Genomic DNA, 126,993 nt, shown 5'->3' on the forward strand with positions numbered 1-126,993 from the left:
CTCAGAGCTTCATACCACATAAAGCCCAGCCCAGTTGAACTCAATCCAATCAAAGGCCTCCAGAGGACAGGGAAGCTAACATTCCTCCCCTAGAGACTGTACACCAAGAGATCTGACAAAGCTCCAAGAGGGGAGACTGACAGCCCCAAAACCAAAACAAAATGAGAGGAGCAAGAGCACAGCCAAATATGGGGAGCAAAGAAGGGGTAAACTCGAGCAAACAACAGAAAAAGAAGAAAGAAATTACAATAGACAGCTTCTGCACAGGTAATGAGCAGAGTGAATGAAACAGAAGGGGAGGACCCAGTAAAAGAAAAATCTGAAATCCCAGCAAATTGGATACAGGCTTTGGAAGAACTCAAAATGCAATTCAACACACAATTAAGAGAGGCCAAAGACAATTGGGAAAAGAACTTAAAAACTAAGATAAGTCATCTGGAAATGGAAAATAGTGTCTTGAAAGCCAAATCAACCAGCTGGAAAATGAGGCAAAAGAGATGAAAGATGAGCCAAAGCAGATGAAAGATGAGGTGAAAAAGATGAAAGATGACCTCCAAAGAAAATCCGACCAAAAGGAAAAGGACAACCAAAAAACTGAGGATGAAATCCAGGCTTTAAGAACCAGAATACAACAACTAGAATTGAGCGACCTCACAAGGCAGCAGGACACTATAAAACAAAACCAAAAGAATGAAAAAATAGAGGAAAATATGAAGCATCTCATTCACAAAACAGAGGATTTAGAAAATCGTTCAAGGAGAGACAATTTAAGAATTATTGGCCTACCAGAAGACCATGACAAAAGAAAAAGCCTGGACATTATATTACAGAAAATTATTAAAGAAAACTGCCCCAAAATCCTTGAACAAAGAGGGAAAAGTGGAGAATGATAGAATCCACAGATCACCTCCTGTACTTAATCCCCAACTGACAACACCCAGGAATGTTATAGCCAAATTCAAGAACTATCAGACCAAAGAAAAGATATTACAAGCTGCCAAGAAGACAGATACCAAGGAACCACAGTGAGGATAACTCAGGATCTGGCTGCATCCACACTGAAAAAAAGAAAGGCATGGAATATGATATTCCGGAAAGCAAGGGAACTAGGTCTACAACCAAGAATCACCTACCCAGCAAAACTAACTATATTCTTACAGGGGAAAGTATGGTCATTCAACAAAATAAAAGAATTTCAAGAATTCGTAAAGAAAAGACCAGATCTGAACAGAAAATTTGATGTCCAAGCACAGGACTCAAGAGAATCATCAAAAGGTAATTAAAAAAGAAGGGAAAAAAGAAAAAAAAATTTAAGAGACTCAATAAATTAAAATGGTATGTATCCCTATAAGAAAAGAGGTCATTGGTAACTCTTAAAACTGTTGTTATTACCTGGGCAGCAAAAAGAAGTATACTTAGAGGGAACAGCAACAAACTGTATAGGATAAAAGGACAAGACATAAATAGGTATATAGATATATGCATGCAAAAATACATACGCATGAGTATGCGTATATATATAACTAGAGCTTAAAAATAGGTTAATATTAAAAGAAATGGGAAAAGAAACATGGGGGTAAATTTATATATCTTAAAGAAGCTCATGGTTGGAGGGGGGAGAACATCAATATACCGGAAGGGTAAAGAGGTCAGAGACAGGAAATACTCAACTTTTATGTGCTTTGAAAGTGACTCAAAGAGGGAAAAACAATCCAATCCATTGGGGGCAGAGAATAGATTTGCACCCTATAGGGGAGTAGAAGGGCAACAAACGGTCTGGTGGGGAGGGAAGCAGTTCCAGAGAGGGAGGGAGCAGGGGGTTAATTTTAGAAAGACTACAGGGAAAATAAGGGGGGGATAAATAGGGAGGGGGGTAGAAAGGGAAGTAAAATAAGGGTGGGAACAAGGGGGACTGTTTAAAAGCAAACATTGCTGTAGAAGGAAATAGTGAAAGAAGAAAAGGCAGGTAAAGGAGCAGAAATCAAAATGCTGGGAAATACACTGCTAGTAATCATAACTCTGAATGTGGATCAACACCTCACACCCTACACCAAGATAAATTCAGAATGGGTGAATGACTTGAACATAAAGAAGGAAACTATAAGTAAATTAGGTGAACACAGAATAGTATACCTGTCAGACCTTTGGGAAGGGAAAGATTTTAAAACCAAGCAAGACTTAGAAAGAGTCACAAAATGTAAAATAAATAATTTTGACTACATCAAATTAAAAAGGTTTTGTACAAAACAAAACTAATGTAACTAAAATCAGAAGGGTAGCAACAAATTGGGAAACAATCTTCATAAAAAGCTCTGACAAAGGTTTAATTACTCAAATTTACAAAGAGCTAAATCAATTGTACAAAAAATCAAGCCATTCTCCAATTGATAAATGGGCAAGTGACATGAACAGGCAGTTCTCAGCCAAAGAAATCAAAACTATTAATAAGCACATGAAAAAGTGTTCTACATCTCTTATAGTCAGAGAGATGCAAATCAAAACAACTCTGAGGTATCACCTCACACCTAGCAGATTGACTAACATAACAGCTATAGAAAGTAATTAATGCTGGAGGGGATGTGGCAAAGTAGGGACATTAATTCATTGCTGGTGGAGTTGTGAACTGATCCAACCATTCTGGAGGGCCATTTGAAACTATGCCCAAAGGGCAATAAAAGACTGTCTGCCCTTTGATCCAGCCATAGCACTACTGGGCTTGTATCCCAAAGAGATAATAAGGAAAAAGACTTGTACAAAAATATTCATAGCTGCGCTCTTTGTGGTAGCCAAAAATTGGAAAATGAGGGGATGCCCTTCAATTGGGGAATGGCTGAACAAATTGTGGTATATGTTGGCGATGGAATACTATTGTGCTAAAAGGAATAATAAAGTAGAGGAATTCCATGGAGACTGGAACAACCTCCAGGAATTGATGCAGAGCGAAAGGAGCAGAACCACGAAAACATTGTACACAGAGACTGATACATTGTGGTACAATCGAAGGTAATGGACTTCTCCATTAGTGGCAATACAGTGTCCCTGAACAATCTGCAGGGATCTAAAAAACACTATCCACAAGCAGAAGATAAAATTGTGGGAGTAAAAACACCGATGAAAAGCAACTGCTTGACTGCAGGGGTGGAGGGGATATGACTGAGGAGAGACTCTAAATGAACACTCTAATGCAAATACCAACAACATGGAAATGGGTTTGAATCAAGAACACATGTGATACCCATTGGAATTGCGCGTGGGCTATGGGAGGGGGGGGGTGGGAGAAAAGATCTTTGTTTCCAATGAATAATGTTTGGAAATGACCAAATAAAAATTAAAAAAAAAAAAATGTTTTTGAGATAACTATTAGTTTCCATAAAGGTTATTCTTATGGAAAAAAAAATAATGGAGTGAGATCAAAATTGGGTCTGAAATCAGAGTTCTCAATGAAAGATTAAAGACAATAGGATACAGAATTTAGAATTCACAATGAAGAACCTTCAGTAAATTAATTATTAACGAGCATTTTTAAGTGCAAAAGAAGGAAAAATGAAAATCTACTTTCAGGAACTCTAGAATCTGGGGGATCTGGAAAAGTCTTACCTAAAAAAAGGTAGTGTTTGAGTTTGTTCTTGAAGAATAGGAATTCTAAGAGAAATGGAAGGGAATGCATTTCAGGTGTGTGGAATATGCCTGTGTGCAGGCACAGAAATGAGTGTTTTATATATCTCCATCATATACAATAAGAATGCCAGGAGGCAGAGTCAAGACGGCACCTTATTGACAACAACAGTTCAGACCTCCTCAAACCCTTCCTCACCGAATCAAAAACAATGCTTCAAGGGGACTGAAAACCAAATCTAAAAACAGGATAGAGCTAGGGAACCCTCCTGCTGGACTCAACTTAAAAGGTATGTCCGTCTGTGCCCCCCTCCCGCATAAAAGGCATGAACTCTAGAACATGTGGGTTTAAGGGGGGGAGGGGAGTAAGATCCCAGGACTCCTCCCCCACCTATAGTGCTGAGCCTCCAGCAGTGGCTGGAATTTCTGGGAAGGCAAGGGCACTAGTCCGGAGGAAGTACCTTGCTTGCACAGCTTTGCCAGGCTCAAGGCATTGAACACAGGTGGCTCAAAGGCAGCTGGAGGAGAAGCACAGAGCAGAGTCTAGTCACAGTCAAGATGTTCCATCTAGCCCACCCCCTTCTCAAGTTTTTGGGCTCAGGGCACATCCAGCTCTGCAGATCAACTCTTCCCCTGGCTCAGTTTTATCAATATAAAAGATAAGAAGCCTTCAGAGGGAAGGGAAACTTAAGCTCCAAGGGCAAAGACTGCAACAAATTACAGGCAACAACCCTGATAACAGGGCAGGAAGCCCAGCTCCTTTTCAACTTCTGCTGTCAGGTGGGGAAAATCTGACTAATCTGATCAATCAACAGAACAGAGAAGAAACCTCTTTAGGATAGGAGAGCCCAAATCCACAAAACCAGCACATAATGAGAGGAGTGAGACTATAGGTAACTACAGGGGGAAAGAAGGGGAGAAGATATGAGTAAACAACAGAAGAAGAAAAAAGAAATTACAATTGACAGCTTCAATCCAGGCAATGAACAAAGAGTAAATGGAACAGAGGAGGATCTAGGAACACCAAGAAAAAACACAGAAACTCCAGCAAATTGGACACAGGCTTTGGAAGAACTCAAAATACAATTCAGCACACAATTAAGAGAGGCTGAAGACGATTGGTAAAAGAATTTAAAAAGCAAAATAAATCATCTGGAAACAGAAAATAGTGTCTTGAAAGCCAAAATTAATTGGCTTGAAAATGAGTCAGAGGAGATGAAAAATGACCTCCAAAGAAAATCAGACCAAAAGGAGAAGGATGACCAAAAATCCAGAGATGAAATTCAGTTTTTAAAACTAAAATCCAACAACTAAAAGCAAATGACTTCATAAGGCAGCAGGACACTATAAAACAAAACCAAAAGAATGAAAAAATTGAGGAAAATATGAAAGACTTCATCCACAAAACAGAAGATCTAGAAAACAGGTCCAGGGGACACAACTTAAGAATCATTGGTCTAATGGAAGATCATGACAAAAGAAAAAGCCTGGTCATCACTCTGCAGGAAATTATCCAAGAAAACCGACCCAACATTCTAGAGAAAGAGGGAATGGTGAAGATTAAAAGAATCCACAAATCCCCTATACTTAATCTCTAACTGACAACACCCAGGAATGTTATAGCCAAATTCAAGAACTACCAGACCAAGGAAAAAATATTACAAGCTGCTAAGAAGAAGTCATTCAGATACCAAGGAACCACAGTTAAGATAACATTGGATCTGAATGCAGCTACACTGAAGGACCAAAAGGCATGGAATATGATACTCCGGAAAGCAAGGGAACTAGGTCTACAACCAAGAATCAACTACCCAGCAAAACTGACTATATTCTGAAGGGGAAGTATAGTCATTTAATAAAATAGAAGACTTCCAAGCATTCATAAAGAAAAAATTGGCCTTGAACAGAAATTTGATGCCCAAACACAGAACTCAAGAACAAAATTTTTAAGAAAACCAATAAGTTAAAAATGATTTGTATCCTTACAAGAAAAGAGTATATTGGTAACTCTTAAAAATTGTTATCATCACCTGGGTAGCTAGAAGAATTATACTTAGAGGGAACAGTGACAAACTGTATAGGATGAAATGCCAAGGCATATATATGCATGTGTGTGTGTGTGTGTGTGTGTGTGTGTGTGTGTGTGTGTAACTAGAGGTAGAAAAAGAGGTTAATACTAAGAGAAATGGAAAAAGAAACAAAATAGGGTAAATTTATACATCATAAAGAAGCACATGGTTGGAGTGGGGGAGAATACCAATACACTGGAAGGGTAAAGAGGTTGGAGACAGGAACTATTTAATTCTTACTTACATCGAAATTGACTCAAAGAGGGAGGAACAATCAGATCCATTGGGGCAGAAAACTGATTTGCACCCTCTATAGAGAAGTAGAAGGGTAACAAATGGACTGCTGGGGATGAAGGGATGGAGAGCATGGAGGATAGATTAAAAAGACAAAAAAAATAAGAGGGGAATAAGAAGGGATATGGGGGAAGGGAAGCAAAATAAGGGTGGGAAATAGGGGGACTGATTAAAAAGAAAACACTGGTGTAGAAGGAAATAGTGAAAGAAGAAAGGGCAGGACTAGGAGTAGAAATCAAAATGTTGGGAAATAAGCAGCTGGTAATCATAACTGAATGTGAAGGGAATGAACTCACCCATAAAAAGGAGGTAAATAGCAGAGTAGATTAGAAACCAAAATCCTACCATATGTTGCCTACAAGAAACAGACATGAAGGGGGTAGACACACTCAGGGTAAAGGTAAGTGGATGAAGAAAAATCTATTGAGCATCAACTGAGAAAAAGAAGGCAGGAGTCACAATCGTATCTAACAAAGTCAAAGTAAAAATAGGTCTAGTTAAAATAGATATGAAAGGTAATTACATCCTGATAAAAGGCAGTATAGACAATGAGGAAATACCAATACTCAACATGTATGCACCAAATGGCATAGCATCAAAATTTCTAAAGGAGAAACTAGTGGAGCTCAAGGATGAAATAGATAGTAAAACTATATTAGTGGGAGAACTGAACCTTCCTCTATAAGATCTAGACAAATCAAACCAAAAAATAAATAGGAGGCATGAGATGTGAATGAAATCTTAGAAAAACTAGAGTTAGAAGATATGTGGAGAAAAATAAATAGGGACAAAATGGAATACACCTTTTCAGCAGTACATGGTACATTCACAAAGATTGACCATGTACTAGGGCATAAAAACATTGCAAACAAGTGCAAAAGAGCAGAAATAATAAATGCAACCTCACATCATAATGCAATAGAAATTATAATTAGTAAGGGTACATGGAGAGGAAAATCAAAAAATAATTGGAAATTAAATAATATGATTCTCCAAAATCTGTTAAAGAACAAATCATAGAAAGAATAATTTCCTTGAAGAAAATGACAATGATGAGATATCCTTTCAAAATCTATGGGATGCAGCCAAAGCAGTACTCAGGGGGAAATTTATATCCTTGAGTTAATATATTAACAATTAGGGAGGGCAGAGGTCAATGAATTGGGCATGCAAATTAAAAATCTAGAAAGTGAACGAATTAAAAATACTCAAATGAAAACTAAATTAGAGATCCTAAAAATTAAAGGAGAAATTAATAAAATTGAAAGTCAAAGAACTATTGAATTAACAAATAAACACAAAGCTGGTACTTTGAAAAAAACAAATAAAATTGACAAAGTACTGGTCAGTTTAATTTTAAAAAGGAAAGAAGAAAACCAAATTAACAGTATCAAAGATGAAAAGGGAGACCTCATCTCTAATAAAGGGTAAATTAAGGCAATCATTAAAAACTTATGCTCAATTTTATATGGCAATAAATATGGAAATCTAGGTGATGTGAATGAATTTTTACAAAAATATAAATTGCCTAGATTAAGAGAAGAAAAAATAGAATACCTAAATAACCCCATAACAGAAAAAGAAATTGAACAAGCCATCAAAGGACTCCCTAAGAAAAAATCCCCAGGACCAGTTGGATTTACAAATAAATTCCATCAAACATTCAAAGAACAAGTAATCCCAATATTATAGAAACTATTTGACACGGAATAAGCAAAGAAGGAGTTTTACCAAATTCCTTTTATGATACAAATATGCCACTAATTCCAAAGCCAGGAAGACCAAAAACAGAAAAAGCTATAGTCCAATCTCCCTAATAAACATAGATGCAAAAATCTTAAATAGAATACTAGCAAAAAGACTCTATCAAGTGATCACAAGAGTTATTCATTATGATCAGGTGGGATTTATATCAGGAATGCAAGGATGGTTTAATATTAGGAAAGCCATCCACATAATTGACCATATCAACAAGCAAACCAACAAAAACCACATGATTATCTCAATAGATGTAGAAAAAGCCTTCGACAAAATACAACTCTTTACTATTGAAAACACTAGAAAGTATAGGAATAGATGGGCCTTTCCTAAAAATAATAAACCTTATATATTTAAAACCATCAGCAAACATCATCTGCAATGAAGATAAACTAGAAGCCTTCCCAATAAAATCAGGAGTGAAACTAGGATGCCCATTATTTAACATTGTACAAGAAACACTAGCAGTAGCAATTAGAGAAGAAAAAGAAAGGCATTAAAATAGGAAATGAGGAGATCAAGCTATTACTCTTTGCAGATGATATGATGGTCTACTTAAAGAATCCTAGAGGATCAACTAAAAAGCTAGTCGAAATAATCAACCACTTCAGCAAAGTTGCAGGATACAAAACAAACCCACACAAGTCATCAGCATTTCTTATATTTCCAACACATCTCAGTGTCAAGAATTAGAGAAATTCCATTTAAAATCACCTTAGACAATATAAAATACTTAGGATTTTATCTGCCAAGACAAACACAAGAACTATATGAACAAAAATACAAAATATTTTCCACACAATTAAAACTAGATCTAAGTAATTGGAAAAATATTAAATGCTCATGAGTAGTACATGCTAACATGTACTACTAAAAATGACAATCCTACCCAAGCTAATTTACTTATTTAGTACCATACCCATCGAACTATCAAAAAACTTTTTTACTGAATTAGGAAAAAACCATAACAAAGTTCATTTGGAAGAACAAAAGATCAAGAATATTCAGGGAAATCATGAAAAAACAGTGTGCAGGAAGGTGACCTAGCAGAGCTAGATCTCAAACTATACTATAAAGCAGTAGTCATCAAAACAATATGGCACTGGCTAAGAGACAGAAAGGAGGATCAGTGGAATAGACTTGGGGTAAGTGACCTCAGCAAGACAGTCTATGACAAGCCCAAAGATCCCAGATTTTGGGACAAAAATCCAGCATTTGGGAAAATTGGAAGACAATATGGGAGAGATTGGATTTGGATCAACATCTCACACCCTACACCAATATAAATTCAGAATGGGTGAACAACTTGAACATGAAGAAGGAAACAATAAGTAAGTTAGGTGAATACAGAATAGTATACCTGTCAGATTTATGGGAAAGGAAAGATTTTAAGAAGAAACAAGAGTTAGAAAAAATTACAAAATGTAAAATAAATAATTTTGATTAAATTTAAAAAGTTTTTGTACAAACAAAACCAATGCAGTCAAAATTAGAAGGGAAGCAACAAATTGGGAAAAAATATTCACCACAAAAACCTCTGACAAAGGTCTAATTACTCCAATTTATAAAGAGCTAAATCAGTTGTACCAAAAAAATCAAGTCATTCCTCAATTGGTAAATGGGCAATGGACATGAATAGGCAATTGTCAGATAATGAAATCAAAACTATTAATGAGCACATGAAAAAAGTGTTCTAAATCTCTTATAATCAGAGAAATGCAAATCAAAACAACTCTGAGGTATCACCTCACACCTAGCAGATTGGCTAACATAACAGCTATGGAGAGTAATGAATATGGCAGGGATGTGGCAAAATTGGGTCTGCACTGCTGGTGGAGTTGTGAACTGATCCAGCCACACACTGCTGGGTTTATACCCCAAAGAGATAATAAGTAAAAAGACTTGTATAAGAATATTCATAGCTGCATTCTTTGTGGTGGAAAAAACTGGAAAATGAGGGGATGCCCTTCAATTGGAGAACAGCTAAACAAATTGTGGTATATGTTGGTGATGAAATACCATTGTGCCCAAAGGAATAATGAACTGGAAGAATTCCATGTGAACTGGAATGACCTCCAGGAATTGATGCAGAATTGATACAGAAGCGAAGCAGAGCCAGGAGAACATTGTACACAGAGACTGATACACTGTGGTATAATTGAATGTAATGGGCTTCTCTACTAGCAGCAATGCAATTATCCAAGACAATTCTGAGTGATTTATGAGAAAGAACTCCATCCGCATTCAGAGGAAGAACTGTGGGAGTAGAAACAGAAGAAAAATTACTGCTTGATCACAAGGGTCGATATGGATTTGATTGGGGATGTAGACTCTAGATGAACATCCTAGTGCAAACATCAACAACACGGAAATAGGTTTTGATCAAGGACACATGTAAAACCCAGTGGAATTGTGCATCAGCTATGAGGGCTTCAGGGGAGGGGCAGTAACAAACATGATTCTTGTAACTGGGGGAAAATGTTCTAAATTGACTAATAAAATAAAATAAAAAAAACAATAAGAATGCCAGTATAGCTGCACCATAGTGTGGGAGAATAATTCATTAAAAATCTACAAAGGTGGGGGCAGCTGGGTGACTCAGTGGATTGAGAGCCAGGCCCAGAGACAGGAGGTCCTGGGTTCAAATCTGGCCTCAGACACTTCCCAGCTGTGTGACTCTGGGCAAGTCACTTGACCTCCATTGCCTAGCCCTTACCTCTCTTCTGATGTGGAGCCAATACACAGTATTGATTCTAAGATGGAAGGTGTTTATAAAAAAAAATCTACAAAGGTAACTTGGGCCTAGCTGATAAAAAGCTCTTACAAAGTGATAGATTTATGGAAAACAATTTGATTGTATTGGTGCAAAAGGCAATATTATTTTAAAAGACATTAATTCTTATGGAAGCCAGAGTGACTGAACCTACAGCCAGACTATAGAAGTAATTTAATAATTGTAGGTCTTCCAGAAGAACATGATTACTAACACAATCTAAATATTATACTTAAAAGAAACACTATAAGAGATCTGCCCAGGACTTCTGAATATCAACAAAAAATACTTATTAGTTGGAGTCATAGATCAACAATACAGGAAAAGCATTGATGCTTAAAACTTAACAGAGTAAGTTAACAGTTCCAGTGACAAATTTTGCAAGTATCCAAGTGACAGATCCTCAGCTCTGAAGGAAAATCAATTTGCGTAAATCAAAATTTCTCTTCAGTTCCAAGAAATAAATGAATGGAACTAGATATATAAAATGACAAAACATTCTACCGTTAATCCTGAATAATATTCTGCAAAGCCAAATCAACATCAACAGGAGAAAAAAAAATGGAACCTTCAACCAAAACCAGGTATATCAGGCCATTACTTAAAAAAGAAAACAAAACAGAATATCTGATTTAGAAACATTCCAAACAGGAGACAACATGAAGAAGACATGAGGAGTTGCAAAGGGAGGGCAGAGCGATAAATTCTGATGTTTTTAAACATCATTTTTTAAGAACCAAAATTTGGAAGAAAAAAAGGATCATCAAAGGACATAATTGTCTTAAGGATCTAAAAAGTTAAGGAAATCTGAAATAATTAGGAGGGAAGGAATATTTTTTTTTAAAAGAGACTAAATCCTGTCGTTTCCCCCAAGAGTAAATCCATATGCTTGGGAGCCAAAGTATGAACAGCTGTCATCTGAAGCAAGCAGCCTCAATCTGTGCCAACAACTACACGATGAAAGAGTTGTGGCAAGGATGGCTTTCAGTGTAATCCACATAAATTAGATGGTAGTGTGTGTTGATAGGGGCTGATAGGCTGATGGCATGTGAGGTGCCTCTGGAAAGCCTTAGGGCACTGCATCACATGTCAATTGGCCACTATTCAAATGAAGGGCCATGTTCAAGTTCCCTGGCTGCAGGAAGATTCTTATCTCCAAGTGATGGGGTTTCACCAAGTTTCAATACTGATCAGTTTTAAGATGGGATCACTGAGAAATAGCTTATTCCCAATGACTGTGGAATTACGTAGAGCCCCATTTGGGGCCCTTTGGACAAATGGCGAGCACTCTGTTCATGAGGGCTGTGCAACAACCATCTACCTTTAGCATACACAAATAGATATTGCTAAAATAAAGTGGGAGCTCCCCCCATATATTAGGAGGTTATATGAGTGGGAAGATGGAAGACGAGAAACAAAAGGGAGATGAAGATGTATCTACACATATTCTATAGGTGAAAAGATAACAAGAATGGTGAGGAATTGGAGAAACAATGGTGGGAATGCAGCAGGTTGTGGGAGTTAGGTTTCAGTCCTGAGTGAGGAAATGAAGGTTCCCTCTAAAGAATATTTCTTTGAGGTTAGGGAACAACATGGTCAAACCTGAACTTCATGAAGATCAATTTGATAGCTGAGTGGAGGAACCAAATAACAGAAAGCAATTTTGAAACCACTCTTTAGTCAAAATGTTTCTGGTGCCAAGATGGGGTAAGGGAGCCACTTTCCTAAGTAGCCCCCAATTTTCCCTGAATCCTAAGCAAAAGTCTCACACCAGATTTTGGAGAGGGGAATCAGCTGACCAGACCATGGCAGCTTGGAGAACCAGCACAAGAGGTCTGTCTCACTGAGGTGGGAGAGGAGCAGACAGCACCCAATGAGCCATGCAATGTCTTGACCCTTCAGCAATGATGCCCCAACCTGATGCAGACCTGACAGGCTGACTGGCCAGCAGAGGCACTACCCCTAGGGGCCAGCTAGTACTGAGGCTTCCCTTCAGAGGCCAACTACCAGAGAAGTTCCACCCCTGGAGCTATCCAGCAGCCCCTGTTCCTGGGACTATCCAGCAGTTAGTGGGCCTCAATACAAGCCTGCAGTGAGGTCTCTCACCAGAGCAGACAACAGAGGCTTCCCATCAGTGCAAGCCAGCAAGGAGACAAACTGGTACAAAACAGAAGCAAAACCACAAGCATAAGAAACATGGGACACCACCCTCTACAATCTGTAAAACAGGGCTTAACTTAAAAAGCAAGAATTAACAAAATAAATGTATATGAAATAAACAAAAAAGAAAGGATCCAATTCTAGACAGTTGCTATATAGATAAGAAGGTTAAAGATACAAACATAAAAAAGGACAACATTGACAAAATAGCTACATATGAAGTAGCAAAGAAAGATATAAATTCTTTGCAGGTCCAAAAAGATCTAACAATAGAGCTCAAAAAGGACTTTAAAAAATCAAATAAGGGAGTTAGAAGAAAAAATAAAGGAAAATGAAAGAAATTCAAGAAAACTATGGAAGAAGAATAGGCTTAGTAAAGGAAATTTTAAAAATGGAAAAGGATATCTAAAAATTTGCCAGGGGAAAACTTCTTAAAAAGTAGAATTGAGCTAATGGAAAAGGAGGTACAAAAATTCACTGAACAACTCCTTAAAAAGTAGAATTAGCTAAATAGAAAAGGAAGTAGATAAGTTTACTGAAGAAAATAATTCCTTAAAAAGTAGAATTTGACTAGTTGGAAATAATGACTCCATGAGGCTTCAAGAAACAAAAGCAAAAGAATGAAAAACAGAAGAAATTATACATTTCCCATTGGAAAAACAACTAATCTGGAAAAGATCACAGGGAAATATTCTATAAATTATTGGACCGCCTGAGAACAAAGAGCAAAAAAAAAGAATGTGGACATCACACAAAGAGAAATTATCAAGAAAAACTGCCCTGGCATCCTGGAATTAGAGGGTAATTTAGAAATTGATAGAATTCTCATATCACCTCCTGAAAAGGATCCCCCAAAAAAGAGATAGCCAAATCCCAGGGCTCCCAGACCAAAAAAAAAAAAAAACTTCTTCATTCAGCCAAAAAGAAATGATTCAAATATCATGGAGCCACAATCAGGATTACACAGGATTTAGCAGCTTCTACATTAAACAACTTCAGGGCTTATAATGTGATATTCTGAAAGGCAAAGGAACTAGAATTACAACCTGGAATTACCTATCCAGTAAAATTTAGTATACTGCTTCAAGGAGGGAAAATGGAAATTTAATGAAATTGAGAACTTTTCAAGATTTTCTAAAGACAAGAACAGAGCTTAATAGAAAACTTGACAAAAGTTTTGTCAAAAATAGACTCAAGTAGAAGATAAACAGAAAAGAGAAAATTTAAGTATTCAATAAGTATTGTTAAACTGTGTCTTCTTATATGAAATCATACTTATAACTCCTGTGAATGTTATAAATATTAGGAGGAATATACATGAATAGAAGGTGTGGGTGTGAATTGGCAGTAATGAGAAAATACACAAAAAACAATAAGGAAGAAGAAGAATACACTGGGAGAAGAGAAGAGGGAAAAAGAATGAGATGAATTACATCACATAAAAAGGGTTGAAAGAACTATTACATAGGAAGGGAAGATGGGAGCTGGTGGGCAATACTTAAACCTTACTGTGACTGGATTTGGCTCAAAGAGGGAATAATGTACACACTCAATTAGATATAGAAATCTATATTACCCTAAGTGGAAATAAAAAAAGAATGAGTAAAAGGGAAGGGGCATGACTTATAGAAGGGAAGAGAGATTGGGGAGATAGTGGTCAGAAGTAAAACACTTATAAAGAACAGGGTAAAAGGGGGAGAAGAACAGAAGGAAGGTAGGATGGAGAGAAATACATAGTTAATTATAGCTATAAATGTGAATGGAATGAACAGAATTGGTTAAAAATGAGAATACTACAATACACTGTTTACAAGAAACACGCATGAAATTGGAAAATGAGGGGATGCCCTTCAATTGGGGAATGGCTGAACAAATTGTAGTTTATGTTGGTGATGGAATACTATTGTGCTAAAAGGAATAATAAAGTAGAGGTATTCCATGGAGAGTGGAACAACCTCCAGGAAGTGATGCAGAGCGAAAGGAGCAGAACCAGGAAAACATTGTACACAGAGACTGATACACTGTGGTACAATCGAAGGTAATGGACTTCTCCATTAGTGTCAATGCAATTTCCCTGAACAATCTGCAGGGATCTAAAAAACACTATCCACAAGCAAAGGATAAACTATGGGAGTAAAAACACCGATGAAAAGCAACTGCTTGACTGCAGGGGTGGAGGGGATACGACTGAGGAGAGACTCTAAATGAACACTCTAATGCAAATACCAACAACATGGAAATGGGTTCAAACCAAGAATACATATGATACCCAGTGGAATTGTACGTGGGCTATGGGAGAGGTGGTGGGAAGGGGGTGGGGGGGAGGAAAAGAAAATGATCTTTGTTTCCAATGAATAATGTTTGGAAATGACCAAATAAAATAATGTTTAAAGTAAAAAAAAAAGAAAAGAAAAAACCCAGTTCAAAAAAAAAAAAAAAAGAAACACGCATGAAGCACAGAGACACACAGTAAAGGTAAAGGCCTGGAGCAGATTTTATTATGTTTCAGCTGAAATAGCAGGAGTAACAATCACTATCCCAGACAAAACTAAAGTAAAAAGAGACATGAATAATGGAGAAATCTTTTTTTGTTTTTGAGTCCTTACTTTCTCTCCAAGGAAGAACAGTGTGTAAGGGCTAGGCAATGGGGGTTAAGAGACTTGCCCAGGATCACACATCTAAGAAGTGTCTGAGGCCAGATTTGAGCATAGATCCTCCCATCTCTAGGTCTGGATCTCAGTTCACTGATACACTTAGTTGCACTGAAGGAAATGACATCTTGCTAAAAGGTACCATAGACAATGAAGTAATATCAATACTAAACAGATATACCAAATGGTACAGCATCCAAGTTTTAAGAGAAATTAAATTAATAACAAGAAGAAACAGTATAACTATTTTAGTAGAAGAACTTAACTGTCTCCTTAGAACCAAATAAATCTAAAAAACTAAAAAAAAGAAAAAGAAAAAGAAAAGCCAAGGAAGTAAATAGAATTTTAGCTAAGTTAGATATGATGGATCTTTGTAGAATGATAAATGGGAGAAACATTTTTTTTCATCAATACATGGCCTCTACACAAAATCTGACTATATTAGGGCATAGAAACCTCACAATTAAATGGAGAAATATTAAATGCCTTCTTTTCAGATCATAATGAAATAAAAATGATATTAAGATCCATGGAAGGAAAGATTTAAATATTAATAGGAAACAATAATCTAATTCTAAAGAAATAAGTAGGTAAAAGAACAAATCATAGAAGCAATCAACAATTTTACTAAGGAGAATGTCAATGGGGCAGCTGGGTGGCCCAGTGGATTGAGAGCCAGGCCTGGAGACGGGAAGTCCTGCATTCAAATGTGGCCTCAAACACTTCCTAGCTATGTGACCCTGGGCAAGTCACTTAACCCCCATTGCCTAGCCCTTACCCCTCTTCTGCCTTGGAACCAATACACAGTATTGATTCTAAAACAAAAGGTAAGGGTTATTTAAAAAAAAAAGTGACAACAATGAGATAACATACCAAAATGTATAGGATTCAGCTAAAGAAAGCAATGTTTAGGGGCAATTTTATATCTAACTGCTTACATCATTAAAATATGAGAAAGCATGCAAGTAAAAAAACCTAGAAAAAAATTAAAAATCTCAATTAAATATAAAATTGGAAAACCTGAAAACAAAAGGTTTTAATAATTAATTAATTAATTTAATTAATTAACAAAACTGAAAGTAATAAAACAATTGAACTAATAGATAAAACTAGAAGCTGGGTTTATGGGATGAGAGGGGGAGAAGCAATAAAATAGATGAACATTAGTTAATTTGATTAAAAAGAAAGCCAAACTCCCATTATCAAAAATGAAAGGGATGAATGTGCCACCAATAAAGAATAAGTTAAAGTAATTATTTATTAGAAGCTATTTTATCCAATTTTATGCCAACAAATCTGACAATTTAAGTGAGTTGGATCAATAATTACAAAAATGTAAATTGCCTAGATTAGCAAAAAAAGAAATAGCATATTTAAATAACCCCATATCAGAAAAGGAAATTGAACAGGCCATTAAGGAACTCCCCAACACCAGATAGATTCTGTGAAGGGTTAAATTTTGGGGGTAGGAGTTTGAACAAAAGCCAGTGCACAATTTATTAAACATGAAACAGTTTATTTTAGGAAAATATGGATAGGAAATAGGAAGGAGGAAAATGAAAGAAATCTTACAATAGCTTGTAACTATACCCCAGGTCCCAATCCTAACTAAATTTTTCTAGAAAACCCTAGGTGTATCTGCCTCAGAGGGCAGCATCTTCTCCTAGACCTAAGCCCTCACCTACTCTCCTATTCTATCCATCTACCTTATCTATCCACGTTAATTGATAATCAGTAAGGCTATTATGGCCTTAATTCCATTCTCTGTCTCCAACCAGAGAGAGTGCTAGCAGCATACCCTCTCTGCAGGAGACCCAGAGACAAAAAGCCTTTTGCAGCACTCTGCAACTCTGCTACTCTCCTCGGCCACACCCTTCTAACTGTTAAGCGGCACATCGGGGGGTCTCTTACTGAAAAACATTATTGCTCCTTTACCTCTTAAATATAAAAAAGGAGAAATTAACTGATAAGCGGCACATCGGGGGGTCTCTTACTGAAAAACATTATTGCTCCTTTACCTCTTAAATATAAAAAAGGAGAAATTAAAACTCTCTTAACACATTCCCCCTAAGATCCATTGGGAGACCAGTCTCCCCAATGTATCTTTCAAAAAAAACTATCCTATACTCTATATTATAAACAAGGAAAAGTACAGATAGGAAAAAAGCAAAAAATTCTTGCAACTTTGCAATTTGAGACTTTGCAAGTCTCAAATAATATACCATTCCAAATATTTACAGTTACAGAAGTTATAATCACAAAATTCATACTATACACATAAATAAAACCTTATTATGCTTTATAAAAATAAGAACCTAAAGATATTAATTCAAATGCACCTTATAATTACTATACACACAAAAAATTAAACAAGAACCTTACATACACATATTATATACCTCTAAAAATAAACAAGAACCTTAGATATACATTATATACATCTAATATGTACCTTATATATGTAATTTATATATCATATATATGTGTGTGTGTATATACATTTAGCATTATACATCTAATATATCCCCCTGAGATGGATTTTGTTCAATAGTTATAACACTTTACCATTTACTTATCATTTAGTTAATTTTAACTTTTGCTATAAAAGTATATTATACCTATAACTTTTTTAATTCTATAAAAGTATTATTATTATAATTATTTCTACATGGAAGTAATAAGTCCTATAACATAATATATAACAAATAACACAATAAAATAACATAACATAAATTATACACTTACCCATTACATTCCATTTCAAACCATTATGTATGAGAAATCTTTATTAAGACACAACGTTCAGTATCCTTAAATTAATGTCCATTTGTAGTAGTCCTTGTACTAATCCAGTGTTCTTGTAAATATTGTCCAGTTGTCCATTTGTAATCTTCTTCTTCTTGAATTTGAATGTCCTTAAAACAGTGTCCAGTTGTAGCTGTAGTCTTGTCCCTGATAGTATGTAGCTAATCATTTTCAAATGGCAGGTACCTGGAATGGGTCTTCCTAGGCTAGCTGAGTTGCTTCTGTCCACTGAAAGTTTTTTTATATAAACTGTATCACCTGTAAGAATCTTTACATTTCACCGATAGTTCCTCTTAATTCCCAAATAAATTCTACCAAATATTTAAAGAACAATTAATCCCAATACTATACAAACTATTTAGGAAAATAGCTAAAGTAAACATCCTACCAAATTCCTATTACAACCCAAATATGGTACTGATACTAAACTATGAAGAGCAAAACCAGAAAGAAAACCATAGACCAATCATGCTAATGCATATTGATGCAAAATTTAAAATACTATCAAAGAGATTACAGCAATATATCACAAAGATCATACACTATGGCAATGTAGGATTTATACCAGAAATGTAGGGCTGGTTTAATATTAGGAAACCATCAGCATAATTGGTTCTGTCAATAACAAAACCAATAGAACTCATGTGATTATCTCAATAGATGTAGAAAAAGCCTTTTGCAAAATACATCATTCTTTTCTATTGAAAACACTAAAGAATATAAAGAATTAATAGACCTTTCCTTAAAATGACAAATAGTATATATCTAAAATCATCAGCAAGCATTATCTACAATGGAAATTAACTAGGTGCCTTCCAATATGATCAGGGGTGAAGCAAGGATGCCTATTATCACTATTATATTTGATATTATACTAGAACTTATGATGGGGAATGCTATCCACCTCCAGCCAATAAAAATGACAATTCTACCTAAATTAACCTATTTATTCAGTGCCATACCAATGGAATTGCCCAAACATTATTTTACTAAACTAAAAAAAAAAATAAAATGCAGTTGGAAGAACAACAGGTCAAAAATATCAAGGGAATCAATGAAACCAAAATGTAAAATAGGGTAGCCTAAGAGTATCAGATCTCAAATTGTATTACTAAACTGTAAAACAATTAAATAATCTGCTACTGGCTAAGAAATAATGCAGTGGAGTAGCTTAGCTACACAATACATAGTAGCAAAAGAGCATAGTTTGTGTTTGATAGACGAAAGATCCAGGTTTTTGGAACAAAAAATCATTATTGGACAAAAACTGCTGGGAAAACTGGAAAAAGGTATGGCAGAGATTGGGTATAGACCAGCATCTCACATTCTCTACCAAAACAAGGTCCACATGAATTCATGATTTAGACGTAAAGCAAATTAGAGAAGCACATGGATCTAGGTAGATTCCTAAATATTTTACATCGTCTAGAGTGATTTTAAATGGAGTTTCTCTTTCTAACTCCTGCTGCTGAGTTGTGTTGGAGATATATAGAAATGCTGATGACTTATGCGGGTTTATTTTGTATCCTGCAACTTTGCTAAAATTGTTGATTGTTTTGACTAGTTTTTTGCTTGATTCTCTAGGATTCTTTAAGTAGACCATCATATCATCTGCAAAGAGTGATAACTTGTTCTCCTCATTGCCAATTTTAATACCTTCAATTTCTTTTTCTTCTCTAATTGCTACTGCTAGTGTTTCTAGTACAATTTTAATGATAGAGGTTATAATGGGCATCCTTGTTTCACTTCTGATCTTATTGGAAATGTATCTAGTTTATCCCCATTGCAGATGATGTTTGCTGATGGTTTTAGATATATACTGTTTATTGTTTTTAGGAAAGGCCCTTCTATTCCTATGTTTTCTATTGTTTTCAAAAGGAATGGGTGTTATATTTTGTCAAAGGCTTTTTCTGCATCTATTGAGATAACCATCTGGTTTTTGTCAGTTTGCCTGTTGATATGGTCAATTGATATTGAACCATCCTTGCATTCCTGGTATAAATCTCACCTAATCATAATGAATAACCCTCGTGATGACTTGCTGGAGTCTTTTTGCTAGTATCCTGTTTAAGATTTTTGCATCTATGTTCATTAAGGAGATTGGTCTGTAGTTTTCTTTCTCGGCTTTTGGTCTGCCTGACTTTGGAATCAGTACTATACTTGTGTCATAAAAAGAATTTGGTAGAACTCCTTTGTTTATTTTGTCAAATAGTTTGTAGAGTATAGTTCTTTAAATGTTTAATAGAATTCACTTATTTGGGGATTTTTTCCTTAGGATCTTTTCCTTGTTGGCTTGTTCAATTTCATTTTCTGAGATGGGATTATTTAATTATTCTATTTCCTCTGTTGTTAATCTAGGCAGTTTATATTTTTGTAAATATTTACCCATTTCACCATTTTTTCATGAAATTGAGGAAAAAACAAGATATTATTAAATTTTTAAGAAGTTATCAAAATGTCCATATCATCTGACCCAGATATCTCACTATTATATATATACACCAGGAATATCAAAAGTCCCAGAGAGTTTCCAGAAGCACACTGAGATTAGATGATTTGCCTGGGGATCAAGAAGTTACTAAGGGTCAGCAATAGGGCATCAAACTGCCTCCGTGCCTTTTACCTTATATTTAAATGAATTTTTTCTTTTGAATGAAGGAGGCAGTGTGGGTCTCTCTCTGGTGAGAGCACTGGGTTCAGATTTCACATTTGGAATTTACTACTTGTGTGTCCTGGGACAGGACATTTACTTTTCCTGTTCTTCAATTTCTTCATCTGTAAATTGTTTAATTGATTTATAGTCCTTCTTGCATAATTATGATGTAGGAAAATATCTTTTTGTGTTGTAAAGTTAGATTTTGGCATTATGTCGGTAATTTCACAGTAACTGTAAGTAATTAAAATTAGAGGTTTCTGTCAGAGACAAGATAGTTTTATTTTTATAAACCCTTGCCTTTCTTCTTAATCAATACTATGTATTGGTTCTAAGGTGGAAGAGCAATAAGGGCTAAGTAATGGGGGTTAAGTGACTTGCCCAGGGTTGGCTTTAGAAGCCTGGGTCCAGTGGTACGAAAAGTCGTTACACCTGGAGACTTCCTCAGCTGCATTGGATGGCCATGTTGTCCAGGATGTACAGATCACCAGAGCCATGAGAGGAGCTGAATGCTGGACAGACCACTGATTAGTTAGAGTGACTCTTCAAATGCACATTGCACCTCACCATCCAAAATGCACCCAGACAGTTCGCGCATTTTACAACGTGAGTCGTCTTAGAGATCCATCTAATTTGCAAATATTCCAGTCCTGCCTAGACAACAAGCTGCCTGCCAAGGGACCACTCACTGGAAGCTCAACCGAGAAATGGAACCAGTTCAGAGACGCAGTGGAGGAAACATCAAAGGCAGTCCTAGGCCCAAAACAACACAACCACCAGGGCTGGTTCGACGAGAACAACACTGCTATTGAAGACCTATTGAGCAAGAAGAACAAAGCCTTTATGGAGTGGCAAAATAACCCAAACTCTGCTCCTAAAAAGGACAGATTCAAATCTCTCCAAGCCACGGCGCAGCGTGAGATCAGGAAGATGCAAGACCGATGGTGGGAAAAAAAGGCAGAAGAAATCCAGTGGTTTGCTGATATGAAAAACTACAAACAATTTTTCAGTGCCCTCAAGACTGTCTATGGGCCATTAAAACCCACCACCACTCCCTTGCTATCCTCTGACGATGACACTCTCATAAAAGATAAAAAAGGCATCAGCAACAGGTGGAAAGAACACTTCAGTCAGCTTCTCAACCGACCCTCTTCAGTCGACCAAAGCACCCTTGACCAGATCCCCCACAACCACTCCATTGAACAACTTGATGTCCCTCCTTCAATAGAGGAAGTCCAAAAAGCCATTAAACAAATGAGTGCAGGCAAGGCACCCAGTAAAGACAGGATCCTAACCGAGGTGTAGAAGGCCTTAAATGGAAGGGTGCTCCAGGCATTCCACATAGTGCTGACCAGCATATGGGAAGAGGAAGACATGCCCCCAGAACTCAGAGATGCCTCCATCATAGCCCTATACAAGAACAAAGGCTCACGAGCAGCCTGTGACAACTACAGAGGCATCTCACTACTCTCCACTGCTGGAAAGATCCTCGCCCGTGTTATACTCAACAGACTCCTGTCATCTGTTTCAGAGCAGAACCTGCCTGAATCACAAAGTGGCTTCTGACCAGATTGCAGCACCATCGACATGGTCTTCACAGTGAGGCAAATGCAGGAAAAAATGCCTTGATCAGAACCTGAGTCTCTACATTGTCTTCATAGACCTGACAAAGGCATTCGACACAGTGAACAGGGACGCATTGTGGGTGATCCTTAGCAAGCTTGGTTGCCCAGCAAAATTTATCAAACTGATCCAGCTCTTTCATGTCGACATGACGGGGGAAGTCCTATCTGGTGGAGAGACTTCCGATTGCTTCAACATCTCCAATGGCGTGAAACAAGGCTGTGTCCTCGCTCCGGTACTATTCAACCTATACTTCACCCAAGTATTACGACATGCTGTGATGGATCTAGACCTGGGAGTCTACATCAAATACCGACTGGATGGCTCACTATTCGACCTTCGCCGCCTGACTGCAAAAACAAAGACAACAGAGAGACTCATCCTGGAAGCTCTCTTTGCAGATGACTGTGCTCTCATGGCCCACCAAGAAAATCATCTCCAAACCATTGTGGACAGGTTGTTCTCTACCGCAACAAAACTGTTTGGCCTGACTATCAGCCTCAGCAAAACAGAGGTGCTGTTCCAACCTGCACCAGGGAGGCCAACGAACCAGCCATGCATTACAATTGACAGCACGCAGCTTTCTAACGTCAACACTTTCAAGTACCTAGGCAGCACCATCGCCAACGACGGGTCCCTAGACCACGAGATCAATGCCAGGATCCAAAAGGCCATCCAGGCACTTGGGCGGCTGCGCTCCAAAGTCCTCCAACACAGCGGTGTAAGCACTGTGATGAAGCTCAAAGTGTATAACGCAGTGGTCCTCAGCTCGCTCCTGTACGGTTGTGAGACATGGACACTGTACCGGAAGCACATGAAACAGCTGGAGCAATTCCACCAACGCTCCCTCCGGTCAATCATGAGGATCCGATGGCAGGACCGAATCACCAACCAGGAAGTCCTCGACAGAGCCAACTCCACCAGCATCGAAGTCCTGGTCCTCAAAACCCAGCTATGATGGTCTGGACACGTCATCCGCATGGACCCACAGCGAATACCAAGACAGGTATTCTATGGTGAACTGTCAGCTGGACTCAGGAAACAAGGCCGACCAAAGAAAAGATTCAAGGATCAGCTAAAGTGCAGCTTGAAGTGGGCTGGCATGACACCAAAGCAACTAGAACTCGCTGCCTCTGACAGAAGCAGCTGGCGAACCCACATTAACCAGGCCGCCACCACCTTTGAAGATGAGCGACGTCGATGTCTTGCCGCTGCGCGTGAACGCCGACACCAGGCCACAACCACACCTCCCGTAACAACTGGCGTCCCATGCCCCATGTGCCACAAACACTGCGCCTCAGCCTTTGGACTCCAAAGCCACATGAGGGTACACCGTAGATGAAACTGCACAAAGACAATCGTCATTCTCGGTCACCGAGAGACTACCACTACCAGGGTCATACACAGGTATGAAATGTATGAGGCCAAGTACGACCTTAGTAACTCAATCCACTGAGCCATCTGGATGCTCCCAATATACTAAGTTTTTTAAAGGATGTAGATGCTGCAGGACTAAGGAGATCCCATAGTAGGAAGAGAATCAGGTTCAAGTCCCAGCTCCATCATTCAGTTTATACTCTAAGAAGTACATCATCTAAGCAAGATGATTTCAGAAAAATCCAGAAAGATCTGCAGAAACTGATGCAGAGTGGAAGAAGCAGAACTGGGAGATCAGTATACACAGTAAGGTAATATTGGATGATGATTATCTGTGAAAAATTGGCTCCTCTCAGCAGAACTTAGGATGGGGAATGCCATCCACCTCCGGAGAAAGAATTGTGCAATCATCTTGCTCTAGTGTCTTTATGGTTTTATTTCATTTGGGGACTTGGGTTATGTATGACTATGCTCTTACAACAATGACCAATATGGAAGTGTTTTTGCGTGACAATAAAAATATTTTTTTAAACAAGTTCATCATCTCTCAGGGCACAAGATCATGATTTGGAAAGGTCATCTAATCCATCTTCCCTCATATTAAAGAAGAACATGACCCTAAAGGTGATAAGTGACTCGCTTAAGTTCAAATACATAATAATAATAGTAGTAGAAATAAACCATTTATATAGTGGTGCTGAACCTATAAATATTAACCCTCTTTCATATATGTGGAAAAAACTCAGGAAGGTTAACAAAAAGGCTTCCAGTTAAGTGTCTCTGCTTGTGGCAGAAGGCAAGATTTGAACACATGCCTTTTGACTGTAGCATTTCCCATTATACCACACTATTTCAATTAGAAAAATAATCTGAACCTGACTTTAATTCTATAATCAGTATTCTTTTGACCACTCCCCATCAACTCTAAATTTTATGATTCTAATGAGTAAATTTAAGCATTTGAAGCAAATATCATAGGGGGTTTTTTGTTTTTGTTTTTTTACTTTAAAGATTGGTACACTCAGTAAGAAATAGGAAAAAAGAACAATTTGAGAGAAACTAATGAACATTTGGCCCTCTTGACTTTGTTTCTAACCATAGGACAAGGAAAAAAGTGAACATCCTTTCTTTTTTTTTTTCTGCTAACCCTAGGAGTCTATATCCAAAGGCAATTAATCATAGTAGAAGGGAACTTCTGACATTTTGTTAAATTGCAATAATTTAACTTCTATACTAATTTTGATCTCCAAGTGAAGCAATTAAGGTCAGATCTACTCAGATCTCATGAAGCCTGATTAACTTTTTTTTTTCACTGACCTGTGACTTAATTGGCACAGGAAATTTACCTTTATCAATATAGATTGGCATTAGCTCTGTAACTTTTTTTTTAAACCCTTACTTTCCGTCTTGGAATCAATACTGTGTATTGGCTCCAAGGCAGAAGAGTAGTAAGGACTAGGCGATGGAGGTCAAGTGACTTGCCTGCGGTCACACAGCTGGGAAGTGTCTGAGGCCAGATTTGAACCTAGGACCTCCCGTCCCTAAACCTGGCTCTCAATCCACTGAGCTACCCAGCTGACCCCTCTGCAACTTATTCTTAAGAGGTGCCAAGGGGGGGCAGCTGGGTGGCTCAGTGGATTGAGAGCCAGGCCTAGAGATGGGAGGTCCTGGTTCAAATCTGGCCTCAGACACTTCCCAGTTGTGTGACCCTGGGCAAGTCACTTGACCCCCATCGCCTAGCCCTTACCACTCTTCTGCCTTTGAGCCAATACACAGAATTGACTCCAAGACAGAAGGTAAGGGTTTAAAAAAAAAAAAAAGAGTTGCCCAGGGCACTGGGAACTTAAATGACTTTCCTAGGGCCAAATAGCCATGTTGTAAGGATTCAAACACAGGGGACTGAGGCCCCTTTCGCTAGTCATTACACCCCACTGTCACTCCAAAATGATCAAAGGTGTCAAACTGTACCCAGGCATTTGTATACATTTAAATGAAACATTATCCTTTAAAATGTATCATGCATTAAGCTATATTCACATTACTTTGCAAATTATGCTTTCCTTTCAAATAAGCTGCCCTCCACTGCAAGCCCGGCTGCTGTGAGCACACCTGCATGGCCCTTCGGTATCCGATGGAAGATATCCAATACTGCTACCCGGTTTCACTGCAATCCTGGCAGGTGCGGGAGCGAATGCTTTTATGTGTGGTCCCTAGGTTGGATTCGGGACACGTGTGGAAGTGTTGAGCTGTTTTTTCTAGGAGTAATAGGTCTCAGCTGATCCAACCTCTAGGACTCACAGGCTGTTCTTGTATGAAAAGTTAAGACCGTAGAAGAGAGTTCAATCTATCATGTGACCAATAAGCATTCCCTAAGTGCTGACGGAGGCCCCCTTCCCCACAGCTACCCCATCTCCAGTTCTGAAACCATGAACCATGCTCCAATCTGCTCTGGAATTACTCACGGAAGGAGTGTCAGCCTGCCTTCCTACATAACCTCACTTACTCTAACGAATGGGCCACAATTCCTCAGCATGAGCAGTTGTCCCCATGACAACACTGAAAACGAGGCCGGAGAACCCTTTGCATTCCAGTTACCTCCCTCTACCATGACCAGGGATGGAGTTCCTGTGCCGAATGGCCCCTTCTTGATCTGGCACTTCTCTATCCCCAGGACAGTCTCCTCTCCGTGCCTGTGACCTGCTCTCCTGGTTCTCATTCTACTGACTTGTCAGGCTACTCCTCCATTGTCTTTGCTAGCTCTTCCTCCTTAACACATAACTAACATAGGATGGGAGTCCCCCCCAAGGCTCTGTCTTTAACTCTCCACCCTGTACGGTATCTTGTGCTTTGAGATTGCCTCTGTTCCTATGGATTCCATGAACACTTCTAGGTAAATGATCCTTAGATATCCATCTAGACCTAATCTCTCCCCTAACCTCCAGCTTCCTATCACTAGTTGCCTATTGGATATCTTGAACCGGATGTTCCATAGCCATTTCAAATGCCACATGCCATGCCCCAAAATGAATCCAGTATATTTCCTTTGAAACCTTCGCCTCTTGGAGGCAGCTGAGTGGCTCAGAGAAGCCAGGCTCAGAGATGAGAGGTCCTGGATTCAAATGTGACCTCAGATCTCCTTCCTAGCTGTGTAGTATCATTTCTAAGGAGAAAGGTAAGGCTTTTAAAACAAAAACCTTCTCTTCAGAACTTCTCTAATCCTTTTGAGAGCATCACCCTTCTCCCAGTCACCCAGGCTTGCAACCTCATTTATCCAGTCTGTCACCAAGTCCTTTTTTACCAAGCTTTCTCTCTGTCTCCTTCTCTCTATTCACATAGCCAGTCACCTCTCACTTGTTGCAACAGACCTGGGCTTTGGTTCCCTGCCACAGATCGCTCCCCACTCCTGTTCATCCTCCATTCAGATGTGAAAGTAATCTTCCTTAGGCATGTTATTTGTGTTACGTTATCATGGGAATTCCTTTCATGTACAAGTTAGGCTGTGGCCACTGAGGTAATTCCAAGCTCTCAAAATGTTGTGGTTTTATAAAGTCATTTTAGAATCAGTGGAAATTAACAACTACTAATTAAGATATACCTAGAAACAAACTGAAGAGAAAGCTTCTTGCCAAGTATCAACTTTGGCAAAAGGCGCCTGAAACCTCATGAATATCATCTTTATAATCAAAACAGGGCCTTGTTGGCAATTCTGGATGATTGTTTTTCAAGACAATATTATTAATAATCTCTACATGTAGGGGAGATATAGTAGACCACACACTGATTCAATTCACATCACAATGCCACCACCTCTAAGACCCTCATCAAGGCACTTTGCTTTCCTCGATTTGAGTTTCCTTATTTGTAGAAAGATTTAGATTAGACCTCTGAGATTCCTTCCAGTTGTCAAATCTACAGGACATAATAACCTGAAACCTAAAGCATTCAGGAGGGACAAGGTTTCCCTCTTTTTTGTTGTTTAGTCATTTATCAGTTATGTCTAACTCTTATTGGCAAAGATACTGGAATGATTTGCCATGTCCATTTCCAGCTCATTTTGATGAGGAAACTGAGGCAAAGAGGACCAAGTGACATGCCCAGGGTTACACTGCTAGTAAATGTCTGAGGCCAGATTCAAATTCACAAGGATGAATCTGCTTAACTCTAGGTTTGGCACCCTACCCATTGTGCCACCTAGCTGTTCCTTTCCTCTTTTTGGAGGTCTTCAATAAAAGAATGGAGTCACTCATCAAGTTTGTTATAATGGGAATCCTTTTTGTGCACTTTTTGAACTAGAGGGTCTCTTAATAAAGTCCTTTACAACTCTAAATTCCATAGTTCTATGATTCAAAAATAACAGCTATCCTTCGCCCAATGGAGCAAATGAAAATGAAGAATTAGCCAAAGGTGGAAACATACAAAATAACCGTGTTTCCCACAATTTACTGGTTGGTTCTTAGCACTAAGGAACTGAATCTTTGAGGCAGAAAATGATAGAATCTATGGCATATAAAAAATAAATATATATTCTTCCATTTGTTCAACAAGTACTTATTGATTTCCTTTGATATGCAAGGCACTGTGCTAAGTGCTAAGGATACAAAGACAAAAATAAAAGTTCCTGTCCTTGACCCTAGCACATAATATAAGTATATACACACATAGACATGTATGCAGTTCTCAAACTGTGAAAAGAATTCTCATATTATCTTTTTTTCTTCTTTGAAAACTGAAATGTTTGTTGTATTTGTTGATGAATAATAAGTCCATAATATAAAAATCTTTTTTAAGTGTTCCAGGATCCTAGTCTTTTCCCCAAACAAATAAGCCAGAAACAACAACAATTAAGGTTTTAAGGATAATTATATATTTTATTGTAATTTCTTTACATTATTAAAAAAAAAGCTACTGGAGAACCAGGCACATAAAAAGGCTTCTACATTGACAACTCTGAGAGGACACTATCAAAGCACAAGACTCACTGATTCATAGCATTTATCTTTCATCTAATTAACAAATATCTGAGTAACTACAATGTGCAAGGCACTGTAGGAAACACAAAAATGACAAGATAGTTGTGTATCTTCACACTAGCTGGCATCATATGCAAACATTTATTAAAACTATTAACAACAAGGTACAGAGAATAGAGAAAAACAATTACAGTAGACATCCATTATAAAAAGAGACATTATTACTTAAGTTTTACAAAACAAATATAATTTAGCTTATAAAGAACATGGTAGCATCCCACCACACTGGCATTATTCAGTTTTTTATAATGAATACAAGTGTATCTGACATACAACAGCTAAGCTCCTGAAACAGAATCACCTTTTAAATACACTATAGATCACTAAAGAAATTCTTTTGTAAGTCACATTATTATAATGCAAAAAAGCTACTTTCAAATCTTATCTGTCCTTTTAAACCCAGACATTCTACTTAAAGAGTTTTGAGAAAATGAGATGTCATTTAGGATCTCTTTAAAGAAACATCACACCAGATATATATATATGAATATAAAAATTCAACTGGGTCAAAACATCAAATCTCTCTCTTAAATATTATACTGTTAATCTGTTCCTCATATTAGGGAAACTTTTTACCTCAACTAGTCTCTATTTTACAACAAAACTGTAAAAAGCACCCAAAAAAGTGGCACCGTAGTTATGACAAATTTGGGGGCTCCTGTTTCCCACACCTGTTCAAGACTACACTTACATAGGATTCAAAGCTTTTAGTAAGATAACCAAATTCAAAAACCCCAAATGCATAATAGCAGTATATCTACACTCTATCCTTACGTTTTCAAACACATAGTATCACATCCAGCTCTTCCAACACATAAACATGCATACATATACATAAACTTTCAAGGAATTATGACAATAGTATATGCATGACACCATGTACTATAAGAAACCAAGTAACTAACACCAAGGAAGAATTGTACATTGATTTGCTACTAAAAAGCCTTAAAACAACTTTTCTTTCTTTCAAAAGACTTCAGTGGCTTAAGACTGAGCATTTTAAAGTCTTTTCAATACAAATTTGGATGTATAGATTTTTTTCATGAAAGAAATGTACGTACTGTACCTTTGATTATGCCCCTGCAAATAGGGCATTTTCTTAGAGAAGGAGCACATTCTTTGCATACTACTAGGTGACCACAAGGAATAAATACAATAGAAACCTCTTTGTCCATACAAACTTTACATGTTCTTTCTTCTTGTAATCTCCTAAGTTGTTCTTCCATAGGAAGACCTAGAAAGAAAATAAATAATTTTAGACAAATTACAATTCCTTTTTTCCTCTTCATGTAATTTTAATTCCTGGTATGAGTGAACCATGAAGAATAAAAGGAGAGAAAAGAAAGTGAATTGCACCTAAAGTCTCTTAAGTATTATAATAAAGGCTTGATTGATTATAACAGCTTTACCTGAAACATCTTCTGTTGGAATATACTTCATGTTCTTTTCCACTAGAAAAAAATATACAAACATCACCATACAAAATATGTCTTTTTCTCAAAATGAGAGTATTTTCTGATATCACAATTGGAATAAATGAGACCCTGAGTGAATGTTATACTTATTATAATCACTTATAACTCATTTTTCAAAATCAGTTAAGCATGTTCTAAGTAAGGAACTATCGTATAGACAACACAGGCATAGATGTGGCACAGACCTTGCTCTCAAGGAATTTGTCATCTACTAGGGAAATATAGTACAAAACATTATGCTTTACAAAAAATACAAAGAGAAATTTGAGGGTGCCGAGAATACTTTCAGCTGTTAAGTGAGGAATAATAAAGATTTTAAAATATGGAAAACAAAATTGATTTTACCTCTTTCCTATTATCTAGAACAGCTGAAAGCACAAACAGGATGACAACACAGGCTAGAATAATCAAAACCAACTAGGATGCAGAGCATAAGAGAGGACATAAAACACTGGATCGTGGAGGACCAACACAGACTAAGTTTAAACTTTAGTCAACAGAAAATAAGTTTTGGGACAGGAGAGTAAAAGAGTGTAGTATTAAGAAGATTATATGACAAGTAGAATGGGTTAAAGAAGGAATAAACTAGACACAGGATCAGTTAGGTAGATATTAAAATAGTCTCCCCAAGGGCTTGAATTAGGGCACTTATAAACAAGTGCAAAGGTACAACAGAAAGCAGTGGTGTAGGCAAGGAAAAGAGTCAGAGGTAAATGGAGTCGACAGACTATAGGTGAGTGAGCCTGACTTCAAATTCACATCAAATTCTAGAATATATTCTTTTTTTCCTTCCTAGAATATATTCTTAAAGTCTAAATAGTGATCACAAAAGTTAGCACTGGTTGTGGTAGGCTAAGACAAAGATATATGTGTATGTAGATACACACATAATACATGTGTACATAGGTGTTTTTATAATAGCTATACACACCTACACATGTATATAAATAAAGCGTATCTAGATTTTAGCAAACTTTGCTAAAATTTGATAGTCTCAAACTATACTTATAAGGAAAACATGTGGGCTAGGTGACAGCAAAACTAGATGAATTTGGACTTGGTTAAATGACCAGAATTATAATCATTAATGGTTCAAAGCCAACATGGGAAATAGCTTTAGTGGAGTAATCTATGAGTAATCCTGTGTTTAGCCATGTGCTAATATTTAACATTTTTTAGCAATGACTTATATGACCCAGGGATAGCTAACAGGACTCAAATAATTCTGGGCAGGCTAAAACATTGGGTTAAATCGAACAAGATGTCCTTTAATGGAGATTACAAGAGGGAAATTTAAGGAGGCAGCTGGATAGGTCAATGGATTGAGAAACAGGCCCAGAGAAGAGAGATCCTAGGTTCAAATCTGGTCTCAGACATTTCCTAGCTATGTGACCCTGAACAAGTCACTTAACCCTCAACTGCCTAGCCCTTACCGTTCTTCTGCCTTGGAGCCAATACACAGTAAGGTAAGGTTTTAAAGGTAAGGATTTTTTAAAAAAGAGATTTAGCTGAAAAAAAATGCTTAATATAAAATCAACAGTGTAATATGGTAGTCTTGAAAACTAATGAAAAATCTTGAGCTATATTGCATCTAAAATGAGTGACAAGATATCCTGAACTCTGGCCTTATCAAACTACATTTGGAGAAACATGTCCAATACTGGACATCAGAGTTTAGTAAAGACAATGAAAAGCTAGAGAATGTGTAGTGAAGTGTTAATCAGAATGATGAATACTTTTTGGATGAAAGAACTAGGGATGTTTAGCCTGGATAAAAGGCAGGCAGGGGAAGAGGAGGCAGAGAAGAATGGGAACAAGAACATGGTAGCTATATTCAAGAATTCAAAGAACTATCACTTGAAAGAGGTATTATAGATTTGTTCTTATCTGGCCCCAAAGAGTAAAATTAAGAAAGAAAAAGGGAAATTTAAGCTTGATATAAGGAAAGTTTTCCTAACAAGAGTTCTCTAGAACTGGAGATTTATTAAACAATAATCACTTGGGTATGTTGCAGTAGGATTCTTGCTGAACTAGATAACCTCCAAGGTTACTTTCAATTCTGTAGAGTCTATGATTTATACTTTAAGGTTAAAACTGGGATGACTATGATAAAGATAACCCTGAGCTTCAATGTCCTAATATGTAAATGAGGAAACTGGAATTGATGGCCTATAAAGTCCCTTCTGGATCAAAAATGTATGATCCTTTGATATTATCAACAGAAATTCAAATCAATTCAACAAATTATTAAAAACCTACTATTTCTTGCAAGGTTCTCTGAATACAAAAATGAAAATGGCCAATCCTTGTTTTCAAAGAATTTATAGTATATATGAGTTGATATGGTGGAGACACAAATAAATATACTAAAATGTAAAGAGCATTAAAGGGAAAAGGAGAGACTTAGCCAAATCACTCTGGGGAAATTTGGAGAAAGCAAGAAATTTTAACTGGGGATAGAGCAAACCATCAAAGGATTCACAGAGATGGCATCACTTGAGCCAGTTCTCTGGAGGTAAAGATTGGAGGACAAGTTCAGGGAATACCCAGTAATTCAATTTAGCTGAAACAGTATATATGAGTAATAGTAAAGTAAAATAAGGATGAGAATATAGATGAGACAGGTTGATGAAGACCTTAAATGTCAAGCTAAGGAGTTTTAATTTTATCCTATAAGCAATAAAGAGACACTAAAGTTTGTTGAGGAGAGTGATGTGAAAACAGTTTTTCTGATAGATGATTTTGGCAGTTTTATAAAGGACAAACTGGTGGTGTGGGAGAATAGCAGCAGTGAAATTAAACGTATTAGGATAGTCCAGGTGACAGAATCAAATAGGAAAGTTAGACAGAAAGAGGAGCAAGGATAAAGATTTAGACTGTAGTTCTGGACATGCTAAGTTTTCAAAACCTGGAAGTTACCCAGGGAAAATACTCTTTAGGAAGTTGGAAATGTGTTCTGTACTTCCATAGGAATAGATAAGAATATCCCCAATAGTGGGAGAATAGAAAAAGAAAAGGACCAAGGTTAGAAGTGAGGAAAGCCACATTTTAGAGAAAGAATGAGGAAACTGAAGATAAGCCATAAAATTATGGGAGTAGCATCACTGAAGCCAATGGAAGAAAGCCTATCAAAAAAAGAGGTGAAGAAATCAAGAGGCAACAGAGTTGTCAAAGATGAAAGCTTTGAGAGAGGCAGCTAAATTCAAGAATCTGATGAGTTAATGAGCAATAAGAAAACTTGGCAAATGAGTATAGATGAAAGTTCAGCAGTGAAGGAGAGAAGAATGAGAATAGCTTGAAGAAATAAGCAGAATCAAAATAGAATTTTTAAATTATAAATTCAGAGGAAATATTCATTTTGGGGATATGGGAGATGAACATGTGCTTTGAGGAAAAATAGCCAGTAAAGAGGAAAAAGACTGAAATGCAAAAAATGAATGGGGGTAACTGATTAAGGTCTTAGAGACTATATCAAAGAAGCAGGTAGAGAACTAACTTTAATAAGATACTCATTTTTTCTTTGTCTTTAAGAAATATTAGTTATATGAGAGGACTCTCTGCGAAAAGTGAAGTATCAAGGAAATTGTTGGTGATATAAAAGGAAATCCAAAATATAGCAATAATTTTTGTTTTTTTTAATTTGCCTTTTCCCCTAATACTGGAAAGGAATAAAAAATCATTGGTGAAGAAATTTAAAACAGAAGGGCTACTGAAGGAATGAACTTTGAATAAACTCATTTTTTCAATAAAATAGAGTAGGTGAGGTCATTTCTTGAGACTAAGGTGGAACTGGGGATTCGAAGAGATTTGTAAGGTGTAATAGTTAATATGCCATAAATGAAAGGATTGTCATGTAGCACTGAAGGCTTAAATGATGATAAAGAGTATAATTTGTGGTGGATGCAATCAATAGAATTTCATGATTTCTTCAAATAGATTTCATCTGTTTGGGAAAAGGAATAGAGTAAATGGATGTTAGGAAGGGATGAAGATTTGCAGGTCAAGTAGATAAGAGAATTAAGGCTAGAAAAGGAAGACTACTGAAATGATTACTCATAAGGGGAAATTGACTGCAAATACGGATGAATCGAAAAGAATAACAAAAAAATCAAAAGATCAAAGGTCATGATGAAAAGAAACAATATAGAAGGAATATAGAGAAAATAGGAGACTTGAGAGAGTAAAAATTCTGAGTCTAAAACCTTTGATATGAGGAAATTTTAAAAGTTATGATGAGGTCTAAGCTATAACTACTTAAATAAGCAGATTCAGCAAAAAGATATTGTCAGAATTTGAGAAATTTAAGAATTTGTATAGGTTTTAGGTACATCATTAGCTGGAACAGTAAGGCTACATAGATGGAGAAGAAATGGATGGGAAAAGAAATAAGACAGTTAAGTAACAAAGCCATGGAAAAAAATGTAGAAAATTAATTCTGGAAATCAAGATATAATAACAAGAATCAGAAGAACATAGGATCATCAGATGGTAAACTTTCAAAGAGAGAGTTGAGTGACAGTAGCAGTACAACAATCTATAAGTGGAAGTGTAGAACAGAATATATTAATTCCATTTTTAGGCCCTTTGAAATGGAACAGTAGAAAAAGAAGCAATCAACACAGGAAAAGGAGGATGATTGAGGATCAAGCACACTTTACTAAATGAATATGGATTTCAAGACAAATAGCAAGAAAGCACAAGCAGGTGAAGAAGAGAAAAGATAAGAGTAAAGTCAAGACAACAAAGATGTCTATTTGGCAAAAGAATGAAATCCTTCTTACGTTATTTATATTAATTGATATAGATCAATGAAAACACCTCTCAACTGATCCACTGTTCCTAAAATAGTTTTTCTACAAACTTACCAAATAAATTATTATATAACACAGAACCAATTTCTCTGAGACAGTTTTTAAATACACTGGCTGCAGCATTTCCTTTGACTAAAATGGTATCAATCAGTTCTCTTGCTTGTAGAGACGTCTGTGTTTTTTGTTTAATAACATCATGTTCCTGCTCATTAATCACACCGGATGTTAAGAGACTATCCAGGATAGGAAGTACACAGGTCAAATGCTGAAACAGAGCCATTCTATTCTTCCGAATTAATGTCAGGTCATCTTTATTGAAAAGAGAAAAAAATCACATCAGACTTAAACCACACAAATTATCTGATTTCTAAGGGCAGAATTCCCAATGTGGGGATTTCTTCCACCAAGACAGTTGTAACTTGTGACCTGAAGCACAAAGAAATTAAGAAACTTGACCAGATGTACAAAATTTGTACCAAGGGGAAAGTAAGAATCTTGAGGTCTGCTTTATTCTCCTGGCTTTATTTCCCTCTCCATATACCTTCTTTTTTTGTCATCAATATCATCAATGTAAAAAAATCTCAGTGGCGAAACACCTTCTAAAATATAGAGAGAAAACTCAACTGCAATTTAAGTATAAATATGATAGGCATTTCAAGAAAAAGAGACAATTTTATTTTAATATCTCTGCCATATACTGCTTACAATATGTTGGAAAATCTTCCATAAATTAAGGTTAATCGAACATAGGACTTAAAATAAAACCCTTAAATATTAGCATTCTACCTTTACGTTTTGCTAATATTACTATATTATTATGTGTTATATGCCAATTCCTATTTCCATATTTCCGCTCAACTGCCAAGGAAAAATTTTTTGTTATTTAGCCTGACACAAAAAGGAAACCTTTTCTTACCTTCAAAATCACTAAAAAAACATATTTATATGGAATTTCTCTGCTTAATCTATCATTTATTTAATATATATATTTAATATAATTTAAAATTAAAATTGAATTGAATTAAATAATTAAATTTAAATAAAATATAATATATAAAATTGAAATTACTACTCTTATAATCACAGTATTCTACCATAATCAATTACTAAGTGTCATTCATTTCCTAAGCATACCTCCCTACCCAACACAATTTATTGATTGCATTTTTATAACAACAAATATTGAGGAAAAAATTTATGAAATGAAAATCTCAAAAAAGACTTCAAGGTCCTAAGAAACAGAAACTTCACAGTACAGCAAAGTTAGATGAAAAATAGTGATCAGAATTCAATAAAATGATAAGAAATCAAAGAATGTCAAGAGTTGGAAGGAACTTCAAGATGCAACCGGCCCAACTCATATCTGAACAAGAATTCCCTCTATATAACAAGCTCATTTCACCTTTGCTTGAAGACCTATGAAGAAGAACACACTATCCACCAAGGCAACCCATTTCACTTCAGACTTCCTTTAACTGTTAGTCAATCAATAAATATTAAGCATTGGATTCTCTGCAACTTTCCCTCATTGTTCCTAGTTCTATTCTCTGGTGTTAAACAAATCTAATTCCATTTTTGCAGGACAGAATTTTAAATACTCGGAAGACCACTATGATATTCCCCCAAGTCTTCTTTTCTCTGTATTAAATCCTTCAGCTGACTGTCAGACAGCATTAACTCAGGCCATTCATTATCCTAGTTATCCTCCTCTGGCTGCTCTCCAGCTTATCAATATTATTCCTGAAAGTTAGCCACTAGAACAGAATCCAATAGTCCAAATGTGGTCTGTCCAAAGCAAAATACAGTGTAATTATCACCTTCTTAGTCCTGGGACATGATGCCTCTAGTGAGGCCTAATAAAGCAGTAAAGCTGAGATTTGAACCAGGTTTAGATGTGATCCATTCTGGGGCGGATAGGGATCAATTCTGGAAAGATTAAGATAATTTCAATTTTTCTTTAAAGGAAGTATTACATACCATGCCACTTTAAGGTATGATTTTTTTTTTGGCGCGGGGGGGGGGGGGGGGGGGGTTCTCCCAAATTAAGATAGAAGTGATTTTTATAGTTACTTCCTAGCGTAAAAATGTCATGTGTCATTAGCAGCTCTTTGATATAAAATGTCTATTCGGCTGAACAGACGGAAGAAACCAACAAGAAGGTTCAACGGCTGAGATGACGATGCAGCAAAGCACTGTGGAGTGCTCAGGGCATGTTGGAGCACAAAAGACAACACGGCCATCCAATGCAGCTGAGGAAGTCTCCAGGTGTAACGATTTTTTGTGCCACTGGACCCAGGCTTCCAATGAGAGAGTGGGACTGTCTCTGTGCACCAACTTTTCCACTTAAATCTCCTTCACGCACAAGTGTCTTTGTGCACACTCATCTATCATAGATGAAAGCGCACAAAGACAATCTTCATCCTCAATTACCGAGAGACTACTACTAACTATGCTAGCATGAGATGATCAAATGAGACAGTAGATATAAATGGAATTTGAAAAACATAATGAAGTTAACAGATATATATCTCCTTAATCATTCAAGGTGTTGCTAAAAAGTCCTGCTCCTTCCAATAGGAACTACTTACTAATAACCTTACCCTATATTCCAATCACTATAAATTCTCTGTATAGCACTTCTTATGTTATTGTATGCTTGTTTGAACATTTTAAAATTGTTCCTATTTGCCTGTACAGCATTTTTTTCTTTCCAACTATATTTTAGGCTCCTTGAAGATAGGCACTTTGTTTTTAATGGTCTCTTAAACTCTTTGGGGACAATGTGGAAATGATGAAATAGCATTAGATCTGGTTATCAGAAGACTTGTTCAAAAATAACAGCTTTGCTATTTACAACTAGTCTATAACCTTGAGTAAGACAATTAAACCTCTCTAATCCTTGGTTTCCTTATCTGTAAAATAAAGAAAGCTGAACTACAGTATCTCCAGCATATGGTCCCATTCTCTAACCATCTCTACTCCTTAGGAAAATAAGACTGCATATTTGTAATATCTTTTTCTCTAATTTCAAATTTAAGCTCAGACTCTTACTAGGTATGTGACCCCAGGCAAGACATTTAACTTGTTTTTGCCTCAGTTTTAACTGTAAAATGGGGATAATACCCACCTCCCAAGGTTGTTATGAGGTTCAAAGGAGACAATAATTATAAAGCATTCAGCACTTAGTAATAATTACATAAATGTTAGCTATTATTATTATTATTATCATTTTCATTCTCTCTAACTCTGATAGATAAGCTTTCTCCTTTATTTTGCAAGGAACCAGATGTCTACTCACTACCACTTCCTATAGTCTCATCAATAGATCCCCATATGTTGGTTCCTTCTTTCTCACCCTTCTACTTTTTGGCACCCCTTTATATGATGTATTTATTCATTCATTAGAATATAATCTCTATAAGTGCAAACTACCTTGGTTTGTTGTTGTTGTTTTTTGTATCCTTGGAATTTAGCACAATGTCTAGCACAAAGTGCTTAATAAATGTTCACATTCAATATAAATATATGTGTGTCATCCATCCATCTCCAAGATCCCTTCCAGCTTAATTCCCAAGAATACAATAATCTATACCAGAAGGGTCAAAATTATGAACTCTCAAGTGCAACCAAAATCCAAACAGGAAGGTTTAACAAAAAAAAAAATACAATAAAACAATGTCAATAGTTGCTCTCAGAGATCCATTTCTTTTCTTTTCTTTCTTTTTTTTTAAAGAAACCCTTACCTTCTGTCTTGGAGTCAATACTGTGTATTAGCTCCAAGGCAGAAGAGTGGTAAGGGCTAGGCAATGGGGGTCAAGTGACTTGCCCAGAGTCACACAGCTGGGAAGTGTCTGAGGCCAGATTTGAACCAAGGACCTCCAGTCTCTAGGCCTGGCTCTCAATCCACTGAGCCACTCAGCTGCCCCCTCAGAGATCCATTTCTATTTGAGTTTAACACCATTATGCTACACAAATCCTTGTAAAAATCAAGGGCTAAAGGCAATTTTAATTACCTACTACAACTGTAACAGAAACTAATAAACAATACTACGATAGGAGCATAATAAATTGTGCTGAATAAAGCAAATTATATTATTTGGGGAAGAAACCTGGAAAAAAATAGTATGAACCTCATTATTGAAAATCTTATTCTTCAAGAAAAGGCATTTATAAGTACTAGTAGGGGAAAAAAAGCTACGAAGCTCAAGATTACTTTTCCAGACATTAAGGGAATTCAATTTTACATTAATTTTTTGAACTATAGATTGACTGCATGTGACTAAAAAAATCTAATACACACCTGATGCCATTTCTTCAGTTTGTCTCTCTTTTTCCTCTTTCCTTTTTTCATCTTCTGCATTGAGGAGATCCGATACAACCTCATTGACTGTTTTGTAATTTTCTCCAGTAGTTAAGATTTTACTCTGAACAATCTGTTTTACTAGACTTCTACTGAAGCCCATTTCCAAAGCAGCTTTAATCACTGGAGTGTTCATCATGACTGTATCTTCTGAATTATTTTCTCCAGGCCCAAAATGAATAACTGTTTGAAAATAATGTGTAGCAATACATTTAAATTAGAGACCAACAGATTAATTTATGGATTCATAAGTTAAACTACTATGAAAATACAGTCCACACTAGGCAAAGTGGTCAAAGGGAAAGAATACTTAACTTGAAATCAAATGACACAAGTCTCTTGCTCTGCCACTGATTAGCTATGTGACGTTGGATAAGTCACAAACTCTTTGGTTTTAAGATTTTCAACCTTAAAATGGAGATATCATCTGACCTGCTTCTCACATAACTGTTCTGATGATCAGAAGAAATCATGTACAAGAAAGCACTTAGTGAACTATAAAACTCTACAAATGTGTTAAGTATTATTTCAAAACATATTTCTAATAACATATCTAGTATCTATTATGTGCAAGCTCTATAGTAGGAACTATAATAGCTAAAAAGGCTAATGATCTCTCAATATAGAAGAAATAAGCAAAACTATAATCCAGGCAGAATATGCTAAATGTTCTAAGAGAAACTTAAACAAAGTTCAATGGAATTTCAGAGAAGGAAGAGAATGTATTTCTGGATGAAGCAAAGGAAGGAGGCAAAGCATATGGATGTGTTTGGGTGTTACAAGGGAATCACTTTAAAAGACTGATATATATTAATTTAAGGTCGCCAAGGAATCAGCTATGTAATTCCTAATTGAAAAACTCAAGTCAGCCGTCAGCCTTTTTTGGAGTTTAATTAAAATAGGAGCAAGAAAGGAATTAGAGATATATAGAGAGAGAGAAAGGGGAGAGAAGGGAATAGGGCTTAAATACCCCTTCTGTTTAGGCTGGGCCAAAAGGCCCAAGCCCTTAGATAGCTGGGGCAAAGAAAAGAGATCAGTCCCTATTACTCACGTGTCCAAAATGGAGAAACAGTCTCAGAGGCCCCCACCTTCAGCTTCCTTCAGAGCAAGCTTCCTCAGAGCCCAGCAACCACACCGACCAAAAACTCAAACCCCCTCCTTGAGTCTCCAGACCCTCCTATCTTTAAGGACACCATCCAAGTTGCCTCCCCTCAGTCCTCACATCTACCAATCACTCTTCATCAATTTCCCTGTCAATGGAGGCTCTCGCTTAACCCAGGACCGCCCAGAGGTTTCTGGCTTTTGCACATGTCTGTTGAAGGTCATATTTTTCAAATGATTAAATCTTTACTCCTTTGTTACAGCCCTTTCTAAATCCTGTTAACTTGAGTATGGTAGAGATTGGAATAATTAAATTTTGATCAAGGCTGCAGCCCTTACTCAATCCTATTAGGGCTGAATAGGGTGGAGATTTATTCCAAGTATCTCCATTGTATCAATTCTAAAATCAAGACTCAAAGAAATTCCTGTTCTATGCTTAAGCATAGGTCAAAGTCCTTTCCATTGTTCAGCAAAGGGTCTCTGTCCTAAAGCAATCTTAAGAAGGGAAGAGAAAGAACCTCCCATGCCAATGGGGTTCCCATTCCAATAGACTATCAGTAAGAAATTTTCCAAGTATGAAATATCCCAATGGTGAAATTTCAAACATTTATAAGTCTAAGGAAATTTGAGGTTTACATGGGGAATAACTAGTCTAGTATGGAACATAAGGTACTTAATAGATGGTTGTTTCATATAAATTGAATGTGGAAAGGAAGGGGCAAAATTGGATGTGGAAGGAAGAGGATGAAACTTAAAAATAAGCTTCTATACTGAATGGCCATCTTAGAACAGGGCTTTCTACAGACAGAAATAGAGCAATCAAGAGGAAAAAAGAGATTTGGGAAAAGATAAGCTTGATATCTGGCAATATTCATGACATCCTTGCTATATATCCAGTTGTAAATGAATAGTAAGCTATTATATATGCAGGTCTGAAGAGAGAATAGGCTGTGGACAAACATTTGTGAATCGTCTGTATAAGCAGAAAGGCAATATAGTATAATAAAAGTCAGTTGACCTTGAAAAGACTCATTAGAATTGTGAAGAGAGAATTAGACTCTCTTAGTTTATTTTTAATATAATCAATCAGCAACCTTTAATTTAATCAAATCAAGAACTTAAAAGTACCCCTACTTAGTAGCTAGCTAACCATTAGGGAAGAGAGTTCACAAGGCACTCACTAGTTCACACCCCCAAAGGCCACAAGCACTGCCCAAGGTGGGCAAAAAAAGGTTTTGGTGGATTGCTGGGATTTGCCCTTAGTGGGCTCTTGAAACCATTAATTTTAACCCTTACAGAATCCAGCTGGTACACTTATATAAAACATGGAATAAGTAATTTATTTTCCCTAGGTTACAGTTTCCTCACCTGCAAAACAGGGGATAGTATTATTGTGAATTACTTCTCTCATATTTTATAGGATTCTGGACTTAGGAGCCTGAAGAAATCTTTGGGGTTATTTAGTACAACCATGTCTTTTTAAGTATCAGAAAATTAAGGCCAAAAATAAGTGACTTGCCCAAGGCAAAACATATAGTAACAGAGTTGGGATGTGAACCAGGATTGTTGTAAGGAAATATGTTGTAAATTTGAGTGGTATAGAAATTTTGAATTGCCATCAGGTGATAGCTAAACCAAACTGTAAAATATTACAAAAGGAGAGAAAACAGAGGGAAGAGGAGAAAAGGAAGAGACTGAGAGGGGAAGAGAAAGAATGAACACAGAAAACCAAAATTTATGGGATAGTAAGAGGGAGATGATTCAACAACAAAGATTTTTGTACAGAATAATGAGAAAAAAGAGCCAAATCAGGTCAGAAGAGTGCCACAGAAGCCAAGTAAAGGATGGCTAACAGAGATATTGTAGAGAGATAAAGGAAACCAAAAACTGAGAATAAAAACACTGAATCTGTAGATAAGTAGTATGAGCTTGGAGAGAAGAGCTTCATTTACAAGGTCGAGTAGATAGATAGTAAGAAACATACAAACTAATATCAACAAATCTGGTGTTAAACTGAAAAAATAAAGAGGATATCCTGCCAACAGAGCCACTTGGTCAAAAGATAAGCCTCCCAGCTCTTCTATATCTAATCTAGTAAAACTCGAAAGATTGTATCATTTTAAACTAGGAAATTCAATAAGAAACTACACTGACAACTTCTACTTCAGGACAGTAAAAAAAAAAGTCAACTGTGGTCTTTCAGCAAAACTAGCATCAATGAGGGGTTGTATGGAGGCAATAAGAATGGACACTCTCCTAATGAAACTTCAAGGTAGCCAGAAAAAGCCCCAGGAGACACTTTTAAAATTGTATTTGTTTCAAAATACATCAAAAACAAATCTTTAGGTATTTTTTAAAAACAGAGTTCCAACTTCTCTCCCTCTTAAGGCAAGCATTTGCCATAGATAATACATGTATTGTAATGCAGCATTTCCTTATCAACCACATTGCAAAAGAAAATAAACCAAGAGAAATCCAAGAAAACTAAAAGAAAATTTAAAAGTATGCTTCACACCAAAGAGATCAAGGATAGGGGGAAAAGGTCTGCTTATACAAAAATATTTATAATAGCAGCTCCTTTTGTAGTGGCAAAAAGTTGGAAACTGAAATGATGCCCACCAACTGAGGAATGGTTGAACAAGTTGAGGTATATGATTGTAACAGAATACTATCAGACCATAAGAAATAGCAAACAAGATGGTCATACAAAAATCTGGAAAGACTTATATGAAGTGATACAAACTAAAATGAGCAGAACCTGGAAAATGGTGTACACAGTAACAGCAATAATGTATAATAGTCAACTGTGAATGACTTAACTATTATCAGCAATGCAAAGATCCAAAACAGTTTCAAGGGACTCATGATGAAAAAGACTATCCACCACCACAGAACAAACAATGAAGTCAGAATATACAGATTGAAGCATACCATATTTCTTTCCTTCATGAGTTTTTTTCTTATATAAGTGAATGTGTCTTTTTTCACAACACAACAAACAGAAATATGCATTGCATGATAGTACATATATAATCTGTATTATACTACCTATCATCTTGAAGGAGGAAAAGGGAAGAAAGGCAGAGAACATGGATGGCAAAATGTTTGAGAACAATTGTTAAAAATTCTATCTACATGAAAATGTACAAATAGAATAATAATAATAATAAAGTATGCTTTGATCTACATTCAGATTCCATCAATTTTTTCTCTCAAGATGAATAGAATTTTTCATCAAAAGCCATTGAGAATTGTCTTATATCACTGTATTGCTGCGAATAGCTAAGTCATTCACAACTGATCATCGTACATTATTGCTGTTAATGTACAGTGTTATCCTAGTTCTGCTAACTTCACAGTGCATCAAATCATTTTCTTTCTAGGTTTTTCCTGAAAGCATCTTGCTTATGATTTCTTATAACACAGTGATATTCATCCCAAGGGCAGCTAGATGACACACTGGACAGAGTATTGAGCTTGGAATCAGGAGGATGAGTTCAAAAGGGTCCTAGCTGTGTAACCTGGGCAAGTCACTGTTACAAGGGAATCACTTTAAAAGACTGATATATATAAATTTAAGGTCGCCAAGGAATCAGCTATGTAATTCCTAATTGAAAAACTCAAGTCAGCCGTCAGCCTTTTTTGGAGTTTAATTAAAATAGGAGCAAGAAAGGAATTAGAGATATAGAGAGAGAGAGAAAGGGGAGAGAAGGGAATAGGGCTTAAATACCCCTTCTGTTTAGGCTGGGCCAAAAGGCCCAAGCCCTTAGATAGCTGGGGCAAAGAAAAGAGATCAGTCCCTATTACTCACGTGTCCAAAATGGAGAAACAGTCCCAGAGGCCCCCACCTTCAGCTTCCTTCAGAGCAAGCTTCCTCAGAGCCCAGGAACCACACCGACCAAAAACTCAACCCCCTCCCCTCAGTCTCCAGACCCTCCTATCTTTAAGGACACCATCCAAGTTGCCTCCCCTCAGTCCTCACATCTACCAATCACTCTTCATCAATTTCCCTGTCAATGGAGGCTCTCGCTTAACCCAGGACCGCCCAGAGGTTTCTGGCTTTTGCACATGTCTGTTGAAGGTCATATTTTTCAAATGATTAAATCTTTACTCCTTTGTTACAGCCCTTTCTAAATCCTGTTAACTTGAGTATGGTAGAGATTGGAATAATTAAATTTTGATCAAGGCTGCAGCCCTTACTCAATCCTATTAGGACTGAATAGGGTGGAGATTTATTCCAAGTATCTCCATTGTATCAATTCTAAAATCAATCAAGACTCAAAGAAATTCCTGTTCTATGCTTAAGCATAGGTCAAAGTCCTTTCCATTGTTCAGCAAAGGGTCTCTGTCCTAAAGTAATCTTAAGAAGGGAAGAGAAAGAACCTCCCATGCCAATGGGGTTCCCATTCCAATAGACTATCAGTAAGAAATTTTCCAAGTATGAAATATCCCAATGGTGAAATTTCCAACATTTATAAGTCTAAGGAATTTTGAGGTTTACATCACTTAACCTTGTTTGCCTTAGTTTCCTCATCTGTAAAAGAAAATGGCAAACCACTCCAGTATCTCTGCCAATAAAACTTGAGGATACCCAGAGGGACAGAACTAAGATGGCAAAGGAATCCATCTGATTTCTACCAAATTACTCTCCAAAAAGCAATGATATAACTCCCCAAAATGAATTGTGGCATAGCAGAACTCACAAAAAGACAAGGTGAAGTAATTTTTCAGCCCAAAACAACTTAGAAGGGAGCACAAGTGATCTAATGCACCAAGTGGAAGTTGAGTGCAGCACAATAGAGCAGGTCCCACCTAGGCAACAAGGCCTTGGGTACAACTGAAGCAGCAGCTCTTAGCTATAGATGTGTGTGTGTGTGTGTGTGTAGTGGGGGGGGGGGGGGGGGGGGAGGGGGGATAGGCAACTATTCAGAAGGAGATTACAAGGGTCCCTTCTCTGGCTCTGGGTGCAAGACTCTTGTCTCATTACCCATATGCAAAACCACGTCAGAGTCCTGGGGCACAATCTCAGGGTGAAGAGGAGCACCAGCATAGATCAACATTTGCAGCCATAGGAGGGCAAAGGTTCCTGGTCATGGTTCCAAGGGGTAGAAGAGTGCTTGGGGTTACTCGATTACCAAAGCACAGGCCAGGAGAGTATCAAACAAACCTCTCCTCACATCATACCACTCTGTAAGAAAACAGACAAACCCCACTGCCAGCTATGAAAGCAGTTGCATAAAGAACCTGAAGTTTGAAACAGTTCCCCCTTTACCACAATTATAGAGCCCAACTTGAAAAGTTTTTTAAACTAAATTAAAAAGGCAGAAAAATGAGCAAACAACAAGAAGAAACACCGCAAAGTAATTTAGTTGATAGGGTAGATTCAAACACAGATGACAACAAAGTCAAATCTGCTGCCTCCAAGAAAAATATTAATAATAATAATATTAATTGAAAAATCATGAAGAGTCGACAGCTTGGTAAATTATGCCCAAAAAATACTGAAGAAATTAATAACTAGTCAGAATAGGCCAACTGGTAAAAGAGGCACAAAAATCCAAAGAAGAGAAGAACATTTTGAAAGGCAAATTGGCCAAATGGAAAAAAGATATAAAAAAATGCAGTAAAGAGAAAAACTTCTTGAAAGGCTCTTTAGAAAGAGATTCAAAAATTCACTAGAAAATAACTCTTTACAAATAACTCTTTACAGTAGAATTGGCCAAATGGAAAAGGAGGTACAAAAGCTCACTCAAAAAAAATCATGCCTTAAAAATTAGAACGGAGCGAATGGAAGCTGACTCCATGAGACATCAAGAAACAAAGAATGAAGAACTAGCAGAAAAATAACTGACCTGGAAAATAAATCCAAGAGAGTTTAAAAATTACCGGACTGCCTGAAAGCCACAAGCCAAAAAAGAACTTGGACATCATCTTTTGATAAGTCATCAAAGAAAACTGCCATGATATTCTAGAACCAGAGGACAAAATAGAAACTGAAAAAGTCCACCAATTGCCTCCTAAGAGATCTCAAAAGGATAACTCCTAGGAATATTGTAGCCAAATTCCAAAACTTCTGGATCAAGGAGAAAACATTGCAAAAGCAGGCAAAAAGAAACAATTAAAATATTGTAGAGCCACAGTCAGGATAACATAAGGCTTAGCAGCTTCTACATCAAAGGATCAGAGGGCCTGGAAAATGATGTTCCAAAGGGCAAAGGACTTCAACCAAGAATCACCCAGAAAAAAACTAAGTATAATCCTTCAGGGGAAAAATAAATGTGTATTCAATGAAATAGAAGACTTTTCAAACATACCTAATGAAAAGACCAAACTGAATGGAAAGATTTGCCTCTCAACTAAAAGTCTCAAGAGAATTATAAAAGGAAAACTGTAAAAAGAATCAAAAGGCATTAAATAAGGTTAAATTTTGTACATCCCTACATGGGAAGATGATACTTGTAACAGCAAGGAATGTCATTATTTGGGGAATTAAGGCATATATATAGAGGGCAAGGGTATAATTTGAATATGACTGGATGATATAAAAATAAAGTAAGGTATAAAAGGAATGGAGGAGAGCATATAAACCTTTTCCTCATGCAAATTGGCTTGATAAGAGAAAGGAGGATCAGTGGAATAGACTTGGGGTAAGTGACCTCAGCAAGACAGTCTATGATAAACACAAAGATCCCAGCTTTTGAGATCAAAATCCACTATTTGACAAAAACTGCTGGGAAAACTGGAAGATGGTATGGGAGAGATTAGGTTTGGATCACCATTTCACACCCTACACCAAGATAAACTCAGAATGGGTGAATGACTTGAATATAAAGAAGGAAACTATAAGTAAATTAGGTGAACACAGAACAGTATACTTGTCAGATCTTTGGGAAAGGAAAGATTTTAAGACCAAGCACAAGTTAGAAAAAAACCCCACAAAATTTAAAATAAATAATTTTGATTACATCAAATTAAAAAGGTTTTATACTAACAAAACCAATGCAATCAAAACCAGAAGGGAAGCAATAAATTGGGAAATAATCTTCATAACAAAAACCTTTAACAAAGGGCTAATTACTCAAATATATAAAGAGCTAAATCAATGGTACAAAAAAAAAATCAAGCCATTCCCCAATTGATAAATGGGCAAGGGACATGAACAGGCAATTTTCAGATAAAGAAATCAAGACTACTAATAAACACAATAAAAAGTGTTTTAAATCTCTTATAATCAAAGAGGTGCGAATCAATAATACCACTTGAGGTATCATCTCATACCTAGCAGATTGGCTAACATGACGACAGCAAAGGAAAGTAATGAATGCTTGAGGGGATGTGGCAAAGTCTGGACATTAATGCACTGCTGGTGGAATTGTGAATTGATCCAACCATTCTGGAAGTCAATTTGGAACTATGCCCAAAGGGCAATAAAAGACTGTCTGCCCTTTGATCTAGCCATAGCACTGCTGGGTTTGTACCCCAAAGAGATAATAAGGAAAAAGTCCTGTACAAGAATATTCATAGCTGCTCTCTTTGTGGTGGCCAAAAATTGGAAAATGAGGGGATGCCCTTCAATTGGGGAATGGCTGAACAAATTGTGGTATCTGTTGGTGATGGAATACTATTGTGCTCAAAGGAATAATAAAGTGGAGGAATTCCATAGAGACTGGAACAACCTCCAGGAATTGATGCAGAGTGAGAGGAGCAGAACCAGGAGAACATTGCACACAGCGACTGATACACTGTGGTACAATTGAATGTAATGGACTCCTCCATTAGTGGCAATGCAGTGATCCTGAACAACTCGGAGGGATTTACAAGAAAGAACACTATCCACATTCAGAGGGGAAAACTATGGGAGTAGAAACACCTAAGAAAACAACTGCTTGATTACATGGGTCGAGGGGGATATTATTGGAGATGTAGACTCTAAATCAGGGGTCCCCAAACTACAGCCTGCAGGCCACATTTGTCTGCCCCCCCCCCACACTTCCAGAAGGGGCATCTCTTTCACTGGAGGTCAGTGAGAGGAGCACTGTATATGGCGCCACAAAGCGCAGTGTCACTCACGTATAGTACTACTTCCAATGGCAATCCTTTGCATGGTGCCTTGTTCTGAGAGTAACTGAAGGAGAACGAGGCACCTTGCAAAGGATTATGGGGCTGCACAGTGGAAGATGTCAGCATGGTGAGCAGTGATCTGGGGGAGGGGATTCCACACTGTGTATACTGCTGCCCAGTATAGTGGTGGCTGTGGATGGGCCTGTGCAAGGTGTGACAGACCCATCACAGCCAGCGCCACAGCCTCCTCTATCCCAGACAGCAGTATACAAATTTGTTCATAGTTTTTTGTTGTTTTTTTTTAATCATCTGGCCCTCCAACAGTCTGAGGGACAGTGAACTGGCCCCTGTGTAAAAAGTTTGGGGACCCCTGCTCTAAATGATGCAAACATCAAAAACATGGAAATGGTTCAGATCAAGGACACATGTAAAATCCAGTGGAATTGCACACTGGCTATGGGAAGGGTTGAGGGAAGGGAGGGAAGGAAAGAATATGATTCTTGTAACCGAGGAATAATGTTCTAAATTGACTAAATAACATTTTCAAAAAAACGAACAAAAAAAATTGGCTTAATAAGGGAATACCATACAGGATCAACTGGGTATAGAAAGTTATCTTACCCTCAGGGAAAAGGGATAGGAGATAAGAGACTTAGGTGATAGAAAAGAGGGCAAATTGGGGGAGGTAGAGGTCAGAAACTAAACAGGAGTAAATAGGATGTAAAGTAATACACAGTAATCATCATGGTGCCAAAATAAATAAAGGCCTAGAGAAATCAGTTGAATATATAAGAATACAAGTCAATCCCCAGTTGATAAACGGTCACAGAGTGTAAAGAGGCAGCTCTCAAAGAAATTAAAGCTCTATAAGTTACATTAATATACTCTAAAACACTATTACAGAAATGCAAATTAAAACAACTCTGAGGCACTATCCCACATCTATCAGATTTGTTATTATGACAGAAAAGAAAAATGACCAAACTTGGAGAGGATGTGGAAAAACTGAAACACTAAGGTACTATTCAGGGATTGTAAACTGATTCAATCATTTAGGAGAGCAATTTGGACCTATGCCCAAAGGGCATACAAAACAATACATACCCACTGAGGCAGCAATACCATTAATAGGTTTGTATTCCAAAAATATTTTTAAAAGGCGGGGGAGAAAGGCCAATATGTACAAAAATATTTAAAACAACTGTTTTTTAGAGGAGCAAAGTTTTGGAAAGTATGAGGACACCTATCAACTGAGGAATGGCTAAGTATGTTATAGTATATGATTAAAATGGAATACTATTATGCTATGACAAGCAGGAGGAGCTAAGGAAAACCTGAAAAGACATACAAACTAAAGCAGAGTGAAATAAGCAGAACTAGGAGAACATTGTACAATGACAGGAATACTTTACAATGAACAACCTGTCAATAATAGCTATTTTCAGCAATACAATGATCCAAAAGTATCCTTAAGTTAAAAAAAAATGCCATCTATTTCCAGAGAAAAAGAACTGAGTCTGAAGCCAGACCAAAACAAACTTTTTTCACTTTCTCAATTTTTTTTTTCAATTTGAGTTTTCTTCCACAAAATGATTAATATGGGAAAATGTTTTACATTACATATGTAAAATCTATAGGGGAGGGAGGAGGGAGAAAACAAAAAAAGAGGGAAAACCCCAAAAGCAATCATGAAGTGTTGGACAGGACTGATTACTCAACAATAAATTCCATCATAAACATATACTACAATTTGTTCAGCCATTCTCCAATTATGGAAATCCCCTCACTTTCCAATTCTTTGCCACCACAAAAAAGAGCTGCTATTAATACTTTTGTACATAAAGGTCTTTTTCCAAAAAGAAAAATATGTAATGTAGGCTTGCAACCGAGAGCTTAATACCCTGCAGAGCTGAGTAGACTCCTAGAGAGGAAAAAAAGAACCTTTAAAGAAATAGACTTGCAATTATTTCTGATGAAAAGACCAAAGCTGAGTCTGAGATGAGGAGGAAGATAATACTATCAGGGAAGAAATGATCACAACTGAATCAAACTTCCTGATCCCAAAAGGGCAATTAAAAGTGGGAGGGAAACAAAAAGAAAAAGAATTTAAGAGGAGAAAGGAAGTTGCTTTAGACTGTCCCTGAGGCAACGGTGGCATATAAATGTAACAAAACATTACTGTGTCATAAAAAATGACAAAAAGAGACAATGTCAGAGAATCTGAAACAATATAGACATAGAGCAAAGTCAGTAGAATTAAAAATACTAACAATAAAAACCAAAAAAAAAAAGACAAATGAATTTCTAGTTGGAGGCAGGCAGAGAAAAGGATTTGGGGAAGGGGGCATTCAAGTTAGGACCTGCAATATCTTTATAGGAAGTGTGAATTCTAAAACTGCTCTCCACCCTACTCAGACCATACTTTAGAAGATTTGATTTAGCTATCTCCTGATTATAACAATGAAGACACTCTCTTTCACAGAATCAGGAATATCTTGTAGTACTTTACCATTACTCCACCCTACTTAGACATACTTTAAGGGAAGATAAAGTTGTAACCTCCTAATTGAACAATGAAGATACTTAGTTCTCACCTTATAGTGAAGCTAGAACTTTAAGCTAAGTCTATTTATAGACCTTAATATAAAAAGGTGTTAAGTAACTATAATGGTTAAATTAATCACACAAAGGTCAAGTAACTAACAAAAGGTGAACTTAAAGAAGTGTGAAGTAGCTCAAAAGATATAAACTAATCAAAGAAGGTGAGAACTAAAAGTATGGGCAGCCCTGGAGACAGCCTTTGATGTGATTGGTAGATGTGAAAATTTAGAGGAGATACAAGTGTGAAAAGTCTATATATTTGGAATTTTTTCATCTCTTTCCCCAAAAAGACCTCTTTCCCCAGAAAGTTGGATCTGGCTGATCACTTCCTGTGAGCAGCCTGGGCGCCAGTTCAATCCTGGAACTCAGTATGGAGGAACTCACTCAGACAGCTTCCTTGAGACAATCTCATGGTGAGTGATAAGACTGACATCCTTTTCCCTTGGGCTCAGGGAGGCCCCTTTGGCCAAGACCTTTAGCTCCTGCCTGGCTCAGGCTGAGCCGGAACAGTTTAAATTAACTCTGTTTCCTCTCCCTCTCTCTTCTCCTTAAATACCTTCCCTCTATATTAGTTAAGTTACCATAAATTTCCAGACTGACTTGGGAATTTTATTTGGCGACCATTTAAATCTAGATTTAAAGTCACAACTCTAAAATCATCTTTAAAGAAGAGGTGAAGTACCTATGGAAGAGGTAAGGCTGAAGATGGAAGAGCAGGGAAGGTAAAAAAGTGGCAAAGAGACAGAAGAGAACAAGATCAAAAGCACAGATAAAAAGGTTAGTCTTAGAAAAGAGAATACTTTATAGAGATAGGATAAAGGGAGGAATAGAAGAGTGGGATACAAAGAAGTTTTGTTGTATAGCAAAGGATTCAGAGGTGAAAAGGATCTTAGAGATTCTAATTCATTTTAGTTGAAGTCCAAGTTACTGTGTTTAAATTTGTATCTTATTTAAAGAGACAAAAGCAAGGAATAAGATTACAAAAGAGGCAAGACTGTCCCGAAGATTAAAGGAATACAATTTACAAGGGGCAGCTAGGTGGCTCAGTAGATTGAGAGCCAGGCCTAGAGATGGGGGGTCCTAGGTTCAAATCTGGCCTCAGACCCTTCCTAGCTGTGTGTCCCTGGGCAAGTCACTTAACCCCCACTGACTATCCCTTACCATTCTTCTGCCTTGGAACCAATACACAGTACTGAGTTTAAGATGGAAGGTAAGGGTTTAAAAAAAAGCAACATAATTTACAAATCAGATTCACTTCCTGGCAATGTGTCAAATTAACATAAACCAAACAGACAGTGCTCCAATTTCACAATTAATAAATTATCAATTCAGTCACAAAATGATAATAATGATAATAACAGCTAGCATTTATATACCAATATGTGCCAGGCTCTGTGATAAGTGTTTGCTTTACAAATATGATCTCATTTGATTCTCACAACAATCTTAGGAAGTAGGTCCTTTTATTATCTCCATTTTACTGATGAAATTGTGGTAAACAGGTTATATAACTTGCCCAAGGACAAACATGTATCAGGTTCTGATTTTGAACTCAGATCCTCAGTTTCCAAATCTATTGTTCTGCAATAAGATATTGCCTTAGGAAGGATTCACTGAATGGTCTGGGCATACTAGTGAAAGAGAAAATTAAAAGTAAGAGTCTACTAAGTCTACTAAGAATAAGAGAAGGAACAAGTTAATTTTGGAAACTAAGGAAAGTCCCAAATTTAATTTTTAATGTATTAATTTTTCACTGTACCAAATAAAATTTTTAATGTATTATTTAAAATAAATATGTCTAGAGATAGATACCTAAAATAAATTACTAGGGAAAAATCCTATCCCTACATTCAAAATATGACAGTTATATAATTCTTTAGATAATTAGATAAAAAGTAAAAAGTCATTTTACAGTCACTCCTCCATTAAAATACTGTATTCCTTTGCTTGGTATCTATACCTTTAATCTGACACAGCTAACAACACTAAATAATATTTTTGTGTGTTTGTGTTTTGTCTCTTCAACTACAATGTAAGTTGTTTGGTAAGCAAGTCCATGTTCTATACTTCTCTGTATCCACCATGCCAAAAAACTTGGTGCCGAATACATAATATAGGATATAATAAAAATTACATGCCTGATTCATCTTATTTTTAAAATAATTTCACAAATTATTTTTATAATTTCATTCTTAACATTTTTTCTAGACATTCCCAATATAAGTTCAAAATATTATTTCACATACTTGGTAGTTCAGCATTTTCATCTCCTGGAATATCTGAAGTTGATAATAGCTATAGAAGAGAAGATAGAACAAGAAACAATGTAAATTTCAAACTATCTGCATATAGCAAAAAAAGGGGGGATTCAAATAATTATATAAAATTTAGGCAAAACCTGTTTTTGTGTATGTCCCAAAAGTATGTGCTAATAAAACTTAAAATTACACTAAAACTTTTGAGAAACTATAAGTGTTTGTACATACTGTATGTGTATATGACATATGCATATTATATTTAATAAATGCTGAATTCTATCATATATCCCATTTTCAGCTTCTTTTAGGCCATACCTTCTACCTCAGAACTTATATTTTGGTTCCAAGTATTGGTTCCAAGGCAGAAGAACAGTTAGGGCTAGGCTATTCAGGTTAAGTACCTTGCCAAGGTAAGACTAGTACCCCACAGAGAAAAGGGGACTACCCTTCTAATTTAAGAAAAGTATGGAAAAAGATAAAATTAAAAGTACAAATATTTTCAATTAAGTTTAACAAGTCTTATCTAATTGATTTATCTTATACAGCTTCCAAAAAACTACCTACTCCAATTTATAGTAGTATAGAGCATGATCCTAGATTCTTAAAAGGTTACATCAATGAAACAAAAGCCCTGAAAGTCCAAGTTAGGATAGCCTTCTAATTTTTGTCCAAAGTCAGATTTTTATGTCATCTAAGAAACAACCACTATATGGGAAAGATTAACCACTAGGTAGATGCAAATTTGGGATGTTTACTTAAGGTATAAAAACTCTGTGTTCTGTTCATTAAGAAAGTAATGTTGATAAAACCAGCTATCTACCAAAGTATTTTTTAAACTACACACTCATTTTGGACCAACATGTCAAATCTGAGACAAAGTTTTCAACATTTTCTACCAAATTGGTATCATTTAAAAATAGATTTTTCAAAAAAAGAAAGCAAATGCTAATATCCTTTCTCCAGTCTTTCTAAAAAAATTTTAAGTTAGTCTATTCTGTAAGTTATTCCCTTAAACAAAGTTTAAGGAGTGGCAAATGAAAATTAGTCACTTAAAGAAAAAAAGTCATTATCAAGATTATGGCTTGATTCTATAACTTATAAAAATAAAATATAAATGTGGATACTCTCTCTACTGGATATATCTTGAACCCTGCACACATTCTCAAATTGTGTGTTTCTATAAACTCTTAACTCCTCCAGAGAGGGTTTACCCAATAATCGAGACCTTTCTTTTATTCTTTAAATATCAAGAACACCAATGTAATAGCACTTGATCTGCATTTGCTACAAAGGCTACTTCATTTCCCAATTTTCATGAAAATCTTTTATTTATGGATAAAATTGACGGCTGAGGCTCCCTGAAACTAAAATTCTCAAATTTTTATGGATTCCACTAAGTAAGTTTTATGGTATTCTAAGGGCTTAAAGCACAAATGTAAACAATACTGCTGATTTTTCTCTAAAAATACTAAAATCACAAGCTTTCATAATCATCACTCAGGAATTTGTGACTATAAGTATAGGCAATTGTAATAATTCCTTCTTACCTGTTCAAGGAGATGAGGGTACCTAGCTTGAACTTGGTCAACAAACTCTTGACCTTTCATTCGTATCAAGTACTCACACCTAAAGCATTAACAGAAAAAAACCATTAATTTTTTTTAATATTTAAAAATAAAAATACAAGATATGATTCTTCTAAACAATTTACTTCTTAGATCTAACCAGGATCTTTAAAAGGAAAAAATGTTTCAGACTACTTATATGATGCTTAAGAATAGTATGTATTATGAGATAGGTTTCACTTTAAAAGGTAACATCTAAAGTATTTAATATTTGGGGGTATCATTGTTTAGGAATAACATCTATAAGCCGGAGAGATTCCAAAGAGCAGATAAAATAGTGAAGGTTCTTGAATCTATGCCATATGAGAACTTATTGAAGAATTGGAGATGTTTAACTTAAGAGAAGAATTTGAAGGTATGACAAATTGAAATAGCAATAGATTTATTGTTTGTCCCCAATAAGATCAATGGATCTGAATAGATTTAGCTTTGAAGTTAAAAATGGAACAAGCTATTTTACAAGGTAGTGTTCATCCTTTCTCCTCCTATTAACGGTCTTCAAACAGAGGTTGGATTGTAACTTGTTGGTCAGGTTGTAATGAAGAATGAGGGGAGGGAAAGTTGGGGTTATACTTTATGACCACTGAGGTTCCCTAAAATTAAAATTCTGTGTAATTAGTGTATTTCTTCACTTTTGTGAACTGCAATGGGAAAAAAAATTATTTAATAGTCAACTTTTTATTGCTAAGTATCTGAATTTGTTAGGCTAGTCAACCTCTGGGGTAGTGAACCTTTTAGAGATCGTGTGCCCAACCTGCACCTTCAAAATATCTGTGAACCCCCTGCATTACCCCAGAGAGTGGAGGGAGGAAGGGAGCAGCCCACTCTGTGTCACCAGAGCATGCATGCCATGTCTTCACCAACACGGCTCTGGGCTATATATCTTTTCAGCTTCAAAGGACAGGCCAAATCTCAACTCATATGGCATGACTCAATACAAAAATCACCTCTGAAGCAGCAAAACAGGATTTTAATAAAAGAGGTATGAATTCATCCTAAACCTCCCTTCTCATCCCAACTAAAGTTTTCCCCTTTCAACCATCCATTATCCCTTCATCTACACTGAATAAGCTTACTATTGCTATTGCATTTGAAGAACAGATTTTGCAATTGGGAAAATAAAATATTTTTGAATTAATAAAAAAACCCAAAACCAGATATCATCAAAACTATCTTTTCATTGATTTGCTACAGCCTAAAACAGGATCTAGGTAAGAAGTGTCCAACTCGTGGTCCCAGAGCTGCAAGTGTAGCCAAAATAGATTAAAAAGTAACTGGGAAATGTTTAACAAAATAAACAAAAATAAAATACAACATAAAAATTTAAAATTTGTGGTTTTAGAAGTCAGTATGTGACCCATGGGAATCTATTTCTATTTGAGTTGAATACCATGGATCTAGTAGAAAATCAGCTATTTACCACTCCTCTGAATAGAGATGAAAATGACATAGAACCATAGCTACAAACTCTTATGTATTAAATTATACTTAAGAATCAACAGGAACCAGGATACTCAACTACATGTAGACAATTTTAGAAAAGATTTAACCTGAAAATATGAACTTCCAGCACTTGATAAATTTTCAAAATCACCTTTTATTATATTTACTTTCACAATTTACCCCCCTTTCTAGAATGGCACTTTATAAAGGGAAAAATAATATAGAGATATTGCTATAAAAAGCACTGAGTCCAGAAAGGAGTCTAAAGTATCAATTTCTCCTTTAAAAAGCTGCTGCAGATGTAACAAGCACAATTTTCTTCTAAAAAAAATATTTTTTTCTGATACTGTTGGAAAGACGTGAACAGTATTTATATCATTTACTTATAACAAAACTTCTGTGACTTCAACTTCCTCATCTGCAAAGTGACAGACAATTCATTTCATATTCCAGCTAAATAACAATTCCTATTACCTTAAGTCTACGTTCTTGGGTAAAAAGGTAGCGATTTATTTTGGGAAGAAGAGTTTTTCTTTTCTCTTCACAATAAGCAAAGACAGTAAATGTTGCTTTAACAATCTAAATCCTATAAAATCCAACCATCCTATTTTTGGCATTAGTGCTAAATTACTAAGTATTTTTATTAGATAGCACTATAAATATCTACTTTGAGAACTTTCTAATTAGCAAATTGCAAGAAAATATCTTCTAAACTAAGCATAATTGATAGTAAAAATACTAATTCACTTGCTTAGTATTTTAAGGTCTACAAAGCACTTTCTCCACAACTAAAATGCTTTAGAGAAAATTCAAAGACAAATTAGAATTGCCCACTATAAATAGTTTGTGATCTGTCCTAGTATACCTCATATCAGTAAGATCACAGATTCTGCTAAAATGTTTAAGAACAAATGTTGATATTTATGGGTTGTTTTAAATAAAAAACCACAAAGATACAAGAAGTGTCTAGGAAAAACCTAAACCATATCCTAAAGTGATTTTTATGCTTAGTTCTACTAAGCTTTTATCATCTTGGGAAAAGAAAAAAATCATATATTTTTTTCTTCCACATAGGGGTTTATTAGAGGGAGAGAGGCAAAGAGGAGAAAGTTGTAGTGTGTATGTATATGTCGGTCTATATGTATGTATGTGTATCTATGTAGACATACCAATGAGAAATATATAGATATACACACATATCTACATATATAGAAACACAAATTTGAAAATAAGACTAAAATAATAAATATTTTTTTCACAAGTAATATTTCACATAGAAGCTAATGAATAAGAAACCAAAGGTAGGCAGAAAAAAAGACTACAAAAGGGCCTATAAGATAAATTATCTATCTTGCTTCTCAGTTTAATAGCATAGTCACTATTGACTTTTTCACCTAGGCAAAAACAATCATTTGGTAGAGTGATTAAACTTATTTATCCATCACACTGCCTATTAAATTATAAATTTTACAAAAGTAAAAAAGAGCTACCTCTTTGGTTTATTCCTTGAATACCTGGCATAGTGCTCTACATATAAAAGATGTTTAATAATAAGCTGCAAGACATAAATTGACAAGCTGCATCATTTGGAACTCCCAACAAACGAATTTTCACAATGAAATAAGTGATTTTGTCATGTTTAAATTTATTCATTATACTACTGGTCACCTGATTTCCTTATTAAATTAATAAAATTATAATATTTTAGAACTGAAAAATATGACAATACACTCCAAAGGACAAGAATGCTAGACTTAAATTCAGCAAAACTTGGATTCTAATCTCACCTCAGATACTTGTGTACAAATCACTTCAACTAGAACTTTCATCTGTAAAATAGGGATAATAACAGTCTCTACCTCAGAAGTTTGTAGGATTCAAATGAAATAGGGTATGTAAAATACCTTGTAAACATTAAAGAACTATAGAAATGTGAGCTATTAATAGAAATAATGTAAACTAGACTCACTTTAGAGATAAAGGAAGACCCAGAGGATGATTTACCCAACATCACAAAACTTGTTAGTAGCAGAACCAAGAGAACCCAGTTCTCTTAACTCTAGGATCAATGTTTTTACATCATACCATAAAACCTCTAAATTACAATCTCCTAAATTACAGCAGACAAGACAAGATGGGCACATACATTCAAAATGTCAGTGAAATAACAACTGACATAACACAATAGTTTGGGGCCAACCTGTGAATCTTAAAACTACTCAGACTCTACTTCAGAAGATTTGATTAAGCTATTCCCCATTTTTAACAATGAAGATATTTAATAAGGAATGTATTGAGAACTTTTAAAATTACTCCACCCTACTCAGACAGTGCCTTAGGGGAAGATAAAGTTGCAAACTCCTGATTGAACAATGAAAAGTCCCTAACTCACACTTATAGTAAAGCTAGAACCTTAAGCTAGGTCTATTTTTAGATCTAATACAAAAGGATGTTAAGTACCTATAAAGGTCAAGCAACTTACAAAAGGTGAGCTTAACAAAAGAGGTGTGAAGTACTCAGAGGATTTAATCTAACCATAGAAGGTAAGAACCAAAGAAGATGAGAATTAAGAATGGGAAGTCCTGGAAAAAGCATCTACTGTGATTGGTATATGTGAAAATTTAGGGGAGGTGACATAAGAGAAAATTTCTTTAAAAGGAGAAGTCAGTTCAGGTAATGCGGAGTTTTGAATTGGAAGTTACTTGGAGTTTGGAGTTGAAGTGAAGACTGGAACTTGCTTGGAGACGATCTTGTGGTCAGTGATAAAGACTGACTCACTCTCCCTTAGGCTCAGGTCTAGGCCATTTTGGCCTAGATCCTTTTCTACTGCTTGGCTATTCTCTCTCTCTCTCCTTCCCTTAATTCCTTCATTTATATTAAATTCTCCATAAAATTCCCAGCTGACCTGGGTATTTTTCATATTTGGGAATTTCCCATGGCAACTACTTATTTTAGATTTTAAGTCAAAACACTAAAAACTATCCTTTACAGTTTGGCCAAAACCTTTACAGAGTTTGGCATTTTTCAGTTTTTAACATTCACCGTTTGGGCAACTACATTTTGGTGATTACAAATCAAACAATTCTACTTTAGGGCACTACTATATTAAAACAGAGTATAAATCAAGATTATCCTAAATCTCAAAAAGCAGTTTAATTGTACTTAGTATTCTTAGTTTCCTGTTATAATAAATAAGATAATATTTTAGGAAGATTTCCATAAAAAATGATTTGAATGGAAAATTGTTGCTAAATGGTAAAATAAATCATCTGGAAAACTCATACCCACAACATCTCACTTTGTCACCATAATAAATATATGAAGCTTTGATATGATTCAAGTAAGCCTACTTTTCTCTTAAGAAAAGAATCTTGTGAAGTGTTGTCAAGAGTACTTGCCTTGGGAACCATTTGGCATGTTCCACCCAAGGATCATCTCCGGATTCCCAACATCTCAGCCCACCATCACAGCAAAAGCACTTCACATCATCATTTCGACCTAACAAAATAAAAATTGAAGCAAAATGTTAATGCACTGAAAAAGTTTTAATTTACAGATTAAAACATATTTAATTAAATATTTATTCTACTGATTTGGGTTTCTTACCCACATAATAAAAGCCAGCATTTGCAAGCTGCTCTGGATGAACTGGAATTTGAGGTGGCCAGGTCACAAAGGTTTTCACACGGGCTGCATGGGTTTGCATGCTCAGATTAGAAACATTGAATCTTGATGTTTCTTGGATTTGACTCTCCAGGAAAGGACAGTGAGGAAAATGTCTTCGGTGCTCTGACATGGCATCATCTTTTGGTTCCCAGTTACTCAGTTTCCCACCACAGGCAAAGCAAGCTACCATGTCTCCAGGTCCTATATAATAAAAGCCAGCTCTTGCCAGATCTAATGGTGACAGAAATGTCAATGGCCATGCCTGGTAAGTAAGAATTCTGGCCTCTTCAGTACTCATAGAATAACTGTAGGGGCTGGTGTTCAAAGGGGACAAGTCCTCAACTCCTCTGGAAGTCACTGGCTCCAGTGGAAAACTGGAATAAGAACCACTGAAATATCCACTCTGTTCTGAACTGAGAGATAATGAACGTGTGGCATTATTCACTGAAGAAGAAAATGTAGACTGAGAAGATCCCAGATTAACTGAAATCAGATTCTGAATAAAGGCACAGCTAGGATATAGCTGTTTATGTTTGTCAATCGCATTGTCTCCTTGTTTCCAGTTATCCAGCATTAAGCCACAACAGAAACATTTAACTCTGTCATTCACACCAGTGTAATAAAATCCAGCCCGAGCAAGACTCCTTTCTGAGATTGGAACATTGACTGGGAAAGCAGAGTATGTAGACATTCTGTAGAGTTCACATGACAAATCATATTTCATTTCATGTGTATCACTACTCATCAAATGTGATAACAGCACACCGTCCTCTACCACACTCATAATTGAGTATTTGGGGAATAAAAGGGGACAAGTCTTTCTCTGGGAGGTAGTTTTGTGCGTAGGTTTGCAATGTTAGTTATATATTTAGCTAAAAACATACAAATGAATTTTTTCATCCTTTTACACTAAAACACAGATCTGAGTAGGTTTGTTCATTATTGGATTTCCAGCATTAGAATGACATGGGGTCAACTCTGTAAGAAGTGAAGAAATTCTCTCAAATCATCTGAATGGTATCTAGTATTTTACTTTGGATCTAAATAATTATTTCAGTATTATAGGGTGCTATTTTATTATCATGTTGCTCATTTATTATAATGTTAACTCAAAGGCCTGAAAGTTGATACACTTTAAAAGATGTATACTTTAAACCCATTTATGTTCATATAAGTATATGTACAAACAAGTATATATGTATATTTATGTATTTCACAAATCTTAAGAGAAAATCCAAATTACTTATCTTTATTTGCTTTTTGTAGGAAGCTGTGAAACCTGATCATTAAAAACTATACACTGTGATACAGAAGAGAAAAAAGATAATCTCTTTAGATTCTATTTAATTCTTATTTTCCTAAAGATATTTGCAAGAGACCAAAAATATCTTAAACACTTGAAATCAACTTTATAGAGTTAGAAATATTTTATATTGGTTAACTTTAAAGGCCATGCTTAAAAAGCTAGTGGTATACTTTGCAATCTAGCATTCATTTTATTTCACTTTTGAAGATCTGAACGTGCACAAACTTGGTATGAAGCCAAGCTTTTACTGACTAAAGATGGATATGGTTTTAAGTGACCAAATTTTGCTTTTCTTCTATATCCTGTCACTTATCAAATTGCACACAAATAGCTCCTCGTCTATTTTGAAGTAAGCGTTGCTGATTCAATGTTTTCTATAGTATTTTGGGTAGTCTGGTATTTCACTATAACTGATACTCATTCTCTACAATTTAGAATCACTTGATGACATTACACTTTACAGAACAAATTTTTCTATAAACTTCAAAAAGGTGTTTAATTTACAAAGGAGGCTTTTTTTGCATTTAAAAAATTAAATTGTAGTATGTTCAGCTAAGGACCACATATATAGAAGAGCTACCATATTTACTTAAGGATATACCAGGTCACAAATAGTTATAGCAAACCTTACAGAATAATCTTATATACTCAAAAATTGTTGCCCTACCAAAAAATTATTATATAGATGTGTGATACATTAACTCTGAAAAGGTACTTTTAAAGCATCCTTTATTAATCTCTATATTAAAGCACAAAACTACCTCCCAGAGTTTAGACCATGTCCCTTTAAGAATTCTAAGTCTCCATACTGGAATTTATTGCTCTAAAGAAGAAAATGAAAATGTCTAGAGAACAGAAAGCCTCTTCTTAGATGAAAGATCTGAAAACAAAACACATGAAAAGTATATTTTAGAAAACATGGCATTTGTTGGCATTACAATTAAAAGAAAAAACTGAAGAACAACAAATTCTAGGAATGACATAAGGGGGGATTCCAATTCCAATAATTTATCAGCAAAAATGTACTAATTGTTCACATGGGAAAGGACTATGGTAACTGTAGGCAAAAACAACAAAAAGCTGAGGTTATCTTGCTTCTAGAAAACATGGAAAACAGGAGGAAATCCTACTTGTCTGACACCTCCTTTAGGGCTCATTATTCATATGATGATACATAACTGTGGATATTCCTCCTGGCTTTTGCAGTACACCCTTTTCTCTTCTCCTTCTCTATCCTGTCACTTGCTAAACTCATTAGCTCTCCTGGGCATCTATCATCTCTCTCCTAGTACATATCCAGACCCACCTTCCCATGAGCTTACTCAACATGATTTAAGCTGAGCTCATTATATTTCTCCTAAAACCTTCCCTTTCCCTCTTCTAGTCACCTATTTCGCTGAATCAGGTTTATACTCTCAGCATAATCCGCAACTCCTCATCCCACCTACTCAATCCATTGTCAATCTTTGCTCTTTTGATCTTCACATCTCTTTCATCTGATCCATCTCTCACCAAGATTACTGCAACAGGTTTTCCTATTTCGATATCCTTTTGCATTCTATACTCTGCTGCCATAAGCACCCATTATGACTCTTCTACTTAACCAACTACAGAGGTTTCATATTGCCTTTAGAATATAAACTCCTCTAATTTATATTTTAAAGTCTCACAACCTAGCTTCAGCCTACCTTTCTGGCCATGTTAGACCTTATACTTCTTCCTTCACTCTGCAATCCAAGAAAAATTGGCCCTCTATTTTTTTACTATATTCAAGTGTCTATGTGTACCAGCTGTTGTTCCCTGTGCCTAGAATGCACATCTTTATATTCTTTCTCTTTCCTTAAAATGCACCATGTATAAGAACTTTTCCCAGGGGGCAGCTAAGTGTCTCAGAATAGATTGAGAACCAGATCTAGATAGGAGGTCCAGGGTTCAAATTTGGCCTTGGAACACTTGCTAGCTGTCTGAGCTTGGGTAAACCACTTAACTATCACTGCCTAGCACTTACTGCTCTTCTGCCTTGGAACCAATACACAGTATTGATTCTAATATGGAAATTAAAGGTTAAAAAAAAAAAGGAAAAGAACCTTTCCCAATTCTCCTCAATTGCCAGTACCCTCCTTTCCATGGTACCTTGTATTGAACTACTTTGGATGTCTGTCCATATCTTCCTGAGTATATATGTCTTTATTGTATTAACTTTATATTTGTGCAGCATATATGTTTTATATGTATTGTTTCCTCCATTAGAATGTAAGATCATTGAGTAAGAACCATTTCATTTTTTGTGCTTTTATTCCCAGCAACTAGCACAATACCTGGTATATAGTAGGCATTTAAATACTTACTGATATGGGGCAGTTAAGTAGCACAATGAATAAAATGCCAGGCCTAGAGTTGGGCTGGACCTGAGTTCACCTCAGATACTTCCTAGCTATGCGACTCAGGGAAAGTCACAACTCCAATTGCTTCACCCTTACCCCTCTTCTACCTTGAAATTGCTATTTAGTATTGATTCTAAGACAAAAAGTAAAGCTTAAGGGAAAAAAAAAGGATATAGCTGAGTCAGCTGGGAAGGAGAATAGTAGTTAGAGAACTTGGCCTTAAATTAGGAAGACCTGATTTCAAATTCAACCTCAGAGATTTACTAGCTATGTAAGGCTGGATAAGTCATTTGAATTCTGTCTGCCTCAGTTTCCTCAATTATAAATTGGGGATATCAGCATCTATCTCTCAAAATATGAGACATTACTGGCACATAGTAAGTGCTACTTACGTGTCTTCTTTGGGCACAAAATATTTCTGTGCCATGAGCTTGACCTTAAGTAATCACACTATTTGTTCAATCAACATTTATCAAACAAATGCTTTTTGTGTGCCATACACTGTGCCAAGCAAGCACTGAGTATACAATGATAAAGGCTAAAACTATATGTTGGCCTTTCTCCTTGAAGATAAAGTGATTTAGAGGAATGTCATATCCTTCTTACTTTCTTTGTGTCCTTGGAAAATTCACTTAACCTCTTTGTACCCCAATTCATCATATGTAAAATGAGGAAGCTGGACTAGATGGCCTTCCAGTTCTAAATCTAGGATCCCATCATCTCCCTATTATCCAAGTTATCATAGTTTTCCTTTAAAAAGATAAAAGAATTTGAAGAGATAAAGGGGATTTTTGACTTGTGCTGGGAGGAAAAAGGAAGAAAAACTGGACACAGAAGATGACAAGATAAACACTTTTAGCTAGTAAAAGATCATTGGGCTTTTCCCAGAAAGAGAGTTGGATCCTCTAAGGAATTGCAACTAAGGAATGATGATATGAATCCATAGTTGTAATTAAGACAGACATTATCTGAAGGAAGATAAGTAGTAGTAGTAGGTAGTAATTAATTCTCTACAGAAAGACAAAATAGATATTTGTCAACTTGACATTGACAATAGAGAAATCTGCAACTTTCCATGAGCAAGTATGCAAGGCATGACAAAGAATTTTATAAAATGTTAACCCCAAAAACTACAACCTATTTATGGTTGCATAAAACCAAAAATACTGTCTAAAGAATTTCTGAAAGCATTTTGCTGAATATTATGAAAGGTCCTGGGCAAGCTTTTTGATATTTTCAAAATAATTCATAATTATTGTTATAAGAAAGCATAGGTTTTAAAATACAGTAATGAACCTTTGGCAAGGGACAAAGTGCATATAACAAGTGTTGCTAAGAATGAGTTTGCCAGAAATCATGCAAATTTAATAAGCTGAAAAGATATTTCCAACAACAGCAGCGAGAATTAAAAAGAGAAATTCCATTTAAAATCACCCTAGACAATATAAAATACTTAGGAATCTATCTGCTGAGACAAACACAGGCACTATATGATCACAACTATAAAACACTTTCCTCACAATTAAAACTAGATCTAAATAATTGGGAAAACATTAATTGCTCATGGATAGGACAAGCTAACATAATAAAAATGACAATCCTACCCAAACTAATTTACTTATTTAGTACCATACCCATCGAATTACCAAAAAACTTTTTTACTGAATTAAAAAAATATAACAAAGTTCATTTGGAAGAACAAAAGATCAAGGATATCCAGGGAAATAATGAAAAAAAAATGTGAAGGAAGGAGGCCTAGCAGTACCAGATCTCAAACTATAATATAAAGCAGTAGTCATCAAAACAATATGGTACTGGCTAAGAGACAGAAAGGAGGATCAGTAGAATAGACTTGGAGTATGGGACCTCAGCAAGACAGTCTATGATAAACCCAAAGATCCCAGGTTTGGGGACCAAAATCCACTATTTCATAAAAACTGCTGGGAAAATTGGAAGACAGTATTGAGAGAGATTGGGTTTGGATCAAAATCTCACACCTTACACCAAGATAAACTCAGAATGGGTGAATGACTTGAATATAAAGAAGGAAACTATAAGTAAATTAGGTGAACATAGAATAGTATACTTGTCAGATCTTTGGTAAAGGAAAGATTTTAAGACCAAGCAAAAGTTGGAAAAGACTACAAAATGTAAAATAAATAACTTTGATTACATTAAATTAAAAAGGTTTTGTACAAACAAAACCAATGCAACCAAAATTAGAAGGGAAGCAACAAATTGGGGGAAAATCTTCATAACAATAATCTCTGATAAAGGTCTAATTCTCAAATTTAAAGAGCTAAATCAATTGTACAAAAAAAAATCAAGCCATTCCCCATACCTAGCAGATTGGCTAATATGACAGCAAAGGAAAGTAATAAATGTTGGAGGGAATTTGGCAAAGTTGGGACATTAATGCATTGCTGGTGGAATTGTGAATTGATCTGACCATTCTGGAGGGCAATTTGGAACTATGACCAAAGGGCACTAAAAGACTGTCTACCCTTTGAGTTTGTACTGCACTGCTGGGTTTGTACCCCAAAGAGATAATAAGGAAAAAGACACGTACAAGAATATTCATAGCTGCGCTCTTTGTGGTGGCAAAAAATTGGAAAATCAGGGGATGCCCTCCAATTGGGGAATGGCTGAACAAATTGTGGTATATGTTGGTGATGGAATACTATTGTGCTCAAAGGAATAATGAACTGGAAGAATCCCATGTGAACTGGAATGACCTCCAGGAATTGATGCAGAGCGAGAGGAGAACCAGGAGAACATTATATACAGAGACTGTCGTACAATAGAATGTAATGGATTTCTCCATTAGTGGCAATGCAGTGATCCTGAACAACTCTAATGGATTTACAAGAAAGAACTTTATCCACAGTCAGAGGAAAAACTACGGGAGTAGAAACAAAAGAAAAACAACTGCTCAATTACATGGGTCAATGGGAATATGATTGGGAATATAGACTCTAAATGATCACCCTAGTGCAAACATCAACATGGAAATAGATTTTTGATCAAGGACACATGTAAAATCCAGTGGAACTGCATGTCAGCTATGGGAAGGGAAATAATGATTCTTGTAACCAAGGGAAAATGTTCTAAATTGACTAAAAATTTCAAAAAATAAATTAAAAAATAAAGGCACTGATCTATATGGTTAAGAAAAGCTGAAAAGAAGGGAATAATAACATTTATATATATATATATATATACATACATACACACACACACACACACACACACATACACACATATGTATATCCCCCACCATTTCTGGAGAGTACCTACAATGTAAAATAAATAAAACAAGTAAAAAAACAGCATGTAATCCAAAAGGACAATATCCAAAAGAAAACAGCCTTCAATAAAACTTATGGTCTCAGCTGACTTTATCCAAATGCATAAAGTCTGGGTAACAAGTAAACAAGCTAATGCTGAGGGCAAACTCTGACCTGACAGGAATCACTGAAATTTGGCATAAAGTATCCCATAAATGGAATATGGCCATCAAAGGAAATACATTATTCAATAGGCATAAATGGAGTAGCACGGTATACTGAGAAGACATGAATATTCTTGTGAAGAAAAGAAGGCAAAGAACACTTGGGTGAATACCAACAGAGGGATCAAGAGAAGTGATACTGTCCTTAGAATTTACAAGAAACCACCAGGACAGGAAAAAGAAATGTCAGAGTAGAGAGGAAAGAGATCACAAGTATATAGAAGGTATGATATAATAGTGATAAGAGAGCTCAAATTTCTAGGTATTTTCAGTAGCTTTCTCTCTGCCCAAAACAATTCTGAATAACTTCTTGGCTTGCCTTAATAATAATTTATCCTTTCAAAAGATGAAAGAAATAACAAAGATTAACTTATTCTGGATCTAATTCTTACCAATATAAAGACTTCAACAAGGATATACTGTATTCAAAATGAAGTGTTTAACCTTATTCAATTCTTCCATAACACCATAACAGGAGTATTGCGTTCAGTTCTGGATACCAAATGTTAGGAAAAACTGATAAACCAGAAGATGGCAAACAGGATAGGGAAAAGTCTTGAAATTATTCTATATGAAAACTGGTTAAAGGAACAGGGGATCTTTCACCTGGAGAAAAGATGGTAAGAGAATAACTCTTCATGTATCACATGGAAAGATACCAGACTATTTGGCCCCAAAAAGCAAAACTAGGTGTAGAAAGTGAAAGCAGCTAAGACAAACTATAACTTGTAGGAAGGAAACACCTTCAAGGATTGACTTTGTGCTTTAAAAATAGGATGAGTTATATACCTCAGGAGTTGACTTTCATTGGAGATCTTCATACACAAGCTAATAAGGACTATTGTTAGGTAGGTTGTAGATCTCTATAGACTTCTTTTCTTCTAAATAAATTCTTCCCTGGGTTTTACAAAAACACTTTCTTCCTATCAGTCTCCTTTTGTTGGTTCATCTTCTACATCATGTTCCCTAATTGTAGTTTAACTGAAGGCTTTATCCTAGGGAACCCCAACTACTTTCATGGATTTTTCATCATTATAGAAATCCACATCAGTTCCAATTAGTTTCTTTCCACAGTGTCCACTCATTATGACCAACTCAAGGTCCTCGAAACAAATCTCAAATTCAACACATCTAATTACAGGACCCATTATGTGATTTTACTGAAAAGCTATCCCTTCTAAAACATTTCCTATTTCTGTTGGGTACCATCTTCCAAGTTTGTAATTTTGTTGTTCAGTATGTCTTGACTCTTTGTGACCTGCTTTGGGATTTTTTTGGCAAAGATACTAGAATGGTTTGCCATTTCCTTCTTCAGTTCATTTTATAGCTGAGGAATGGAGGCAAACAAGGTTAAATGACTTGCTCAGGGTCACACAGCTAGTATACAGTATTGATTCCAAGACAGAAGGTAAGAGTTCTTTAAAAACAAATAAACTCCACTGGCTTCCTATCACCTCTAAAATAAAATATAAAATTATATCTTCATAACCTAGACCTACTCCACTTCCACCATTTCAGTCTTTATCTACTCTACACCTCCCCATATGCTGGTCTCCTTTGCTCTCCTACAAGACAGGATCTCTTGACTGAGTATATTCTCTGGCTGTGCCCAATGCTTGAAATGATCTCCTTTATCTCTGCCTTAGGCTTCTCTGTCTTTCTTCAAATTCCAAATAAAATCCTATCTTCCTTAGGATATCTATCCTAATCCCTTTTAATTCTAGTACCTTCTCTGAGTAGATTATTTTCAGTTTATCCAGCTTGTTTGTACATAGTTTGCATAGTCTCCATTAGATGTTGGATTCTTTCTAGAGCAAGTTGTATTGTCTTGCCTTTGTGTTTCTTTGTATCTCCAGAACATACCACAGTGTCTGGCATAGGAGCTTAATAAATGTTTATTGACTAGGGAATTCTCAGTTTAATAGTAAAGTCTCTACTCTGTGACAAGCAATACCTGAGCAACTTGAAACAAAGCTATCAGATATGTGAATTAGTTAGAAGCTGTCATTTAAAGAAATCTTTAAGTAGGAATAATCTCACTGTCCTAAATGAAGACTACTCTATTATGGTAATATGAAATATTCCTCCCCTTAAAAAAATACATATATAACATTGTAGAGAACTGTCAGCTACAGTTACTGACCTTAGGCATGTTACTATAGTTTAAATTTTTTAAATGTATTTTTAAAATGTTAACTCTAAGGAAACTAGGAAATGGAACAGATGATATACAAACAGTAAATTATGATGATTTTAATTTTTCTCCCTGGTTAGTACAAATTCTAGTCAATAGTTTTTGGGAGAAAAATGTCAGACAATGGAGTTGGACATATCAGATCAATTTTATAAATAACGTTCAACAAAATTTCTGTCCTGGGTTCTTTTTTTTTTAATCTCCCTTGGAAATTGTTTCCATTATCATAGCTTTAATCATCAACTCCCAAATTTGTATATGCACTTTCACCTCTCTCCCAGAACTCCAGTCCTACATCTTCAACTACTTGTTCATTATTTCCACCTGGATGTCTCCAACTCAGCTTACCAAAACTAAATTCATTTTCCCCTAAAACCTTACCTAATTTTCCTTTTTTGTTGTGGTTGGTATTACCACATTCCAAGTCAATCCAAACTCATAAATCTTAAGAGTCTTCTTTACAGATATGCAATTCTATTGTTCCTTGACAGTATCTGTGACCTTTCTACACAAAGCTCACTATAAACAACCTCATTTCAGGTCTTCATTACCTTTTATCTGAGCTAGTATTTGCCTCCTAAGTGGTCTGCCTACCTATATTCTGTACCAGTGATTGCGAATATTTTAGAGACCATGTATCATACCCCCTCTCCCCTACTCAGACAGGAGAGGGTGAAAGGGAAGGGAATGGCCTGAGAGTTCCACTTAGGGGAAGGGGTAAGTGCAAAGGGACAGGGAGGTACAATAGAGAGGGGCAAGGGAGCAGTTTCCTCAGAGTCCCTCTGCCTTTCTAGTAACTAACTCTGCCAAGGAAGATACCAAACAGTTTACCATCATGATTCTATACCAAGGGGCCATGGAGTTACTACAAAAGATACACAAATTGGTATGCTGATCCATTGATGAGAGCAAATATACTTTCTGAAGACTAAAAAATGCTATATTATACATATATATACATATATATATATATATATTGCAGGGATATAGATATAGATAGATAGATATCACAGGGAAGGGGAGGAACAGTATACACCAAAATTATTTTATCAACATGGAGAACTCCCAGGGTAGAAATTCATTAATAAAGTTACCAAAGACAGAGTTTAATAGACTTGCCTCATGGTCACTCAGCCAGTATTTCAGAGGCAGATTTCAACACAGGTTTTCATGACTTCATATCTAGTCCTCTAATTTTCCTTTAAAAGTATATATACTATTTCTCAAATGTTTCTAAATGCTTGTGTGTAAATTTGTTAAGAAGCAGCATAAGAGGAATAGAGGTCTGAATGTGGAGTTAGGAGAACTGGATTCAAAATCTGCCGTAGACATTTACTAGCTGGTATGATTCTCAGCAAGTTACTTAACCTTTCCTGGTCTCAGTTCTTTCATCAAGTAAAATTAGGGGGTTGGTCTGGTTGGCATTTACTCACCTCTAAATCCATGAAAAGCATTTAGTAATGCTTTTCAATTCAATTCAAAGTAACTTTTGATATGTATTCTCTCCATCTATTATTACTAATTGTATTTAACTACTCTGTATATATTCTTAGTTATTAACTATATAATTATGTTGCATATAGAATGGGAAGGATCCTCACAGATATTTTCTTCTTTGTACTTAATTTGTACTTAATGTACTTAAATTCTTAGCATGTAACAGAGTCTGATATATAAGTTCTTAATACTTACTGATTATCAGTGACACTGACATTAAAAAGGATCCTCATGCCAAAAAGGCAAAGAATCACTAGTCAATCTGCCTAATCTAATTCAGACTCAATTCTTTAACCTAGAATTCAAGGCCTTCCATATCTAGCTCCAACCTGTTTTTCCAGTATTATTGCAAACTATTCCTCTCTCTACACCTGAAAAACTGGCCTACTTTTTCTCTATTTGTTTTCTGCTCTCTCATTTCAAGGCATTTGCATTTATAAATGCCTAAAATATATTCTCTCCAAATTTCCCCCAAAAAAAAATTTGTTAAATTTCTTCTTTCTTCAAGGTTCAACTCAGATGCCACTTCCTTTTCAAATTTCACCCAATACTTTACCTAGATTCTTCTTTATACATAATAAAGTATTGCTAATGTGTGCCTGTCTCCCCTCCCCCACTCAATTATAAGGTTCTCCAGAACTAGTGCAGTGCCGTATATATTAAGGACTTAATAAAAAAAGACTTTCATGTTTACATATTATTTTAAGGCATACAATGCACTGTTCCCAATAGGTAGCTCATGTAAAGTGTTATTGTCATTTTACAGATGAAGACATAAGTTTAGAGAGGTTAAGGAAGAACTGTTCAAAGTCACAAAGTATCAGGATTCAAATACAGGTCTCCAGGGTACAATTTCCTAAGTGTCTGGCCTGGCATAAAGTAAATATATAATAAATATCTTAAAATTTTTTTAAAACTTTACTTTCCATCTTAGAATTAATGTCATGTATGGTTCCAAGGCAGAAGGGCAGTAAGGGCTAGGTAATGAGGGTTAAGTGACTTCCCCTGTGTCACACACTTGTCTAAGGCCAAATTTGAATCCAGGATCTCCCATCTCTCTGGGCTTGGGACTTAACCGAACCACTTAACTGACTCCCATTAATTTTTTAAATTATGCTAACAATTTTACTTTAAATTACAATATGTATAATATCTTAAAAAGTAGTGTGTGACAAAAGTTCTGGATTTGCAGTCACAGGTCTTGAGCTGTACCCCTTTTTGTGAGCCAATGGACAACTCACTTCACCTCTTTGGCCCTCAATTTTCTCATGTCAGTTAATAAACGTTCATTAAGCAACTCCTGAGTGCCACAAAATCACAAGATGTCTTACTAACTTGGGATCCAAGAATTTTCAAGACTTTCCTAACCGCATTTCTATTTACTCAGCTTCCTTTACCATGCTCTGTATTTTGTTTTCTGCACTTAAAAAAGATGCGGTGTCCATAAGTTTCACCAGACTGTCAAAGGGGTCCATGACACACACCCAAGGCTGAAGACTTACCAATACACTACTACACGTAAATGATCTGAGGGGCCCTTCCATCTCTAAAATCTTATGAACGGTTATGGTTATCAAAAATAAAGGTTAGAGAAAGGACAAAGGGTTAGGGATGAGAAACCATTAATTCGAGGTCTACCACCAAACGAAAACTCCGCAAGCACCTGGAAAGTTGTCAAGCTGAATAAGCATTTATCAAGCACCTACAACGTGTGGGGGGTGAGGGGGGGGGACAAAAACGGTGCAGGGGACTGGGGGAAATTTTTTAAAATAATGTTTTTATTTTTAAAAAAAACAGGCAGTCGGGAAATGTTTAGGATCTTCGTATACTACAGTTTCTTCCTTGGAGGCAGCCCATTCTAGCTAGCTTGCCAGCCCTGAGGCTAGAAAACTGAGAAAACCTAGGGTGGCCCTAGGGAGAATAGGACGAGGGGTCTGCCCCGTCTCCACAGCGTCCCCAGCGACTCCCCAACCGACTCCCCAACCCCCACCGCGGCACTTCCCGGAGTAGGACCACACAGAGGGGCAGCTGCAGCCCCAACGCCCCCTCCCTCGGGACCGGGTACCCGCCTTCCCTCTCAACCCCGACCCGCTGTGATCGAAGGGGGTGGGGGGGGAACCGTACTTACTGCAGTCTCAGGGGGGCGGGGTTGGTAAAGGGAGAAACAGAAGCAAGTCCGGCTTCCAGGGCGACTTCTCACGGGCTTTGGCCCACAGTCTGTCCCGAGAAGCTGAAACAGTTGGGGGGCACAGGGCCAGGGGCAGCCGTTAGCCCCACACCCCTCCCCGAGATAGGGCCCCCAGGCCCTCTTCCCCGCGGACGCTGACGCAGCATTAACGTCATCACGCCCCCTCCGGCCTGGAGTAGAATGGGAAGCAGCTGCGTCAACACCACCCAGGGGCGGGGCGAGACTGAGTGTGGCTGAGCTGCCAGAAACTCCGCGAGGATGAAAGACTGTTGTTAGGGGAGAAGCTGGCTAAACTCGGTTAAGGTTGGGCTGGGAGTGTAAATAAAATCGACATCTTTTTCTGTTATGCCCCTTTCCTCCTCTGAGCCCCTCCTCCCCCCATTATATGGGGTCACTTCACAGCGTTTCGCTCTAGGCCTTTTTATTTTCATTCCAGCAAACCCTAGCCCGAAAGTAACGGAGGATCAATGTGGACCAGTGGCTTTTTAAAGGATGGCAAGAGCCGCCTCAGGGCAGGGCACTGACGCAGTGGCAACTGACCCGGCTTTTCTGACATTTGCGCATGCGCGGGGTGCTAGTAGAGACGTGGAAGAAACTGCTTGGGAACCTTTTCAGCAAAGGCCTGTGTTTAAGGCAGGCCTGTTCCTTGGCAATTTGGGTAGCCTTATCACTTATTCTTCCATAAAATAGCCCAATTCCTAGTTCATCTTCTTTTTGAGAATAAAGCAGACTTTTTTTAGGGGAGCTTGGTGAAGGTCTCAAACTGATAAGAGTTCCTGTTAGGCCTAGAGCAGTAACCAGCCAGCCAGGGGAATTCCAAGTCCCTCTACCATTTCCTGTTTCCTATGTCTTCTTCACTTAACATCCTGTAATAGAGGGAAAAGAAATGTCATATCTCCCAGTGAGTAAAAGTAAGAACCCCAACATCTTTTGAGAATTGGTTCAGAGTTTCATTTGTTAGATATAAAATACAAAAATACAAAAGGCAGTGGGGGCTGGGGGGTGGGGTGGCGGGAAGTAATAGAGAGCTAGAATACAGGATCATAGTGCTAGAAAGGGACCTTGGAGGTTATCTATACTAATGCTTTCATTTTATAGATGAGAAAACTGAGACCAAGAAAGAGGAAATGACTTCTTTGAATGTCCAGAAATGATGTTTATAGAAAATGATAGTTATAAATGTTTATAGAAATGCTGTTTATAGAAAGTGTTAAAGAAAACTATAAACCTAGGTTATATAAATCCTGTGTCCTTGCCACTACACTCACTGTCTCTCATAGCTTCAACTAGCTCCAGGTCTAGTTTCCCTTGTCAATTGGACTTCTCTGAGATATCCAACTGACAACTCAAATTTAACATGTCAAAAGTAAACTCACTGTCTGAATTTAGTATTTCATTTATTGGTACACATGTCATTCACTTTTAAAATTTTTTAAAATATTTGTCTTTTCCAGATTATGTTGATACAATTTTTAATAATCATTTTCTGACATTTTTAATCCCTATTCTCTATCCCTCCCACCCTTCCCCAAAAAGGCAGGCAATATGATACAGGGTATACATATATTATCATAGAATACCCATTTCTATGTTCATCATGTTGTGAACCAAGACATATATTGCTTATACTAAAGAAAAATTCATGGAGGAAATAAGATAAAGAATAGCATATTTCAATTTGCATTTAGACTCCCCTTCCTTCTATAGCAGTGGATATATTTTTTCATCATGGATCCCTTGGAGTTGTCCTGGATCCTTGCCTTGTTGATAATAGATATCATTCACTATTGCTCATCATATACTATTGTTTGTGTGTACAACATTTTCCTGGTTCTGCTTATTTCATTTTGTATCAATCACTTCATATAATTTTTTCCAGGTTTTTTGTGCATGACATCTGAGAATAGAACCAGTGTCTTCTTTGTATCTCTCTCAATCCCTAGAAACTCCCCTTACTATTAAAGCTCAGTAATTATTTGCTGGTTAATTGGCAGTTGCCAAAACAAGAAGCAGATCTACTCTTGTAGAGCCATTATCCTGTTAGTTATTAAATGCTACCTTGTAGAAGAAACAGAATTAGCTGATTCACTGACAAGGGGATCATTAAAGATCATTGCCCAAAGTCACAATTTTAGACCACCTAGAAGCTAAGCAGTCCTAAAAGTTTGTTTCATTACGAAGCATTCTCAAGAGCCAAAGCAAGCACTTTAACCAAAGCATTCGACTACTATGAGCTTCTCCCTAGATTCATACTTTTTTAAGACACCTCCCACCTTTTGTACTGTTACTCTGCTAGAATTCTCTTTATATTTCTTATTCTTTTCTATAGTGTTTCCCGTTATCTTTCTAGCTACCAAATAACTCCCTTAGAACTATCCTGGAACAGAGTATGAAGCTTTTTTTGCACTCCTTAAACCCCCCACAACCAACCAAAAATAACTCCATAAAATCAACACTAAAAGTGGCAAAAACAGGCATCTGGATTGAAGTTGAACAGCCAAAGACAACTAGGGAGGAAGGTTTCTGACTTCCCTGGCCTCAATCCCACCTCCAGGGCCAGGAACAGATTACATAGAGGGAATCCATGAGGCAGCCATAGAGGGCAGGATTAGCAGCCTCACCTTGTTTGCTGAGCCAGGAGAGTTTGCATCCCGGAGGATACTCCTAGTTTCCAAATCTATAGACAAAGGGCCCTGGGAACACTTGCAGCCTCAGCTCAGAAGACCCAGTGGCTTAGACCACTGATGGGGATGGAAGAAGCAGACACCTCTGAGTTGCAGGGTTCCAAGTGCTAAGGGCAGGAACTCAAGCCTCATTGCTAACAAAGGAGTGGCTTTGGAGACTGGAGAAATGGCACCTGGATACCTGCTCTGTAGGGGGATGATAGGAGAGGAGGAAGGAGGAGGGAGGACACCAGTGAGTGTTTGCCACAGCAGAAGGTGAAACTTGCTACTTACAATTGCAGTAGCAGAACTGCCTGTTGGCTCTGGTTGGAGCATCTGAGGAAAACTATAGACTAAGACCAGAAGTACATCTGACTGAACTATAAAAAACCTGTAATAACTAAATAGGACTCAGGAAAAATACACACAAATAATAATCTTGAAACCTGAAATATACATCAACACAACAGGAACTCGGGCTTCAGAAAAAAAGTTAATTATTAAGTCTATTGGCCTGACTTCTAAAATTAAAATAAATAAAAATGAACAAGCAAAGGAGAAACAACCTAATTATTGAGAGCTATTATTGTTACAAGGGAATCACTTTAAAAGACTGATATATATTAATTTAAGGTCGCCAAGGAATCAGCTATGTAATTCCTAAATGAAAAACTCAAGTCAGCCGTCAGCCTTTTTTGGAGTTTAATTACAATAGGAGCAAGAAAGGAATTAGAGATATATATAGAGAGAGAGAAAAGGGGAGAGAAGGGAATAGGGCTTAAATACCCCTTCTGTTTAGGCTGGGCCAAAAGGCCCAAGCCCTTAGATAGCTGGGGCAAAGAAAAGAGATCAGTCCCTATTACTCACGTGTCCAAAATGGAGAAACAGTCTCAGAGGCCCCCACCTTCAGCTTCCTTCAGAGCAAGCTTCCTCAGAGCCCAGGAACAACACCGACCCAAAAAAAACACCACCTCCTTCAGTCTCCAGACCCTCCTATCTTTAAGGACACCATCCAAGTTGCCTCCCCTCAGTCCTCACATCTACCAATCACTCTTCATCAATTTCCCTGTCAATGGAGGCTCTCGCTTAACCCAGGACCGCCCAGAGGTTTCTGGCTTTTGCACATGTCTGTTGAAGGTCATATTTTCAAATGATTAAATCTATACTCCTTTGCTACAGCCCTTTCTAAATCCTGATAACTTGAGTATGGTAGAGATTGGAATAATTAAATTTTGATCTAGGCTGCAGCCCTTACTCAATCCTATTAGGACTGAATAGGGTGGAGATTTATTCCAAGTATCTCCATTGTATCAATTCTAAATCAATCAAGACTCAAAGAAATTCCTGTTCTATGCTTAAGCATAGGTCAAAGTCCTTTCCATTGTTCAGCAAAGGGTTTCTGTCCTAAAGTAATCTTAAGAAGGGAAGAGAAGGAACCTCCCATGCCAATGGAGTTCCCATTCCAATAGACTATCAGTAAGAAATTTTCCAAGTATGAAATATCCCAATGGTGAAATTTTCAACAATTATAAGTCTAAGGAAATTTGAGGTTTACATTATGAGGACAGAGAAGATCTTGGCTCAAATTCAAAGGACAGTGAAGTAAAAACACCTACTTCAAAAGCAAATGCACACTGTGAATGTGAATGGAATGAATTCATTCATAAAACAAAAACAGATAGCAAGATGGATCAAAAATCAAAATCCAACAATAGGATGTTTTCAAGAAATACACTTAAAAATAAGAGGCACATATATAATAAAAAAAATAAAAGGCTGGAACATATACTGTGTTTCAGCTGATACAAAGAAAGCAGGGGTAGCAATCATGATCTCAAACAAAATTAAAGGTTAAAGATAAACAGGGAAATTGTATTATGTTAAAAGGCACCATCAATAACAGCATTATCAGTTTTAAATCTATATGTACCAAATGTTATAGCATTGAAATTTTTAAAGGAAAAATGAAATGAATTACAGATGGAAATAGAGAATAATAAATTATATATATTTACATATAAATGATAAAATAATAGCAGAGAACTTAAACTCTCCCTCTCGGAACTAAAAAAATCTAACCAGAAAATAAATAAGAAGTCAATGAGATGAATAGAATCTTAGAGAAATTTGTGTGAAGTATCATAGGTGTTACTGAGTCCAACACCCTGAAACTGTGTCCCTGCATAGTCAGTAAAAGTGGAAAGCATAGGTATAAATGGATTTTTTCATAAAATTATACAAAGCATCTACCTAAAACTATCAGCAAGTATTATCTGTAATGGGGAAAAGCTAGAAGCCTCCCTAATAAAATCAGGAGTGAAAGAAGGATGCCTATTATCACTAATATTATTTAACCTAGAATTAGAAATGTCAGCAATAGTAATAAGAGAAGAAAAATAAATTGAAATCAGAATGGGCAAAGAGGTAATAAAACTCTTTGCTGATGATATAATGGTATATATAGAAAATCCCAGAAATTCAACTAAAAAGCTAGTTGAAGCTATCAATAACTTTAGCAAAGTAGCAGGATATAAAATAAATCCACATAAATCATTAGCATTTTTATATATTACTGACAATGCCCTCCAAGAACAGGTATAAATACTCCATTTAAAATAACCAAAGAGAAGGCAGCTGGGTGGCTCAGAGGATTGAGGGTCAGGCCCAGAGATGGGAGGTCATGGGTTCAAATCTGGCCTTAGACACTTCCTAGCTGTGTGGCCCTGGGCAAGCCACTTAACCCCCATTGCCTCTCCTTTACCACTCTTCTCTTCTGCCTTGGAACCAATACTCAGTATTGATTCTAAGACAGAAAGTAAGGGTTTAAAAAAATGAAATAAAATAACCAAAGATAGAATAAAATACTTGGGACTATACTTGCCAAAACAAACCTAGGATTTACATGAGCATAATTATAAATACTTTTTAACACAAAGAAAGTCGCATCTAAATAACTGGAGAAATATTACTTGCTCATGGATGGGAATCATGGGAACCAATATAATCCAAATGATCATCCTTCCTAAACTAATCTACTTATTCAATACATCCCAATTAAATTACCAAAAAATTCTTTTGAGTTAGAAAAAATAATAAAATTCACTTGGAAAAAAGAAAAGATCAAGAATATCAAAGGAATTGATGGGGAAAAAAGTAAAGGAAGGGGTTCTAACAATACCAGATTTTAAATTGTATTTAATTATCAAAACTTGTCAGAGGTTGATAACTTGGAGCCCATCTAAGATAAAGATCTGAGTGCCCTCTCTCAAGAGGCCAAAAATCAGAATCTGTCTGAGAATGAGCCCAAGTACCCTCTCCCTCCCCTTCTTTAGGCCTCTTTTAGTAATACGTGTCTATTGCTGGCAAAGGTAACAAAATAAAACCATGTGCCCATGGCTAATATACCTGCTCAAACAGCCTGCTCCACCAGTGTCCCAACCCAAGAAGGAAAGCGCTAGCCACAGAAGACCTATCTATTTATTCCCAGACTACATCAACACATAATGGCAAGAAGTCAAGGCTCCTGGAAAATATAGTTCAAAGGCACAAGATTTCGAATTATATACCATTTACGTTTACTGTCCCTCCCCTTCCCTTTCATACTCCAGGTGACTCTTCTATCTCAGCACTAAAACCTCTCCCAGCTGTGATCACAACCTCTGCAGACACAGCTCCACTTATTCCTCTCCCTCCCATACTTTACCCTGCCTCTTCCAACTCAGCTGACTCCTATATCACTTAACTTGCTCTTCCTTGCCCACCTCCTGCCCATCTTCCACCCAAAGCTACTAAGACTACCATGGTTAAACAGGCTTTAGCAAGTGCACCTCCTGAGGAGAGAGTATAAATAATTGGCCTTCCCAGTCATTTCAAGAGAGAATCCTAAAAACCCTGAAGAAAGATGGGCAGAACACAAAACTTTTGAATTTAAGACCCCTAAGGCACTCAGGGATAGCATGGTCCAGAACTGGAACACAGCTCCCTTCACAATGGCGCTAATTAAAAATATCAACCAGCAATTACTCACACCAGAAGACTGGTACACACTAGCAGAATCTGTGTGTCTATTTAGATTGGAAATTGAAATTTCAAGATTTATGTAAGGAACAAGCAAAAGCTAACAGGAGAGCCAGAATAGGCATTTCATATGATGAATTGGTTGGAGAAGGTGAATTTGAAATTGTTGATAGGTAATTATTATATACAGAACAGATCTATAGTAAAATTGCTATGTGAAATTAATATCTGTACTCTAGAAATACAATTCCCAGCACTTTATGCTTCTCCTGCTGTTGCATGCTGATGTAGGCAGAATAGAAATTCTGTGTAGTTCTACTTCTTGCTCTCTTCCTGTGGTGGCAGCTGTGGACATGGGGTTTTTGAGTAGGTAGAAAAACTAGTCACATGGTTTTATTTTGTTAATTACCCTTTTATTCCTTTACTTCTAGTGATTATTAATATACTATATAAAACATAATACTTAGAGCATTGGACATTAATTTAAATCCTACATTATTGGCAACACGAAGTCTCTAATTCAGAACCTTTAAGTACTGAGGCTTTCCCCTCAGGGAGCTCTCCTCAGAGCTAAGTCAGGGGCTCTTGGACAAGAGGGATAAGTCCCTTCTCATGTCCATCTGCCTGTGCCTGTCTGCTTGAACCCCTGTGGAAGTTGAGCTACTGCTGCTACTGCTGATTCAGCCTGGGTGGTCCCTGCTCAGCCTGAAGCCTCTGCTTGCCTGTGACCAGACCCCTTGCTGTGAGCCTACACCTTGTCTTTTCATCACACAAGCTGGGAGTTCTTAAGAAGCAGGTGAAGTATAAACCCTTCTTTCCCTTGCATTGCTTATACCTGAGTGCTCCCTTGTTGAGGTCTGGAAGTATAGGTGCTTCTTTCAGGCAATAATCAGCCTAAGGAGACGCTTCCACCCTCTTAACTCCCCTGATGGCTACCCCTTCCTTCCATCCCCCAGCATGGGATAGCCACTTAAATTTCCAGCTTGGAACCTTAAGGGCTTTTTAGACTAGCAATAAATGCTTCCTACCCCATTTACCTCCAAGGTTGATTTTAAACTAACCCAAGAGGGCTTCCAGGCTCCTGGCTGTGGGGGGTTGGGACTGAGGTATTAACCCACATGGAGGTCTCCCATGCCAACCCTCTAGATCCTAACACCCAGTAGCTCAGTGGATTTAAAGCCAGATTTTAAGAAATTAGTCTCTCAGTTGTAACCTGAATTCCATACTCATACACCTTTTTGTTCCCCAAATCAGTTTAACTAAGCAGCTCTGAGGAGTTTTTTTTCTTCATTGTGCCTAAAATAGTGTTTTTTAAAATACTGTGACTGGGAAACTGCATCCCCCAGCATGCTCCAGGGGTCATTCTCCCCCCCCCCCCCCACACACACACACACTTCCTGGTGTTGGATTGGTCTTGAATGGACCAATCCTATGCTAGGGAGGGACCATGCCTCCTTACTTCCAGCATGGAATTGGTCTACATAAGGACCAATCCCGCACCCAGGAAGGGCCTTTGAATCTGACAAGATTTGGGATTTTAGTGGGAATAATCAATTTCAGGCTAGGAAAACTCTGGTGTTTTTTCATTAAATAAAGTTTTTGAAAGATCAAAGTGAGATGGTTTTCTTTCTTTCAGCTCTACAATAGAAAGCTTTTGTTCAACTTCCATAACAGCCTCTGGGTAAAGCCTTTCAGGCATCCTCCATTTTTTAAGACTAGCTAAGAGAGGTGTGTCTAAGAAAGGCATTTCTAACCATGTTAGCAATTAAAGAATGACTTTTTCTTACTCTAGATAAGCCTATACTGCCAAAGAGAGTTCCAATTGTTCAAAACTTCAGAATAGTGTTATTTAGCACTGTTCCTGGCAGGGCTCCTATTCATGGCATATTTTCTACTCGAGAAATCAACACAGTTACTTTGATAAACTACAGACTCAAATAGACAAACTTTAGGAACACTTCAGTAATTTTAAAATTCAAAAGGAAGATTCTTTTCCATTTAAAACTGTCCAGCCCATACCTAAAACTAATTTACTTCTATCTCTTATTGTGCAGCTTTTGGAAGCTCATGGCCCAACCTCCATCACCTTGCTCCTCCCCCCTTCCTTGACCTCTCCATCTATCTTTCTTTTCTCCCACCCAGGCCCTGCCTCTTCCTCTCCCCTACTTCCACTCCTGCCAGATCTCCTTTGCCTTGCCTCTTCTTCCCCTGCCCTGCCCCTTCCCCTGTCCCAATCCCTTCCCACTTTACCTGACCCACCCCCTCACCTGTCCCACCCCTGTCCTGCCCCTCCTCCTAAATCCCACCCCCATTCCTTCCCTGTCCCTCCTCCCAAACCCCACCCCCATTCCTCCTGCCCTGCCTCCCCAGACCAACCCTTTTCTCTTAGTCCACCTATACATCCCACTTCCCTTACCTGTTCCATAGCAACCCAAACATCCAGCCAGGAGACATAAATCACAAATAATTCAGTTAAAGTCCTATTCCCCTTAAAAGTACCCACTTTCAATAAAGTTGGAGAGGTGATGCCCTTAAGACACTATTGTAAACCTTAAAATTCCTTAGACTTATAAATGTTGGAAATTTCACCATTGGGAAATTTTATACTTGGAAAATTTCTTACTGATAGTCTATTGGAATGTGAACCCCATTCACATGGGAGGTTCCTCCTCCTCCCTTCTTAAGATTACTTTAGGACAGAAACCTTTTGCTGAACAATGGAAAGGACTTTGACCTATGCTTAAGCATAGAACAGGAATTTCTTTGAGTCATGATTGATTTTAGAATTGATACAATGGAGATACTTGGAATCAATCTCCACCCTACTCAGTCCTAACAGGATTGAGGAAGGGCTGCAGCATAGATCAAAATTTAATTATTCCAATCTCTACCCTACTCAGGTTAACAGGATTTAGGAAGGGCTGTAGCAAAGGATCAAAGATTTAATTATTTGAAAATATGACCTTCAACAGACATGTGCAAAGCCAGAGACCTCTGGGCGGTCCTGGGTTAAGCTAGAGCCTCCATTGGCACAGGGAAATTGATGGACAGTGATTGGTAGATGTGAGAACTGAGGGGAGGGAACTTGGATGGTTTCCTTAAAGATAGAGGGGTCTGAAGACTCAGGGGGGTGGTTGAGGAGTTGGTCTGAGTGGTTGGAGTGTGCTCTGAGAAGCTTGCTCTGAAGGAAGCTGAAGGTAGGGGCCTCTGAGACTGTTTCTCCATTTTGGTCACGTGAGTAATAGGGACTGATCTCTTTTCTTTGCCCCAGCTATCTAAGGGCTTGGGCCTTTTGGCCCAGCCTAAACAGAAGGGGTATTTAAGCCCTATTCCCTTCTCTCCTCTTTCTCTCTCCCTCTCTCTCTCTATCTCTAATTCCTTTCTTCCTCCTGTTTGTAATTAAACTCCATAAAAGGTTGACTGCTGACTTGAGTTTTCATTTAGGAATTACATAGCTGAATTCCTTGGCGACCTTAAATTAATATATATCAGTCTTTTAAAGTGATTTCCTTGTCACACTATACACCCTTTACCCCTTTAGATATTGAGAGATTCAAGCAAAATACTCATACTTTTGAAGATGAAAGTATCAGAGTAATAAAAAAGATTGAAAATATCTGTAAAATGTATGATCTGGTATGGCAGGACATGGAAATTTTACTGCAAGCTTTCTTGATAGAAAGAGAGAAAAATAAAATCCTCTCTCTCACTCATGAGACACAAGGAAGCAGTTCATTGGCCCTGGAAGGACCCAAAATGGAATTTAAATACAGAGGACAGTTACTTAAAACTATACCAGGCCAGAGATGCATTACTCACAACAATTAGAGCTTGCTTTGATAGGCCTGGGATATGGGCAAAATTCAAGGATATTAGACAGAAACAAGAGGAAAATCCCTCCCAGTTTATGGATAGACTTATTGAGCTGAGAGGTAGATATGTAGATTTAGACTTGTCCAGAGAAAGGGATGTTAGAAAAATACATAGGCAATTCATTAAAAATTGCTGCAAAGTTGTTAGAGACTATTTTAAGATTAGCTGCCAGAATTGGGACTCTGGATCTCGAGTAATTGAGGAAAGTAGCAGTTTATGTGTGTAAGGACTATGAACAGAAAGATGAGAAGAAGAGTACCTTAGTGGAGGATTTAAGGAGAGAAATGAAACTTTTAAAGGAGGAAAATAAAAGACTAAAAGAAAATCAGAGAGTGGCCATAGTCCCTTTTCAGGAATCCACAAATCAATCATTAATGTGTTACTTATATGGAAAAAGAGATCATGTAATGATGGTCTGTGAGAAGTGGAATCAGGTAATTAGAAATAATGACAACTTTAGAAATAATAATAATTACAGAAATAATAATTCAACTGAGGCATATGATAATATACAACAAAATACCCAACAACAATATATACAAAATGGGGCTTGTCCAAGCTATATAGTAGTAGTCTCTTGGTAACCGAGGATAACAATTGTCTTTGTGCACTTTCATCTGTGTTGTAGATGAGTGCGCACAAAGACACTTGTGCGTGAAGGAGATTTAAGTGGAAAAGCCGATGCACAGAGACAGTCCCACTCTCTCGGTGTTGGAAGCCTGGGTCCAGTGGCACGAAAAGTCATTACACCTGGAGACTTCCTCAGCTGCATTGGATGGCCATGTTGTCTTTTGTGCTCCAACACGCCCTAAGCACTCCACAGTGCTTTGCTGCGTCACCCTCTCAGCCGTTGTACCTTCTTATCGGTTTCTTCCGTCTGTTTGGTCGAAGCAGTCTTCACATGCTGGGTGAGCAAAGCCCTGGTTCACCAGGGGTTGATGACCTGATGGCCACCCTCACAAGGTTTAGCTGGCTTGTCAAAGCCATTGCCCGGGGTGTGGCCACTGCCGCATGCTAGCAGCTACTGGGAGCCACAAGTGAGAGCTGGGTGTCAGGTGGGGGTCAGAGGCTGGAGAGTTCCCTAGAAGGGCATGACAAGCCCTCCATACCAATGATACTACCCCTCCCTGAACATCCCATATACCCCAAGCCATACTCAAGGTGAAAATGCCCCTCAGTGTGGGGGACCTCAGAGAAATATGCAAGCATCTTTATAATGGGGGGGGGGGGAGGAGGGCACTAGAATCAAAGAGTGAAACCTTTGATTTCCCATACTGTGATGTTTCAATGCCAATTATTCCTATCCATTCACACATACCCTCATAGTGATGAACCTCATGTAATCCTAAAAGTTAGAAACTCCTATGATGATTGCCTCTTAGACACTAGAACATCCAGATCAGTATTAATGTGTAAACCTGATTCTGAATGCAATTCTATTGGCTCACTAAATGTAGTGGAGGTATCAGGGCCACCTCTAAAAGTACCAAAGCTTTCCACTTGAATGGTATCTGTAGGACCACTAACAGTAGAACATTCTTTTCTCCTAATGCCTAATTCCCCAATAAACTTACTAGGGAAGGGATCTTTTATGCAAGCTTAGAGCCACAATAACTTGCTCTCCAGATAATTCTATGTCACTAGAATTGCCTGAGAAATCCTTAACTTTACTCCCTGTACTTCTTTCAGACACTTAGGAGATGAAGGAGCCTCTTACCTTTGAAATCCAAGCTGATATACCTGAATCTCTTTAGGCCCCATCATCTTATGATGTCGATCTACTTAAATCAACTGTTCCTGTTCAGATTAGGATGAAAAATGGGCCACCTCCTTCCAACCTGTATGGATAAACCAATGGCCAATATCTGGAGAAAAGCTCCATCATATAAACAAATTAGTACAAGAACAGCTAGAATTGGGACACAATAGGGAAACAAACAGTTCATGGAACTTCCCTATCTTTATTATTCCCAAAAAGTCAGGAAAAATGGAGATTTGTTCATGATTTAAGGAAGATCAATGAACAAACGCTTAACATGTCAGCCAGACATTCCATCTCCTAGTCCAATTCCTATAGATTGGAATCTCAAAGTTAGAGATTCAAAGGACTGTTTCTTCCATATTCCTCTGTCTCTGGAGGACTATCACAGATTCACCTTTTTCAGTTCCAGCCATAAATTTTAATACACCTTTTAAAAGATATGAATTGTGTATACTCCCACAGGGAATGCAAAATAGAGTGACATTGTGTCAAAAATATGTAGCCCAAGCACTTGAAAAAGTGAGGGATAAATATGAAAAGCAAGATATATGCCAATATTTAGATGATATACTACTAGTAGCACCATCTACTGGCATAGTTCAGGAAATGCTAGTGGACACTAAAGCCGCATAAGCTAAGATGGGAATCTTTCCTGAGAAGATTCAAATTAATCCTCCTTATAAATATCTAGGCACCTGTATATGAACAGGAGATCAGACCCCAGAAAGTAGAGATTTGTAGAAATTGCTTAAAAACTCTAAATGATTTTCAAAAATTAATTGGTGATATAAATTGGCTTAAACTCTTTGTAAAAATAACCACAGGAGAATTGGAAAACTTATTTGATACTCTAAGAGGAGACATTTCACTTTCCTCACCCAGGGAACTTTCACCTGAAGCTGGAAAAGAATTACAAAAAGTTGAATCAGCTTTGTCAAAAGCCAGATTATTTAAAATTGACCCTTCTTTACCTTTAGTAGCCTCAGTTGTAAGCACAAGGTACATGGCCACTGGTGTATTACATCAAGGGGAACACATAATTGTATGGTTGCATTTATCAAATCAGCAAACAAAATCACTTAGTAGTTATCTAGAATAGAGTTGGTAGTAACTCAAATTAGAAAAAGATCTCAACAGCTAATTGGTTGAGATCCCAATACCATTTACCTCCCAATCACACAAGAACAAGTTCAAAATTTACTTGCACAGTCCCTACCATGGCAAATTGCTTTTGCAGATTTTACAGGAAAAACTGATAATCACATCCCTAGCAACAAAATCTTACAATTTGTAAAATTAACTCCAATTATTTTAAAAAATATATCTGTACAACCTATTATTGTTGTGAATATTTTAACTGATGCATCAAAATACGGCTAAGCAGGAAAGTTGTATGAACAATTGTGTCATGTTAATGCACACACAATATAGTTCTCCCCAAAAGGCTGAATTAGCAGCAGTCAGGAATGTGCTTAAGGACATTATAGAACTTTGCAACATTATATGTGATTCATTGTATGTTTATCTGGTGATTCTTTAAAAGCCACAAAAATTAAACTAGTGCAAGATACAGAATTAGTTCTGTTGTTTCACACCACACAGAATGCAATCTTGCAAAGCCAAAAGAAACATTTTATAACATACATTTGCTCTCACATGAATCTTCTTGAACCTCTGAAAGGTCACTGGCCTAGTAGCCACTACTTTTCACTCTTGTTTACAATAAAGTGCAAAATATTTTAAATCTCAATTTTCCATGACTATAAGACAAACTAGAGAAACTATTTGGCAATGCAAATTTTATGCTCCTTCACTTCAAGGAGCTGACCAATAAAGTTTTCAGACTTACACAAATGTGGCAAATCGATTTATTACAATATGATCCTTTGGAAAATTGAAACATATACATGTGATTATAGATACTTATTCTTCTACTGTATGGCCTAAAAAGAGAGATTAAAACATGCCATGTTATGGCACATCTTTTGAACACTTTTATATATTTGGACATTCCAAAACAATTCAAAAATTAGAATAGTAATGTTTATACCAGCAAGAGATAGGCAAAATTGGGCAAATTATGGAACATCTCTTTTAAGACTGGTGACCCAGAAAATTCTACAAAATAAGCAATTGGAGAAAGGGCTAAAAGAAATTTAAAAGTCTGAATTAAAAAACAAACAGGATATTATCAAATCATTTCTAACAAACTGTTTCTAAGAGGAAAAGATTTTAAAAGACCTAGTGAGGCTATCACTCGAGGATTGAGGTACTGCTTCTATTTTCACAGATATTAGAAATCCATGGAAGGAAACCAGAATCATCAAGCATTCCCAGAGAAGGTCAACCCAGAGAGCAGAGAAAGCAGAGGTTCAGCATCACCCACAGGACAACATCACAGTGACCAGACACCAGAAAAACATCAAATGAACAGCCAAGGCACAGACACTGACCTAAGGACAGGTCTGCCAAAGACTATTATTAATTTACTTACAGACATTTGATTCTAAAAGTCTATGAGTATTTGTAAGAAGACCAACTCTTTTCATGTATCTAAAATTTTCAAATTGTATTATGAAAAATGTAACTTGCCATTATTTTATTGGAATTGTTCCATATAACACAAATTTGATCAAAAAAACAAATTTTATAAGTGGAAATGTTATAACAGTACATTGGATACTGTTCACTTGCAACAGAAATTGTTTATATTTTTCAAAAAAATTTATGTGATAATTCTCTTAAACTGTTTATTCACAGTATAGGGAATATAATGGTTCAACTAGCAAATAGGAAGTTATGATTTTGGAAATCTTGGTTCTTTTTAGATTCTGCATTAATTGTTGTATTACTATTTTTTTAAAAAGCTTTTACCTGGTGAAAAATCTTGTGCACTCACACTGTGATTCATGGTCAAGTTAAAATAGGGAAACAGATCTCATTTTTGAGTGAGAAACCTTTGTACCACAACTCTGCTGGGCTAACACATTGCCTCATGGAATGTGAGCCATGAGCTTATAATTTTTATTATTAATCCTTTTACAATAGGAAATTTGATTTTTATCTTTTTTCTTTCCTTTTTTCCTATTAATTTCCCCATATTTTTAGTACTAAAATACATTGAAAGCAGTATTAATATTTTTTATTTTGAAGGATAAGTTTACAATATCTATAAGCCCTAATATCTATATATACCCAAAAGCTTGTGACTCTAGAAACTTGCCAGTGATTGTTATCTATTATGGGACTTCTACTAAGAATTGTGTCTGATTTCAGAGGAAGGGATTGCAAAAGATCCACTGCGCGATGCTAAAAGCCTAAGGTCTAAAACAGAACAAATATCCCTGTGGGAGTGATAATGTACAGCACCCATTTGCAGGTTTGAGGAGGTGGTGTTCTGACAAATCTCAGAGGCAGCACTTCTTTGTCCAACATGAACATTAGCATGACTTTCATCTTGGCTCCAATATCCCTAGGATTCAATGTAAAATCAGAACAGAGAACCATACTTCCCTTTTACCTCAAACTGTAGTCCCTTCTTTCTCTTTAAAGGTTTGGTAACTTTCTATAGTCCTGGCTACACATGGGTAAAGTGCTTTATTGCTTGTGGGGCATTCCATAAGTTAATTCGAGCTTGCTGATCATTCTAGCACATGTTTCAGAATTAAAAATTTTTTTAATCATTCTTTTAACTTAGAATCTTTTACTCATAAGATTTAATTTTATATTTTTCTATGTTTATTTCCCATTATAATTTCGATTTATATATACATATATATCTTTCTCCAGAACCTAATTTTTATCTTTTTTGATGTTTTCCTTTTTTTCTTTTCTTTCTTTTTTTTTGGATAATTACACTTTAATCATGACTTTAAAAAAATAATAAAGGGAGGAGGATATGTAGTAGTCCAGGCATAATCAAATCTCAAAAATATTATGTAAGTACTAAAAAATCACACTTATGAGCAATGTGCTCATTTACCAGCTATGCCCTTGAGTTCAAATTAAGACTGTAACTTTATGAAATTCCAACCCATCCCCAAGGCTACACTCTGGAAGACTGACTGAATTTGTATTGCCAATACCACTCATTTAGCATTTGTATCAGATAAGGTTTATAAGCCATAGGTCAAATGAACTCCTCATCTAGGAGTAGTCTTCACTATGGTCTTAGGATCCTCACTCAAGTCACTCAAGGTGAGCTATGATTTTTCAGAGCAAATACTCCTTTCTCTTCTTTATCTCAAGTAAAGGTTTATTGGGGAAAACAAGAAAAGATGAAGGATGGAGGTAAGAGGGGTGGAGGTTTCCCTATTATCTACAGTGAGCCTTAGGTTGGAGGATATTGAGAGAAATGGCAATTCAGTCACGACCATGAAACAGAGCAAGTCAGAGAGAGAGATATGGACTATTGTCCTTCTTCTTCTGTCTTCAAATCAGCCAGGCCACCTCCAACTTGATTACCCCAAGTCCCAGAGATAGACCCAGCTTCTTCCTTCAAAGTCGTCACCATCAGCCCAAAAAGCCCTCAGCCAAGTCCCAGAAAATCAGTCACTGTTGGCTTGGCTCCAAACTGCTTTTCCCAGTAACATTCCAAATGGAATCTTCCTTTGATTGACAGCTGATCAATCTCCAGCTTCATGTCTTGCTGCATTTTCTTATAATTTCTCTTTTCTCCACATACCTCAATAAAAGTCAATATGCAGGGCTAAGAGGAAGCTCTTTTCCACCAGAGCTAACTCCCTGTCAGGCTTATGCTACATCATCTTATGCTCTCCCTTCCTTAAACTTTAACCCTTCAACCCATATTCACTCAGTCCCTAGTCCCCCTTTTTAGGTTTTCTATCCATGAGGAACTTTAGTAAAGTTGGTGGATGGCTTCAGGTTGGAAGAGCAGGAAAGTTTAGAGGAACTATAAACAATGGTGAGGATGAAGGATAAGTTTTGAAGGATGCAGGCAGAGGGAGAAATGAAACTACAGGATCATGAATGTGACAGTTTAATGGTTATGGCAAAATCCAAAGTATCTCTATCTCTGTGGATGGCTGAGGCTTTATCATTAGAATTAGAGATTGATGACGTGGGAGGCCAGCATTTTTGAGGAGACATTAATATGCATATTAAAGTTCCTAAACATGAAGGCAAGGATGTGGGTGAACTTTATTTTAAGGAAGAATGACTTGGAGGCTGATTATAGTAATAAGGATATGGTCCAGGAAATAAAGGTGGATGGGGTAAACCTTGAAGAGACTACCCAGAACTGGTATAAATGATCAGGAATATGATGTCCATCAGAAAGCAGAGTTTCTCTGAGAATAAGGTGAAAAGTGCAAAAGAGGTTCAGTATGAAAGGAAGTTTATTAATAATAGAACAGGGACTACAGAAGGTATAGTAGAAAGGAAAGGCAAAAAACGGTAGGGATGGAAATGGGTAGGGTGGGATGAATTATAGTGAGCATGAAGGGGTAGTAAGTGAAGGGAGTTTACACTGTGAGATATGGTGATTCTGAATTTCAAGGGTTTGGGGTACAGAGGCTTGCCTTTATTAGCCTTAAGTAAAGAAAACCTTTTCAAGAAGAAAATAAAATGGAAGGGAAGAAGTAGAAAAGAATCCTAATCCATAGGAGGCAAGAATGTCATACAGAGAAGGGAGGGAAAAAGGGATTTTTGGAGTTTACTAATTCAAAAGGTGGGAGTTGAACAACTTTAGGAAGAAGTAACTTCTGCTTCAGGGAACGGTATTGTACATCCATAGGGAAAAGAGATCACTGATTCTGAGGCCCTGTTGAGGACTCAGGGACAGGCTTGGGAGTGAGACTGATGGAAGACAAAAGAGGTGGTAAATGGCTTGGTTGCTCCCCTTCCCTCACCTGAACTGTGTTGGAAGAATCTACAACCCAGTCACAGGAGTTTTGGATTGGGGGTTGGGGGAGGGGCTGATGGGGAGGTGGGAGGAGCCTTGTGTTGGGAACTTGTATATATTTAACCTCAATTGCCTAGCCCTTAATGCTCTTCTACCTTGGAACCAATATTATTATCAATTCTAAGCCAGAAAGTAAGGGTTCATTTAAAAAAAAACCCAACCCTCAGCTCAAATGTCACCTCATATTAATCATTCTTGGATTCTCCTAGTTGCTAGATAACTACTTCCAAATTACTTTGTATTTATATCATATAAATTTTATATATACTTATATCAGTACATTTATTTTCCTTGATGTTAGGAAATATCCTATGTTTATCTTTGTTAAGGAATGGCAAACCACACCAGTAGCTTTGCCAAGAGAACCCCAAATAGGGTCATAAAGAGTCAGACATGACTGAATGACTGAACGACCAAACAACAACAAAGACTTTTGTAATTACTTTACATTATTCCTCATAGATTCATTACATATGAATTGTCTTCCTATTCTATGCTTCAGTTCCTATTTTAAAAAGAGATAGATTTCCAGAAATATGAAATGCTAGGGGACAGCTGGGTGGCTCAGTAGATTGAGAGCCAGGCCTAGAGATGGGAGGTCCTAGGTTCAAATCTGACCTCAGACACTTCCCAGCTGTGTGACCTGGGCAAATCACTTGACCCCCATTGCCTAGCCCTTACCACTCTTCTGCCTTGGAGCCAATGCACAGTATTGACTCCAAGACAGAAGGTAAGGGTTTAAAAAAATAAGAAATATGAAATGCTGCATTTTTTCAGCATCCATTATTCCCACAGTATGCATAACATTGAAAAAGGCTAAATAATTCTCAAGCTTGTTCATTTACTAACTGCAACTTGTGAAACATTAAATTATTACAACTCTATATTCTATATTCCTTTCTTTGTCAGGTAGCAAACTATAATGTCTCCTCCCATCCTTCCACTTTTCTGACCTCCCACCCAATGTGTTAATGACACAAATTTCTCATAGACATTAAAGAGTAGTAATTCAATGTGATAACTTATTTTTGGCAGGAAAGAGAGGAAAACATACCAGGATAGGAGTCAATCAGGTATAAGTAATAACAATCTTTATTTCTGAAGGCTTAAGATAACATTCAAATTCCTTATCTATAAAGTTTAGAAAATTATTGATTTCTCTTTATGAAAGAAATGTACGAACTGTACCCTTGACAGTACTTCTACAAATAGGGCATTTTCTTAGGGAAGATGCACATTCTTTGCAAACTACTAGATGTCCACAAGGAATAAAAACAACAGATACTTCTTTATCCATACAAACTTTACAAGTTCTTTCTTCTTGTAATCTCCTCAATTGTTCTTCTATTGGCAAGCCTAAAAAAATAATGAAATACGATTTGTGTTTTCACATTAAAAACAAAAAGCCCATTAATGTTAGTTTTAAATGATAATAGTATTTTACCTGAAACATCTTCTGTTGGAATATACTTCATGTTCTTTTCCACTTGGGAAGAAAAAAAAATGAAGAAACTATTATCACACCAGAGATCTACTTCTTAAAATATAAACCAAAGAGCATATTTTCGCACAATATTGTAGTGGGAAGACTATCTAGTCCAACTTGTACCTAAATAAGAATCTCCCTACAAATTGCAGAAAAGTGATTTCTAATAAGAAAAAATAAGAGGGAATTCACCATCTCCACAGTATATGATTCTACTTTTGGATGATTCTAATTATTAAGCAATCTTTCCTTACATTGAACCTAAATCTGCCTCAATGAAACATCTACCCATGCTCTTAGTTCTACTTGCTGGTGTCAAATCTAATCCCTTTTCTACAAAATCATCTTTCAGTACTTGAAGGCAGCTGCCATGTCTTTCTTAAATATTCTCACTGAAGGAACATTTCCCCCTCTATCTTTGCAGAGTTGAGGGGAATATTGGGAAACATACATAAATGTGTTAGCCTTTTTACTATGAATTGGCTAGTTTTGCTGAACCTTCCCCCCACCTTTTTTTATTCTTTCTTAGAAGTAGGCTCTGTCCAGAATTTTACACAGTGCCTGGCACACAATAGGTACTTAATAAATGCTTATTGACTGATTGACTTTGGAACAGGGCAGAGGAAGAAATATATTAGATAATATAGATAGTGAAAAAACAAAATCTATGAATAGAATTTATTTTTTTTCTTGGATAAACATTCCTTATTCTTGCAAAGGATTGTCTGAAATTTCTCTGGTTCATCAATGTCCTTCCCAAAAGGTGGTCCCCATAACTTAACAGAATAATTAAGATCTGGCCTAAGCCTAGGGTAGGGTACAGAGGAACCATCACTTCTCCAAAGTGGAACAATTTAGGTTCAGGTAGAATATCAGAATTACTTATTACATTTAAATAAAATGTGAAGGGAATAAAATTCTTTAATTTTTGCCCTAAGTGAAATACTTAAACTATTACCTATTAGTTGTGTTAAATTGATCATAGATATTAATGAAAATATATGGCTAATAATCTCTAATGCTTTAAAAATACTTTTCTAGTAAACTTACCAAATAAATTCTCATATAAGACTGGGTCAAAATCTCTGAGACATTTTTTGAATATGTTTGCAGCAATATTTCCTTTAACTATAATGGTATCAATCAGTTCTCTGACTTGCAAAGATATTTGTGTTTTTTGTTTAATAACATCATATTCTTGTTCATTGATCACACTGGCAGTCAATAGACAATTCAGAACAGGAAGCACACAGGTCAAATGTTGAAACAGAGCCATTCTGTTCTTCTGAATTAATGATAAGTCATCTTGATTGGAAAAGAAAAAAAAGATAATAGATTTAAACATATAAGCTCTAATCACAAAACTTCTGTATTTTTTCTCTTTGTTTTTTTTTAGTTATAGAATTCTTAAGAATTACAATTGACAAGATAATAAAAATACCTTTTTTATGCAATCTTCATATGAAAATACAAAATAAAATGAGCAGAGATGGGCATCATGGTAAAAACAATAGATCTAGGTCTACATATAATGAAATTCAGATGTTATATTTAAGAATATAACAAAATAACAGATAAAGTATACAATTATATCTCTTGTCTCAACAGTACCTCAAATTCATGATATATAAAACCAAATTCAATATATTTCACCTAAAACTTTTTTTCTTTTGACATTTCTTTTTAAGTAATACCCCTAACCTAATCTGGGATGTTGAAACCTTGGTTTTATCATCACCTTTTCCATTTCTATTACCTCTCATAATTCTGTCAATTTTCCCTTCCCAATTTTAATAGCCAGAATCTTCATTTCTCTATTTCTACTGATACCATCCTAATAAAGTCCTCAACTTCTTGGCTACTACAATAGCCTTTCATTAGGTCTTTTCTTCTATATATATAACTGGGTCATAGATTTAGAACTGGAAGGGGTCTTAGAGACCATTAAGTCTAATCCCTTCATTTCTTAAATGAGGAAACTGAGGCACAGAGTGGTCAAATGTGACTTACCTAGAGTTATATACTAGTAAATGCCTATGGCACAATTTGAACCTAGGCTTTCCTAGTCCAGTGCCTTGTGCAGCACACCAGATAATCTTGCTTCTATTTGGTTTTGGTTATGTCAATTCTCTGTTTACAGTCTTTCAAAGATTCTTTGTAGCCCACCAACTAAAATTCAAATTTCTCAACCTGGTATTCAAAGCCATCTATAATATGGTGGCCATCTCCAGCCCTACCCTGAACTATCTACATACTCTACATTGCACCAAAACTAAATAACTTGCCCTTCTATATGACCTCATTTTCTTCCTCCCATAGCTTTTGCCTTTTGTTCAGACTATTCTCTTTGCTTGGATCATTCTCCCACTTCCCTCTACTATTATGATTTCCATCCATCCTTTAAAATCTGATTCAAATTGATCCCATACCAGAGTTGGTAATTCAGTTTCCCCTTTTCAGACTTCAACTAGTAATTTGTCTTCCTTTAAATTCTCGATGTTACTTTCTATTACTATGATTGTGTCATAAAGTCTAAAAGAGGATAAAACCTATACAAATAACTATAATAAATGCAGAAGACTATTGTATATGATAAAATTAATTTCCAAAAATACTTATGATGTCATAAGGTTAAAACAATTATGTATGGCTAACATTAAGGATTTAAAGTATTGACTATTCCTTTCCTTTCCCTCAGATTCCAAAATTGAAACATCCAGCACATTTGCTTAACTTTGAACTAGGGGAAGTTGGATTTCTATTACCTCCTTTAGATTTGTACTTTGTTCAAATTTATAAATCCAGTATTCTTCTACATTTATTTTTATAGTAATTTGATAAAGCCATTCTTGAGGGACAATATATAGAGCTAGGCTTAGAGTTAGAAAGATTAGTGTTGGAATCCAATTTCTGGTGCCTATTAGCTATGTTGTCATAAAATAAATCATTTATTCTTTCTCAGCCTGCTTCCTTATATATAGGAGAATAATGATAGAAATACTTATTTTATAAGGTTACTAAAAGAATCAGATAAAATACCTCAAACAAATGCTTTTATTGTTTTTATTTTTTCTACTATATAAATTATGTTGTAGTACATAGAATGCCAATGAGACTTCAGTGCAATTCTTGCCGCTGACACATAATGGCTGTGTAACCCTGGAAAAGTGACTTAATAGTGCCCTAGATGAAGACTGGAAGGTGCAAAGCAGATACTAAGCTGGAGTGGTCCAGGGCATTTCCCTAAGTTTTTTCCTATTTCCATAAAATCATCTGGTTCAAATAACTACATAACTTCATCCTTAACAACTGGTATAAAAGCATTTATTTAAATTCAAGGTACCATCAGCATTCATTGTAGCCTCTACTAGGCAGTGATCCTCTTTATAACTTGGACCCAATATTTTAAATGATGTATCTTTCTCAGTGCCTAACACAATACTCTACACAAAGTGGATACATAATAATTTCTTTATATATACAAATGATGATAATATAATGATAAACTTTGAAAAACATGAGAAAGATACAAACAAGATATTCCCCTCTATTAAACAGAACAAATATTTATTGAGTTACATGAAAAGCACTGGAAAGTAGGGGGGGAAATCAGCTAAAGCTTGAAATGGAAAAGATGGTAAATGAGCTGACTGAGTAGGATTTCAACAGATGAAGACTGAAAGGAAGAGTATTAAATCCCAAGGGACAGTACAATTAAAGGTATATTATGTTGGAGCCAGCTCCAGTGACTGGAGAGCCAACTGTTAAATTTTCAATGTGAACATTCACACCTTGAAAATCAGCAAATGCTACAAACCAGAGCTTGATTTATTATTTTGTTGGTTTTCTAGACCAGAAAGTAATTATGGAAATGTTAATAGTGAAGATTAAACTTCATAGGTTTTTTTTTTGTTTTTGGTTTTTTTTTACCTACAGAGCTAGCTATTACACATTTGCTAGTATACTGCTGTCTGGAAGAGACTTTAAAAATCACCTGGTCCAGTGGATCTTAAGCTTTTTGGTCTGAAACCCCTTTCTACTCTTTTTTTTTAAACCCTTATCTTGTCTTAGAATTGATACTAAATATCAGTTCCAAAAAAAAAAGAGGTAAGAGTTCAGGAAATAGGGTTAAGTGACTTACCCAAGGTTATACAGCTAGTTACTGGCTGAGGCCAAATTTGAATCCAAGACTTCCTATCTCCAGGCCTGATTCTCTGTCCACTGAGTTACCTAGCTTCCCCTTCTTTATATTCTTAAAACATTATTGGGGACCCCCTTGTTTATGTGGGTTACGTCTATTGATGCTTGTTGCATTAGAAATTAAAATGGATAAAATTTAAAATATTTCTAATCTATTTAAAATAGCAATAATAAACATATTAACACAAACAACATTTTTTATGAAACAACTATAATTTCAAAAAAAATAGTGAGCAGAATGGCTCTATTTTATTTTAGTTTTCTTTTTTCTTTTTCTTTTTTCTTTCTTTTTTTTTTTTTACAAATTCACTTTAGTGCCTGGCTCAAAAAATAAAAGCTTAATTTTCATATCTGCTATATAAAAACTGTTACAACATATTATTTTGGTTGAAGTGCAGGAAGAAAACATGGCCTAATACAGTTATATAGTTGGACAAGACAGTATTATGTTAATGTCTTGGAATTTTTATGGAAATAGCTCTGACCTTGAAGATCACCAAAAATGGTCTTGGGGACTTCCCCTTGAGAGACCACAGAGACCACACTTTGACAACTGTCAATCTAGACCAGCTATTCATTTACAGATGAAGAAACTGAATTTTTAGCTATGGATGTATTTAGGAATAAAAAGAAGAAATAATACCAGGGAAAGAAACAGAAAAAAAAGTATCCAGAAAGACAGGAGAACTAGAACAATATAACATGCAAATGCAGTCAACCTTCAATTAAATGTGGAGTGACACATCAAATAATTAAAACATCTTTACCCTTGATTTTAGGATGAATTTCATAAAAGAGGGATAGTAGGAATACATTTTCAAGTACTGAAAGTATTTTTTATACAAAACAAAGAAACTTGGAGCTAAGCTAAAATCAATTATAGTTATATAACTAGTGGCTCATATACCTGATTCTATTTCCTCAGCTTGTTCATCCTCTTCTCTTGTTTCATCTTCTGCCTTAAGCAAATCTGATACAAGATCACTGACTGTTTTGTAATTTTCTCCAGTTGTTAAAATTTTACTCTGAACTGTCTGTTTTATTAGCCTTCTCTGAAAGCCCATTTCCAAAGCTGATCTGACCGCTGATGTATTCATCATGACTGCATCTTCTGCATGGTTTTCTCCCAGTCCAAAATGAATAACTATTTAGAATGAAGGATTTTATGAAAGTTAGGATGATTTTAATGGTTTAATTTGCATAAACAGCAAAATATTATAAAAATATAAATCAGAATTATATAAATACTGACACTTTATACATTGATTATATTTTATTAAGTTAAATATTAATAATTAAATATGACTAAAATTTTAAAAAGAACACAGAAAATTCCCATTTCACAAATTCCATATATTCATATACAGTTTATTTTTTAAATATAAAAGGAGAGAAGGAAAATATTTTATTTTTACTCAGAATTGAGCTTCCTTTAATTTTATAACTATTTCATGTATTTATTTCTACAGTAATGTTATAAACCCAGACTTCACATACTCTTTTGACAGTGTAAAATAATGTTACTGAAATTTAAGGTAGCATTATTATTGTACATACTTGGTAGGCCAGCATTTTCATCCACTGGAACATCTGATGTAGATAGCAGCTGTTAGATAAAAAAGACATTAGTAAAAATAAATTTTAAATTGCCTTCTCATGGCAAAAATAATTACTTAATACATATACCACGTGCTAATATTAGCAAAATTGTAATTTTTAAAAAATCACAAATAAGGCACTAAAATATTTCATTTTTATTTATCAATCTAACTGTAGGTCTTAAAAGTATTAAGATTTTCTCCTTGTGGCTCTAATCAATGCTATCTCATATTATTTATCAATAAAGTAAGGAAAATAAAATTACTTTTTTTTAAGATTCCTTCAATAAATAATTAATAAGTCTAACTACAGTCACTAGATCAGCCGTTAGGGTAGATAGGTGGGCGTGCACACAAACACACACAAACATGAAAGCATCACCTCTTCAGTTAATGTCGATGCTATTTTTTAGTTTCCTAATTCTCAAGCTACTATGTCATTTATTCAAAAAAGCTAATTTTCCAAGAAGGATAGGAAGAACAGCAGATTCCTTCTCAAATCTTACCTCAAATCTACATAGGTTTTCTATTTATATTGTTTGCTTCTGATAGGTACTTTTTCCTCATAAAAATGGAAGAAACATATATGTGCCACAAAATTATTTTTCATGATCATGACATACTAGAAAGAATATTTGTTGGTCATAAAGTCAGAAGACCTCTAAAAGTCTCATCTCTGATAATTGTTGGCTATTCATTCATTTAGCCTTCCTGACCTATTTTCCTCATCCATAAAATGGGAGGAGAAACACTTATACTTATCTCACTAGATAGTCATGAAGATGCTACTTTGCAGACTTTAAAATACTATATAAATAATAGTTACAGATGAGTAGCATAGTGCTATTATTATATATATGTATAATATACAATTAAGTAGTATAGTGGAAAGCCTATTGTACCTAGAATCAGGAAGAGCTAAATTCAAATCCAACCCAGACACTTAACTATGAGATTCTAGTCAAATTATTTAACCTCTATTAGTCTCCATTTTCTTATCTGTAAATGAGAATAAAAATAATAGTGCCTATCTCACAGGACTGTGGTGGAGATGGAATGAGACTGACATGTAAAATGTATTATACACATGTATATACATGTTTATATGCTGGCTATTATTAAATTTGGAGTATATTTAAACTTTTTCTAATTCTTTTCTTGGATAAGTCTTGCTTTTCTAAATAATAACTAAAAGACATTTATAAAGAAAACATCTACTTCATGTAAAAGATGTTTTATTTCATTTGTGTGGGAATAATGTAGATCACAATCTAGTCACCGCTGAGTAGATTTTGCCTGAGGTTCATACAAGTCAAGGGTCTTGATTTACTGGTGCTCAGATGGCTATTTTCAAAGGGAAGAGTTGAACCTAGTTCTTCCTGACTTCAAGACTAGCATTTTATATAGCACAGCTTCTTGGATTTTTTTCATTAAGTACAGCTCGATTTTTGAACTTCCTAAAACTCCCTAATTGAAGGAAATCCTAAACAGTAGAGACAGTTACAAAAACTTCTTTATACCTGTTCAAGAAGATGAGGATAACTGGCTTGAATTTGATTGATGAACTGTTGTCCTTTCATTTCAATTAAATACTCACACCTAAAATATTAATGAATCTTTAAATTAATGTATGTAAAAGCACTTATTAAACACTTGTGTATTCCAATGTTAAAATGAATTATATATTGTTTGGGGAAATGGATATGATTAGCAGTGCTGAGGGAAGGTTAAGTATGCTTTTCTTTATAACAATCATATTTATTAAAAATTAATAAGTGTCACACATAACATTGGGTTATCAAAAATACAGAGAAAATACAAGTATCCTAAAACTAGTATACTAAAAATACTAATAATTTAAATTAAAATATTCTAAATAATGAAAAATGTAATTCTGTCATCTGAAGAAAAAGATAAAGTGGGTCAGCCTTGTCAAAGAGCCTTGTGAGCAGAAAGAAAGGAGGGAGTGGATGAAGATAAAAATGGTTTTAAAGTATGGAGAAGAGTGAAGAGAGCAGGAAATGAGGTCATCTGCCCCAGTGTAGGATAGGGTAGTCGTTTGAAATTTGGAACTGGAGAAGAGAGGACATTGATCAACCAGTACTGAGAAACATAATAAGTAGTTAGTAAGTCACCATCTATGTGCTTGGCACTGTTCTAATGTACACCAGGAAAGGCAAAAATCAGTTCCTCAGAATGTCAAGTAGCTCATAGCATAATGAATGATAATCAGAAATGAAGAAAAGGATTACTATATATTGAAGAGAAATCAATTTATAATAGATAGCATGAAGATGTAAATTTATCTATTTAAACATCTCTTCTCATTATTATAGAATTTTACAAACTAAAACTTTAAGTAATTACCTTGGAAACCATTTGGCATGTTCCACCCAGGGATCATCTCCGGATTCCCAACATCTCAGCCCACCATCACAGCAAAAGCACTTCACATCATCATTGCAACCTGGTGGGTGGGGAGTGGAGAGTAGGGAATGAGCCAGAACTTTAGTGTGAACAATAAGTTAAAAGAAAATTTATTGGCTAAGAGTTATGAATATTTTTTCTTACCCACATAATAAAAGCCAGCACTTGCAAGCTGCTCTGGATGAACTGGAATTTGAGGTGGCCAGGTCACAAAGGTTTTCACACGGGCTGCATAAGTTTGCATGCTCAGATTAGAAACATTGAACCTTGATGTTTCTTGGATTTGACTCTCCAGGAAAGGACAGTGAGGAAAATGTCTTCGGTGCTCTGACATGGCATCATCTTTTGGTTCCCAGTTACTCAGTTTCCCACCACAGGCAAAGCAAGCTACCATGTCTCCAGGTCCTATATAATAAAAGCCAGCTCTTGCCAGATCTAATGGTGACAGAAATGTCAATGGCCATGCCTGGTAAGTAAGAATTCTGGCCTCTTCAGTACTCATAGAATAACTGTAGGGGCTGGTGTTCAAAGGGGACAAGTCCTCAACTCCTCTGGAAGTCACTGGCTCCAGTGGAAAACTGGAATAAGAACCACTGAAATATCCACTCTGTTCTGAACTTGGAGACAATGAACACGAGGCACTATTCAGTGAGGAAGAAAGAGCAGATTGAGAGTTTGATTCTAGATTGTTAACTGAAGTCAGATTCTGAATGAAGGCACAGCTGGGAAATAACTGTTTGTGTTTGTTAATCGCATTGTCTCCTTGTTTCCAGTTATCCAACATTAAGCCACAACAGAAACATTTAACTCTGTCGTTCACACCAGTGTAATAAAATCCAGCCCGAGCAAGACTCCTTTCTGAGACTGGAACATTGACTGGGAAAGCAGAGTATGTAGATATTCTGTAGAGTTCACAAGAAAAGTCATACTTCAGTTCATATAGGTTGCTGATGTTCATATTTGATAAGAACATGATGTTTTCTACTAAATTCATGAGATTCTAAGAGCAAAAAATGGGACAAGTCTTTCTCTGGGGAGGTAGTTTTGTGCATCGACACTGGCTTTAGTACCAGGCTAAAAACCCAGAAGTAAAATTCTTTATAATGTTTCATGCTGAAAATTGAGGTTCATAGAGATGTCCTAAATTTTATCATGGCAGCCAGATGTCTAATACACTTTGAAGTTATATATCACTGTCTTTATAACTTTATATATGTGCCATTATGTAAATCTAATGATTAAAGGTGACTAACTTTGGAATTGTATAAAGTGTTTCTGGTCCCCAGTTAATGTTAGACATCAATGATTTCAGGTTACTAGGGTACAATAGCATATCACCAGCCTTAAATAGCTAACATAGTTAATAGTGTTTGACTTACATAGCATTTTTTGTTAGCTCTCTATGTTCAACAAATACTTCTATTTTATCTAGCTTTCAACATCAAATATCAAATTTGCAAAGTATATCTTATATTTTCTAGAAATATTCTCTATTTCAATTTTTCTTTCAGAATAAATCTATTTCTTTTCTCTAAATTTAACTTTTCATCCATCACTCTTCCAATGACTATGTGACTGAACTAAATCTCAGACCCTTTCAGTATCTCATAGTCTCAGTGTAATCTGTACCGATCAGACAACACCTGCAATGTTACTTTAAGCAGAGTTCAGTTCGCAGAAGACTATACGCATTACCTAGAACCTATCCTCAAATGGAATTGACACTCTTGGAAAGCAAATTGTTTGACTCACTAGATCTGTTCAGACAGAAGTCAAATGACCAGTGAATGCTATAGAGAAGGATCTCCTAGGCAGACGGGGTTGGATTAGGCAACCTCAAAGGTCTTTTCCAGGTCTAGAATTCCTTGGTTCTGTGATATTCATCATCTTACAGATTCTTAGACAACTTCTTTATGTAACATCACCGACTTCTTTGCCTTCTTTAAACTTTTCATGCCAGTTAAAAATTCTTGGTTTTTTAATTTTTTCATCCCAACAAATCTTTTTTAATAGGACACATGTGTTACTTGAAAATTTAGTTAACTTCACAAAAAATTTGAGACCAATTCCTTGCTCTAAAGAATTCATTTTTAAAATGTTCATTTCTCTTCACTATAGTTGTTAGCACTAGGTAACCTTCAAAGGATTATTGCTATATACCCTGATGTCCTTGATATGACCACTTATAATTTCTATTTGCCACACTGAAATAGGAATTTTCATCATATTATAGTTACCCCATTTATCTATGGACCGTGTTTCAAAATTTAACAATCATTAGGTACCAATAACTTTAATTACCTATTTTCTTTTACTCATGCACAAAACTACCTCCCCAAGTTCAGACTATGTCCCTTTTAAGGGTTTAGGTCTCCATACTGGTATTTTTGGTCCACAAAAGAAAATGAAAAAAAAAGGGAGGGAGGAGAACACAATTCTTCTTCCTGTGAAATCATTTAAGAAAAAAAGAGAATTTTAGAAATCAAAGTGTTCATAGGAATTGATATTAATATTATAAAATACAATTTAAAAAACTTAAACTTGAAAGTATAATTGAATTCTAAAAATCTGTCATATAAATTCCTATTCAACATAGATTATTAATACTATTATTATTTATTTATTATAATATAGCAATTATATGAATTTATATCAATATCTAATTACTAATAGAAAATAATTATCATATAACAAATTAATATTTAAAGTAATATTAATATATTAATTTGATAATGATACCATTATGTGACCCAAATCATAGATTTAATCTCACATGAATAAATGGATTTTGTTCTTTTGGGCCATCATGAAAGTATACATTACAGATCATAAGACAGAATGGGAAAATATACATGTGGAGAAATTCAAATTTATTACCATTACAGAAGGCGCCCTCATTTAGTCTCAGTATCAAATATTTGAGAACTGGCCTCAAAGGTAAGAAATAGATTCACCTCCTACCTCTGACACATCCTAGCTGTGTGACCCTGGGCAAGTTTTTTAACCCTTTAGTAATCCAAGCAAAACTTCAGAGAAGATCTTCTTGTATATTCATAGAGGGGACTTCTTTAGCATGAGCAATAAAATCACATGTTTAGTCTTAACCTTATCAAATATATGCCCTGACTGATACATGAAGGAACTCTGTATCAACTTTCTGGAGTCTGCAAAGAAGAGGCAACAGGGTAAAGAGTTTTCTGCAGTAAAATGGATTCTGAGGCTTTTGCTCTATCTCTAACTTTATAATTCTACCTCTGACTCCAGAAATAGTGGGATGAATTTAAATAAATACAAATTCAGTTTTCTTCAATTCAACTGTCTTCCTATAGATGAGAGAACTATGCTACTTCCTCCTCCACATCTATTTTCAGTACTAAGATAAAACACAGTATTGTGTAATTTCCTTTTTGAATACATCCCATGTATAGTCCTTTGTTCCTCCTTCACTCCTCCATACTAAGAGTCTGCTGCACAGGACTTATAGTAAGATAATTCTTTACTCTAACATAGATTATCCAATTGCCCATTGTAAGAAATAAAGAAATCTCTGGACCATAATTCTGAGCTGAAAACTGACTTTATTCATGGGTAAATAGAGTCAGTGGTCCATCACCATTCCCAATCTATGATGAAAGACATCTTATGGATGTTTACAGTTGTTTTTAATAGACTTTTGATAGTTGATCCAAATCATTGATTAGCAAAACCTACATACTCAAAGTATGTTAGCTATAGTTAATAAATTCTACTATAAAATCCAAGCACTCTTTTAAATCTGTCACTACTGTTTTCAGACAATATTTTAAGACAAGACTTATTGATATAAAAGATAATAACTCAGAAGAAACTTAAAGACACACAAAGTTACTTCTCTGAGATATAAAATCTGAGGACCCTACTATTGACATACATTCCTAGGAAAGTAAATACTATTCCTACTTTTACAACTGACTCTATGATTGCTTCTGTTAGCTTTATTTATAATCAGAAGATTGTAAAGATGTGTACTTAACATAAGAAGCTCTTTAAGCTAACTCTCTCCTTATCTATCACAGTTAGTTAACAACTGGACTAGCCTTTCTAACTTTCTAGTTATACATATTACATAAAGGATTATACGAGATGAATTAGTTTCATACTAAATGATATAAAAATAAATTATATGAAATAAATACAAGTTAAACTCTTCACCATAATTACATTCTTCCTATGGAAATACCTGTTTAATGCTGTGCTTTTGTGTGTGATCAATGATATCAGGCAGGATATATCAGTATTGGCAAAAGTTCAGAGCAAGGGCCCTGTTTAAAGTCAGTTAGTGTATTTAAACACAAATATAGAATAACCTGCTTTTTAGAACCAATTTAAAATGCTCACACTATGTATACTAGGCAAGGCCAGTCTAAAAGTTTATGTTCTTTTCTCTCAGATCTCCTGCATTCCTTTGTTGATAATCACTACTGGCAAAATGATTCCCAAGTCAGTATTTCCATCCCCAGCCTTCTTTCTCAAGCTCCAGTTTTGAATGTCCAGTCATCTGCTATACATTTTTCCTAAATGTGCAAACATATCTAAAAACCAAGCCCATTAACCTTTATCCTCAAGCCTAACTTCCTTATTTCTATGTTCAGAGTACTAACATCTGGCAAATAAACCTTCAACATTTGCCTCATACTCAATTGCAAGGCTTTGTCAATACAATATCTTTTCACTGATATTGTTTCTACCTCAGTTTACCCCTAGATTTCTGCAGGTGTCCTAATTAGTTTTTCTCTCTCAAATTTCTTCTCTTTTAATTTTATCTGCATATTGTTCCAGATGAACTTTCTGCTTTGATCATATTATTTTCTTACTCCAAAACTTCAGCCATGGCTTAATGCCTATGGAATAAAATGCAAACAACTTCAGCTCTTAGAAAATTCCGCCTGTCCTAGTGGGTAGAGAACAGAGGAAGGAACACTGGGGTTCAAGTGCCTCTTCTCACCCAAAGGGGCTATGTGACTAGAGGGGTCCCTGTCTCAGGACTTCTCACTACAAACTTTATTCCACACAACTGCTAAACTGATATTCTGACCACCAAACTGCTCTAGTCAACATTCCTGTGTCTCTCTCTCTCTATTGCTCTCAGGACCAAATACAAATGCTTCTGTCTGGGTTTTACTACCCTTCACAACCTTGCTCTGTCTACCTCCCCAATCTTCCTTCTTAGGCATTCTGTCATTCTCCTTTTCCAGCAGTAACTCAAACATTTCCTGTCTCCTTCAGGAGTAATAATTAATGATTCAGCTGCTGACCATATCACTCTCCTCAGTCTTACAAAGGCCATCCACAGGCCCTGAATTCTCTCCCTCTGAAACATCTCTTGGAGTCCTTTGTCTCTTTCAAAACCTTCTACAAGAACCCTTTCCAGATCTTCTAGTGCCTTCCTCTGATTACTTGGTTGATTGATATATTCCTGTGTGTGTGTGATGTCCACAATAGAATCTGAGCTTGATGGCCTGGGTTTTCATTTATGTTTTTGTACCCACAACTCCTAGTACAAAGTCTGGCACATTTGGTACATGCTCAATAAATTCTTGAATTATTTGCCTCTTTACCTTCTTCTATCTACTCCTGGCAAATGTTTTCCCCTCTGAACAACATTCCCAGGCCCAAAGGAACACACACACACACATACACACACATACACACACACACAACCCCTCCTCCTCCTGTTCTGGTGGTCACTGGTGTGGCATCCTCAGAGGGTACTCGGCATAAGAAGTGGCTCTAAATGGATAAGATCCTAGATTTTCCCTCATTTGTCATTCAGACCAATTTACATATAAAGAAACTGAGGCCTAGAAAGAAAAACTGAGTTACCCGAGGTGACTGGAGAGTAAGGAGCAGGGCCAGGGCTGGGACTTGAAGCCCAAGGCTCTTTTCACTAGAGCCTGTATGACAGGGCTGGTAAGAAGGAAAGGGATGGAGAGCAAAGGAGGCTCAGGAGAGGCACGTTCTGACAGTCCTTGCTCTGTGGGTTCAGCGGGCCAAATCCTTCCCTACTAGCTCTGTCACCCTGGGCAAGTCACTTCATCTGCCTGGGCTACAGTTCTCACCTCTGTAAAACGACAGCCTTGCTTCCCGGCAATCTCCCCCCCCCTCCCCCCCAGCACCCCACCTGAACTAGTGACTCAGCACCAGCTGGAAGCCTTCTCCATAAACCTCTGCGCTGAACGCTGCTACCCGGCCAAACGCGGCCAAGAAGGCTAGTCCGGCCGTGACGTTATAAAAGGCCTAAATCAGCACAGACCTGCGACTCCAGAGAGCGGCGTTCCGTTTACCGAGAAACCTAGTCTTCTGGGACCGCGCCAGCGGCCGCCGCAAAAAGTCATCCGCTGTTGGGTCTGGAGAAACTTTTTAAACAGTCTCCGTTTCCTCTCGGATTTAGCCCGCCCCTCGACCTTTGAAATGAAGGCCGGTGCTTTCCTCATTCTAGGGGAACTCCTAGGGCAGTAACCACTTCAGACTTCCCCTTACTCAGCGGCCGGGCGGCCACACGAGGGGAATTCCGGGACACTAAACCACCGACTATTTCCTGACTCTCCTGAATGCTTCCTCAGTAATACATAGTACAGCAGAAGAACTGTGATCAGAGATGGGCCACTGCTTCCCGTGACTAGAAGAACCGTCCTTTCTCTTCCCTCCTCCAAAAATATACTTTGGGTTTAAACATTATTTGGTTTTCCAATTTAAGTCACCACTTTTTCAGACCTTTCGGCATAAAAAACCCAGAACAAATTTCCTAATATTGTGGGATTTTTTAAAATGTCTTTTATCCCCCTACTTCTAGGCCCCATCAAGATAAGATTATGCGTGGGAGATTTGAAAAATTCAAAACTTAGATAACCAGAAGTCTACTATAATTATTTTGTAAAAATTTTTTTGATGCATTACGATTCTTTGATTTTACCATGGTAATTTATATCATTCCCCTTTTATTTTCTCCTTGCTTTCAGATTGTAATCAATTTATTTAATTGTCCATTTTTTTGCATACTAAAAGTGTTGCTTTTTTTAAAAGTAGGCTATGATTATTAAAATTGCTCTATTTTTCTCTTTGATACTAACTGGAAGCAATTCATTTGAACTGGTTTTTTGTTTGTTTTTTTACACACAAAGCTGAAGGTCTAGGAATTTGACCACAAGGTACAGTCTCCCCACTAAAATTTCCAATCTATTGAACACTTCCACAGTATATTACTTAGGTGGTGCTTGCCAAGGATAAGATAGTAAAGGTATCTCCTAAATATAAACTGCTATTGTAGTTATTATTACTTCTTCCTTCTTATCCTTTCAACTTTTTGCTGCCCCCCCTGCCAAAGAAGGAAGGATCATCTTGTATAGTTAGAAATGCCCCCAAATTCAGGGTCCTCCTGTGTCCTGCCTTTCAGAAATCCATCCTTAAGTGGAAGTCAGCAGGCAAATGGCCTTTTAGATACTCAATGGCTCTAAAAGTATGTATGTCTGGGTCTGTGTCAGTGGTGACCCAGGCAATCAATCCACTGCGGCTCCCTAGTGCCATATGACTTTCCATAGTCAATAGTATGATATATTTATGAGGGAATGAATCAGTTTTTAGTGTTTCCATTTCTCAGCTAGAGAAATTTCAGTTTAGTCTGTAACTCTCCACCCAGCAAGCCAGACTTCTAGGTTGCCCCTTGCTCTGGTCTCTTCAGGGCCCATTAGTTGAGTCCCAACTTTCAGGATTGTTTCATACAAAAATGGTACCTCCCGAAATACTCTAGCTTACCTCTAGTGTGAAATTACATTTGATAGGGGTTGGGAGGGCAGATTCCTTTTTCCATTCTCTTCCCATCCCAATCTTTTTTCCCATTTACCCTTTCAGTATATTACATATAAATCTGTGACACTTACAAATGCTAATCCTCCCCCAACTCTCATTGTCCCAGTTTTTTTTTTCTCTGATATCTTTCCAAAGTTAGGAAATGAGGAAAATGTGGTTTTAGAAAATGATATGGTGGACAACGCTGTTAATTTTCCATACGTATCCTCCACTCAAAATGAAACAAGCATTACTATGGCTCATCCTTTCTGCTGTTGGTCATATGTCATGGAAGGTGAAGAATGGCTTTTGCTGACCACTAAAATCTAGCTTTGCTTCATCTAAAGCAAGTCATGCCAAACTAATATCATAAAAAACTTTGACAAATCATAACAATTCTGTCCTTGGTCCATTTAAGAGGGTTTTTTTGGTTTTTTTTTTGTTTTGTTTTTTTGGTCCTTGATAAGTACTTAAGTCAGAAAAATTGGGCTGAGGATAATTTCATTGTCTGATAAATCTAAAAGGAGTTTCATTTTGAACTTGTATTTGTTTCCACACTGTACTTTGAGACTTATTATTCTAGATGAAAAATATTTTTATTCCTGAATTGAGGTGGTGAAATGGTATGGTGGATAGAACATTACACTTGGAGCCTAGAAGACCTGATATCTAAATCCATCCCCAGACATAACATAATTTATCTGTGCCTCAATTTTCTCATTTGTAAATTGGGATTAATAACAACTCAGGATTATAATGAAGACAAAATATGATAATATTGATGAAGTGCTTTACAGAACTTAAAGCTCTATATTAACATGAACCATTATTGTTGTTATTTTTTAAAATAGTTAAACAGATTATGCCCAGAAATAAATTATGTAGATGAGGCGATGATAAGAGATCAACCATCTTCCTTTGGTAAATTCAAGCTACCAGATCCTGAAGAATTACATTCTAGAGAACTAAAAAATTAAATGTGTTTGCTGAGGTCCTGTTATATTGGACGTGGAAAGATCATGGAGCATAGGAGGGTTGCTCTTGGGCCTAGAAAAGTACAAATATCCTAATATTTTTCTAAAGGAAATCTTGGCTACTGTTCCCAGAAAAAAAATTCTAAAATATAACTTTAAAGGGACAATCTATGAATATTTAGAAAGGGAAGCACTAAAAGCTATCATTGCTTAATCAAAAGTAAGTCATTCTAGATTAATCCCATTTCCTTTTTGACAAGGTGACTAGACTGGTTGATCCGGGAATGCTCTAGGCTTGCCATAACAAGATTTTAACAAAGAGTTTTGTAAAGACTCTGAAACTATAGTTGTGAACAAGATAAAGAGATGGGGATGTATGACAGGAAAGCCAGTTGTATTCATATTTGTCTCAAAGACTGACTGAATAATTGTTATCTTGGAAAGATGTCTCCAGTGAAGTATCCTAGATAGCTATCTTTGACTTTCAGCTGTTCAAAATTTGTGTGACTGATTTTGATGAAGGCATAGAAAGCATGCTTGTCAGATTTGCAGATTAAATAAAGCTGAGAGGTCTATGTTGGCATAGGATGGGATGATACCAAAAGATCTCAGTAGAGTAGAAAATGATAAATTAAATCAGATGTGAATAAAATTTAATGTAATTATGTTTAATATAAAGTTTCACATAATTTTTTTAAAATGTCCAGTGCAAGATTGAGAATATATGATTAGACAATATTACCTGTGAAAAAGATTTTAATTTTAGTGAACTATAAGGCCAGTTGAATCAATAGTGTGACATAGCACTCAAAAAACTGGGTTGCAGGGGCAAATACGTAGCACCATGGATAGAGTGCCAGGCCTGGAGTCAAGAAGATGTAGGTTCAAATCTAGCCTCAAATACTTCCTAGCTGTGTGACTCTGGACCTGTCATTTAACTCCAATTACCTAGTCCTTGCCACTCTTCTGTCTTAGAATTGGTATTAAGACAGAAGGTAAGAATTTAAAAAGAAAGAAAGAAAAGGCAAAATAAAGGCAAAAAAAAAACCCCAAAACAAAAAAAAATGGACTTCGTTAAGAAAAGAATGGTGTCCAGAACAAGGGAGGTGGTAGTCCTATTGTTCTTTGTCCTGATCAAACTATGTCTGGAAAATTTCATTCTGTCCTGACTGTCATATTTTAGAAAGTACATCAACAAGCTGGTGCGTGTCCTAAAGAAGATGACCAAGATGGTAAGATGACAATCAGGATGGTGGGAGAAGACTGAACACTATGCCATAGAAAGGCCAACTGAGGGAATTGGGGATGTTTAGCCTGGAGAAGGGAAGACCTAAAAGTGATTCATAGGTCTTTTCAAGTACTTGAAGGGCTACTATATAGAATTGGGATTAAATTTGTTCTGCTTGGGCTCATAGGGCAAAATTAGAAGCACAGTAAGCAGAAAGGAAGAGCCTTGATTGAATTTAAAATTTCATTCCAACCTCTCCAGAAGTAGAATTGGGTACCTTGAGTGGTAACAGGTATCCTGGAGCCTGGATGAATGCTCCTTGGTTATGCTGTAGAGGAGGTTCTTGGTTAAGGTACAGGCTGAATTACATGTCCTCTGAAGTTCCTTTCCCCTAACAGCAGAATTGAAAGTGAAACTTAAAGAGGGGGAACAGACTGTTTTAACTTCTAAGTACATTTTAATCATTGTGAATGATTGTTTGGAATTTCCCAGTGCTTTGACAGCCATGTAAGAATTTTCAATGAAATACAAAAATCCCTGACTCGATTTTTAAAACATATTTGCCAATTATATACTATTTAAAGGTCTATTATCTGAGAATGAACAAATTTTAAAGTTTACAAGGAATTATCTAACAAAAATAGTCATTATCAGTGAATTATATGATCTTACCAATATTAGTGGTAACCAACCATCTGTTCTAAAGCCATAATGTTAGACTTTGAGAACATGAAGGACCTCAATTTATCATCATTGTCTTCCCTGTGTAAATGGGTGTGCTGAATGTTTCATTGGGGATTATATCTGTTTCTAAACATATGTATCTCTCAGTGCCAAGTCATAGGAGCATAGGATTCTGAGCCTGAAGGGACCTTGACCTAGGTCAGTTTAGTCCAAAGTGCTTATTTTAAAGATAAGGAAAATGAGGAGGCAGAGAGATAATGTCTTGTCAAATACCTCTGACTCCAAAGGCAATGTTCTTTCCTAGTGAAGTCATAGTGTTAGTGTTAGCAATTGTCAGCTCCCTTGAGAAGTCCCCTGCCCCACTTACCCAGTGTGTATTCCAAGGGCACACATTTCCTGTGGCTGGATTTTTGTTAGAATGATATTCCTGGTGGGCAGCTAGGTGGCTCAGTGGGTTGAGAGCCAGGCCCAGAGATGGATAGTCCTGGGTTCAAATGTGGCCTCAGACTCTTCCCAGCTGTGTGACCCTGGGCAAGTCACTTGACCCCCACTGCCTAGCCCTTACTGCTCTTCTGCTTTGGAGCTAATACACAGCATTGATTCTAACATGAAAGGTAAGGGTTAAAAAAAAAAAGAAGATATTCCTGATCTAGATTCTTATGCCCCAATAAAAATGTGCTTTCCCTTTTGAGTAGTATTACCCAGACCAGTGATATCCACAATGGAGGTCCCTGCCTCCCTACTTGGCTATGACATGCTCTCAAACGTGCCATGTGCCAAGGTGTGACTTTAAGGCATAACCAGTTGGAGGAACTTGAGAAGGAAGAAAGGGTTTAGAAAAATAGCTGTGATAAGTGGGATAGAGGGAGATGTCAAAGAATTACCTTGCTTCAGTGAGGGCTCAGTTGACGTGACATAATGTAAATTTGTAGTGAAATCAGTTAGTTTCATGATTTCCTCCACTTTCATTTGGTAGAATAGGAGCCAAGGCCTGTGAGAGTCATTCATGGAAGCTTGGTGGGGCAAGATCAGTGATAGAGAAGGAGGCAAAGGATTCAAGAAAATAGGATGGTGTAGGTGGAATTGGTTCACTAAAGGGTTAATTAAGATGGGGAAGGGAAGAAGAGAGCAGTGGATGAATCCAAGGTCAGGGTGAAGATGAAAAGGAGACTAATCAGGAGGGAGCCTGGTCTCAGGGCAAGTCAGAAAATGAAAGTACAGGAAAGAAAAAGATTGACTATGAAAGCAAATTTGTTACTTATAGAATGGCATGCCAAACTGTACAATGAAAGGGCAGGTAAAAACCACAGGTCGGATCATGTCACTGCCTTACTCAGCAGACTCCAGTGGCACTCTGTTGCCTCCGGGATCAATACAAAGTGCACTTTGGCATTCAGAATCCTGTATAATCTAACCCCATCCTACATTTCTGGTCTTATACCTTACTACTCTGTAAGTACTCTTTAATTCAAAGACTCTGGTTTCCAGGCTGGTTCACAAACCAGAACCTCTATCTTGCCTTCTGGGCATTTTCTCTGGCTGTCCCCCAAGTCTGGAATGCTCTCCCTCTTCTGCTCCAATTACTATTCTCTCTGGCTTCCTCTAAGTCCCACTTAAACAGCCTACCTTTTCCAGGAAGCCTTTCTCAAGCCCCTCTGAATCCTAGTGCCTTCCCTCTCTTAATCATTTCCTATTTTTCTTATATATAACTTGCTTTACATACATTTATTTGCATGTTGTCTTCCTCATTACAGTACAAGCTCCTTGATGGCAGAGATTGGCTTTTGTGTTTTTTTTTCTATACTGAACACATTTAAATTGTTTGCAGGCACAGTACCTGGCACAGAGTAGGCACTTAGTAAATGTTAACGATTGATTGCAGGTAGTTTTAGAGGGCAACAGAGTTAGTTGGGTTTAGGGGAATAGAAATAAAAAGAAACTGACAGTAGGGGATAGAGAACAGGGTTTGTATAAAAACAGCTGGTAAGACAGAATCAAGATGCTAAAAACAGGAAGAAATAGTTTAATTCCCTAACCAACCACCTCCATAAAGATCTAAAAGATTTATTTCAGTGAATTCTGATTGGAAAATACAAGAAAAAGTCACAGGAAGTCATTTTTCCAGGTCATAGTGCTTTAAAGATTCAGAAAAGAAATTGTTGGATTCTAGCAATATAGGCAAAGTTAGACTTAAGGGAAATTTCATATCTTCTAAATGCTTTAATCAGTAAAAGAGGGAAAGTAGATCAATGAATTGGACATGCAATTAAATAAACCTGACAAATTAAAAGCACCCAACTAAACACTAAACTTTAGAAATCCTGAAAATTAAGGGAGAAATTAACCAAATTGAAAGTAAAAACAAACAAAAACCCAATCCAATGAATTAAGAAAATAGTACTAGAAGTTAAAAAAAAAATCCCAACAAAATAAATATCATTCATTAGCTGTCTTGATTTTAAGAAAAAATAAAAACAAATTACCAGTATCAAAAATGGATAAAATGTTAATTCACAACAAATAATGAAAAATAAGAGAAATTATTAGAAGTTATTTCACTTGATTATATTCTAATAAAACTGATAATCTAAGTGAATTAGATTAATATGTACAAAAGTATGAATTGCCCAAATGAACAGAATAGGAATAAAGTACTTAAACAGTCCTATCTTAGAAAAAGAAATTGAACAAGCCCAAAATGAGCTCCCTAAAAATCCCAGGCCCAGATGCATATACAAGAGAATTCTATCAGACCAGTTAAAAATCTTACTTCGAATCACTGTTCATGATGGGGAAACAAGACCCAAACTTAATATCCACAGCTGGACTCCCTTCAGCAGATTCTAGTTCTACAACAAGCACATATGGTAGGTAGCCAAATGTCTATCCAAGATTTGGTAGCCAAAAAAAGTAATAATAAAATAAAGTCAAAGAACATATACATAGGAGAATATATGCCAGATAATATACCAAGAAGGAGTTCTACCATTGGGAGCTAAATTACTCATCTCAACCAAGAAAAAGTTCTAGATCTCACTGAGGGGAAGTTTCCTGGAGTCTCTAGTGTAACAAGCCAGAATATGATGTAAATTGCTAGTTCCTCTCATGATTGCTTCTTCCCAGAATCTTTTCCTTCAGCAACCTGAAGCAGGGTTGGCATCTTTCATCTTCTCTCTTGAAGTTAGTAGCCAGAAGCACCTGAAGTCCTAAGACAACGAAGAGTCCCAAAGCAACTTAAAGAATCAAGTGACTGGAAGAAAACTGAAGAGTTCTCTCTCTCATGCAAGTTAACTCTCCATTGCAGATGTAGGGAGGGCATTGATATCCACCAAAGAGAAAAGAGTCTCATACGAATGGGCTTTGGGACTGAAGTTACATAGGGAACTGAATCAAATTTATAAGGTTGAGTCATTTCTCTATTAATAATTTATCAAAGGCAATTTATCAATAGGTAGTTTTCAAAGGAAGAAACCAAAGCTATGAATAGCAATAGGCTAGATGGGGGGACCTGCAGGTGATAGATAGGTAGAATGGAGTCTCTTTCTAATATCCTCCTAGCAGGAAAAGTCTACCCAGTAAACTCCAGTGGTTTCCTATTGATTCAGGTCACATCTTATTTTGCCCTTATAGTAAAATTTTCTGTTTAGATGTAAGTTTTATCATGTACATAATTATTAATATATATTCTATACAGTAGTGTGCAATTGAGAAAGTAGATATACCCAGATTGGAGTGTGTATGTAGAAAATATAGAGGGGTTCACCTCAGGGAAAATAGAAGAGAGAATAGAGGATGTAGGAGGAATGAAGTCAAGGAGATGTGAAATGAAGAGGCAGGGAAAAGAGGAAGTTTCTGGCAAATGATATTTTTTTTCAGTAAAGTATGAAGTGAGAATCTCAAAAGGGTGAGTGGATATTGTGGGAAATTTGAGAGACAGCATCTAAGTTGAGTGTGATAGAAAATCATTTAGGAAGGAAGGGGAGAATTGTATTGCTGCAGTGAGGGTCCAACTGAGATCATTCAATTTAAATTTGTAGTAGATCCACTGAATACAATATAAGTTTCTTGGCAGCTTTTTAGTAGCACATGAGTAAGAGCAAAGGAGGGATATGGGAGAGGTAATACAGGGTTGAAGTTTGGCAAGACAATAGGACAAAGGACTATGGCAGGGATCCCCAAGCTTTTTACACAGGGGACCAGTTCACTGTCCCTCAGACCATTGGAGGGCCAGATGATAAAAAAAAAAACTATAAACAAATCTGTATACTGCTGTCTAGGATAGCAGAGGCTGCAGCACTGGCTGTGATGAGACTGTTACACCTTGCACAGGCCCATCACTGCCACCACTATACCGGGCAGAAGTATACACAGTGCGGAATCCCCTCCCCCAGATTGTCGCTCACCATGCTGATGTCTTCCATTGTGCAGCCACATAATCCTTTGCGCAGTGTCTCATTCTCCTTCAGTTACTCTCAGAACAAGGCACCATGCAAAGGATTATGTCACCGGAAGTAGTACCATAAGTGAGCATTTGTGGTGCTACCACAGACAGTGCTCCTCTCACTGACCACCAGTGAAAGAGGTGCCCCTTCTGGAAGTGTGGTGGGGGCCTGATAAATGGCCTCAGGGGGCCATATGTGGCCAGCGGGCCCTTGGACTATGGGATTTGAAAGTACAGGACTGAGGTCAGAGTGAAGCCAAGATGGTAGAGTAGAGACAATAACTTAGCAGAACTCTCCAAAAATTCTTTTCTAAACAACTAGAAAAGAAAACATTAGATTTAATTCAGAAGTGGCATAAAAAACCAAAGTGTTACCAGGAGAACACTGTACACAGAAACTGAAACATTGTGGGACAATCAAATGTAATCGACTTTGCTACTAGTATCAATGCAATGATCCAGGACAATCCTGAGTGACTTATGAGAAGAATGCTATCCAAATCTAGAGAAAGAACTGTGGGAGTAGAAATGCAGAAGAAAAAAAATATAAGGATTTATCACTTGTTTTTATGGGTATATGATCTGGGGTTTTGGTTTTAAAAGATTACTTTATTGCAAAAACAAATAATATGGAAATAGGTATCAAGTAACAATACATGTATAACAAGCAGTTCCAGTTCCAGTACATGTATAACAAGCAGTTCCAGTGGAACTGCTTGACAGCTCAGGGAGGGGGGGGATGGAAGACAGGAGGAAGAGAATATGAATCATGGAACCATGGAAAATATATATAAAAATAAATAAATAAATTTAAAATAAAATAAAATAAAATATATGTTAGAAAACAAAATTTTAGAGTGAGATGTTTTTCCAGTCCAAGACAATGTAGAAAGTTAGCAAGAGATTCCAGGGTGAGGCTAGCCAAAAGCATACTTGACAGCACTACTGGGTTGGGCTTTGGGGCCAGCAGCAACAATAGGAGCTCTCAGGCCATCGACCATAATTGAGCTTGACAACTAATCAGAAAAAAGATTACAGGTGACCTTTTGCTGGCAATTGGCACAAGACCTGACACTCTGGGGAAACTTTATTGCCCATAAGCAGTTCTGAGTCATAATTTCAGCTTGGAGAGGTGTACTTGTGCTTGGTCACAAGGGGGTAGGGGCCCTAGACCCAGTTTCCCAGCCCTAAAGAGCACTATCACTTGTGACCACAGAGGAACAGGGTCCCATCTTGATTAAAAGCCAGAGTGCAGATCAGAAGAGCAGTGACTACTCCTCTCCCCAGATCACACCCCCTTGGAAGCTCTAAAAACTTATAGACTCCCAGAACTAAGTCTGAAAATTGTGGTGGGAAAAAGTCCAAAGCTTGGGACATTGCCTCCCACCCCTCAGGTGAGCAGAGTCCAACTTTAGCATAAAGTGAAAACATAGGCTGGAAAAAAGAACAAACAATAACAAAAGAGAACCTTGACCATAAAATATTAGTATGGTGACAGGAAAGATCAAGACACAAACTCAGGAGTTGTTAAGTGATTCAGTGAATTGAGTGCTAGGCCTAGAGATGGGAAGTTTGGGGCTCAAATCTGGACTCAGACACTTCCCAGTTGTGTGTCCCTGGGCAAGTCACTTAACCTCCATTGCCTAGCCCTTACCACTCTTCTGTCTTAGAGCCAATACATAGTATGGATTCTAAGATGGAAGATAAGGGTTTAAAAAAGAAGACACCAACGCAGAAGTGCTGGGAGCCTTCAGGCCATGATGTCTTGACAAAGACACTTGTGGAAGTCAGAAGGTCACAAAGTGACTCCTTGGCAGGATGGAATTGCCCACTCAGCCCCCTCTGTGTGACTTTTGTTGTCCTCTCCCTAGTCTCAGAAAAAGTAATATAGGAGCAAAATGTTTGTACACTATTTCCCTAAAATATTACCAAAAGATCAGACTCTCAAATCCAAAACCAAAAGACCATCATGGGTTAACTTTTGCTTAGGTACATAATTTCCAGCAAAAGCTGTGCCCACAAGCCAAGCCCAGAAAATCCCCTACTCCCCTGTATAGAAACTTAATCTCCTAAAGCCAGTCCATAAATCAATCATAAAGACCTGAGCAAAATGTTTTGGTACACCATGCTTCATCATGCCTCAGTGACTTGATTTTACCAACTAAAACTCTCCTTGAAAAACTCCCTAACAAACCCTGAAAAATGATCAGCCTAATATTAAATCTGAATTGTGTTCTCAATACCCCTCTGATCTCTCAACCTCACTGCTCTGACTGTTAATTGTCTTTATGATTTCTGATTGATTAACTCTTTTTATTGAAGGTGTAATAAGTAATTTTCCTTGATTGTCTGTAAGCTCAAAGCTCCTCACAGATTAATGAGAAAATTAAGCCACCTGTGATGAAATAATTTATCTTGTGTAGAACCTTTGTGTTTTCTGTCAGAATCAATAGTTACCATACAAATGTATAGAATGATCTCAGAATGTTAATCAAACAATTTGTTAAAAGTTAATGTATCACTTATCCAATTATCTTTACTCAAACAAGTATGTTGAATAATGTAATTGTGTGCCAAGAATATGGGTATAAAAATAAAGGCTAAACCTGGACATGGTGAAGCAGCCACTTCATGCAGAGCCTCGCCCCTGGCAGATACACACATACAGCTGCCTTTCATCTCTCATTTCTGCCTAGCCATTTGCAGACTTTTGTGGTGGGTCTGGTCTCTGCAAGAGGAGGCTCCAAGCTGGATGGAGAGTGATGAGGAATGCTGGCTCAAGCAGATGAATGGGAGAAACAGCAGGCAGTGGCAGGTGGCAGGGTGGGGCAGGAGTGCAGGCATACCCTGCCACCAGACCCTTGTGGTGAGCAGCAAGGAGGCAAACTTACTATATTTACTGTAAGGCTATCTGCTCAAAATTTTTTGATAATTTGTAATTCCTTTGTGGTCTCCAAGAATATAAAGATTAAAATTAATATATAACTAAATATTATATTTTACAAAGTTTTATTAACAGTAACTAAGGCAAAAGAACTTCCTGAATTCAGCTGGTCGCAGGTCAAAGAGAGAACGTGGGATGAGCATACATCCACTTAACTACCAAAAATGTAATTTTGCCAATGTGGAGACGCAGGAGAGATTATAGAGAATTTTGGGAAATACTAAGGTCTTCTGGGGAATGAAGTCAAAGGTTCAAAATCTCCATTTATACATGTTCTACATGCCAAGGACCCCCTGAAGCTGTGGGCTTGGCTGGATCCGAGACCGTGCCACAGAGAAGATGACAATATGAAAATAGCTTTAAGAAAGCCTCAGAGAAGAAATGCAAATCGAATATAAGCAAAACAAGATATTCCTAGAAGAGGTAAAGATAAGAGTGGTAGAAGAAAAATTTGGAAAAGAAATGAGCGATGAAAGAAAATTAAGAAAAGGAAATTAACTGGTTGGTAAAAGAGGCACAAAAGTATTGAAGAAAATAATACCTCAAAAAACAGAATTGGCTAAATGGTGAAAGAGGCATAAAAATTCCCTGAAAAGAACTCTTTTAAAAAGTATAATTGGCCAAATAGAAAAAGAGGTATAAAAATTCACTGAAGAAAATAAAAATCAAAAGTGGACAAGTGGAAAGTTAATCACTCCATGAGAAATCAAGAAACAAAACAATGTCAAAAAATAGAAAAAAATGTAATATCTCACTGAAAAAATAATTGGCTTAGAAAATATATCAAGGAGAGATAATTTAAGAATATTGGACTACCTGAAAACTATGGTTAAAAAAAAAAGAACCTCTCTCTTTCTCTCTCTCTCTCTGTGTCTTCAATCATTTCAGTTATATCTGATTCTTTGTGACCCCATTTGAGATTTTCTTTGCAAAGATCCTGAAGTGGTTTTCCATTTCCTTCTCCAGCTCATTTTATAGATGAGGATAGTAAGATAAGCAGGGTTAAGTAACTTGCCCCGGGTCACATAGTAAATGCCTAAGTTCAGATTTGAACTCAGGAAGATCAGTCTTCCTGACTATAGGCCTGATACAGAGAATAAAACAGAAATATTCAAATATCATGGAACTACAGTCAAAGCCACACAAGATTTAGCAGCTTCCTTATTAAAGAAGCAGTTAAAGGACTTATAATGTCATATTTGGATAGTTGAAGGAGGTAGGATTATAACTAAAAATAACCCACCCAGCAAAACTGAGTATTCTCCTTTAGAGAAAAGAAGTTATTTAATTAAATAGAGAATTTTCAAACATTCCTGATGAAAAAATCAGAGCTAAAAAGAAAAATTTAACATTCAAAAACAAGACTCAAGAGAGCATTAAAAAAAGATAAATATGAAAGAAAAATTATATGGGACTTCAAAAGGTTAAATGGTTTATATTCCTATATATGATGATGATATATGCAACTCCCAAGAACTTTATTATTATTAGGGTAGTTAGAAGGAGTCCATATAGATAAAAGGTATAGGTGAGTCAATTATGTTGGGATAATCTAAAAAAAAAAATTAAGAAATGAGAGAGAGATACACTAGGAGAAGGGGGAAGGAAGAAGAGGAATGGGGAAATTTATGTCACATATAGGAGGCATGTGAGGAAGTGTTTTAACAGAGAATGGGGAAAAGAGGAAGTAGGTAATGCTCGAACCCCACTCTCATCACAAGTGTTTCAAAGAGAGAAGATACACCCACCCATAACACACTCCACATCATTCAGTTAAGTATAGAAATGGATAAAAGAAGGGGGAAGTGAAAAAAAGGGAGTGCAGGATAAGGGAGGCAGTGGCCAGAAGCAAAACAGTCTTTTGATAAAGGATGGGGTAAAAAGAAAGAGAGAGAAGGACAAACAGAAGAAAAATGATGGAGAGAAATACATGGTAATAATCACAATTATAAATGTAAAATGGAAATGGATAGCAGAATAGATTAGAAACCAAAAATCCAACAGTATGTTATTTACAAGAAACACATCTGAAAAGAAAGACATACACAGACTTAAAATAAAAGGTTTGAACATAATCCATTATGCTTTAGCTGAGGTATTAAAAGAAGGCAGGGGTAACAATCATGATCACAGACAAAGCAAAAGCACAAATATGCCTAATTAAAAGAGATAACTGGGGAAACTATGTTATGTTAAAAGGAACCATACATAACAAAATAATGAATACTAAACATATATTCACCAAATGGCATAGTATCCAAATTCTTCAAGGAAGAGTCAAATGAATTACAGGAGAAAATAAGCAGAACAACTCTATTAGTGGGGAAATTCAACTTTCCCCTCTCAGAATTAGATAAATATAATCATAAAATAAATAAGAAGTTAAGGAGATTAATAGAATTTTGGAAAAGTTATATATGGTAGACCTCTGAAGAAAATTGAATGAGAATAGAAAGTATATGCTTATATGCTTTTCTCTTCTATACAAGTCACTGTCACTAAAAAATTGACCATGTATTAGAGCATAAAAGCCTCACAAGCAAATGCAGAAAAGCATATTAAAGGCACATTTTTTTTGGATCATAAAGCAATAAAAATTTTGTTAAGTACAGGGCCTTGGAATCAAAGATTAAAAATTAAGTAAAGGGGCAGCAAGGTAGCATAGTGGAGAGAGCCCTAGGCCTGGAATCAGGAGGACCTAGGTTCAAATCTGGCCACAGACTCTTCCTAGTTGTGTGAATCTGCACATATCACTGAACCCCAAGGGCCTTGGCATTGTTATTCCTCTGTCTAAGAATTGATAAACCAGTACATTAAAGTCATTCAAAGAGTAATCTAGTCAGCTTTTAGCAATTGCCAAAAGAGGAAAGAAATACTACGAGAGGAAAAAGTTGAAAGTCTAGAGGAAGTTTCTTAATTATAGAAAGGGATTTCTTAGGGGGCAAAGTGGAAGGATGCAGCAGATCTGGCATGGGACATAGTGGTGGAGAAGCCAGGATTGAAGTTGATAGGACAAAAAGAGCAAAGGAGAGTTGGCAATCCAAGATCCATTTATTACTGGCATGGGAAGTAATAAGAAACATGCTAAACCATTAGGAATGAATTGAGGCCAAGAGAACATAAAGGGTCAAAGTTCACCTGATAAAGGCAGAGGGTTAGAAGAATCAAAGTTTCACTGGGGCCCTCAGCTACTTAGGTAAGTCACCTGTGAATATCTGAGGGCATAAGCATGATACAGAGACTGAGAATCAAAAGGAGGAAAAAAATGGACAATATCCAAATGAAAGAATACCTGACACTATTAGCATAGAGTGTAAGGAAGAGACTATAACACCAGTGATATTGACAAACAAATGCAAGGAAATGGAATGCTGAATGAACCGTCAATCAATAAGAGAGAAGGAAAATTCCAAAAAAGAATCTGAGGAGGAGAAGGCAGCTGGAAAGCCAGCAGCTGAAGAAAATCACCTCTGCCCTGGGAGACTGGGGAAGAAGGCTGATAGACAGGCTTGTTCTAGATTCCTGACTACTCATTGACTCAATATTGAAAAGAGTGAAGCTTAGCTCTGAAGAACAGCTTAGCTCTGAAGTCTTTTCAGTTCATCAACGATATCCCCTCTTAGACAATTAATTTCATTTCCCCTGTATTTAACCTCATAGGAGGTTAGGGAAACCTGATATTCCATCTTTCCTTCTCCCTAAATTCCCTTATTCAAGAATAAACCCCTTTTTTCAGAAAAGAGCTATAGTGTGAGATTAGTCTTTTGAAACTGCTAGTAACCATTTGAGGAGAGCTGTTAGGATCAACTGTGAGAGGAACAGGAAGTGAGGTGGGAGGGAAGGAGTGCAGATCTTGGCCTTTCCTCTATCTTATTTCCTGGTGCTATTGCTCCAACTCATATCTACTATCATAAATATCTTAAAGGGAGCATCTATTACAAGAGGTACATTGTAGTTATGAAAATCATTTCTGCATCAGGGTTCACTAAATAGTCTGCCCAACAAGACCACAAGTACTACAACCCCTTGGTGCGGCAAAAGGTAAAGATCAGTGCTGTAATCTTGAAAGGATTAATGTGTGGCCACTGATCTCCAGAGGTCAGCTCTACTGACTAGATTTTTCCAAAGATATGTCCATGTAAGTCCTGTTATGTTATATAGTATAAAACTATGCCCTGTATTTTAACCTTTGTATTACTGATGCTATAAAAATTTAGAATTTTAAGTTTTGTCCTAGCAGAGGAATCTCTATTGGTTAGTTTACCTTTCTGGCAATTGATTGTAAATTAATACTATTATTTTCAATGTTATAACACCTCTCTAACAAATGTCAAGCTCTACTTGGAAACTATTATTTATGTTGTATTCACTAGGAAAGCCACTTAAAATAGTTCATTCCATCACATTTATTGGATTTACTATTGATATTCATCTTTAGCTTTCTTTCACTACAAAATCCCCAAATCACTTATGAATAGTCTCCATTCCAAAGGAAAAAAAATTGATGAGCACACATAATCAGATACTTTAATAAAGTTATCTTGGTAGTTGAATCTATCAAAGAATTCTACATGATCTTAAAATATTCATGGGAAATGCCTTGTTATAAAGAGCTACTGAAGCAATTTGACTACCAAATTGCATGATTTTTAAAAAATAGTCTACAAAAATAAGCACAGCAGAATTTTTTTTCTGTACTTTTTAGTCAAATGCATGACTATAAAGATGTGGTCTGTTATAGAATATCATTATAAAAGTCTGCCTTTGACACTGTTGAATTTCTCTCTACTAAAATAGTATAATATGTGTCTGTTTTGCTTTCCTATTTCCTTATAGTTACTATAAGGTCAGTATGGTCTTTAAATCTTCCTGCCTCTATTCATCTTTTTTCAAAAAAATTATTTGCTCTCTCCAACACTACTTTCTCCTTCTCTTTTTGTCACAATATATCTCAATATCAGTGCATTAACCAGAAGATGAATTTTGGGTCTTTTGCTCAAGAGATAGTTAAATTCATTGCCATATCACACCGAGTTCATATTTTTCTTTTTATTTCAGTTTTTAAAATTATATACTCAGTAACTACCACTTCCAACAAAAAGTATTTAAACAAATGCATTAAAAATTATATGTGCAAAACCACTACATTGTTTTCAATTTAAAAATATTTAAATTAAATATGTATGCTAATATAGACATCCTCTGCTTTTGAGTTCCCTTTGGATTTGTTTTACTTTGTTTTTTCTCTAGATTTTGTGACTGTTGTTTTTTTTAATGTAATCATAGTAATGTCTTATTCTTATTTTTTCTTTTTCATATCTTCATATATTTCCCTTGTTTCCCTTATATTTCCAATATTTGTTATTTTTACTAACAATATAATTTATTACATTCAAATATCATATATAAACTATTCAGCCATTTCTCCAAATCATTGCATTTGTGTTGTGTGTTGTTTCCAGTTATTTTGTCATTTCAAACAAAGTTTCCATGAATATTTTCATATGTACACAGCTTTTTACCTTCTTAATCATGCCCTTTGGGCCTAATCCTAGTAATATAGAATTTCCAGGTCAATGAGCACAAACAAATCAATAGCTTTTAATGCATATTTTCATCTTGTTTTCTAAAAAAACAATTCACAGCTGCTCTAGCAATGTAATATTAGTCCTGTTTTTCTATGTTCCTATCAGCATTTAATTTAATCAATTTAACCAGTCGGGTTCTCAGTTAACATACATCACCAAGACCATGTTTAGCTAGATTGGTCTTTAGATAGTAGAAACAATATGTGATCAGGATCATACTCTTTCTAAAACCAAGTCTTTCCACTTTATCCATACCCAGAGGAATTTTTGTTCTGCATTCCCTTAGAAATGCAGGATTACCTCCATTGTATGCTGAGTATGAAAGTAAGACTTTTATAGAATTTTTATGTACTCTAAGTCACAGTTGTCCTGCCAGAAACTTTGTTTGGATTATGTGTATGCTCAGGCTTAGAGCTATTAGTAAGTAGGTGTGTGTGGGCTCTCTATCTTATTTAACTTATCTAAGGTCCTATTCATCTCCTTAATGCCTTTCGTATTTATTTCTTTGGTTATGAGCTCATATTTTTCAATAATATTGTATTATTTTGTGTTTTATATCATTTGTTTGTATTATTTAATTAGATATTGTCTTTGACCAGGTTCAAACTAGCTCCAGGATCAAGTTCATGATCTGAAAAAAATGACTCAATGAATCGTCCAGCACCCCATATTTTACTGAATATAAGAAATCAATAAGTTTAAACATGTGCATCTTAACAGATTTCTGCTTAACTGGATGGACCCAGGTCTCTAGCAATAGTTCAAATGAGAATAAATAGTTTGTTGAATTGAAAGAGTTATTTTTCCCTTCTTATTGCTGGTTAATATAATGTTCTTCTCAGGCCTTAGTGTATTTAACCTGTTCCATTTCTGAGTCACCATGATAAGAGATAGGCAAGTACTTTAATACCAAGTAGCCCAATCAATCCCTAATTAGAATGTGTACAAGGTCCAGGCAAAACAAAGACTAAAATAGCTTCTTTCTACTTTCTTTTTTCAGGATTAGGTTAGGCTTTAAGACCTATAAAACAGTTCTGACATGAAGGAATATCATTTTTGGTCTCAGTAAGATCAAACAGACTCTTTAAGAAATGTATTCCTTTTATACAATTAAGGCAACTTTACCAACACCATTTATACAATGGAGAGGAGCAGTTTGTAGGGGATTCTTATTATTCAAAAAGACAAAAACATATGAGAGTTTAGGGTCAGAGAAAGAAATCTGGAAATTATGTATTTATGTATAGTAGCTAGTTCATTATGAACAGATGAATTCATAAAAAGGAAAAAGGTCAGTATTTGAAGAGCAGTAAGAAGAGAAATGAGGACAGAAAAGTGAGAGAAGCTATAGAAAACACAGTGTTTTAAAAGCCAATGATAGTAAGAATTTGAAGAAAGATGGAATGGTTGACAGAATCAAAAGCAGGGAAAAGGCAAAAAAGATGAGAACCAATAAGAGATAGTTGAATTTCACCTTAACTTAATTGATTGAATGGATTTTTCACAAGGACTACATAAATGTCTAGAAGAAATGAAGTAAAATATACAAAGTTAGGCAAAAACTCTGGAAGAAGGAATTGTAAAGAGAATAAAGAGTTTAGAAGAGAAACTGATAACATTTACCCAAGAAATGGACTCTCTGAAAACTAGAATAGGAAAGAAATATATAGCTCCATGAGTCAGCAAGAAAAATTAGAATGAAATCCAAAGACTGCAAATTTTAAAGAAAATATAATATCTTTTGAGACTTGATATCAAAATGAATAATATGGAAAAAAGGTCAATGTGAGATGAATATAACATTCACTGGATTCTTTGAAAATGGTAACAAAAAAAGAGAGAAATCAAACACTTTTCAGTGTTCAAGAACTCAAATGAAATCTTCTCAATTCTAGTAGAACTAGAAAACACAGATCATTTTTTAGAATTTTAGAATTCTTTGGAATCATCTCCTAAAAATAATCCCCAAAGGAATATTTCCAGGAATGTTATAGCCCAAATCAAAAGCTCCCATTTAAAGAAAAAAAATACTATAATAATGAAGAAAGAAGCAATTTAAGTTCAAAAGAACT

The 126,993-nt window shown here is 36.4% G+C and overlaps 2 protein-coding genes across 5 annotated transcripts; both read right to left on the reverse strand.

Moving 5' to 3' along the window:
- Positions 1–28,619: 28,619 nt before the first annotated feature.
- LOC100010782 (baculoviral IAP repeat-containing protein 2) lies at positions 28,620–73,821 on the reverse strand. Of its 4 annotated transcripts, XM_001362587.5 has the most exons (9): positions 73,230–73,821; positions 60,150–62,395; positions 59,942–60,041; positions 55,023–55,101; positions 53,464–53,512; positions 39,395–39,637; positions 35,149–35,403; positions 30,218–30,259; positions 28,620–30,042 (listed from the first exon to the last, which is right to left on the reverse strand). In XM_001362587.5, the coding sequence occupies exons 2-9, from the start codon at positions 60,991–60,993 to the stop codon at positions 29,849–29,851; spliced, it is 1,806 nt and encodes a 601-aa protein (XP_001362624.1). In that variant the 5' UTR covers positions 60,994–62,395; positions 73,230–73,821; the 3' UTR covers positions 28,620–29,848. The 4 variants fall into 4 exon arrangements, with proteins under 4 accessions (XP_001362624.1, XP_007495033.1, XP_007495032.1 ...); XM_007494971.3 differs by lacking the exon at positions 35,149–35,403; XM_007494970.3 differs by lacking the exon at positions 30,218–30,259.
- An 18,780-nt stretch (positions 73,822–92,601) lies between these two features.
- LOC100010741 (baculoviral IAP repeat-containing protein 2-like) lies at positions 92,602–107,535 on the reverse strand. The gene is made up of 9 exons (XM_056794456.1): positions 107,399–107,535; positions 101,383–103,682; positions 101,179–101,278; positions 100,332–100,410; positions 98,771–98,819; positions 98,121–98,357; positions 94,064–94,318; positions 92,972–93,013; positions 92,602–92,883 (listed from the first exon to the last, which is right to left on the reverse strand). Exons 2-9 carry the CDS (start codon positions 102,230–102,232, stop codon positions 92,690–92,692), a joined length of 1,806 nt encoding a protein of 601 aa, XP_056650434.1. The 5' UTR covers positions 102,233–103,682; positions 107,399–107,535; the 3' UTR covers positions 92,602–92,689.
- Positions 107,536–126,993: the final 19,458 nt, after the last annotated feature.

This window comes from Monodelphis domestica, chromosome 4 (assembly GCF_027887165.1).
Source record: "Monodelphis domestica isolate mMonDom1 chromosome 4, mMonDom1.pri, whole genome shotgun sequence".
Classification (NCBI taxonomy): domain Eukaryota; kingdom Metazoa; phylum Chordata; class Mammalia; order Didelphimorphia; family Didelphidae; genus Monodelphis; species Monodelphis domestica.

Coding starts and splice junctions, on each gene's coding strand:
- LOC100010741 (XM_056794456.1), bottom strand. CDS start 102,232: ATGAATTTAGTAGAAAACATCATGTTCTTATCAAATATGAACATCAGC. Junction 98,820..100,331: donor ATCCTCATCTTCTTGAACAG/GTATAAAGAAGT, acceptor TTTATCTAACAG/CTGCTATCTACATCAGATGT. Junction 92,884..92,971: donor TCCAACAGAAGATGTTTCAG/GTAAAATACTAT, acceptor TTATTTTTTTAG/GCTTGCCAATAGAAGAACAA.
- LOC100010782 (XM_001362587.5), bottom strand. CDS start 60,993: ATGAGTGTGGTAGAGGACGGTGTGCTGTTATCACATTTGATGAGTAGT. Junction 55,102..59,941: donor CATGCCAAATGGTTCCCAAG/GCAAGTACTCTT, acceptor TTAATGCTTTAG/GTGTGAGTACTTGATACGAA. Junction 30,043..30,217: donor TCCAACAGAAGATGTTTCAG/GTAAAGCTGTTA, acceptor TTTTCTTTCTAG/GTCTTCCTATGGAAGAACAA.